Source organism: Calliphora vicina, chromosome 3 (assembly GCF_958450345.1).
Source record: "Calliphora vicina chromosome 3, idCalVici1.1, whole genome shotgun sequence".
Lineage (NCBI taxonomy): Eukaryota > Metazoa > Arthropoda > Insecta > Diptera > Calliphoridae > Calliphora > Calliphora vicina.
In genome coordinates this window covers 7,668,282-7,812,460 of record NC_088782.1, presented here as the reverse complement: position 1 = coordinate 7,812,460, position 144,179 = coordinate 7,668,282, and the positions used below count along the sequence as shown (strand labels likewise).

The 144,179-nt window shown below is 30.7% G+C and overlaps 1 protein-coding gene and 2 non-coding genes across 3 annotated transcripts; 2 read left to right on the top strand and 1 right to left on the bottom strand.

Annotated features, from left to right (window-relative positions):
- Positions 1-24,661: 24,661 nt before the first annotated feature.
- Positions 24,662-24,734, top strand: TRNAK-UUU (transfer RNA lysine (anticodon UUU)). The gene has a single exon. It is a non-coding gene; the product is annotated as a tRNA-Lys (tRNA).
- A 1,665-nt stretch (positions 24,735-26,399) lies between these two features.
- TRNAK-UUU (transfer RNA lysine (anticodon UUU)) lies at positions 26,400-26,472 on the top strand. Its single transcript has one exon. It is a non-coding gene; the product is annotated as a tRNA-Lys (tRNA).
- A 27,591-nt stretch (positions 26,473-54,063) lies between these two features.
- Positions 54,064-134,404, bottom strand: bab2 (bric a brac 2). The gene is made up of 5 exons (XM_065503196.1): positions 134,038-134,404; positions 125,913-127,896; positions 56,263-56,323; positions 55,653-56,080; positions 54,064-55,409 (listed from the first exon to the last, which is right to left on the bottom strand). Exons 2-5 carry the CDS (start codon positions 127,725-127,727, stop codon positions 54,543-54,545), a joined length of 3,171 nt encoding a protein of 1,056 aa, XP_065359268.1. The 5' UTR covers positions 127,728-127,896; positions 134,038-134,404; the 3' UTR covers positions 54,064-54,542.
- Positions 134,405-144,179: the final 9,775 nt, after the last annotated feature.

The following is a 144,179-nucleotide window of genomic DNA, read 5'->3' as shown; positions in this document are numbered from 1 at the left end:
TCTGTAACTTCTATACGGATAGTCCGATTTTAATAAAATTGTTCATGGTTATAGAATAGGGGTATGTTAAAGGTTTGGATTTAAACACTAAGTGGAACTGAGCCTCAAGACCCCCTAGTGGGGTACCACATTTAAAAATTATGTAAAAAGTTTGTTCTCGATTCAGTTTAAATCCGGGTTTGAATATATATAAGATATTCGCATTTGAAAACTGATAGGGGATCAAAATCTTTCCCGATTTTTTTTTATTATTTAATTAACATAATTTAAAAACTGAATCAAAATTTGTTGGGTATATGAAGGATTCATCTATGTCATTTATTCTCACTTAGTTATTGAACATTCGAAAATGTACTTCATTAATTTGAAAAAAAGTGCCGCTGAAGTATATCTATTGCTCACGCTTATGATGAATGTGTTACATCGGTTTCAGAAGTGGTGATTTCGCCCATGCCAGCCAAAAAAGTTTGAAGACCAAGAATTGGAGGCAATACTCCTTGATGATTGTTGTCAAACTCAACAAGAGTTTGCAATATCACTGGGAACAACTCAAGCAGCTGCTTTAAAACGTTTGGAGCAGGATTCATCCAAAAACAGGGAAAGACAAAAGACGATTTTGCACGAACGAAATTATGCTTAAACGCGATTAGAGAAAATCATTTTTGCACCGAATCATTACCTGCGATGAAAAATGCGTCCATTAAAATAACCCTAAGCGTAAGTAAAGCGCGGCCAATCAGCCGAATCGACACCAAAGCCAAATATCCAAATATACATATATATTTCATGGAAATAAAAGGGTCCTATCTGTTCTGAGCTACTGAAATCTCACCAGATCATCACAGCTTTGCTTTGAATACTCTCTTTGGGATACTCTTCACTTTGCAACAGAACACCCAACATGTACACTAGAGTGTCCCTTAGAATTAAATTTTTTGAAATGTTGAAACGGTACTCCCTGAAAACTTTCGTAATGACCTAAAATACCACCAAAAAATCTTTAGCTTGTTCTAAGAAGGGCAACCCGTGCCGACTTTCGATTTAGTTTTGAGGTGCATTTACAAGGGGAAATAATGCAATTTTTTCAGTTTTTTTTTAATTTTTGCCATTAAATAATTACTTTTGCAATTTAATTTAAAATAAACGAAATGTGTAGTCGACAATGCAGTGACAAAAAATATATTACAACACGGTAAGATTCTGCAAATTTCCTGTATGCTTTTGGACACATCTATCGAATTGGTTGTCATTTATTCAGTTTGTTTTGGCAAATCGCTATGGGCGGATATAGCATTCATCAACCAGTACAAATGATAAAATCGTCAAAACAAAATTGTCGAATTTGGGAAGATACTAATCCGCATCTATAGGTCGATAATTACAAAAAGAAGACCTGAATTGAATCATATGATCACCAACGACAGACATGTGGTTTCAATAGGACGGCGCTACTTACTACACAGCTCATGTCACATGGAACCACATGAGATTTGACCCGGTTAAAATTTTAATTTTTATGTTTTCTTAAGTCTCAAGGCTGTCCTTAAAGCGAACATTACCCATGTAGGTCAAATTCAGCCTGATTTATGTGCCATAGTCAAGGAAAATCGATGACATATGGCATCGATTGGTCTTTCAAACGAATATATGTATGTATAATGAAATATGGTTTATAAAACTGTAGGAAATTGTGTCCTCTTTTCAAAAATGTGTTCAATTTTAAATATGTAGTTATTAGGTTCATGAAATATTTTCTGCAAAAATAAGAAAAAAATTGTTCTTGATTTTTTTAGAATGCAATGGAAAGTTTCTTTATGAATCCCTTTTAATGACATTTTACGGTTAAATGTCACAAATGATTTGCTTCTTTTGCAACAACTGCAAATAGGTTGACACACAGGAAACATCATGGGAATTTTGTTTTATTTTTTGGCCGGTATTAATATTGAACATTACCCCATCCATTAGCCACATAAAAATCTTGACCTGGATGTTCACACAACAAGTGTAATTTTTTATAAAATGTTACCTAATTTTTTTCTGATTCTAGGTTCTTTATCGAATTGCGATCTCGAACTTTCTGAACTTTATACGACTACAACCTTTGGATCTGCGCATAAAAAGTCAGAGTATTTAACTTTACTAGCTGTTTTCTGATAGAAGTGCTCGGTGCTCTTCGAAAGAGTTGTTCGACTTATTTTGCCTTACCAATATCTATTGGAACTTTTTTCTAACTGATCCCAGTTTACTTTCAATGATCGAGTCTACTTTATACTGTTTATGGCTTTGGAAACATGTCTTCAGATCTTTTGCTATTTTTTTAAAAGTCCATATTGGATTTTTTTCAAAAGTTTTAAATTCATATACATACAAATCTTTTAAATCGAATTAGGAACAAAAATTTGGCAATGTTTTTAATGTTTCATATACACGAGATACACCACGTTGGGGCTTTGACTTTGCCCCATTTGTCTTTAAAATGTAAACTCAGCTAAACATCTTCTATTTTATTAAAATGTTACTATTCGTTAAGAAGTTAGAGATTTATTTCCACTTATTTTAATTCCCCCACTGTACGGAATAAGAGAGGTACTACAGTACGTATACGAACACAAGCACAGGAACCCTTTCGGTTGCACCAGTTATTATTAGATCCAGGAGAATTCTACAACACATGCACACACACACACACACCGAAACTAAATGAGGATGTATTTTTCGTTAGGATTTTGTTTTTGGGTAGTTGTTGTTGTTTTTGTTGTTGGTAGGCATCGTTAGACACTCTCTTGCATCGTTCTAAAAATGTGTAACTTTTAGGAGTTGGAGCTGGAGGTGGTGGTGTTCTTATGCGTAACATATTAAATTGCATTATGCATACAAGTGAAAATTGTTTGCCACCTTGAATTCTCTCACTCTCCTCTTCGGAAACTTGCATCATGTTCTCCCGTTAACCCAAACTAAAAATTGCAATTGCGAATGCATTTGAATTTAGTTTTGTGTGTGTGCGTTTTGTGTTTTCTAATTTTTTGTTTTCTTGCATTCAAACTTTTAAACTAACGTCGTTTGCTGATGATGCCTAATTTTGGATTTAAGTCCTGGAAATAGTTGAATTTTTCCGTATTCTGTTTAGAGGAGGAGTATGGAGTACGAATTAGACCTGTGGTTGAATAACATGGAAACATTTGAAAACTTCGTTGTTATCGATTCGTTGTTAGAAATATATACTATACACTAAATAGCTACATATGTATGTATTTATTTAATTCAATGTTTTGTTGCATTTGTTTATATTAATTATGCACATATTCTTTATTTCGTTAGTAGAATTAAAAGTAAAAATTGCAAACAGACATAATGTTATGAGTATCCATTCATCAACCTCAAATCAAAGCTGTTGCTTTAAAGAAAATATTAATAAAATAACTTTTAAGTTAAATAGGCAATTTTTCTAATAAAGTCCCTCGTATACCTCTTGCTACAATTATAGGGTAGAAAGGGGACCAAACTCTACTTTTTTTGATACAATCTGATTTAAAGCAGATAAAAAGGAGCATTAGTTTTACTTATTTCAATCTTGTTTATCTCTTCTTGTTATAAGTTTCTTAAACATTTTTACAGTGACCAAAAACGTTCCACCCATGGTGTCAATCTGCAATGGGGCAAAAATTAAAATTAATTTTATCAAAACTTTACTCTACATTGTACTGTGACATATCAACATCAAATAAATGTCTTGTAGCTGATCGGTTCATTCTTGGAGGATGAGCTAGTTTCGGCCATCATATAACAATAACGAAAACTACCTCACCAGGCATCTGGCATATGAGCCCCAGGAGAAGTTCTGTGCTTTAATATAGTTATTTTCACACGTCTAATTAATTTATCAACACAATTATTCTCCCTTATTGTAAACTATTATTGATGTTCTAACACCAACCAATATATCACAAAAATTCATCACGTCTGTCTCCGATCATATGTAAAATTAAACTGTCGAACTTTGTGGGATGGTACATGATCGATAAACGAAATCAAATATTTGTAATGTAACATAATCGATTACTCTGTTTTCAAGTTAACCATGTTTTCAAGATCCATTTTCAAAAGATTAATTAATATGTGTATTCGAGTGATAATCAGTTGTATGGAAAAATTTTTGTTAAAATTTTGAAGAGTGCCGTGGAATATTGTGACACTAGGCCTAAAAGTTAAGTGCTGAAAATTTTAGCCAAATCGGACAACGATTTCTGGACGCGCATCGAGGTCAAAGTTCAGATATATGCTAAATTTTACTATTTATTGGAATAAATAGGTGAAACTCGTTAACTTTCTGCATTGTTTTCTAGAAATATGTAGATTTATTTATATTAATGAATACTACATTAAAAAAAAATTTTTTAAATTGAACCAAAAACTGTATTATCGCCAAAATTCGAGAAAAATGCAAATTTTTCAGTTTTTGTAAAAATTTTGCTACTAAATAAATATTTTTGCAATTGAATGCAAACGAATCGAAATGTGTACGTAATTATCGTTGTAATGAGATATAAATGACAAAATTTGGTTAAAAAATGTTAAAGTTATTACAAATTCGCCAGACCATTAACGTGTCTCAGGCTACCTGAACAAGAAATTTAAAAAAAAAATTAACATATTTCGAGAAAAATTAAAATAAAAGCTAATTTTTATTTAAAATATATCCGTATTCACGGATATATGAGTTTTTGTCTTCGTCGGATACCGTTAATCTATTCGCAAGGTATGGTCAAAAACAATTTTATTTAACGGCTGTTTCAAATCTCCATTTTAAAATTTTGTTAACAAATTTCAGAATTTTTCGATCATCACATTGGGATTTATTGAGATCATAATAGGGAAGAAAAATATGAAAAAATTATGTCAATACCTCTTACAGTTTTTGCGTACCTGCGATTTAAATTTTTGTGATTTTCAAGAAAAACTATTTTTTTGTTCATATTTTGGCGAATGAGCCCAATTTCCTTACTGTTACACACTTTAAGTAAAATCTATTCATAGTATTATAGCCCTGGTAATTTTAAATATAGTCTGAATGTTTTACTAAAATCGGATAACGTTAACCTTTAAATCGTGAAGGTCAAATCAAAATTTTCAATATTTGGAATTTCTAATGAAAAGTTAGCGAAATGTTATATATTTTGGGTCGATTTTAATGAAACTTAGGCCTAGTGTCACAATACTCCACGCGGCATTCTTTGAAATCTAAAAAAAAATTGGCTGTCACTCTAATGTGTATATTCGAAATCTTTTGAAAATTTTAAAAATGGATCTGATTGATCAAAATCAATAAAGTCTTTAAATTATCTGGACACTTAGGATAGTTGATCTTTGCAAAAATATAAAAGGATATGCTGATGAAAATGAAGAAAAGAGGAAAATTAAAATATTCTGAAAATGAAGCTGAGAATTATTAAATTTTATCCCACAACATTAGTTGTGGGATATCAAAAAAGGGCATCGGAGACAAACAACATTCTTAAATACTAGTCTAATTTCAAAGTTTTAAGTAATATATTATTAAAGACTTTGATTGGATTTAAAAAAAAAACATAATGGTGTGTGTCTTTCAAAATATTGGACTCTAAAAATAAATCGATTTCAAATTTAAAAGTTTAGAAAATTATGAATTTCTGTAATATTTTTTTTTAATCGATATAACTCCTTGATTCGTAGAAACAATAGTATTTCATGAACATCCTTGTTGTTTAGTCAGTGTTAACAAAATTTTGTTCTAATCGGATTTGCAATAGATGTCGTGTCTTTTGATCGCGGTTTTGGTTTTAAATAACATTTAGTCTCACTTAGTCTCACGTTTTTTTCTGGTTCCATAATGTCGAATTTTGTGTCAACAAAGCGTCAAACTGAACAAAAACTTGCAAAATCATTGGGAGCTACTCAAGCTGAAATTTCGAAATGAAGCCGAGAGACCTTCACAGACGATTTTTCTTGTACGAAATGATATTTGAACGCAATAAAAGAAAATCATTTTTGTACCGAAAATAATTGTTATCAGGTTTGTTTTATTTTCTTTTTAAATTTATATCGCAAATATACGTCCTATATAAAAAACAAATTTCGACCTTTCGTAGGCCCATGATATATAAAATGCGAAAAAAAGATCGAGCAAAATTTAAAAAAATTAAACCTAAATATCTCTTGAACTAAAAGAGATAACCTTCAGGTAAATGCATATTTTTTGTAGACCTTCTCAAGGACTATCTATATTTTAAATTTCAGCTCATTCGGATCATAAATGGATTTTTGGCGATCCCCATTCCGAACACCTCAGCCGAGTAAATAATACAGCACAACATAGAAGTGTGGACTTGATCATACTATTTTAACAAAAAATCTTTGTTTTAGCGTCAAAAAATAGTAAAAACTAAAATTGTTAAAGTATAAAGTGATATTTATGTGCTATTTAGAGCGACTAGACACGTTCAGAATGCATTGATATGTTCTCAAGAGTTGTTCAACTTGTCCATAGCTACACATTTGCTAAACATTGTTTGTGAAAAATTAGGAGACCCTGGAAGTTATTCTAAAAAAAGTAAAAAAAAGAAATTTTCTTCCTATATTTTTTCTACAAAAGAGCACGAAAAAGCTAAATCGTGTGTTTTTTCACTGTTGCACAGTGTCTTCAAATGATTCAGACTTAATACCCGATTTTCTTGTTGTGTTTTAAAAACTGTTGTTGGGTTAACACAAATTCGGTTATTTCAATCGTAAACTGTTCCTAGAAATCGATGAATATAATGCAATCATTCAATTGGCAACAAATTGGGTGATCATAATAAATACATTTTCTTTGTGCAGAAATAATAGTGTAAAATTAAGACAAAAATTTCCTAAACAAATTTCCCGAGCATTTTTTTAACAAATAGATAGATCATTAATTGTTTCTTTCTTGTTTACAAAATGTATAAATCATTATAATTCTATTGTAGATACTTTGTATTTTTATATGTCTACACTTAATCTAAAATATGTGAAAAATTAAGCGTAGAAATTAGTTTCTCATAAAAAGAAAGAAAAAAATATATGTATGTATATCTAAAGTAATGTTAAGAACGATTTAAACTTAATTTCTGACAACAAATACTGGGTTTAAAACAATTTATTTTAGTCTATAACATCACTAAATAAATCGTTTGTAGTTTGAGTTTTTCTATTGTTTCTGACGTTCATTTATAAATTGAAAGCTGCAAAACGTAAAGATCGTTAAGATCACGAATAATTTTGTTTTTAATGATAATAAACAGTTTGTAACGCACGAATCAACATTTTTATGTACATATTAATAATATTATCAATACTTGTACATAAACATACATACAAACACACACATATTAAATAACATCCCAGCAGTTAAGCAAGTAGTCAATGTATCCCTTAAAGACAGTAATTGTCACAAATGTCTTATCACTTGGCTGACTCCATTTTATATATTTTGGTCATTTGACACGTGTGTGCACTTTGTAGTGCAGAGAGAAGACAATTGGTTACGTTATGCATCCCAAGTAATCTAGCGTGAAGACAATTGTCACTTAAGTGTCTCTAAGTAATCTAGAGTGTAGTCACTTTAAACGTTTTGTGAGTAATTCGTACAAAGTAATCTAGAGTGTAGTCACTTTAAACGTTTTGTGAGTAATTCGTACAAACTGGTTTTTTACAAATTGTGTTAATATAATTCTAATACAGTTTATTTTTATTTTTGCTTAAGTATACTGATATCGCATGTAACATAGCATGAAGTCAATAGTCACTTTAGTGTCTCTTAGTAACCTATGATGAAGTCACTTCAAACTTTTTTTTGTACTGCAGTTTATTTTACCCACCAGAAGCGTTGACTACCTTCGATCAGCTATCCGATAGTCACATTGTAATCAAAAGGGTCAATTGACCCTCTGCTTAGGACATGCACGTGTTAAAAAAACTAGTCAAGTAGCTGATCAAGTAACCAGTTACAAAGCTAGCAAGGTAACTGACGCTATGTAACCAGTTTGTGAATCCAATGCGTTGCCTACTTTGGACCAGCTATTAGACAGTCCCATTGTAATCAAAAAGAGGCAATTGACCCCCTGCCTAGGACATGCCCGTGTTAAAATGACTAGTCACGTGGCTATTGAAGTAACTAGCTCCCACCCTAAATGATGGGTAAAATCACTAGTTCGATACTGTCTCCTAGAACTGCTGGGATAATACATACCAACATATAGACAAGTCTAAAAAAAATCCCCCTTCGTACAGGATAATGTGCAAAATTACTGCGTACAACAGAAGCTGCATGACGAGCTTGTTTGCAACATAATAAACATTTCTTTTGATTCACTACAAAAGCAATACCTGATGCAGCCATCCATCCATCCATCTCTCACTTGTTGCATATGCCAAAGATGAGGAATTATTTAGTTAACCTGCCAGGCAGCCAGTCCGTCAGACGGCCAGACAAACAGTCAACCAACCAGCCAACAAGCAGAGCCAAGTCTGACGAAGGAGTTAAATCAAGGGATAGTCAGTCAGAAATTCTAACTACTCATCAAACAGTAGTCACTAAAAACACGAAAACTTTGCTGTTCTAAGCGTTTGCTTTTACAAATTGTCTACCGATCAGTGTTCAGTGTCTGTTGGTGCTGGCTGCATGTAGAGTTTGGCGTTCACAGACTTTGTTGGTACGAACGAGTATGGTTGGAATTGATTGATCGGTTGTTTTTTTTAAATATCTTACTGACATTCGTTGGCCAACGTTTGGGCTGTCGATTGGACGGACGTTTTGTCTGTCTGTCTAAATGGTTGCAGGGTCAGATGGTTATGGATGTATGACTAGAATTATGAGCTACTGTTTTTGCTCTTGGCATCAAACATTTTCTCTCTCTTATTTTTAATATTATTAATACATAAATACATACAAATATCGCATATTCATCAATTACATACATACATTTGTATAATATTATATTCATATACATTTAATCGTACAAACTAATACAGACATACTGATAGGCATAAGTACAGTATCTGGCGAATGTTCCGATCAAGCTTACTAATGATCTGACAGATACTTAATTTTTTCCCAAACTTATATTTGCAATCCTATTAAAATTTTGATACCAATTTTAGTTTTAGAAACTCAATAAATATGTAATAAAATCTTTATTTATTAACAAAACTGAATAAAATTTTCAAAATGTTTTAAACATAGAGAATAGACATAGAGCGGAAACTCTGTTGTCAAAGACCTAACTCAGTTGTCAGAAACCTAAGTGGTGAGAATGTATTAGTAGAAAAAACTATGTGAAAACAAAAACAACACTCGTATGTGTAACTTTTTTTAATAATTTTTTTGTTTGAGTTTTTTTCGAGTTTCCGCTCTATGTTCTCTATGGTTTTAAATTTGTCATTCTAAATAACAAAGTGTAAAAAAACTTTTCAAAAGGAAATTCCTAAAAATTGGTGCTAAAATCTAAAAAAATATTTTTTTACAATTTTCCCCACATTTCCTTAGGGGCTGGGAAAATACTTTGGTGATAAATAGGGAACACATCAAGGTTTCCAAAGCTACTTTCCGTTTTCAGATCCCAGCTTTGGGATTTTAGAACATGTGGCCCAAAGTTGATAAAAAAAATTGGTCAAATTCCGAAGAGCGTATTGGGGACATTTTCGAAAAATATTACATATTTTTTATACCAAAATGTACTCCATAAAGATACCTTACTGAGAAACATAACTCTTTCTTAAAGAAAGTTTTTTTTTAATAAAAAACAGCAAAACTCTACTCATTTTTTAATTTAAAATTGAAAATCGTTTATTTTTTGATCCATAATCTGAGATCTTTTGTAAATTATTAATAATTTAGTTGTCAAACTAACAAAAAAATTTGAGTACATTCGGTCCAAAAGTACGCCCTATATTTTTAAAAAAGGGGACCAAGGTATGGCAAAATTTTTAAATTTCAATTTTCAAATGCCTATAACTCGGAAATTATTATCTCTTATAAGCAAGCATGTGCAAGCCGAACGCTTTCCAAAAATATAAAAATCTTTGAAATCGGATGGGAAACCGAAAATGGCACATGTTTAAAAATGTTACCTCTCGAAGGTACCTACTTCGGCCCCCATAGCGCCCTGGAGAATTTGTAGGGCACATCTTAATAACTTAAACTTGATACTTGAAACTTAATACTCCTTGGTTACGCTCACGTCAAATTTTATCCCGATTGGACCAGCAGTTTAGATATGCCAGATTTATTTCCTTTGTATTCTGTACATACCAACTGTATGATATTGTAGCTAGGATGACTCCTTCGATGACATCCCAAGAGGAACTGATATTTTAACATGACAGTTTGCTCCATGACCGGAGGAACCTTCGTGTATATATTGTTATGAGGTATGCTCCTGACAGTTCTTAAGGTAGCATTTAGTTTGCTTTGAATATTATTCACTGGGCATCAATGAAGGTGATCAGTCTCAAGAGACTTCGTATTCATGTTTCGATATGGAGGTATCTTTAAACATAATAACGACCATTCATTCTTCGTCAGTCTTTCTTTAAGAACCAAGTCTTATATTTTGTCAACTAAGTGACTAGTGCTTTGTGGGCCATATTTCTACTTCACAATTTGTGCGAGACTGCTGGATGCTCTCAAAGTTGGTATCGTGACAGTCTCAAATGCCTTCTGAGTGGTAATCGCAATGTGCTGGTGGTAGGTGACGGGTCAGATGGTGAAGGAGATCAGCCTCAAGAGTTGACAAGGAGGATATCGACTCATTAACCCTCCGTTACATTTTTTCCAGGTTTTAGTATGGGTAAGACATTTCCGTTGTCAGGTACTCAATTCGCCAATAGCAAAAGAGCGTCAACATCAACATCGATATACCCTTGGCGCCAATAGCCCTGTATGGTTTGATGACCTTTGAAAATTTGGTTGGAGATTAAATCCGTGGTGTGGACGTTTTGTTTCATCTTGTCATTATCAGGATGCTCATTTAGGATCGAATTTAGACTTATCTTCAAAACAAACCGTAGATCAACTGTCGTCAAGTTTTAACTTGACAATCCTTGGGTCACCTGTGATGGAACTTCGGATGTTATCTGGCTCATCTACTGGTCAGGTTGTTTTTTAATAGGATGTTTGGTCGCCCTATGAATAGTCGACCAGTAGCAATGAAGCGCGTGGCTGCTGCGGGGACAGTTTCCAGGAACTTTGTCTCTGCTTCGGGTACATTGGAGAGTGTCGGATTATAAGTTAAGATGTGATCAGGAAATGATCTGATCCGCCTAATTTAGAGTATTGTAACAACTAGTGAATCAAGCATGATCGGGTTATGTTGCACTTGGCCTTTCCATCAATAATGTGATCGGACTCGATTTTAGTCCACCAGCGGGGTCATCATTCCCCTCCCTATCATCATTCTTCGTCGGTCTCTCTTTAAAGCTGAACTGTACATCACAACATGCCAACTCCAAATACGTTGTCTTAATTGACTAGTAATTGATCAATCGCCTTCTAGATGTCCTACAAGGTTTATATGTCCTTGCCCTAAGTGCTGCCGACTACCGCTTTATGGATTATGTTTCCACAAAGCGATATATAGCATTTGAGTAGTAGCAATTTTTAAATAAAATATTACTATCGCATTTTGAGTTTCACTGTAGCTGGCTCCAGTGCTTATTCGGTTTTATCAAAATTGTAGTTATTTGACCATTATAATGGTGGAATATGCCCACAACGAACGATTTGGTATTGCATTTTTTTACTGCTTCTCATTTTTGCTAAAATTTTAAGCTTTTCTTTTCATTTAGCGTGGTTTTTGTTTAGTTTTGCTTAATATTTTTTTTACATTTCTCTACATGTTTAAAAAACAAATGCGTTTTACTTTTATAATTTATAATTTTGAGCAAAACAGGCAGGCAGGCATCATGTAGGTAGGTTGGCAGGCAGGCAGGCAGGCAGGCTGAAAGAAGGAATCATCTCTTGCTTTAAGTATAGAGTGCAACATCAGCAGCACCACTTCGTCCGCCCGTTCGTCCATCAGCCAGTACCTTTAATCATATTTTCAGCAAATTATTATAATGTATTATTATTGTAGATGTTGTGCTAAATTGTTTTTGTTTTCTTATCTCATGTTGTTGCAGCATTGATGTTGCTGTTGCTGTGGCTGGTGTCTTCTGTTTTTTTCTTCTTCTCATTCTTTGAATGCGAATACAGATATTTGAAGTTTCTTGTCGTTTGCAATAATGCGTTTTAATGGTTTTAATATCGTTCTGTTTTTTTTATTTTTTTATTTGTACATATTTTTATTTTTTCTGTTCGCTCATTTATTATTATGAAATTCGAATTGTTTTTGTTAATATCATCCAATTATGGTTTACTTACGAACGTAGTGGTTATTTATTTATTACTTTTTTTCTGCTCTTGTGTTTTTTTTGTATGTAGATTTGTGGGAACATTGAAAATAAAATAAATTTTGAACGAAATTAAAGTTCAAAAACCCCATTATTTAGAAGTTCAAATACTAAAATAAGTAGCTGTCGTAAATTGTATGTATTTGATGATGCTCGTCTTAAATTTTGCATAACAAATACATAATTTAATATTGGTTGCAACTTTGTTTTTATATTTTTTTGTTTTCTTATGTTTTTGTTTGAGATAATAAATTGTTGTGCTACCATCCATTTGTTTCTTTGACACAAAACTATTACCTTAACCATTGAGCCATATGCCTATTAACTCTAATGTCAATCTGAAATCCATTTTCTAAAAGGTTTACTTCAGCAAAAAAAAAAATAGATCAACATATACATACATACATATATCTAGTATGTTGTATATGCAGTTATATCTACAATTTGTATCTATATACGGAAATTTGCACATAGTACAGAAGAAAAAAATAATTCAAGTCAAGAGAAAAAAAACTATTAAAACAAAGAACTATATGGTGCTGAAGGTTAAAATAAGCTCCTGAGAAAAGTGTAAAAGTCTATGAAGTAGCAATGTGCTTTAGTTTTAGTATCAAAGGAAATTTGTTTCTTGTTTATTTTATGTTTTTTTTTTATTTTGTGTTTAAACATTATTTGAAGTGATATAAAGCTGAGAAAAATGAATATTTTTCTGGCCATACAAGCATAAACTTATATACATACGAGGGTTTTATCAAAAGTTTATTCATATTATTTAAAAAGTTTGTTCACATACATACATTATGTATGTTCCATATATACTTAACCAATTCCTCTGGTTCACATGTAAATTCCAATCATTGTGGAAACCAAATTTGTTGCCAATCAAAATATTCGGTTTTAATTACTGAATAACATTGCTGGGATGTCACAAAAGGTTTAATCGAATTGTTTTCAATAGAAAACTTTCATATTCCGTTTATTGTCTAAATATTCATAATTATAATTAATATCGTGATGAAAATGTACATAATCTAGTTTTATAAGAACCTTAATCCTTATAGCAACTTTTGTGAGGATCAGTCCATAATTGACCCCACCACCCTATATCAGAAAAATATTTTATTGACACATATTGATGTTGGGTATACAACACTCTTATGGCGTTTCCTTTTCTGACACAAAATGTTGCCAACATATTTTGTACCATTTATTAAAGACTAGTTAACCGCCCCGGCTTCGCCAAGTTTCTCCATCCCACATACACCTGCCTGTTCTTATTTATTTGCAAATAAAATATCTAAATTTGTTCTGCATACTTTAGGGGGCTTTTTTATTAAAGTTGACTGAATTCAAAAAAAATTTCCGAGTTTTACTCGAATAAAAAAAAATCAGTCAAAAATCGGCCATGCCAGGCAAACAAGTTTAAAGACAATGAATAGGAGGCGTTAATCCAGGATGATTGTTATAAAACTCAACAAGAGCTTGCAAAATCATTGGCAGCAGGATTCATCCAAAAGCAGGGAAATTGGGTAACATTCGAATTGATGCCAACAGTCTTTGAAAAACGATTTTTCATGTCTGAAATGCTGCTTCAACAGCGAAGGAAATCATTTTTGCACCGACTCATTACTTGTGATGGAAAATGGATCCATTACTATAACCAGAAGCGTAAGACGTAAAAGCCAAATATTCATTACGTTAAGGTAATGCTCTGTATTTGGTGGGACCAAAAGGGCATTGTTATGAGCTGCTGAAACACGCACAGAATATGCTGCCATACATGAAACTGCTAGGCAATCCGACTACTATTTGTTTCGATTGATGCAGAACGCTCTCTCTGGGACAAGCAAAACGCGTCCCAATTTGTGTTTGTAATTTTTTTTAAATTGGCTTGATTTGTTCTTGGCCTCAAAAGATGAACAGTTCTTTTGGCTCGGAATCCATATGTTGCCAGAAATAAGGAAAAAGGTCATAGCTAACAATGGCCAATACTTTGAATAAATTTATATTGTACAAATATTTCAAAATAAAAGCTAAAAATTTTAAAAAAAGTCCTAATTTTTAAGTCATACACCGAATATATTAAACCTTCATCTCATAATCGATTCAGAAATGTCGATGATGACGTTCTTATAGTGCGATAGTGCTGTATGTAATTCTAAATACAAATTGACAATTCGGAATGCAACAATTTTTAAATAACATCAAGAACAACATGTTCATAAATATCTACTCAAATACCCTTGATATTTTAGATGATACAATACAATAGCTTTTTCGATGTCTCGAATCTTAAAACGTAGTGTAATAGTTATCTACTCTAAAATGATGTACAACAGGTTGCAACTCAAATGTTTTATTTGATATGCTCGGGATAAATACAATGATTAACAAACAGACTCCCTTTTTCAGTGTCATTTCTTAGCCAGATTTCACTTAAGCCGATTATAAAAACTCTTCGAGGTCAGCATAACGAATAAATTATATTATATCTGATTAATCGAGTGGTAGGGTTAGTTTATTTATTTTCTGATATTAGTTTCCGAGCACTGAGACATTTTCTGTGTTTTCAAATGAAGTACCGGTTACTCCGGGTTGAAAGTTTGGGTAGACCTCGGTTTTCTTATGGGTAAGTTTTTATTTTATACTTAGGTTTTTTACTTATCAACTATTTATTGAGCCACAGTCTTGCTGATATGTGAATCTTTCTGCTGACACGTGCCACTTAGAGTATCCAAAACTGAAAACCGGCCAACCGGTTTTTTCATCTTTGTAAATCCACCGGTTTCGGTTTTTTTAGCTTTTCGATTTTTTGACAAACCGGTTTTTGTATGACGGTTAACCGGATTTAATAAAATATATTTTCTAAAGCTCATTCAAACATATTTATGAAAACCTTTGATACCATTTTTAAAAATATTGATTTATTTTATAGAAAATTGTAGCTTTTGACAACATTTCGTAAAAGATATAAAATATATTATATATATATTTATGCAATTATAATTGCATAAAGAATTCAAAAATGCTAAATTTCCATTAAATAAAAATTTAATATAAACCGTTTAACCGGTTTTTTTGAAGTCAAATATTTGATGTATAATGCTTGCGGATTCTCCTTCTGTCTGGGCCTTCCTCTCTAACTGTATACAACTTTGGCCTAAACATCTCAGTCCACTCACTGATCAGCTCTCTGCTATTGATACTCTCAGCAAATATCAACCTCATCGATCTCCGGTTAATCTGAAATGAAATAGGGTCTCACATGTTTTACCAAATTTATTGTTTTGCCTGTGTTAGTGATCACAACTGTCGAATATTTAATTTATCAGGGGTCCAATAGATTACCAATAGTGAATGAGCGATCTGAAGAATCTAAATTCTAGCGAATATTTTCTGAATAAATTCTCGTTAAAATCAGTAACATCCAGTCCTTTCTGTGGATTAGTGCGCCATCAAATAGGTTTTCTGATCGAAATCACATTCCAACCCGTTTTAGAAATTATATCGAACAAAACACGACCCTTCGAAAGAAAACTGTTCGAAAAATTGTCTATGAAAATTAGATTTTAGAGAAAATTACCCTAAAGCAAATCGGATTTTGGTGGCTCCGAAAAGTTATGAACAGATATGGTTAAGTCGACTGTCCAACGTACAAGGATCCAGCATTCCCAATTTACATACATATATACACATGTAGTACTAAAATTGTATTGATTTTGTTTAATAAAAATTTAAATTTGAGTCAATAGAAAGCATGTGTGGAATCAATATGTCTTATTATTTAAAGCGGAAACGAAAAATGAAATTAAGGAAACATTACGGCATCCTTAGTCTAGAATGACAATAACATAAATCAGATTTATTTTATTCAATTTATGTTAAATAGTTTTATTGTCTATAACTAAACACTGGGCACGAATCGAAGTTTTGTCACCAACTCTCAACTTTCTTTAATGATTTCTTTTTTTTTTGTTATGAATTTTCACTCATCACCAGCGTCCATCTACCACATCGTTTGGTTGATGTTACCAGTGGCAAATATTTGGCTCCAACAATTATGTATTGCATCATACAAGCAAAACGTATATTTTATGTATCTTCTTATATACAAACATAAAGATACATAAGAACATGTGGGTATGTATGTTTGTCATTCGAACAAGTCACATAAAAATCTAGGATCAGCAAAATATATACAGCGATATTTTTATTTTTTGTTGTGTGTCTCTCTATTTTATATTGTAGCTTCTGTACGTTGTTTTTGCTGGTGCATTAGACTGTATTCTTGGGAGTTCGTGTTCTGTTCCAATGTCCATCTAAGCAATGCTGTGTATGTATGTTTGTATATAGTGTTTACGGTTCTTTATTGTTATATGGATTGATTCTGAGTAACGCAATTCTTTAGGTTCTTTTTCGTTTCCTCCATGTATGGATTTGCATAAACATACCGACATTAAACAATGTATGTAAAACTAAATATCTACATACATACATACATACATACATAGATATGTATGTATTCCGTAGATGTGGCTTCTTTCTCTAACATAAATACTAATAAAAGAATAGAAGAAGTAGGCTTGAGTTAGTGACTGAGTGAATATGTGTGTGGGTAAGTGTGTTCTAGGAAGGACCAGCCAACAATCCATGCATTTTTTTTTTCATATATAAAAATTTGATAGTCAAAGGAACAACAGTGTTTGTATTTATATGAACGTGTATGTTGGATGAGATTTTATGAAACTCCTATCAGACTTCAGATCATACGGTTTTTAGTGGCAACTTTACCTTTACCACCAGTACTCCGTACAAGAGCACGGGAGTTGTGGTAACTACACTATAGTGAACGAAAATCCTGCCAATGTATGTACGTAACATATTGATGCACCAAAAGGATTCGTATACGTTTTTTTTTCCTCTATACGCATCAACGTTTTTCTAACGAAGAACTTTTTACTGCAAAGTCATGAGTTTCTTTGGAAAAAAAACTTTTTCACTTTTGGATTGCATTACGACAGCTACTGTGTCTAACTGGGTGGCTGTTATTGATGCCTTAAAAATCATCATACCATTCCGATTTGGAAAAATTAGAAGCAACTAGACTCAGATGTGTGGAATATTACAGCAAAACTTCATTTGCTCCCAACATTCGAAAAATCATCGTCATCATCATCATCGTCGTCGTCATGAAAAACGACTCCAACAACAACATCAGCAACAGCAACAGCAACATTTACAACAACGTCATTCATGTATTGATGTGCTTGCTTACTTCGTTTGTCCTCTAGCTCTCACGCTATGGAGCCCATGTCTGTTTTTCTTGTACGAGCAGTATGTAACATTGTATGCAATGCATATTAAATTGAATCGAATTCTACACTCATATGTTAGTTACACTCACACACACATAAATACAGACAAACCTTACACTTATTGCCTCCTGCTGCCACCTGCCTGCCTGCCAGCCACCACCCTACCAACCATTCGAGTTGCAAGCATCATGCCATCCATGCCCATGGTGTTGTTTTCTATTCTATACTTTATTGTAGAAACGTCGTAGCTAGAATAAGTTACGTTTAGAAATAGGCGGAGTTATCAACGTTTTCAAGTCTTTATAATAAAAATTCACCGTATACAAGTTTATATTTTTGTATATCTTTCATACATCCAACCACACATCGATGCACGTACATACCAATAAAATATACGAGTATTCGTCCATCCATACCTATTGATACATACAGTAGTGTTCAGTTACATTCGACCGATAACATGAATTGTTTTGACAGCTACGGTTTTCATTTGCTCGAAACATAAAATGCAAAACCCTAGACTCGAAATTTTGTTCATGATTTACAGGACTAAATTTCAAAATAGCAGGTTGTTTTGCATTTAGTATTGAGTGCAACATCTTGTTGAAAATATAAAATAAATTATTCCAGTTCTCTTTATTTTATGGGTCTATATTAAATTTGAATGGTTGCTGAGGCCAGATCAGCAGGAATCCATTACAATCTTCCTAACAAAACAAAACTAATCTTCAGACTGATTCGTTTCATATCAATCGTCGTTCAATATAAAGTTTTGAAAGATCAACATTAAAATACCTGCAATTTGAGTTGTCACAGTTTTATTTTAAATTGTACTGAATATTTCTCGATCATCATTCAGAAGAAGTAATTTTTCAATAGGATGGCGAACCAATGTACACGTCAAAAATCGTAAAGAATGGTGTTCCTAGAAAAATTTCTTATTAATGCCGTTACCAGCTCAATGTCCTGAGTTCAATCCTATTGAGAATTTTTAGTGAATCGTGAATTGGCGGTTGAAACAATACCGATTAACTCCTACCAATTAGTACGAGCTTTAACAGCGGATTGAGCACGAGAGAGAGAGAGAGTATTCCAAATAAAGTTAATGTAGAAAATTGGTAGAAAATATGCCAATGCGTGTAAAAATTTATTTACGTAATAACGGATTTTGAAAAAAATTCTAAAAAGTGCAATTCTTCCCTAAAGTTATTGTGGGGTGCAAAATTGAGTACATGCGACTTATTTTAGTTTTGTCTGTTTTTTATTTAAACTGGATGTTTTTTGTTTTGAATTGTAATTCATTTTGTTACATATTAAACATGAAATAAATGATAGAACTAATTTTTGGAATTGCTTTATTAGTTTTATTTTTATTCCATAAGAAGTGCACAAAATAGAAACATGTACTCATGTGTGCTCCCCAATGTATGTATGTATAAGGCTATCAGTGCAAAAGTGGTGTAACTCCAAACTATTTATTTAGTGTTATATTAAACTTACACCATTTTTGCTACTTTACTTTGTGATATTATGCTCTGAAGAAAACATTTTTATTCAACTCCATCTGTTTTTGAATACGAAAAGGTAGCTTGTAAGGACTGTATATAACACCAGAGTTACAACACTTTTGCGCTGATGTCGGTAACCGCAATTGCAGTTAATTTGGTAGGTATATTTTAGAGTTAAATGCAGTCGAAGGAAAAGTCCAACGGATAACGTAAACAACTTTGATAATTTATTATTATTTAATTCTTAGAAAGATATTTCTACTAGACGATTATTCGAAATTAAATAATCTTAGGGTCGTTATTTTAATGTCAGCGTTTTACAATACTCAAACAGTAAATAGCCCTGATTAATCGAATAACGTTTAACCGATTGATTACCCAAAAACTTTTTTTGAATATTGTAGAATTTTTGGTAAAAATTCTTAATCTTAAGAAATGCGGTTGGTTGTATGTTTGCTGAAATGAACTTTCCAGTTTAATATCAGATATGCGTTCCAAAACCCAAAACTTTTGTATTGAAAAGTAGCAAATCGATGATTTTTCCAAATATTTTTGGATATACAAACACTCATTTGCTGCAACAATGTCTGGGCGCATATTTTGAACGTTTTTCGGCCAATGCTCCCTTCAAACGAATCAGTTGCGTCTGGTCAGATTTCATCAGTTCATAATAGATAGGACCCTTTTGGTCCCACCAAATACAGAGCATTACCTTGCGTCATGGATATTTGGCATTGGTGTCGATTCGTCTGGTTGGCCTGGCTTCATATACGATTTCTCTAGCTTCGTAATCCATTTTCCATCGCAAGGAATGTTTCGATTCAAAAATGATTTTCTTTATAGCGTTCAAACATCATTTTGGACTTGCAAAATCGTCTTTCATGGTCTCTCAACTTCAATTCGTATGATACCCAATTTCCCTGCTTTTGGATGAATCCTGCTGCTCGCAAAAGTAATTGCTTCTTCAGTAGCTCCCAATGATTTTGCAAGCTCTTGTTGAGTTTGACAACAATCTTCATGGAATAATGCCTCCAATTCTTAATCTTCAAACTTTTTTGGCTGACATGGGAGATTTTCATCTTCCGTGTCAATATCACCACTTCTGAACCGAATAAACCATCTCTCGCACGTTGAAACCGATTGAACACATAAGCTTCGGTGTGCTTCAGCGATACTTTTTTCATATGACACTTTGTTGGTTCAAAATTCGAAATTTTCAAAGCAAAACAAATGCTGTTGTTTACACTTAAATGTTCAATAACTAAGTGAGAATAAATGACAGATATGTATCCTTCAAAATTACATATACATATGTTATTAAACCGCGTTCAAAAGATTCGCCATCTATTGTAAATCCTGCATTCGAAGTCATATATAAAGAACATTGATATTAAATATTTAAATACAATTTGCGATTTGAGATAGCACGAAATTTTATGATATTTTGGGAATCAAGTTGTAATTTAAACATCTATTGGTGTCCCGATAGACTTGTCTATTAATCTGAGGGTTGTGGGTTCGATTCCCGCCAGAGAATCTGGGTGTATCAGCAGATAAGCAAAAGGCTTCGCAGTTTGCTTAAAAACACGAACCTAGAGTATAATGAATAACTACATAGTATGTTACGTAATAAAGTCAGAATTAACAAAGTTGAATTGTCAAAAAATGCAGCGATCCGTAAAAACCGTGATCTTTTTAGTGATCACGGTTTTTACGGATCGCTGCATTTTTTGACAATTCAACTTTGTTAATTCTGACTTTATTACGTAACATACTATGTAGTTATTCATTATACTCTATCAACATTTCTTTTTCGATTATACAAATACTAGCTGAGCTCGGTCCGCGTTGCTGGCCTGTAGAAAACATCTGTTTTATATTGCATCGCGATCTCGATTTTAATATAAACAAAATTGTTTATCACAGAACGAAACTCAAAAATCTAACTATACACTGTTACCCAAAAGTCTTTTCTGAAGATTCCTTGAAAATTTTATCAAAATCGGTCCAGCCATTTTTGAGTCCATACGGAACATACATATTTTTATGAAATATATGGCATTAGCGTTATAATGTAAAAATAGGATTTCTACACGCCCCTCCGCCCACAGACCGAATATTAAAAATCTAACTATATAGTGTGGGCTATTCTGAAGATTCCCTGAAAATTTCATCACAATCGGTCCAGCGGTTTTTTATATATATAGTTGGCATTAGCGGTATAATGTAAAAATTTGATTTTGCCACACCCCTCCGCTCACAGACCGAAAATCAAAAATCTGACTTTAGAGTGTTACCTGCTAGACTATTCTGAAGATTCCCTGAAAATTTCATTAAAATCGGTACATCGGTTTTTGAGTTCATTGGGAACATACATCCATTTTTATATACATATATGGATGAAAAATATTTGTATGAGAAAATTCGAAAATCTTCTTTACGAAAGCACCGAATGGACCTAATGTAGTATTTTAGGTGTCCAAAACCATATTCAGAAAATTTCCTTTCCAATGATACCAGTTTGGGGCTAATCGGTTGGATGGTCTCAGAGTCTATAACGGACATAGGTAGAAACATTTTTTGTATTTTATATATATAGATAAATTAAAATGAACAGCTTTTAAGTTTAAAGATATCACAATATAAGATCATTATTCTATTGTTTGAGGTTGTTTTTTGTAATAAAAGTCATCTAAGTAATAAATAAACATTTGCTGCTCTTAATGTTTATGGTTTTTCCCAAACTAGAGAAGGGAACCAACATAAATATAGTTTTATGGTTGGAACTGATCCAAAAAACAAAAAAAAATAATTTTTAGGCCAGGAACTTTCAATCCAACTATTTCTTGGTTCTATAAGTAACAATCTTAAGTTATGTACAGGAATTCATGGCGACTATCAGGATCTTTCTATTTTTTATTGTCTCTGCATCGAGACTTGTCGTTATTCAGTTTCATAGCTGTGTTGGAAGTACTGGGAAATTGTCACGTTCGTCATAACCGTAGCCAATCTTTAGATATTTTATATTTTAGAATTGTGAGGACACTCATACTCACAGAGGAAAACTTAAATTCAATCACACATACCCGTACGTACACACAATCATGAAACATTTTGTACCCTTTCACAAAATACACACATGCTTGCATACAAACAGACATGTATGAGTACTCGTATAAATTATTTTTTATTTTTTTTTATTTCCAATATTTTGTTTTTGCTTTAGGTTCTTTTCTATTTTGCATGCACACACACACAAACATATGTACATTAGAGTAGCCCCATTTGTATGGAGGAAAACTAAGATATCGATGTTCCCAACTAAAATTAAGTTTGAAGAGACCATTTCTTGTTCTGGGGTCAGTGTTTGGTAAGCTGGATCAAAGAATAAAAATTTTCCTTTTAAGATTTTTATGATTTTTTCATATTTCACGCAAAGGAAACATATGAAATGTTGGTTTCTTATTAAAGGTGCTTTCAATGCCGTATCTGAATTCTCGTATCAAAAATATTCAAATTCTTTTTTTTTATTTTTGGCAACGTATGGATACCGACCCAAAAGAATTGTTTATCTTTTGAGGTCAAGAACGAATCAAGACAATTTCGGATAATCTGTTCTGAAGTGAAGCGTATTCCAGAGAGAGAGAGCGTTCTGCATCGATCGAAACAAACACTAGTCGGATGGGGCATGGTCTGGACTATAAGGTGTGTGGCAAAACTTCCCAACCACTTTATTCTAAGTAGTTTTTAACAACACTTACTTCAAACGAATCTCTGCCCAGATTTCTACAGCTCAAAACTGATAGGTCCCTTTTGTTCCCACCAAATACAGAGCATTTCCTTAGCACCATGGATATTTGGCTTTGTTGTCGATACGGCTGGTTGGCCTGTCTTCGCACACGATCTTTTACGCTTCCGGTTATCGTAATGAATCCATTTTTCATCGCAAGTAGTTTCCTTGTTTTTCAATTTGCTTGCAAATGTTTTGAAATTGCTGATTGTGTAGCTCCAATGATTTTGCAAACTCTTGTTGAGTTTAACAACAATCTTCAAGGAGTAATTCTTTCAATTCTTGACCTTCAATTTTTTTTGGATGGCCTTTTAAATGCCTTTTACATGATCAACATTTCATATGTTTCCTTTGCTCAACAATTTCTGAACCCAGGACAGAAATTTATAGAAAGGGTATCTAGAATTAAATAATGTTTTATTTTAGTTGGAAACATCTACAATATTTGTTTGGATGCCACCCTAATATACATATGTACATGGATGCATGTATTCGTAGATAGAAAACAACAAAGTTGTATTAGAATATGGTGATTCTATAGATTTTTTCCTTATGCAAACCATTTATATGAGTTTGAGAAAAAAATTATTGCTTTACTCAATAGTACTTCAATACTGAGATGACGTTGTCGTTCTCGTTGTCGATGATGATGATGATGAGAGTGGGGATGATGACGATGTTGGATGGAATTGGGTGACGGAGGCAGTGGTAGTTGTAGTGGCGGTGATGACGATTTCGATGGTGATGTTCAGGCGGAGGCTGGTTGCTGGAATAGAAGGGAAATGGAGGTTCAAGTGTCTTTACTGTTATCGGTTCTAATGCTGGTAGTGTTGACGGTTGCTACCGCTGCTAGTTTGTTGTAGTAGTTGTGAATGTTGTTTTACGTTTCGTTTTTTTTTGCATTATTGTTGTTGCTGTTATTTTGTTATTGTGAAGGTAGAAGCGAGACATTTTTGCTAATGCATTGATTAAAATTGAATTTTTAATTAAAATATATGTTGTTCTTGTTGTATTTTTTCTTCTTTTTTTTATTTTTTTAGTTTCGTTTCGTTTTGTTTTTACCGCTGCTGCTTGCTGTTGTAGCTGTTGATATTTTTGTTACAACTGCACTTGTTACTATTTTTTATTCTATATTTTATATAGATTTGTTTTATTCTACACTCTTACAAACATATTATAATACATGTGTGTGTGAGTGTGTGTGTTTTTTTTTTATTAATGTATGTGTGCTTAAGTTTTCTACCTTCAACGAGTACTTACACATACCGTTTGGATTAAATATTATTATTATTTTTATTATGTTTTTTTCACTGTTCTTTCAATGATTGAGTATATAGAGTACGAGTGTATATAGAATATTTATTATTTTCATTTTTCTTGTTTTTTTTATTGTTTGCATAAATACTTACATACATCTATCCATATATATCTATGTTTAATACATGCATTTATCTGTATGAATGTAAGTATGTTAGGATGGCCCCCCCAAAATAATTATCTATATTTTAAATTAAATCGTTTGTGATCCTTGCCTCCTATACATAATTAGAATTTCTGAATTTCTGTCTTTGTTATCTGAAGCGTCGTACTAAGACATGTGAGCCCGGGTAGCTCAGTCGGTAGAGCATTGGTATTTTAATCCAAGGGTCCAGGGTTCAAGTCCCTGCTCGGGCGAGCAACATTTTTTTAATTTTCTTTATCGTGTTATTTTATTAAAATAAACATTGTTTTCCTTCTTAAAAATGTTTCAAAAACAATACTTTCCTTTGTATAGGGATTACTTGATTTTTTTAACATCACTTAAAATTTGATTAAAAAAGTAAAGCTGCATCAGCCGGGAATCGAACCCGGGCCGCCCACGTGGCAGGCGAGCATTCTACCACTGAACCACCGATGCTATATGTTGAGCATATCGAGCCCTTAGCGCCAAATTATCGTAAGCGACAAACACAAATTTTACAGGAGAAGGTTTTTTCGATTATTTTGAAATTTATACATAGCATTAAAAATTTTATTATGCGATATATTACAATTTCGTTCAAGCCATGATACAATAATTGTAGAAGGTAGAATCACTAGGGAGAGTTTTCAATATTTAGCCCTATAACGTCAAACTTTGATTTGGATTTTTTTATATTTTTTTATATTTTCTTTTGTTTGACGTTACAAGAATTGTATAATTGAGAAGTTATTTTCTACAGGTTGTACCTTATGTTGTTGTATCATGGTCAAGCTATTTGTCTATTTTTCAAAAATATTTATAACTTTTGACCATTGAAAATTCATGGAAAATATGACCAAAAATATATTTTATTGAATTTTTGCATAGCTAGAAATTTTTCGAATTGAAATAAAATATTTATTTATGAATAGATTTTAATGAAATTTTAATTTTTGTTTCATTTAAAATATTTTATGAAAACTTAGCTTTCAGATAGTATAAATTCCTTATACATCATCTTAGAAATTTTTTGCGATAACTTAAAAAGAAAAAAATTCTTTTTTCCCAAAAAATTTTTCGAAAAATCGGCTTTTCAAAATTTTTTAAATTCAAATGAGTATAACTTTGGACTTAGTCATTAGTTTTAAACAGTTCTTTTCTTATTTGACACATACGTATGTTGTTAGTCCAATGAAGGAAAACTGGAGAAAATTGGTAAATATTTGGATACGCTGTTATCAAAAAACTGGAGTAGGGTGGGTAAAAATGTTGAAAATTTAATTTTCAAATGCGATTATCTCCTAAGCAATAAAAGATAATTGATAGCTATAACGAGGTTTTTTTAAGCGCTCGATGAGAAGATTCTATATGTGTAATTTTTTTGAAATCGGAACATAAACGAAGAAATAGCTTCAAAAATATATACCAATTTGGAAAGCTATCATCAAAATAGTTCTTCTAATAGAGAAACATAGAGCCGAAACTAGAAAAAAACTCAAACAAAAAAATTACTCAAATGTTGTTTTAGTTTTCACATATTTGTTTCTACCAATACATTCTCACCATTTAGGTTTCTGACAAATGAGTTAGGTCTTTGACAGGAGAGTGTCCGCTCTATGTCTATTCTCTATGGTTTCAAGCGAACTTTTATTTTTACATTGAATACTAACTATTAACAGTGGAGTTGATATCATTCTGAAAGAGCACGGCAATACGAATCTATTGGTATATAACCGTATAGGTCTATATTAACTCTAACATAGAGACTTTTTGATTTAAAATTTTCTGGATAACCGTTATTTACGTTATTTTATTTAAGTCTGACATTACATATTAAATTGTTAATCCGATGTATGTAATTGAGATATGTAAGAAAGAAAATGGAAATATACATATATTCCCGGGTAGCTCAGTCGGTAGAGCATTGGACTTTTAATCTAAGGGTCTAGGGTTCAAGACCCTGCTTGGGCGACCGATTTTTTGTTTTAGAGGTGTCGTATTCATTTAGCAGAAAATTAAAGAAAGTTAATCCTATAAAATAAAAGTGGAGAAAATCGGGAAATATTTGGAACCGTGGTCATCAAAAAACTGGAGTAGGGTGGGTAAAAATTTGAAAATTTAATTTTGAAATGCGAATATCTCCTAAACTATAAAAGATAATTGATAACTACGATGTTTTATGTAGTGCTCGATGAGAAGATTCTATATATGTAAGTTTTTTGAAATCGGAACACAAACGAAGAAATAGGATCATTTTTAAAATTGAACATACCCGAGGTGTCCTACTTTGGGGACTTCTGGCCCTGCTCCTGGTGAGCTCATGAGGTCCAGATTCAAAACTTAAACTCGACAACACTTCCCCTTTGTGGGTGTGAAATTGTATTCAAATCGGACTAAGGGTTTAGAAGTTACAGATTTATTTCCCTCTTTTTTTTTTCTCATACCACTGTGCACTGGTGTGTAATCATTAGCAGTACAAAGAGAACTATCTAGACAAAAGCCGATGAGTCAAATCACCCAATATCACCAATAAATATATACCACAGAAAACAGTTTTGGTTGTGATAACCGAATTTGTATCTAATCAAATAATTCAGGCTTAATAACTGCAAGATTAATAGCCACGAGGTAGAAGATTATATTGATTATTGACATCATATTGTAATATAATCGTTATAAGAATTTTAGGTATTGACTATATTAGAGAATTCCAGAAATGGATCAATGGGAGTTAGAAATACTCACATCATACAATCAAACCAACATGAATATCGATGGCTAATAATCATATGATGGAACGTGTCTAGGAATTCATATACAGAGAAAACAAAATCGTTGTGGCAACCGAATTTGTTATAAATCGAATATCTGGATTACATATACATATATACTTTCCCGGTTTTAGCAACAGAAAGTCAATTTATAAATATAAATTGCAACAACAACTAAATTTTTCGGCCATTAAGGCTGCATCATCGGTTGGCTTCAAAATCTATTGGTTGCCAAAATTAACTTTTTTATCAGTATTTTAAAAGCCATTATTATGGCAAATCCTTTTAACATCCCAATTACAATATAGTCATGCAGTCTTTTAGTTTTTATTTTGAAATATTTCTACATTTATTCAAAGTATAAGCCATTGTTAGCTATGACCTTTTCCCATCTTTCTGGCCAAGAACAAATCAAGCCATTTCGGATACTCTGCTTTGAAGGGAAGCGTATCTCAGAGAGAGCGTTCTGCATCGATCGAAGCAAATAGTGTTCGGAAGGGGCAAGGTCTGGACTATAAGGCGGATGAGGCAAAACTCCGCAACCATTTCATACATTCATAGTCTTTAATGGAATATTATGGAATATTTCGGAAAATGCTCGCTTCAGTTCCATTAGGTACAGTTTTCATGGTCTGACTAGATTTTACCAGAACATAATAGATAGAGATATTTTACTCCCACCAAATACAGAGTATTAACTTAGCGCCATGATGTCTATTCGACTCGTTCGCCTGGCTTCACATACGTTCACTTATGTTTCGGGTTATCGTAATGGATCTATTCTTCATCGAAATTAATGATTCGGTGCAAAATGATTTTCATCCGTGTCAAAATCAACACTTCTGAACCGCACAAATCATCTCTCGCACATTGAAACCGATGGAACACATTCACCATAAGCTTTTGTGAGCAATCGGTGTGCTTCAGCGGCACTTTTTTAAAATTAAAGAAATAAAGCAAAACTTTCCGCATATGACACAGGGAAAACAGATTCGCGATAGCAACCGAATTTGTTGCCAATCGAATGATTCTACCTTAGTGACCGAATTTTACAATTGTGGCTACAATATTTTAGAAGGGGTAACAAAAGTTTGGTTGCTTCAACCGAAATTCTTCTTTATCAACTGATTTTCTGTTGATAGAATCGAAAAATTCTATGTTTGCAACCGAATCATTCGATTGGCAACAAATTCGGTTGCTATCACGAATCTTTTTTCTCTGCGTAAAGCCTAGTACTCTGTTCATATTTGCGAAAAATCATGGTTTTTTCATGCGAAAAATTGTATATGCTGTTTGACAGCTAGCTGTTGCTTTTAATTTCGTGCGAAAGAAGTGCTGCTTATGTTATTTCGTGTGGAAAAATAAGGTTGCCAGATGTATTTCACATGTTTTCCACAATAAAAACGGAGTATTAATTATTATTTCGCATATATTTCATTCCAATTATTTCGCATATATTTCATTCCAAATATTTTATATGTAGTTTGACAGTATTTCGCACGAAATTTTGAACAGAGTACCTAGCTTAAGTAAGAATAAATGACAGATATGTACCCTTCAAAATGACATATAAGTTATTAAAAAACCGCGTTCGAAAGATACGCCATCTATTGTAAATCCCGCATAGATAGTCCTTTTTTATTCTGCTTAAAGAATAACCCTGGAAACATATTATTGGGATCATGTTTTCTAAGAACTAACAACAGTATTTTATTCAGCTAATCAATAGTTGAATAAATATGGTCACAAATGGTATTTTTAATCCAACAAAACTTTAATTTAAGAGAAAGTAACGTATCTGCCATTTTTATTTTGAGGGATCATCCTAGTGTGTACTACTATGTATGTATGTAGCAGTAACGTGAAATATTCTTAAGCGGTTTATATTGGAAAAATACATTATTATGCATAAAGTTATTGTGTATACATATTTTAATATCGAAAAAGATTTAAGAGTTATTCAAAATCAATAACTAGTGGATTGTGTTTTAATAAAAAATTCAAACCCGTTCTTTTTTTATGTTTGTGTCTTATGGCATGAATATGTATACTTTTAATTAAAATCTTTTTCTACATATTGTATATATTGAATAAACATACATACAATACATACATAGTAATATATTCCAAGTTGAATGAAAATGACAAAATATTATTATTTTGCTATAAATACAAAAACAAACGCAAAGAAATGTATAAACATTTGCATTTTAAATCGCCTCCACCCCTTGCACAGAGATAAGAAGCTGCAGTAACTAGAAGTTAATATTTTGAGAAAATTTTGTATTAGTTTTTTTTTGTTTTTGTATTTGTATTTTACTTACTGCAGATTTGAAAAATATACAAATGCGTACGTACGTAAATTTGTACGCATACTCAAAAACTATTACAACTTTATAATGGACTACTTGTGCCAGTAACCTTGAGGAATTCCCTTGTCTTGCTAATGCAAGCCAGACGTATGCAAAGCATACATACATCCATGTACATACATTCTTTCAAGATATTTTTGTGTCTGCTTCAATGTCTAGCCTGACAATCATATGAATCTTATATAAAGATATTCGTTCAAACACACAAGCAAACAACTTGGCAATATGTACACATAATGCACCAAAAGTCCTTGCCACATATTTTCTTCATTCATGGAAATAGTGCATAAACCTACACACATGCTTACTTATACTTACTTACTTATATGCTGCAAACTAACTTACTTACTTATATAGAAGGAAGAACGGACGGACAGACAGTCAGAGACCATGCTAAGTATGAATAAGATTGTCTGTGTGCAAGTGTAAGCATTTGAAAAATAAGTATCAAAAAGGAGTTCAAAAGTTGCAACAGCATCTTAACAGAACAACTAAGTGAACCACTTTTCCACACACCAACACACAATGCCAAACTGTTACATTCATTCATTCATTCCTTCCTCTCAGCCACACTGCAATATCCTTAAATACACATACACTCTCATACTCTCATATATAAATATGTATGGATGTATGTATGGATGTACACAAGGAAGAACTTTCACTTTCACACATTGTTTTTCATTAAACAACACATCAGAACAACATTCATTGTGTGTGAGTTGTTTCATACATATTTTGAAAATTATCTGTAATTTCTCGACACCAAGAAAGTGATTTCCTCTGAGACGTAAAAGAACTCCCCAAAAACTAAAATATAAAAGAAGAAGAAGCAACATAATGAACCCACATGAGTCAAGGAGCAACTGCTCCCATGTGAAGAAACATGATTCAATACATACAAAAAGCATAACTATGCACAACACAAACATCCCGACAGACGACTGACTTCATATGTACAAAATATAAGAGTGTGTCTACAAAAGTCATGTAGACAAGGACGTTTTACTACTTACTTCTTCTCATACAGAAGCGCTCCGACAGGCAGACAGACAGACTTCTACACACATACTTCTTTGCTTAAATACTACGTACACTCATCTACATACATATATATAACTAGAACAAACATACAAATACTTACTGTAAGAATAAGAAGACTAAAGTTCACATATTGGCAAACAATCCAAAAACAAGCAACACAACATGAAAACACAATTGCCACAATTGAGTTCATCACACTGCACTACACTACTACATACGAGTACATACAGTATCGGTTATAACATATTGGATAATTGATTTTTCATACGAAAAATTGATTTTTGGACAGAAATATGAGTGATCACAGATCGAGCTCTTTTCTCGATAAAACGCTTATTTACAATGTTATTAAGCATTTTAGATTTTTGAGATTTTTCATATGAAAAATTGAATTTTGGAAAGAAATATGGGTGATCACAGATCAAGCTCCTTTTCTCGATTAAACGCTTATTTACAATGTTATTAAGGATTTTAGATTTTTGAGATTTTTCATATGAAAAATTGATTTTTCGACAAAAATATGAGTGATCACAGATCGAGCTCCTTTTCCCGATTAAACGCTTATTTACAATGTTATTAAGGATTTTAGATTTTTGGGATTTTTGATATGAAAAACCGATTTTTGGGACGAAATATGAGTGATCACAGATCGAGCCCTTTTCTCGATTAAACGCTTATTTACAATGTTATTAAGGATTTTAGAGTTTTGGGATTTTTCATATGAAAAATTGATTTTTAGACAGAAATATGAGTGATGACAGATCGAGAAAAATCGATTTTTGGTACAAAATATGAGTGATCACAGATCGAGCTTCTTTTCTCGATTAAACGCTTATTTACAATGTTATTAAGGATTTTAGATTTTTGAGTTTTTTCATATGAAAAATCGATTTTTGGACAGAAATATGAGTGATTACAGATCGAGCTCCTTTTCTCGATTAAACGCTTATTTACAAAGTTATTGAGGATTTTAGACTTTTGTGTTTTTTCATATGAAAAATCGATTTTTAGATAGAAATATGAGTAATCACAGATCGAGCCGCTTTTATCGATTAAACGCTTATTTACAGAGTTATTAAGGATTTTAGATTTTTCAGTTTTTTTATGAAAAATCGATTTTTGGATAGAGATATGAGTGATCACAGATCGAGCTGCTTTTCTCGATTAAACGCTTATTTACAATGTTATTAAGGATTTTAGATTTTTCAGTTTTTTCATATGAAAAATTGATTTTTGGACAGAAATATGACTGATCACAGATCGAGCTCCTTTTCTCGATTAAACGCTTATTTACAATGTTATTAAGGATTTTAGATTTTTTGAGATTTTTCGTATGAAAAATACATTTTTGGACAGAAATATGAGTGATCACAGATCGAGCTTCTTTTCTCGATTAAACGCTTATTTACAATGTTATTAAGGATTTTAGATTTTTGGGATTTTCCATATGAAAAATTGATTTTTGGACAGAAATATGAGTGATCACAGATCGAGCTCCTTTTCTCGATTTTCCATATGAAAAATCGATTTTTGGTACGAAATATGAGTGATCACAAATCAAGCTCCTTTTCTCGATAAAACGCTTATTTACAAAGTCAATAAGGATTTTAGATTTTTCAGTTTTTCCATATAAAAAATCGATTTTTGGACAGAAATATGAGTGATCACAGATCGAGCCGCTTTTATCGATTAAACGCTTATTTACAGAGTTATTAAGGATTTTAGATTTTTCAGTTTTTTCATATGAAAAATCGATTTTTGGACAGAAATATGAGTGATCACAGATCGAGCTCCTTTTCTCAATTAAACGCTTATTTACAATTTTATTAAGGATTTTAGATTTTTGGGATTTTTGATATGAAAAATTGATTTTTGGTACGAAATATGAGTGATCACAGATCGGGCTCCTTTTCTCGATTAAACGCTTATTTACAATGTTATTCAGGATTTTAAATTTTTGGGATTTTTCATATGAAAAATCGATTTTTGGTACAAAATATGAGTGATCGAGAGATCGAGCTTCTTTTCTCGATTAAACGCTTATTTACAATGTTATTAAGGATTTTAGATTTTTGGGATTTTTGATATGAAAAATCGATTTTTGGGACGAAATATGAGTGATCACAGATCGAGCTACTTTTCTCGATTAAACGCTTATTTACAATGTTATTAAGGATTTTAAATTTTTGGGATTTTTCATATGAAAAATCGATTTTTGGTACGAAATATGATTGATCACAGATCGAGCTTCTTTTCTCGATTAAACGCTTATTTACAATGTTATTAAGGATTTTAGATTTTTGGGATTTTTCTTATGAAAAATTGATTTTTGGTACGAAATATGAGTGATCACAGATCGAGCTTCTTTTCTCGATTAAACGCTTATTTACAAAGTTAATAAGGATTTTAGATTTTTCAGTTTTTTCATATGAAAAATCGATTTTTGGACAGAAATATGAGTGATCACAGATCGAGCTCCTTTTCTCGATTAAACGCTTATTTACAATGTTATTAAGGATTTTAGATTTTTGGAATTTTTCATATGAAAAATCGATTTTTGGATAGAAATATGAGTAATCACAGATCGAGCCGCTTTTATCGATTAAACGCTTATTTACAGAGTTATTAAGGATTTTAGATTTTTCAGTTTTTTCATGTGAAAAATCGATTTTTGGATAGAGATATGAGTGATCACAGATCGAGCTTCTTTTCTCGATTAAACGCTTATTTACAATGTTATTAAGTATTTTAGATTTTTCAGTTTTTTCATATGAAAAATCAATTTTTGGACAGAAATATGAGTGATCACAGATCGAGCTTCTTTTCTCGATTAAACGCTTATTTACAAAGTTAATAAGGATTTTAGATATTTCAGTTTTTCCATATAAAAAATCAATTTTTGGACAGAAATATGAGTGATCACAGATCGAGCTTCTTTTCTCGATTAAACGCTTATTTACAGTGTTATTAAGGATTTTAGATTTTTGAGATTTTTCATATGAAAAATTGATTTTGGACAGAAATATGAGTGATATTTACAATGTTGTTAAGGATTTTAGATTTTGTAAGTATTTACTATGGTTTCTAATTGAAAATATTTTTAAAGGCAAACAAATTTGTGTTTTCACCGCCACTGTACATACTTAGAAGCACATAAGGATGTGTGTACATTTCCACACACACATACACAACAACCCAAAAATAAGTAGAATCATATGCATAGATATTTAATACACACAGAACAACCAACACAACACAACGGCAAGCAAAGTGTACTTTCTCGTACTGTAACTAGATTTCGTCCTTGTTAAGACTATTTTCTCTCTCATGCTCGTCCTGAAGACAAGAGGGTCGTTGTGGCTGTCTTCCTTTTGTAGTGCAAGTGCAAATTTTAAGGTATTAGCATGCTGTTTAGTTTCAACTTCGTGACGACTAACTGCATTAGGTTTGAGACGAAGGCGATGAAAGGCAGCACACACACACTCACTCACACACATACACAAAGAGTACAAAATGCAGCACTGATTTAAACAAAAATATTCTCAGAATATTCTTGTGTGTGTGTTTGTGTATGTTTGCATACAAATAAAAGTCCGAACTAACTTAAAAACGAGCAAGTAAATGAATGAATGAACCAACGAACATTTAAGCAAACACTTGCATATTCCTTCCTTCATACGTTCATACATACATTCATTGTAAGCAGACCAAGAAGAAGTCATAGTGTAGAATTTTTTGGTTTGATTTCTCGAAAGGAAGTTGTATTAACAAACATTCACATATAAACTTAAACACTCATAGTCATACTCATCTCTAAGGTTACCCAGAGAAACAAACATATTTATGTTCATTAGGATGACCCCGTTAGACGGGTTGAAAAAAATTATAAATGTTTAATGTAAATTTTCAATAAAGATACAATCCCCATCAAAGATTTCAATTTATCCTATAATCGAGGCGATACCTGTTATTGCAAATTGAACCTCTCGGTTCCACGAAGGTCATTTTAACCATATAATATTGCATTCGCAATGACAATATATTTTAAAAAAACGAGTATGTCGGCTATTTCTGCGATTGTCTTCTAAGTGAAGAGCTCTTCTCAGTTCCCTAACTGTAGCCTCTGATTTGCGACAGGTGATCTCTTTTGTTTTTTAACGTTTTATTTCTTTCTATCAAATGGTCCTCATCTTAGCGTCAATGGATCTTGGCTGTGTGCGAAAAGAGCCAAGGGACATTATTAAACTCATAATTCTCTAGTAGTATTTTCATGTCCATTGGAATGTTCTAATTGCTTCTGTACCATTGTGCACCCGTCATAGACATAAGAATTTTCCAATCGGATTCTATATCTCCAAATTGGTTTTAAAACGCTTTTATATAAGATGACTTTATAGTCAAAGCTTAATTTTTATTGGTCACTGAAGGCTTTTTATCTGCATGTGAAGTATATTTCGTCTATATAACATAATCGGACTAAGGAACATATATTAACATTGTTAAGTGTGTCAGACGAACAATTTCCCTTCCGGTATTAGCTTTTCCCACTTATGATGATCCAGATCCGAAACTATCATTGATATTTATATCCAATGCTTTCTCATACTGCAAGCTAGGACTCTCGTGGATATGACTCTTGAGATATTTCCTATATTTTGGCCGATTTGTCTTAAAGTAGCATGTTTGTTCTCTCGCAATGAGTAACTATGGAGAATGATCAGAAGATAGATCATAAGATATTACTGTGGATAATGAAATTCGACTAATCATGAATTTTTCTAGATGGCCATAAAGGTATTCCTTTTCTTCTCAATGCTTTCCATATGGCAGTCCGTCTGATGGCATCCAAATATACGAACAGTAGGTACAGGATAGTACGCCAGTCTAGGGATTATTCTATTATAATGCGTAGAATGTTGGCCTGATCTACGCAGCTCCTGTTTTGCCGGAAACCTGCCTGTTCATCTCGTAGATAGTTCCCATTTTAAATTGAAGCCTTCCCTGTCTTATTACTGCTAGTATCTTCTATATGATGTTTAGCAGAGTAATTCCTCTCCAATTGTTGCAATTAGAGTCTTAACCGAAAAAGTGTGTTTTTGAAAAAACCGGATTCAATTATTGTCTTTCAAAAAAAACCGTTTAAGCGGTTTCGGTTTATATTAAATTTTTATTTAATGGAAATTTATCATTTTTGAATTCTTTATGCAATTATTTTATATCTTTTACGAAATGTTGTCAAATGCTACAATTTTCTATAAAATAAATCAATATTTTTGAAAATGGTATCAAAGTTTTTCATAAATATGTTTGAATAATCTTTAGAAAATATATTTCAATAAAACCGGTTAACCGTCATACAAAAACCGGTTTGTCAAAAAACCGAAAAGTTAAAAAAACTGAAACCGGTGGAGTTTACAAAGATGAAAAAACCGGTTGACCTGTTTTCGGTTTCGGTTTTGGATACTCTAGTTGCAGTCTTCAAAGTCACCACTTTTCGGTAACTTAACGATGATTACAAGTTGGTGGTAGCCTTCTCCCAGACTGATGTGATGTGCGGTCGTAGAAGTTCAGCGGTGGTTTCGATGTCAACCCGAAGAATTTCAGCTGGTATTTCATCTTCGCCTGCTGCTTTGTTATTTTTTAAATTCCCGATGGCCTCCTTTATCTCACTTATACTGGGGGGCTGCTTGATATTCTTAGGATATTTTTTGCAGGGCTGTTGTTTTTAATTTCGTTGTCCTCAGTAGGTGCATCTGTGGCGATGTTACTAATATCTACGATATGTTCTCTCCATCTTTGCGATCAGCAGCTGGTTGGTTCCAGTTACATTTTCGATTGGTGAGACAGTTTATCGTCTGGTGTAGTTTTCTCAAATTGTTCTGGCTAGCCGCTTCTTCTGCCGACATTGCAAGCCGTTCTAGGAACTTTCTTGCAGCTCTCTTTTCTTGTTTTGCCAGTAGTTGGTACTGCTGTCTAAAAGTGTTGTTGTTTAAATACAGCTTGAGTTTCCTTCTTTGAGAAATTAGGTTCCAATTGTCGTCTGATATCCAAGCTTTTCTTTGTGGTTGCGCTGTACCCAATGCTGTGATATATTCCCATGAGTGGAGTTACCGCCGCTAACGTGCTCTTAGTATCGTTATTCTGGAAGTTTTGTTGGTAGAGCCGTTTTCGTCTTGTGTTCTTGGTTGTTCTTCTTTGTCATTTCAATTTGATATTGATTTCGCTACAGATGTCAGCAATTCTGATTCTGACATCCATTTAGGAGCTTCTTTATCTTCTGCTCACACATATGTGTCAATCCGATTGCGTGAGTTGCTATTAGGTGATGTCCACATATATTTGTATATCACCTTATGCGGAATGAAGTATCCACCTATAACGAGTTCAAATTAACAGCTCTCCGTTGTTGTTTCTAACTCCAAAGCCGTGCGTTCCAATGGTTGTGCTGATGTTGTTTAAGTCACCCACGAGTATTATGATATCTCCTCTTCGAATCTCGTTGAGTGTGGATGTAAGTTGTGCATAGAATTTATCCTTCTTAGTATCACCAGCGTCTTCTGTCGGTGCGTAAAACCGTATCATGGTGATATGTCTTACTCTACTCTTGAAGCGAGTCTGATGTAGGCTTCCATGTTTGGAGAGAGTTTCTTTGATATTATCTTCCTTTCTAGATTATAGTATTATCATACATAGTGATAAGTTCGCCATTATTATTCCATCTCATTTCGCTTTTGCCTTGGACTTCGATATTATATGATGCCATTTGGTGTTATAACTCTGCAAGCCTTGATAGTTCACGAAGGGTTTGTACAATCCTTGTGCATAGAGCTTTAATTTATTTCTCAGATTGGTTTTCAAAGTGCCTGTATTTAGCTTGCATACAATCTTGGGCTTCGAAGAAAGCCAAATTTTGAAAACTGAATGTTTACAATATTTCACCATGGAATTTTCAAATGAAGTTGATGGAATTATTGAAAACTTTTCGGGAGTCGAAACAAATGGGGCCACCTTAATAAACATACTTGTGTTAATGTGTTTGTGTAGAAACATTATTTTTATTTGGAAGTCGAGTTGACTATATATTAACGTTCAAGTGTTTGTAAGTTGTCGTAGTCGTAGACAATCCATGTGTCTCTACAAATGTATAAAACTAAGTGTCTGTGTCTTTGTGTATGATTTGCTAAGAATGCCAAGACTACCACGACTACTACCACTACTACGAAAACGAATGTGGAAGAGTGTTTGTTTGTTTGTTCTTGTGAATTTCCAAAGGATGCCAACTTGAGATGAGCTAATGCTGTTGCTCAAGTGTGTTTAGCATGAATACTTAACATTCATTTGGTTTCCCTTGCTGCTGCTGCTGCTTCTTTTTTGTGTTGTGTTGTGTTGTTTTTTATTTCCTCTTCTGCTTTTACTTCGTTTAGCTCTGGGTGACCTTGATAATGACGATGTTGCTGTTGCTGATGCTGATAACGATGGTGTTGGTGATATCTCACATTACCCAAGTGTCTTTATAACTGTCTGTCTGTCTGTGGGTTTTGTCTGTCTTTGCCAGTGTCTTTCTTTGCTGCTTTCTTCCCAGCTGAGTGTGTTATTGTACAAATGTTTGTATGGCATGTCTGTATTTCTGTCCGTCTGGGAACTGTTTTGGGGCGTTAAGCTGTTGATTGCCACAACTATTGTTTTCATTCAACAAATACTTACACTCAACGACCTTGTCATTTGTCCATACTTTCCTACATACATACAAACACATAAACATACGTAAATAAACAAATTGTATTGTACATACACATGTACATACACAAATACCTATACATATGTACAAACATATATAAATAACATTAGATGGCTCCAAGTTAAATGAAAGAATAGAGTATGATACTTAATACCTTGACCGAATTAATCTAAAACAAAAGTAGGGGAAATACATATGTAGCGTGACGTAGAATTTAGAAATAAATAATCCAAATATAAGTATCTATGTATATTTAAAAAACACTCAAGACAATTCATTCCTTTCTACATACATATTTACGTACATAAAGCCAAGCAATTTGTAACTCCATTGTCTGCCAGTTTCCGAGATGCTTCCAAACACACCACAAATAAACAGACAAGCAGCCACAAAAGAAGCAACAAATGACTGTCAAGATTACTAACCACGATACCAAATGACAAAGCTGGATCTGGATGCCAACACATGTTGCCAATACCATCAACACTACTTCATATACATATACACACACTCACTCATACTCATTCCCACACATTGTTGGTCATAGAATTTTTGCAGTTTATGCTTCCTGAGTTGACTTGACTGAATATGTTTTGAATGCTGTAAGTTAGTTGACTCTTGACCATTTTATTAACATCAATTTTTTTGTAATTATTTCATTCACTTGTAGCTGGTGTCAACTTTTTTTTTGTGACTTTTGTTCTCTTCTTTCTTTATAAGGATTAACAATCAATTTGAAAAGTTTTGTAACATGTCCTTGAAATTAACCTAACAATGTCAGCGGTTAAATTTATATTAACAGCTAAAATGGTAAGTAAAACAAAAACAAAATATTTACATGAATTTATGAAGTATATGAAGGTTTGTAAATTAGATTTCTCCAAGATTTAATAGGTTGATTAATTTACGTTTTCATGGTGTGGGAAATAATCATTCAAAAGAAATTTGTTAAAGTTTAAACTTTTTCTGAATCCTTGTCTGGCTTAGGCCACTACAATAAGAAATGCAACAATAACATGGCATAGATGGGAATGTAACGGTAAAATACAGGCATGTCACGCATTTTGTTCGGAATAGTTTCAATTCCTTAGTTTTTATTCTGATCGATTTCGTTTTATGTTCTTTGGATTCCATGTAATTTATTAATTCTAAAAATATGTAATAATTTTTTATTTCTGACTTTAATTCGACAGCGCTGCAGCGCGTCATATTTTACTTTATAAGCTTTTGCATTAAGTTCTACAAAGAAATAAATTTTCGTTTTCCTTTTTCTGAAGAAATGAAAGTGTGTTTTCATGAGTTTTAGTGTATTAAAAACTTAAAAGAACATTCAAAATTCAAAAAACTATTTTAAAAGACTTTTTATATTTAGACAAATGTCACAAGTGATCTGGAAGGTCCTACAAGTACACTGAGTGAAAGATCATTTTCAATGTCTAGTTTTATAAAAACAAAAGAAAATATCGATATACTCAAAAGCAAAACTGTATTTTATTTCTAAGAGATTATTTTAACCTTCATAAGTTCTTGAAATTTACTAACGTAACAATCAAATTTGACCCAAATAGAATTTTTTTTTTTGCGAATTTAAAAGAAAACCTAAAGAAGTTGTTGACATTTGAAATTAAATAAATTAAATTTTTAGAAAAAATTTAATTTTAAATTTAAAATGGGTAAAATTGGGAAGACCTTATGAAGGATAAGAAAATAGCTTCGGTATTTATCAGTGGAATCGAGTATAATGTACAGCAATTATGATGAAAAGAGACAGATATATATTAGAGCTACAAAGCTCTGAAAAACTTTGACTTGATTGTGCGTAACAAAATTCAATTTTGCTCCAGGTCAAATATGACCCAAGTACTTTAAGTCCAAAGAAGTTTATAGATATTTTTTGCCAATATGTTTTTCTAAAAACTGAACATGGTTGTTGACATTTGAAATTAAATAAAATTTCAACCAATAACTTTTAGAAAAAATTTAATTTTAATTTCAAAATGGGGCAAATTTGAACCGAATACCTTGTGAAGGTTAAAAGAAGTAATCAAAATTGTTTTAATCACTATTATTTTAATAAATAGAACAGATTTTCTTCTTATTTCTAGGCGTTTTAATATTTTACCAAAAAACCGGTTATTATTTAAAAACCGAAACCGAAACTGGTTTATATTAAATTGCAATTTTTCGAAGAAACCGAAAACCGGTTTCTAAAAAATGTCGAAGAATCGATCACCCTACTAAATACATGAAATACATTCTCATGAACTAGGTTTCTGGCTCTCAGTTACCTATCTAGTTGTTGTCTATGTTTAAGACCATTTAAAAGAAATAGTATTAAAAAACTAAAGTGAATTAAAATTGGAAAACCTATTAAATATGAAATGGATAGCGACATTTAAATTAATGAAACCTGAGTCATATATTGGAGTTATGAGCCAATTGACTTATCCAGTATCTTAAGGAGGTAACAAATCAAGGCCCCAACAGAAATCCTACCCCTAAAATGTGGAAAATATTATCAAATTCATCAACAAAATTGGAAAAATTCAGAAGAATAAGTAAGGCCAAGGCACTGATAAACAATACCAAATTGTTTATTTCAGATGATTTGACAATTCTGGCAATGTCTAACAGATCTATAAATTTTTGCCATAGAACAATCTGACAACCGTTTGCACTGAACATTTTTTTGCAGATAAATTTATTGTTAGTCAATGAAATTATAAGGTTTTCTTACAATCGTATGGGCGACAATTTACCTTTTGCTAATAACACTCTGCTACAAAATGACACGTTTTGTCAGAACTTGAAAAGCCACCTAATGGAGTGTGTAGGCCTAGGTGAGGACATACTAAAACCGTTTGAAAAGATTTTGAAACACCCTCAAAATTTTTAGTTATTTTGAAAAAACGGTTTTAGGGTAGGTCGTAGTACTTTAGTACCTCTAACTCACACATTTTTAGACAGATTTCAAAATTTTAAACAATTAAAGTTAGGTAAAGAATTAAGCTTTCATAAAATGTATGTATAAAATCTATATTCCTAGAAATTGTGTAATTTTTTATAAATAGTTTCGCTTTCTTTTTTATTTTTTTTTTCGTAATTTTTCAAATTCAACAATAGTTATTTTAATTTTTTTTCTATGAAAACCTATTTTTTTTTGCAAAGTTTTTTCAAGACAGTTTTATATAGACAAAAATGAGACATTACTTATTAAAATCGGTTTATACTTGCAAAATTTACCTTGTAAATTAAAAATTGTACAAACATTTTTTTATACAGTTTTTTGTTTATTTTTTATTCATATGGGCCAGGGGGAGAAAATACTAAAAAAGGTGTTAATGAAAAGTAGAATAACTTTTAAAATTTTCATCCGATTTAAATAATTAAAACTATGGTTTGTTAAGAACTAATTTTCCTAAATACATTGGTATAAATTTGTATAAGCTTCCATATCAAAATAAGCAAGAAAAAGCAACTAAAATCAAAAAAGTTGACAAATTTAGTTTTTCTTTTAGATATTCTTAACAAAAATAATACTTATGACTTAAAAATGTATCAAAAAATGCACGTCATTTTAAAGCGCATTCAGTTTTCTTTCCAACCCCGTTTAAAAATTTAAAGTCGGACAGAGACTGACTGAGTTACAAGTCGATAAGTTGACGAACATCACTGAAAACGGTTTTTTCAGAATTATTTCTGAATTTGAGGGTGTTTCTGAAATTTTTCGACAAAATTTCTAATGTACTCGGCAAGCCCTATAACCCACGCTAGGGCGTTTTCCAAGTTTTTTTTTCCATCGTAGCACCGTATAATTGTTCATTGTCAGTACACTGCCAGATCTGACAACATTGTTTGATCTGACAATCGTCTATACAAATACTTGGTAATGACTTGCAATTACTGAACAACACACATTTCAATGATAACTTCATACCGTGTGTATTACTTAGAAGCACTTTTGTAATGACTGACACGTAATCTGATATACAGTACTTTTTTTTATCAAATTAATAAATAAATCATTATAAAACTCTTTTTAAAACTTTAAATGATTGCATATTTGTTAATTGAAATTGATTTAAAATATGTTAGCTTCATTAAATTTCTTGCAGAATAAATTTTTAAAGACAATTTGTATAGATAACTTATTTAAGTCCGTATTTGTAAGCGAACGTGGAAAGTACTTGCCTCCAATGACATCACCGTGTTAAAATAATAAGTTAAAATGCCAATGTACACAGAGAAAACAGATTCGTAGTAGCAACTGAATTTGTTGCCAATCGAATGATTCTGCCTGAGTGACCGAATTTTACAGTTGTAGCTACACAATTTCAGAAGTGGTAACAAATATTTGGTTGCTTTAATCGAAATTCTTCTTTAACCACTGATTTTCTTTTGCTAGAACCGAAAAATTCTATGTGTGCAACCATATTCTATAAATTTCTCGATAAATTGTTTTTAAAATCCATTCAAACCAGTAACCTTATGTCTGAAATAATAAATTTACTTCACATTTGAGTAAGTTTAAATTGTTTAAACAAATTCTTAAATTGAAGTGTTTTAAAGAATAAAAAGTCATTGGAAGCGTCTACGCTGAAAGTGGTCCACTCATGGTGTACGGTATAATAATATGACATTAAGACATTGATCTGTGAAAAAAACTGTAACTGTAGGTATATTTTAATCAAAAATATGAAATCCAAATCGACTCCAAAAACATATCACCATTTTTTCTCTTAATATGTTAAATTTCCAAATTTTCAAATATAAACCTATATGTTAAACATTTTATCTTGAGATCTCCGGGAATTAAATATTTATCATAAATTAAGTACATACATACTTTCAAATCTGCTATAGTTTCAATAAAAGAAAGAAAATGTTAATGAAAAAAGGTGTTCATCAAAATTTGTTGGTGAAATATTTTTTCTCGTGTAAGCCAAAAATATTTCAGTCCTGTGATCCTGTTATTAAGTTATGTCTCACAATACACTTAAAAAAACCTATTTAAAATACTTCAAATACATATAGCATATTTCAACTAAAATGTTTTGTGGGTTAGTTATTATCCGCAAATAAAGGTCAAAATATACCACGAGTTTTAGCAACATTATTCCGTGTGACACTCATACACACTTCAGTTTAACCATTACCAGAACTTTCAATTGTTTTAAGCCCTGCATTGGATGTCTCAAAGATAAATACTTACATTTAAACAATACACGAGTACAACTAAGTAAGAACATTCATTTATAAAAATACTTGTAAAACAAAAGGTTAACAGTGCCTCTTTGCCCATTCTTTATTGCAAGCAAAAAGCATTTCGTTGATCCACAATGAACAATTATTCTACAAGCGATTAACTCAGTCAACACCAGCCACAATACAACGGTTTCATTACAGTGCCAGTGATAGGCGACAAATTGTTAAACTCATTCAGTTAGTCAGTCAGTCAGTCACTCTCCGATTTATAATTTCTACTGTTTTAGCTGAATCCTTTTTGTACCAACCAGTCTTTATTATTTTGTTTAATTTTATGAAAACATCAAGCAAAAAAGAACGGGAATATTCTGGTGCAGAATAAAAAAAACATGGAAATTACACTCGAAAATTATACTGAAAAGTACAATTTTAAACGTTGACGTCTTGTGTAAAAATTACATTTATAAAAACCCGACTTTTTTAAAAACTGGTTTGTCGGTTAACCGAAAACTTGCCATTTTTGGGTAAACGGGGTTTCAGTTAACCGAGTTCGATAAAAACTGGTTTAACTGTTTAGTTGACATCGAATGAAATTATTTCAACATTATATTTTTAAATGTAGAAAACAAAGTATCGACGGACTCTCTATTTTTAAAAATTCCTCTTTCACATCTTCGGGCACTATGTCAATTCAACACCCATGTAAGATATGTAACAAATCAAATTGCTCATCAGACCAAATAAAGCCAGATACTCTAATTATAGCCTTGCAGATTTTTAACAATATTGGGTCAAGTTACTTTAATGCTTCTCAACTCTAAATTTCTCTTGAATCTGAAATTGTTTGTAAAACTGGTATCAAATTCTATTTATTTAATTTTTTACTTCCAACCATCATAATTTTCTGAGATAATCTCATTCAACCAAAACACAAAACAAACGAAATGTTGTTGATGTCTTTTATTTATATATTTTTTATTACATTTTATCCTTTTGTGTCTTCTGCATGTCTATGTTAATGTGCTTGTTTGTGTGCTTGTTGTCCTTTGAAAAGGATTCTAGAACATATTTTATACTTGTTGCTGTCATGACTACTTTATTGTTTTATTCACAAACGTTTAAAGTTCTTTTTTCTCGTTCCTTTTTTTTACCGCAAAGATAACAAAATGTGGCTTAACGAAGCCATTCATACAGTTGCTAATCTCTATTTTAATAATGTGATAAGCTGGTATAACTCTATTAGTAGTAAGTAATTGAGAAAACAATTTAAATATTTACATATATAAAACACTATTTCTCTGTGAAGGAAGTTAATTGTGAAGTTAATTTTTATTTTTTACACTATAATTGCTATTTGTATTTATATTTGAATAAGATGTATAAATAGAATCTAAAGAACAGAGGAATTCAGGGAATTCTTTAAATCTATAATTTTTATCCTGTGATAAATGTCTTATGAATTTCTCATATGAAATTCCATATTTACGTAAACTTTATTATTGGTTTGAATTGTGAAAGGTCACTAAAACATCAATATTGAACAACGAAAATATGCAGAAATATACACTAAAAACAGAAAAAATGCACTATAAATATTAGCTTTTATGTTAGCTTTTAAAAATATGTCAGATATTATTTCTTCTAATCATTAATTTTCAACTGTTATTTTGGTCAAAATGGTCAACGCAAAAAATACGTGAAAAAATATTTAAAACTTTTCAAATCCAATATGACTTTAAAACAAGTAAGAGTGCTATATTCGGCTGTGCCGAATCTTATATACCCTTCACCAAATTATACTTCAAAATTTTAAATATTTTTAGGTAAACAAAATTTAATTTTTTTTTAGTTGTTTTTTTTCATTTTTTGGAAAAAAATTTATTTTAAATTTTTTTTTTTTAAATTTAAATTTTTTTAAATTTAAAATTTTTTTTTTTTAAATTTTAAAAAATTTTTTTTGGTTTTTTAATTTTTTTTTTTTGAAAAAAAAAATTCGGGTTAAAAATTTTTTTTCCCGATTTTGACCCATTGTAGGTCCAACTTAATATGGTCTTATATACGTCGTTGCAAATGTCTTTGAAATATCTATCATTAGATATCCATATTGTCTATATTAATGACTTAGTAATCCAGATATAGGTCAAAAATTGGTCAAAAATCGAGGTTGTCTTGGTTTTTTCCTCATATCTCAGCCATTTGTGGACCGATTTTGCTGATTTTAAATAGCAAAATTCTCGAAAGCATGTCTGACAGTATTATTGAAGATTTGGATCCCGAAGATATCTGGGGTCTTCAGAAAACTGATTTCAACAGACAGACAGACAGACGGACAGACAGACAGACAGACAGACAGACAGACAGACAGACGGACATGGCTTAATCGACTCCGCTATCTATAAGGATCCAGAATATATATACTTTATAGGGTCGGAAATGAAAAATGTAGAAATTACAAACGGAATGACAAACTTATATATACCCTTCTCACGAAGCTGAAGGGTATAACAAGTAATAGTGGTATATTCGGCTGTGCCGAATCTTATATACCCTTCACCAAATTATACTTCAAAATTTTAAATATTTTTAGGTAAACAAAATTTATTTTTTTTCCAGTTGTTTTTTTCATTTTTTGGAAAAAAAATTTTTTCGATTGTTATTTTAAATAATTTTTTTTTTTTTTTTAATTTTTTTTTTGTGAAAAAAAAAATCGGGTTAAATTTTTTTTTCCAATTTTGACCCATTGTAGTCCAACTTACTATGGTCTTATATACGTCGTTGCAAATATCTTTGAAATATCTATCATTAGATATCCATATTGTCTATATTAATGTCTTTATTTTCTGATTTTAAATAGCAAACTTCTCGAAAGCATGACTGACAGAATTATTGAAGATTTGGATCCCGAAGATATCTGGGGTCTTCAGAAAATTGATTTCAACAGACAGACAGACAGACAGACGAACATGGCTTAATCGACTCCGCTATCTATAAGGATCCAGAATATATATGAAATGAAAAATGTAGAAATTACAAACGGAATGACAAACTTATATATACCCTTCTCACGGAGGTGTAGGGTATAAAAATAGCAAAAGATCTGAAGGTTTATCGTCACACTGCACAGTAGGTAATTTGACCCAATATCTTGGCTAAAAATAATTTTTTGCACTAACAATTATAATGTTTTTGTTAATGATGTTTGATTAAGAATAAATCAAAGCAAATAACTGCATATTTGGTTTTTGTAAAAAACAAATATCAGCTGATTTATGGGCAGTCAAAGTAGACATTTGCAAGCAGCGTTCAAAATGCTGCACAAAAAGTGTAGTTTGATATGAATTAAAACGTTCTTTCAGTTATTAAACAAATAGAAGGAAATCGTGAATAATACGGTAAAGAGAGGAGATAATAAGTAATTTTTTGGTGGACGTTATTGCTTTGGTTAACAAAACGTGTAATTCTAACTTAACCTCAAAATAATGACTTTTTCCATAAATATAAACTTTGCATAAGCTTTTGATAATGTTGGACGTGACGTGGACTGCCGTATTTTTCATTGATGAAAAGTGTTAATAAAAAAAATTCTGATTTTATTTTTTGTTATTTTTCGGAACCCTAAAAATATTCACTATTACAAAAATCAAAAAAACGTGCTCATGAAAAATTCTTAAATTCCAAATTTCAGCCATATCGGTCCAACACTTTGGATGAAATTAATTATGGCCTAAAAAGTAGGTCAAATTACCTACTATACACTGTTTCAAAATCCATTAAGGGCCATTATTACAACTTGCCGTTATAGTTGAAGTTAGCTTTAAAGGTACCTTTTTCTATTGCTTAAAGTTACCTTTAACTATAACGACAAGTTGTAATAATGGCCCTAAACCGTATAAGGAAGTCTTGAACATTGAAAGAAAACCTGGATCAGAAAGAAAAGAAGGTCCAACATATATTGGTAAGACTGTTGTGTGATTGATTGTAACTAGGGTTTTTATCCCGGGAATTCCCGGAACAAATTTCCCGGAAATTTTGCCAATTTTGCACTACCCGATTCCCGGGATTTTTAGTCGTGAATCCCGGGAATTAAAAACTGACAAAAATACATAGAAAACAAGTTAGAACTTTATTTTTTTCACCAAAAAACAGTGAAAAGTTTTTTACAGTTTTTCACTTATGTCTCTGCAATAATAGACCGCTTATTATTATTTATTTGGGGTTTTTCGTATGAAAATTTAAAAGTGAATTCATTATTTATAGAGTCTATTTCGTATCATGAATCATTCTAATTTCTTCTTCAAATCCATAACAAAATAGCTTCAAAAATTTATTAAATTAAATTTTTCTTCAATTCAAATCTAGTACAAAATGGCTTAAGACAATTTTTCAATTAATTTTGTAAATGATTTGTTTTAACAAAAATTTAATCATTCAAAGTTTGAATAAATTCTGTCATTAATTAACTTTAAAATTAATTCAGTTTAAACAAAGGCTTTGGAATGAATCTAAAAAAATGAATATTAGGAATGGATTTATGGAATGAAAGGCTGTCATTAATTAATTACCGATTAAGATTTTAGTGAATTAAGCTCAAATTTTATTAATTAATTCGAAGCTCTGATATTTAATAATTATAACACTAAGTTTCTATATGAAATTTGGCTATAATATTCCTAATTTACAGTATCATTATATATTTCGGGAATAGCCGGGTACCCGGGAATGTAGAAAAAATTTCCCGATTCCCGGGAATCAAAAAAGGTCGGGAAATTAAAAACCCTAATTGTAACTTATGTACTGGCAGACTTTTCCCAACATCCAAGCCAACCATTTGTATGCCACTATGGAAAAAAGGTCCCTTTATACCACGGGAGGCAAATCCACCCAACTTTTAAGATCTTCTGGAATGGCAAAAAAAAATAAAGAACATAAGAAGTGTATCCCAGGACATGTCCAAATGTAACGAAAGCCATTATAAAATCTTTAAGTGGAAGATTTCCAAAAAAAGTGGATAAACTTATAAATACCGAGTAATATGCCAATATTTTAATGTTTAATGAATTTGTATAATATTTGAATAAATTTACGTATTTATACAAATTTTTATATTGAACAGTTTAAGTTTTATTTAACTTAATACAAGTATAAGTTTTCTTTACTAATCCCCATTAACACGAAGTCTGGTTATATTTTAACCTATAGTTATACAGTCTGTTAAAATAATGTTTCTATGAAAACTGTCAGTATAACTTTAAGTTAGGAGCAAAATCTTTTTATTAGAATATGCAATTATACCAAAATATGCAACATAAAGTCGATGACATTTTGTTGGAAATCATCTGGATTCGAAAAGTAACATGCATTTGCATGAAAATTGGAGCGCTGGTAATGACAATCGTGAAATTAGACCATAAATTGATTTTGGCCAAACAGGAGTTTTTTCTGATCCACTTATTTCAAAATGGGACCTTTTTTGTTATTTTGTTTTTATTTTTCAAACGAATGCATTATTTGTTTTCGACCGATTGAAACTTGACATGAAATCCTCTATATACATATGTACATAATTAAAAAATCAAATATTCTTCACAAATTAACAGATCGTTTTGATTCCCACTTTTTCAATAGAGTTCAAACATATTGGTTCCCGCACTAACCCAAACTAAATAAAAAGATAAAATTTGCATATTTAATCCTCATTGAGCATTTTTTAGAATCACAAAAATATAAGAATTTCGTTAAAAAAAATGTTGTGAAATGCAAAATATTGGATTTAAGATGTGCATGAAATTTTATAATTTTTTTGTTTTCAAGATACATTTAATATTTATGAGTATGACCCGGCGCGCTTCACCACCCCAATTGTAATTAAAAATAGATTTTAAAGGGAATTTGATGTAGTTTTTAAGGATATCGAATTTTAAGCTTTTGGTTGACCGGTTTTCGGTTTTGGATACTCTATACTTCACACAAAACAAAAACGATCAACTGTTCCGTTCCGTTAAGGATACATTACATTACGGTCGGCTAATCCAACCTTTATGATCTATATAGTGAATGTTGAGAAAAACAACATCAAACAAAGCAAAAAACGTAACCACTTTTTTACACAAATTGGTTTGAGGTGTTTACTCTTACAATTGTTTTGTAAGATCAAACAGCATTAAAACTAAATTTTGTTTTGAATCATCCTAAGTAAAATAAACTTTTGAAATAAATAAAATAATTCAAATATATTTTATTTAGTGGTTACGTATTTTTCGTCAAATATTTGTCATGTGTGACAAAGAATGCATCAAAAAATATGTCGATCGGTAAAAAATGATGGAAAATATGCTTTATTGTTGGTTTTTCGACCAAAGGAAAAACATATTCTCAACAACTGTCTGCTAATTTTTTAAGTAGATAATATGCATATTAAATGTTTTTAGTTTGTGTATTAGGTTAGATGATATAAGATTACTGCATTTACCCGTTTTTAACGCCCTAAACCTTCCAAAAATCTCTTCTTTGTATATATTTGATTATGTTTACCACAGCCATGTTTTTTTCTGCGTGTATAGTCCAAATTTCATGTAAAGAAGTGGCCACTTAAAATCGGAATGGATTAAATCGAGCATAAATTTTAAATGAAACTACTAGGGTATTCGAATTATTCGATTTTTCTCTTGTTCGAATAAAACGAATAATTCGAATAAGAGATTTTAACTTGTTCGAATAATTCGATCACACGTTTAAAATTAATCGAATTATTCGAATAATTTAAATTTGTTTAAAAAAGTAAAGAATGAAGTTTTGATGTCGGTTTTTTAATATTTTATTGTTAAATAAAAACAAAAAAAAACGTTAAAGTTAACAATTCAAGTATTGATAATGTTAAAGAGCATTTGAAAACAAAGTCCATCATTAAATTTTCAACAGATATATTCTGATCAGATTAACTCCCGAACAATCAGTTTCAGTTTTGGAGCTATGCTTTAGTTGGACATGATCCTGAATTCAAATACAATATAAACGTTTTTATGTCGTTCATTAATTCGGGTTTTAAATGGAGTAACTAATTCTTTAGTAAATTAATTATTCACTATTTCTAAACTATTTATAACAAATTGTATTATACATCAAGCTCTATCAATGCCGAATCTTTGCTTAATAAAGTGGTATTGGGGAATTACACAATAAAGGGAATCTGTCCAAAGTTTGATATCATGTTAGTGAACGTGGCTAATTTGAAGTCAGGCAGTTCATGATTGACGCCTTTACAAATACGCAAAAAGTTTATTACCATGTTAGACAAAGATGTTCAACGATGTTCAAAATCATGTATAAGACGAACTCCATATTTTTCTTGCAACAGAACCTATAGTTTGCAATATTTGTGTTTATCATTCGATTTATTAAATATTTTGCAACACTTACGTACGCGGTTAATAACATCACTTATATACATATACTTTAAGATCACGGTCTTCATCTATTTCAATGTAATCATTATAAATGTCATCCTCAATATCACTTTCGACGACCGTTTCAAAATCACATTCAACTCCACTTTAATCTAAGTTAATATTTTGATTATTAATTGCGATTCTTTTAAAATTTTGAAAGATTTGTTTTTATAATTGTAACTTCTTGCAGTAATATTTAAATATTTATAGAACGAGGTATCGGAACACTCTTCTACAGTGATCGAAAGTCCCTTTGTCTTTAGTTATTTGTCGAATTTCAGAAACAATACAATCTTTGTGAGTCATTATTACTTATTTAAATTGAAATTATGAAAAATTTTAAGCATTTTAATAAATTTAAATATATATGAACATTTATTCGTTTTATTCGATTATTCTACATAAAATTGTTCGACTTATTCGTTATTCCAAAATGGCAGTTTTTAAATTGTTCGAATAATTATTCGTAAGAAATTATTCGATTAATCGAACGATCATTAGTCGAATGAATACCCTAGAAACTACGTATGTTAACATTTTATACATGAAATTAAAGGTACTTTATTCAGCTTTAAAAAAAATATAACTGTAGGTTTATGTGTCTTTATTGCGAATAAATTTTCTGGCTTTTCTTATTATGCTTCCCATTAATAGCCGCACAACTTTTCTTCCAACTCCTACCGTTATTCTAGCATATTTATTCCACTTTGTTCTCATCAAAATCTGGTTATTTACTGTACCTGCACTCGTTTTATACCCTACACCACCATAGTGGGGAGGGTATAATGCGTTTGTGCAGATGTTTGTAACGCCCAAAAATATTAGTCTAACACCCACCTTAAAGTATACCGATCGACTTAGAATCACTTTCTGAGTCGATTAAACGATGTCCGTCCGTCCGTCTGGTCGGCTGGCTGGCTGTCCATGTAAACCTTGTGCGCAGAGTACAGGTCGCAATTTTGAAGATATTTCAATGAAATTTGGTATATATTATTTTTTCGGCTCAAGGACCAAGCCTATTGAAACTGGCTGAAATCGGTCCACTATTTCACCTAACCCCCATACAAGTGTCCTCCCGAAATTGGACTTTATCGGTCATAAATTCCGCTCAAAATAAGTTTTATATACACAAAATTCATGTCACCAAATTTTGTTACGATCGGTCCTTAATTAGTCATAGCTCCCATATAGACCCGCTTCCGAAAATCACTTTAACGTGCATAAATCGCTTAAAAATGTTGGTACACACACAAAATTCAACATACTTAACTTTAATATAGACATAAATCACACGACCTAATTTCATGGTGATCGGTCCATAATTGGTCATAGTCCCGATATAAAATATAAATTATTAAAATTTTAAAAGAAAAATGTTTTTGCTTTTTTACTTAGTGTAGGGTATTATATGGTCGGGCTTGACCGACCATACTTCCTTACTTGTTCAATTTACGTTTAACAATTTCCCAATATATCTCGATTGGACAAAGATTTGGGCAATTTGTTTAATAGATATGTTTTGGTATAACATCAATATTATTCTCATTATACCACTTCATAGTTGTATTTGAGTAATGACAACTTGTCATTGAGTAATGACAACTTGGCTAAAACTTTGTATCAGATATGTGATGTCTTATAAATGACACCAATCGCTTTTCCAAACTCTCTTTTTATATATAATTCTGAAAATTCTTTAAAAACATGTGTGAAAAGCTTGACTCTTCAAACCGCGGATTGCCTGCAAAATTAATATTTATATTCAATTTTACGTATTCATATTTAAAGGCCACACAACCTCGAGCTGCCAAGAACTAAAATTTTTGATCTGATATCGGCCGCAAATCAGAATTCCATTGTGTCTACACTTTTAAAAACTAAACATAATGACTTGCAATTCATTGTAGAATAATAATAAGATTTGTTGTTAAAAACGTATGTAAATCTTATTCCATTTTGATAACAGAGTGCGTTGTTATGATTACTGCAGTGCGTACGGATTTTAAGTGGCCACTTCTTCTACCTCTTGGCGTTTTATGCAACAAATTTTTGGTTTTAGATGAGGGAAAACAATTTTAGACCTTGGATGAATCGAAAATCGACAAAGTACAAAATAAGCTCCACCCTACTGTAAATGATTATCGGCATACTTACTCTCAATTGTAATCCACAATTCCATATATAAAAATAAAAGAGATGGTGTTGTTTTTTTTTTTTGTATCAGATATTTAACTGAAAAGTTTTATTCACATTTGAAATGTTTTATTTTGTTTTGTTTTTTTTTCTTTAATTATATTTTTTTCTTCACATAATAATTATGAATTAAAGTTTTCATTATCTTTACTCGTATAATACTAATGAAGGTTTTTTGTATTTGTTTCACTTTTTTTTATATAATAAACAAAATAATTTGATGCGATGTTTTTTTATGTTTTTTCTTCATTTAATTTTTATTAATTAATATTTTGTCTCTTTAAAAAATATGTTTTACTCGTATATCAATCATAATTTTAGTTATAATTAAAAGTACATGTGTATGTATGTGTGTGTGTTTGTGTTTGTAATTGTAATTGTTAAATAAAATATTTATTGTTTTACAATTTAATGCATATACATACATATGTATATGTTGGGGTGTGTAGATGTGTAAATATGCATTTATAAATGTTTAATTATAGATATAAGTAGTTTATGTATATAAGTTTGCTTAAACTAAATGGACCTAAATAAATCTTACAGCTACAATTTGTACAATGTCTATTTACAGTAAAGAAGGAGAAAAAAAAACGAAACTAAAACTTAAAGAAGTAATACAACTCTCTCTACATAATAATAATAATAAAATCTCTAAAAACAGAATGATGGGTCATAATTATTGGAAATGCTATATAGATACGATGTTATAGTGTTTAAACATAAATGGGGTAAGTGGTATTTAGTTTATAGAGTGAGTGAGTGTTGATGAAATGAAATGAAATTGGAATACACATTTATTTGCATAGTTTGTAGTAAATGTCATTAAGGCCGAAAAGTTTCTTTGAATTGAGTTACAATTTCTGATTTTGGTTTAAACCCTTATCGGGGTCTAACAAGTAGCACTTAAGAAAAGTGTCGTTAAAATTAAAGAAGTTAAGAGTTATTAGGTTATGCTTGTATCACTAGGTTTAAAAGAATGAAATAAAAATTTACATTTACAGATAATTCTAAGATTAAGACCTATTTGGGTGTAGGAGTTTTAGTTTGTATGTATATTTTTAAGGGGGTGTATGTAAGTGTTATATTGTATATATACTCTATTTATATGCTTGTAATTAACTGAACTTAACCTACCAACGTTGGGGATAAATAGCAGTCATTATGTTTAAAAAACATTTAATATATTTTCATTTTTGTAATCATACTTTATAAACTACCATCAGTGAAATGATGATTTAAAGTCCATCGTTTACAGCTCGGTAGTGTTGAATCAATCCTCATGTTGCAGCTCTGTGGGTTGATGTTCCAATTTGATTTTCATAAGATTGGTTTCACGCTGGGGTGGAAAATGTGTTACACTCGCTGATTCGGGCCCCGCCATTAGATCATTCATATCTTGGGCTGGGAAAAAATCTTCAAAACGCGGACTTTTGTTGGTGGATTTCTGCAGCAAACCGTTTGCTATGGCCTCAAAGTCTATGCCCGGCGGTAAACTGTCCAGAAATCGTTTGTTGTAGGCATAGTTGGGATGTTCTTTTAACTTCATTTGCGAATAAGGTGAAGCAGAACCCGTTGATTTCTGTGATTCACCCGTGGCCGAACCACGTGATTGATTGCTGTATTGCCTTTCTCTTTCACGCTCTCGTTCTCGCTCACGTTCTCGCTCTCGTTCCCGCTCTCTGTCACGATTTCTTTCTCGCTCTCGTTCACGTTCGCGATCTCTTTCCCGTTCGCGCTCTCGCGAAAAGGCTACAGCGTTGGAGTGCATTTGGCTGTTGCGTGAACCACCACTAGGAATCACATTTATTCCGGGCAAACCCATAAGGCCCAAAGCACTAAGATCTGGCAAATTTTCCGAACCACGTCGATCAGCTTGCTGTTTAGCACCTGCACCCGATATTTGTTCCTCTATTTCGGAGCGTTGCACATACGAAGGCGACTTGTACATGTTCATGGTTTGTGCTATGGGAGACTGCTGCTGTTGAGACATTATCTGGCGCCTTAGGTTTTCAGTCATTGTTGAGAGGGGACTGGTTGCCTCCTGTCCCATGCCAGAGCTTTGAGCTGCCAGCTTGGCAGCATTATGGAAACCATTAGAAACACCAGCCGAGCTACTGGGCGAAGAGCCAAATATGGCCTGAAAGGAAATTAATGAAATAGAACTTTATTATTATTTGTTGTTTAATTTGCTAGGGAAGTTTCAAGTCTCTGGTTTCATTTTCATCTGCAGCTATATAAAACCAGAAGATCTATATTAGTCCACTTTCATTACAATTACCAAGGTTTGTATATAGAAGCAGTTGGAAAAATCATTCAAGATGTAAAATTTCCTATTAGCCTTCTTTACAATTTGAATAACTTAAAAAAAACTTTAACCTACCACATGTGGCTGTCCATTGGCAAACGGCAGACCGCCCATCTCATCCTTAATTTCACGATAATCTCTAAACACGACAGCCTTTATAACCGAACGTATTAAATCTTCCGGCCACATACCCAACAGTATTCGCTGAGGTCGCCCGCGAGCTTTAGGTCTTGGATCAGAGCCACCATCCAAGGAGGGGCCCAACATATTATGCACACGATTTGCATACAAAACAAATGTGGGATAAGGAATATCAAATTTTCTGGCTGCCTGTGACAGCGATAAACCTTCTTTGAGTACGCTGAAAATGGCCTCTGCCATGGCTTCGGGACGCCATGATTTTAATGGTCCGCGCTCACGAAATCTCAATTGTTGCACCAGATTTTGCTGATTAGTATTCCAACATTTCTGCCACATGGACTGCAATTGATATTGATAGCTGTCTGTTGTAAAGAAACAAAACGAATAGAAAAAAGGAAACGGAAATTGACGAGAAACGTTTAGAAAAATGGCAAAAGGATAACACAGCCGTCAATCACAAAATAAAACGGCAAATATGTAGGTAGTAAAAATATATTGTATAAAGAACATAAAACTGCAAAGACAAATGCAAATTAAAACTTACCAGTTACTGAGGAGGTTGAGGCACCAGCCATCCAAGGATGTCCGCTTTCAATCATTTTAGCCTGCAAAAAACAACCATAAAAGAAACAAATATTTATGTTAAATAAATGTCTTAATTTAAATAAGCTGTAACTACTTAAGTATAAATACATACAGTGATACATAAATGTCTAAATAAAAAAAGGCCAAATGTAAATTTGTTTAACATTTATAGCAAGAATAAATTGTGGTAAGTAATGATTATGAGAGGGCTGAATAAAATTTATTTGCAAATTGTTAATAAGTAGGAGGTGTTCAAAAAAAGTTGTGTCTTCATCATTAGTAATTTCAGTAGTGAATAGTTATGTAGAGGAGTATCAATTCACCCCCTAAATATGATTTTTTTGATTTTTCTTTTCAGTTATTGGTTCGCCCCGCGAACTAGTTCAAAAGTCTGCACTGTACAAGACGAGATCCTAATTTTGAAGCTAATTCCAAAGACTTTGATTCGTATCTCCAAAGACGAACTCTAACTAGCCTTCATTCAAATGTTATTGTGCAATTGCGTTTAAACATTCATAAATATGTTAAATATTGTAAAGGTAACTTTAGGAAATTTTAAGAATCATAAATTTCATTTAAATGTTGCTACTAAGATCATGGGAAAATTCTCCACAAATAAGATGTATGTTATTAGAAATGTTATTAGAAATCCTTCTACCGATTTTTGGGAGGATCAGTTCCATATTTACCCCATCCCTCATATGTATGTATATACTCCACTCTCTTTTTCACAGTACATAAAGTACATATTGAGATAAAATTCATCATAAATGAGATGTATTACACATTAATCACTCTATCAAATTCTGTGTGAATCGGTATTTTATTGATCCTGTAATTGATTCTAGCCCACCTAAAAGGTTGATTAATATCTGGTCCCTAGAATAGGTTACAAGCATCCAAATTCGGAACATCTAAAATAAGGCATATTTTTGAATATCTTATTCATATCATATTAATCAAATTCTGCATTAATTCGTTTCATAATAACGTTAATAATCTACCAAATTTTTGGAAGATAGTCTAGAAAATCTTTTATAAATGTTGATCATGTTTTTTTTATATAAGATTCTTTAACAAATTCTGGGAATCCCATATCGGTCAGATCTCCAATATTAGTGATCCTTCCAAAATATTAGAGGCTGTGGCAATATAAACTTCAACACGAATGAGTTTCATATTAAAACATAATTTCTATTGGAAGATTGACTTAAAAATGAGGGATTTACAATAGATCGAGTATCTGTTGAACGCGGTTCTTGTTTTTAATATCTTATGTGTAATTTTGAAGGGCACATATCTGTTTTTTTTTTGCTTAAAAAATATCGAATTTTTTTCCAAAAAAACGTCATATGCGCACAGTGGTAGAAATGGCCAATCTGGTGGCGCTTTAATTATATCTTTATAATTACTAATCTGATCTATTACAAATCTTCAGTGAAATTATAGCCAAGGATATGTTCTTTAAAAAAAATTTTTTTTGGGACATGCCGCTTCAGTACAGTGTGCGCCATTAATGCTGTATCATTCATCATCGACAATTAATATATTAATAGTTGTATGTATGTTTATAATTTTGTATTACATTTGATTTTAAAACTTTTTTTTAAACAAAATTATATTTTAGTGATAGTGATTTTGTTACGAAAGACAAATATCGCCGAGAAGTGGAGGCATTACTTCATGACGATTGTTGTAAAACTCAACAAAAGCTTGCAAAATCATTGGCAGCTACTCAAGCAGCAATTTCAAAACGTTTGCGAGCAGCAGGATTCATCCAAAAGCTGATAAATTGGGTACCATACGAATTCAAGCCGAGAAACAATTCTGCATATCCGAAATGAAGCTTTAATGCTGTAAAAGAAAATCATTACTTGCGATGAAAAATAAATCCATTACAATAACCCGAAGCGTAAGAGATCGTATGTGAAGCTTGGCCAACCAGCCGAATCGATACCAAAGCCAAATAAACATGGCGCTAAGGTAATGCTCTGTATTTGTTTGGAGCAAAAGGGTCATGCCTATTATGAGCTGCTGAAATCTGACCAGATCATCACATGGAACCTGTACCGAAAGCAACTGATTCGTTTGAATCAGAATATGCGGCCATACATGAAACCGTAATATTCCAGCATGTCAACGCAACATGTTGCTATACCTGTTAAAAAATAATTAGAATGAAGTGGTTGCCTCACCCGCTTTATAGTCCAGACTATGAGCCGTCCGACTACTTTTTGTTTCGAACGATCCAAAACGCTCTCTCTGGGATATGCCTCATTTCAAAACAGAGTACCCGATATTGGATTGATTCGTTCTTGAACTAAATTAACAGTTCATTTGGCTTAGAATCCATATATTGCCAGAAACATGGGAAAAATCATAGCTAATATTGGCAAATACTTTTTACTAAAAGCTAAAAATTTGAAAAAAATCCCACATAAGTAAAAATCCCAATATAAATAAATTATCTCTATTCGAAGGTCATGTTCGACTATACATTCTTTTTTCTGAAATACAAATGGAAATTTCTAAAATAAAATGGAAAATTCTGAAATACAAATGGAAGTTCCTGAAATATAATTGGAAAATTCTGAAATTAAATTAAAAAATTCTGAAATATAAGTGGAAATTTCCGAAATAGAATTGGAATTTTCTGAAATGTAATTAGAAACTTCTGAAATACAATTGGAAATGGTGTAGTAGGAATTTCGAAAAACGCAAATAACATTATCTGCATCTACATCAAATCTTGACTAATAAATTCAGAAAAATTTCAGTTACTTAAACTCAGATCCAAATTTTATGAGTCTCTTGAAATGCCTTTAACCCTTTAATGCATATTGTTGCCAATTATCTATATTTCAGTTCCACTTAATTTTAGACGAATATAAACTTGATACTGATTCAGATTCTAATTCAGAAAAATCAAATGGAGTACAAATAGTTTCAGCTAACGAAATTCTAAATCAAACTGAAGCTAAATGAAATATAATAAATAAAAATCAACTAAATATTTGATACTTAATAGAAAAATAAGAGTAAAAATCATGCATTTAAGGGTTAAGATTGAAACCATAATATTACTTCATATCTTTATATTAGTTAATTTGTTGAAAACTTTTATTTTGACTGCCATACAAATTGAGCCATGCTACTGCCGCTATTAAATACAAGTACTAAAATGCACTACAAATACTAAATTGCAGCTGCATGACATTTTAAAATGTTGTCGGCGAAAATTCATCAAACAAAGTATTTTACAATTTCGTTTTAGCACCATCTATGCCATCACTAACGCCATCTTTAGTTATAATATTGCATGTATGTGGTTGTTGTTGCTACTACTGCTGCTGATGTTGTTGTTGCTGGGTTTTTAGCAACCAGCCAACCCATGTTCAAATAGCAGTCATCAAGCCAAGCCCCCTTCTACAGCAATAAATTTACTCTCGTAAACTATTTGTGCATGGTGTTGGCGTTGATGGCTGGCTGGATGGCTGGTGTGGTTGATGAAGTTGCTGACGATGATGATGATGATGATGATGACGAAGAAAACAACATTGATAATGATGATGATGACGCTGATATTAGTGGAAGTATGCAATAGTGGTGGCAGCAACAGTAGCACACAAAATATGTAATATAATGGAGTGGTACCGGCAACGTTTTGTAGCCTTGTCTGCTAGTTTTAGTTTGTTGCAATTTTATTGCTATTACCATTATTATTGTTCTTGTTGGCGTTTTAGACGCTGGTTTTTTTTTGCTTGCTGCACAAACACGAAACTATAAAAACACTTCCGACTTTTTTTTATCCAATTTTATATATTCATTTTGTGTTATTTTAGTTATTCCTTTACTCGTACTCATACTATAGATATTTTTGTTGTTGTTTCTTCGTCAATTATTCATATACTTTATGGCCTTTACCTTAGCATGCATGTTCATGTCCATGTCCATGTGCTACTACATAGTTCATACTATGTGATCATTGGACAAGAAGTTACCTCAAATGCACAGTGGTACTAAAGATGTGTTGCTAAGGCTGCAAGACCAGTATAACATGTCAATTTCATTACAACACGAATTGGTCACTTTGTTGTAGGCAACACAGTTTGGACCACCGTTAACGTTGCACGACTATGACTACGAAGTTGCAAATTTCATTCATTTTATATAAGTTTCTGTTTTTTTTATTTTTTTTTTTGTTTTGCCATGTTTTTATCTCTCCATTTTTATGCCACACTAACTTGTCCCTTATTACCTTAAAGGTTTTATTATAACTAACCCAATTTATATTATGCTTGTTGCCTCTGTTTCAACTCCAAAAAAAATCAAACAAAAACCAGGCAATTTTTTCACTCAAAATAAGAGAGCAACAATCATAAATACATTTATAACTTTTACAAAATTTTTATAGTTACAACTTGTATGTAATAAATATGAGTGTTTGAGTGTGTCAGACTTTAGGTTTTACTTGGTTGCTTTGAGGGCACGAGTATCTTGTCAGTCATAGAGTATCAGTTCCACTACACTTTCATTCATTCGGTTATTTATGTTGCACTGTAAGTTTTAGTTGTTTGTTGGTAATCTATAGTTTTAGACGGTGCAAGTTTAAATACAAATAATGCATGCAGGCTTAAGCAGCTCGCCCTCTCTCTCAAGGCCTGCCAACCATCATCATATATGAATGTATGTATGAGTGGTCAAGTAGTCAAGTTTATTTTTATTTTTTTGTCTTAAGCGCCCAGCTAAATGCAAGTATATTTCACTCTGACACGAAGCAAACATCAATTTAATTTATTTTATTTTTTTGGATTTTATAATCCAAGTTACTCCACCCAGTTGTCTCTCCTTACAAATACTATGTATATTAGGAAGGATCCAAAGAAAGAGTTAAAAAACCTAAATAAAAATCTTTGTGGCTCCATATGAACTCACCCACGACTATTGCAACACCATTTCCATTTGTGTCTCACAAGTTTCTAATTGAATCTCAGAAATTTCCATTTGCATTTCTGAAGTTTCTAATTACCCAGTAAGCACCAAAGCCCCAAAAATTCAAGCACTTGAACATTTTGTTGGAATTTGACTTGAATGCAAATGTAATTATACTTTAGACATGAAAAATATTTGAAAATTTATTTATTTTTCAAACAAAAAACATATGGCTTGAATTTATGTTTCCTTTTTACTGGAGAATGCTATTGAAATAAAGTGTAATACAACTGTATTTCAATTGCTTGACTATAATTCAAGGCTTGAATTACACTTGCTTTCAACTTGAATTCCAGTAAAAATGCTTATTTGGTTATATTTAAAAAATTCCAATTATACATATTTCAGAAATTTCTAATTTTATTTCAGAATATTGCATTTGTCCTTCAGAATTTTATTAAGCAGCTCTAAGTGTCAAACAGAAAAATACATGACATAAAATGGTTTGTTTAGTATCATATTGGAATGAAAACATTATATATACGATCTGGTTGCTTACTTTTTTGTACCTTAGCAATTATGACATCCTAATGTTACTATCCAGTACCACATTCGCATTCACGTTTTTTTTTTTTTTTTTGTTAAACATAAATATTTTTTTATATTATTTCTATAACTTAACAGCTTGTAAGTGTCCTAAGAGAATGAATTAAAATGAAAGTAAATAAATAAAACTCGAAAATATGAAATTAGTTATGTTTTTTGCTCTGCCTGTAAATTTGGCAGCTGATCTAGGCCCCAGACATGAATTAATAAAATGTAATAAACATAATAAATAATATGAAAATAATGCAAAATATTTTAACACAAATTTTTTATTTGTCTAATGTACATATATAAACACAAGGCAACATACACAAGTGTATCACAATTGTTTCTTTCAACAGCCTGAAAATTTTCAGATTGATCACATTATTCGTGACACAAGGATCCAGAAATTTGGAAATATGTCCAGAAGAAACATATGGTAATGAGGATGACCTATCCATCCTTTTTATTTGATACTAGTTGATTGCCCCGGCTTCGTCCGGTAGCATTTACTGTTCTTATTTATTTGCAAATAAAATATCTAAATTTGTACTGCATACTTTAGGGAGATTTTTTATTACAGTTGACTGGACTCACAAAAAAAAAAATTTCCGAGTTTTACCCAAAATTTTTAATTTTTTTCTTTACAAACCATCTCCTGAAAATTTCGAATCGAATAAAAAAAATCAGTCAAATCGCTTTAGCCGTTCTCACATGATGACATAACATACATGGACCATTTAATTTTTATATATATAGATAAATATCAGAGCCATTTATAGATTGATTTTCAATACCAATATTTTCGAAGGTATATCTGATATATTGATAAAATATTAGGGTCCTACAGATATCTTGTTCCTTAGAAAAGTTGATTTCAACAGGGAAACTGATACCCTTTCTATAAAGATTCAAAATGTAGCATGAACTGTAACTTTGTGTGGACTCTTTCATTGATAATTTTCTTCACTATATTATTCTTTAAGATAGAGATTGAAAACAATTTGCTAAAAAAAAAAAATTAAAAAAAAAAAATCGTGTTAACAAATATTTTTCCTGATTTTTACCCATTGTTGGTCCGAATTTCTGTGAGATGTATATCATTAGATATCCATATTGTCGATGTTATTTACTTAGTAATCTAGATATAGGTAAAAAATCGTGCTTTCTTGTTTATATTTCAGCCATTTATGGGCCGATTTGACCGAATTTGAATATGAAAGGAACCAGTACTATAGCGGATATATATTCATTCATGTTAGTTATTTGGGATCTCTTTATAGTTGGAGAATTGATTTAAACTTTACTTTATTATGTTTTTGGGATGGAAAATATAGATTTTTAACGATTTTTCTAAATAGTACCAAATAAAGTACTTTTCCGAAAGTCATGTTTTTCCCAATTATAAAATGATTTGATGACAGTTTTTTAAGAATACTTTTTACAATAGTACCAATATTTGTTTTAATATATATTATTCCTTAAAGTACTAAAATAGTACATTTTAAGTAAATTAAAAGAAAATGTAAAGTTAAAAAATACCAAAAAAGTACTTTTTGCAATTTTTGGTTTTTTGATACTTTAAAGAGTTTGATTTGATATTTAGCTTAATTTTTATATTAAAATTAAAATAAATATTATTTTAAAAAATGTACCAAAGATGTTTATATTTCTATAATAAAATTTTAAATATTTACATAATTTTTTTTAAAACTAACAATTATTATTCTAAAATGCTGTTCTCCGAATTAAATTTTTAATGTTATTTTCTATAGTTTTTCAGCTATTTGTACTTGAATAGTTGATTTCAACTGTACTTTTATTATATTCTTAAAATGGAAAATATAGATTTTGAACGATTTTTCACAATATTACAAGAAAAATTATTTTTCCTAAAGTCATGTTTATCCCAACTATAATTTGACTTGACGACAGGTTTCTAAGTACACTTTTTACAATAATACCAAAGAGGTATTGGTTTCAAAAGCATCATTCTATAAAGTGTCAAAAAGTACTTTTTGAGTAATATTTAAAGAAAATTTTGTATTTTTACATAATTTTTATGAAGGCACAAAGTACCAAAGAAGTACTTTTTGAAAAATTAAGTTTTTTATAGTTTAATGAGTTTTATTCGATATTTATATTAATTTTAATACTGAATTCAAACATTTATTGAAGATTTTAAAGATATTTTTAATGCGTAAAAAAGTTGCCTCAACGAATGAGTTTTTATACCCTAGACCACCATTGTAGGGAGGGTATAATGCGTTTGTGCTGATGTTTGTAACGCCCAAAAATATTAGTCTAACACTCACCATAAAGTATCAACTCAGAATCATTTTCAGCTGGCTGGCTGTCCAAGTAAACCGTGTGTGCAAAGTACAGGCCGCAAATTTAAAGATATTTCGATCGAATTTGAAACATACATATTTATTTTATTATTTAAATTTCCTTTTTATACTCTACAACACCATTAAGTGGAATGTATTATGAGTTTCTGCTGATGTTAGTAACGCCCAACAATTCTAAAGTTTTGGTCTTGAGAAACATTCCTGTACGAATTGCATAAGACCATAGAAATTTCCAAATAAATTTCAAGTAGCTTCAAAAGTCAAGTAAAAGGTGTAAAGGTATACAAAAGTCTATTCTATACATACACATATGTATGTAAGTATATTTGTTACAGTGTGCCAATGTATGTATGTATACATATTTATATTTATTTACACTTATGTACATTGTTAACTAAGGTAACATCAAAAGTATAAACATGGCGGAAATATTGAAATCGAAAATGAATTATAAATAAAGTGTTATATATTTTTTATGCATACATCTACATACTACATGTATACATACACACATAGATACATATGAATGTATGTATATTTGTATATGTAAGACATTAAATATGCATTTGTTTCCTTTTCTGCAGAAGAGTCAGTTTTCAAAACACCCGAAGAATTAATTGAATTGAAATGTTTATTTCAAAAATCAGTCAAGCAACAAAATATCAAAAATTGAGTTATTGGCCAATTACTGTTTTGTAAAGGTAAATGCATCGTTTAATGCAAAAATTTAATTAAATATTGCCCCCTATTATGATGAAACAAAGCCGAGAAATCCGTGTTTAGTGCAGAAACAAGTCAAGTGATTTATTGTATACTATTTAATACTAGGCCCTAATCTATCTTTTTTCAAAAAAGTAAAAGATTTACAAGCCATAAACCCTACTTGGTTGGATATGAAGAGTTTTATGGGAATATTTTCCAATGGACTGCAACTGTAGAACGAATGTATGATGACGAATTATTATTTCAGAACAAATATGATGTTAAACTCTTTAAAAAGTTTATTTGTCATTTTACATTTGAAGGGGTTGTTTGTTTCAGAAACCAGTCAAGTGCAAAACAAGTTTTATGTTCATCAAACAGTTACACAAATGGTTAACTTTCATAGCAAAAAATATCAATTTTGAGGTTGCTAGGAAGTTTTCTTTGAATTACTCAAAATAAATAAATTTGTTGCTTGACTGGTTTTTGAAATAAACGATTCAATTAAAGTATATTACAAAAAGTTTGTAGAAAAATTAAAATTGTGATGAAAATGAACAATAGCAAAACTTTCCTTAAATGGTTCCTGTCTGAAGTAGATCCAGTACAGTTTAAATATTAGAATACCTCAGTTGCCAAATTGATTAACTCCCTATGGATGGAAAATATTCATAATATTTTATTTATTTACATTTAAAAAAAAATGGATTTCATAATATTCATAAATTCTCATTAAACCTCCTTGTTTGCTTCAATATTTTTTAAGGGAATTTATTTTGAATATAACATTTAAGAATCAATCTAGTACTTTGATATTAAAATTTAAAAAAAAAAAAAATATCGGTAATTGGAGTTAATCAATTTAGCCATTATTCATGAATTTCAACTGGCATTAATTTTTGAGTGAATTTAATAAAAGTAAGAAAAATATAAGTTTGTTGTAAAGTAAAAATTAAAACTGCATTAGACGCCGAGTAAAGCGAGTTACAAAAAAAAAATCAACGAAAAAAAAACATATTTTTGCTTGCAACACTAGTGTGAGCTATAAAGTCTTGCAGTTGGAGAGTTGGAGAAAAGGGCAAAAAGTTCTATATTTATTTTTGTTTTTATAACGATCTAAAATTGTTCATACTCATACACAGTCATGAGCGGGCACATTTGTATGCAAGTGTATGTACAAAAGTAATAGAAAGTAGAAGGAAATTGCAAAAGTAAAATTGTCTACGTCTACACATACAAACATGCAAAAACACTTACATTTACACTAAACTTTGTATGTAGGGAAAACAAAATAGCACTAACAACAGCAACAGCAACAACAACCAAATAATCAATAAATTTTATAGAAAATTGTAGTTGCAGAGAAGAAACAAAAACAGCAACAACAACAACAACAAAAAGTTAATTAAATAAATTATTATATGAATGGGGTGTGTAAAAGTCCACACACACAGTTTATGTAGGTAAATTCTGTTAGCCTTTCAGTACACAACGTATCTCCAACGTACCACCCAGCCATCCATTTAAACATTCGTTCGTTCATTCATTCATTCACTCATTTATTCATTTAACCCAACCACCCACATCTGCCTCCTCTCTTCACCGTTGTCGTAAGTATTTGCATGCATTCACATATTTCACCTTCCAATGCTGAATTGAATTGAAAAGCGGCATGGAAAACAAAACAGCACGATGAGTAATGGTAGATTACAATTAAAATATATTTTATATATAAATATAAATATGTATACAAATATATGGATGTATGTCTGTCTGTCTGTCTGTCTGTCTCTATATATGTCTGTTTGAATTCATCCGACCAAGTATCTATAAGTGTATCTTTTTATTTGAGTTTGTGTATAAGTTTGTTAATAATCTTACATACTGATATACATACCTACATACATACATATAATTGAAGCTACACATAGAACAGTTAATTAAGAGAAACATTTCTTGATTTTAACACATTACAAGTTTTAACCCTTTCGCTGGAAGGGGTCAAAAATTAATATTTTCAAAATGACCGGAGAATTTTTAAACGGTAAAAAGCAATCTGATTAAAATAATTTTGACAACTTTCTATTAAGGGCTTTTACAAATCTTCCCAACCACTTCATTCTAAATACTTTTAAACAGGTATTGCAGCATGTGGAAGAGCGTTGTCATGATGAAATATTACTGTTTCATTTGTGGCTTTGTTGGACCCATTCATCAACCAAATACAGAGAATTGTCGTAGCGCGGTAGATATTTGGCTTTGGTGTCGCTTCGGCTGGTTGGCGTGGCTTCACATACCATCTCTTACGCTTCGGGTTATCATAATGGATCCATTTTTCATCGCAAGTAATGATTTGCTGCATTTCTTTTATAACGTTTAAGCATCATTTATGACATGCAAAATCATCTTTCAGGGTCTCTCGGCTTCAATTCGTATGGTAACCAAATTCCCTGCTCACAAACCTTTTGAAATTGCTGCTTGAGTTGAGATCCCAATGATTTTGCAAGCTCTTGTTGAGTTTTACAATAATCATCATGCCTGCAATTCTTGGTCTCCAAACTTTTTTGACTGGACTGGGCTATATTTGTCTTTCGTGTCAAAATCACCACTTCTGAACACCACAAATCATCTCTCGCACGTTGAAACCGTTGGAACACATTCACAATAATCTCTGGCATTGGGAACTACTGAAGCAGCATTGAAGCTGAGAGACCTTTAAAGATTTTGTATGTCTGAAATGCTGCTTGAACGCTATTAAAGAATTTTTGCCTCACTCGCCTTATAGTTCAGACCTTGCCCCGTCCGACTACTATCTGTTTCGATCGATACAGAACGGGATACACTTCAGAACAGAGTATCCGAAATTGGCTTGATTCGTTCTTGGCCTCACACGATGTGCAGTTCTTTTGGCGCGGAATCTATAAGTTGCCTGAAAGATGGGAAAAGGTCATAGCTACACAGAGAAAACACATTCGTGATAGCAACCGAATTTGTTGCCAATCGAATCATTCTACCTTAGTAACCGAATTTTACAATTCGGGCTACAATATTTTAGAAGAGGTAACAAAAGTTTGGTTGCTTCAACCAAAATTCTTCTTTACCATCTAACTTTCTGTTGATAGAACCGAAAAATTCTATGTGTGCACCGAATCATTCGATTGGCAACAAATTCGGTTGCTATTTTCTCTGTGTAACAATGGCCAATACTTTCAAAATAAAAGCTAAAATAATATTTTCATTAAAATTTGATTTTTTACAATTTCAAATTATTTATAGAATATCGGTAACGATAGTTGAGCGGAAAGGGTATATTTAGGGTCAGAAATCGAAGGTTAGAAAATGATGTTAAAATTCAGCAATTTTTGATAAATACTGGTGATACTAGTTAGACAAATTTCATATCTGACAGTTTATTAATCTTCAGAAAGAAAAAGTAAGTGGTTGGCATAATGAGAAGTTGTGCACTTTATTTCTCTACTGTAAATTTTGTTACTTATTTGATAATTTGAATAAACTTCGTTGGCATTCGTGTTGTTTACTGGAAAATAACCAATAATGTTCGGCCTCTGGTGGCTATAAATGCCGGCCACTGGTTTAAGACACATACTTAGTAGGGGACTTTATAATTGCTTGATTTTTACTACTTATATGGGCAATATTTTAGTAAACAATTCTAAGACCATCCTAATATGTTTTGGAGAACACATTTTAACAGAATGAAGACAAAGAATCCTAATAAGAGTTACATTGAAAATTCATCAACAGCATCATAGTATATTATATAACCCAGCAAACAAGGAAGTTTCATTTCCAATGCAGAATGATTTCAAATCAAAGACTTTCTTGGATGGTGGTGGTGGTGGATTTTTTTCAAAAACTTTATTAAACAAACATTTTAGTAAAAATAAAAATTTCATAATTTTTTAAATGTTTGAGTTTATGCTTGCTGGGTAAGATTTGTCATTAGTGTGGTTGATGTGAAAAATATGTATTCAATTGAATAATTCATTTAATAAAATATTAGCTCTTATTCATTGATTTAGTTCCTTTCTAACTCTGTTAAGAGACAGACATTAAAATGTATATCTGCATTTTGTTTGTTACATTGGAGGCACTTGTCGTGTGCGCTTTATGTTTTGTTTATATATATATATGTATATATAAATATATTGTAGATATATACAATATATAAACGTACATACATATGTATATACGAACTATAGTCATACAAGCATGTTGAAAAATGTGGCTAAAGACTGCTTGAAGTACGCCTGAAAATTCAATTATAAGTTTTAGTGGAAAGAGAAAAGACGCGCTTGTTTCAAATAAAATTAAATTAATTAAACCATAAAATAAATGAATGTTCAAAACAATTGTAAGTTTAAACAGCAATATAATATAATTATTTAGGAAGCATCTTAATACCAACAGACGGGGGCAACGCAGAGCAGGGCGTTGTAAAATAATGTACAATAGAATTTTATTTGAAACTCTTTTAAGTATCCACATATTCGGTTACATTTTAATGACAGTTATGCAAGATACTTGTTTTCTTTTTGTGTATTTACACTAATTATTAAACCCCTAATAAAATGTACGCACCTATATTTTTTCTCTCTCTCTCTATTTAATTTATTTGTTAAATATTTACCCACATAAAACATACAACACTCGTTCACTGTAATGTAACATTTCCTAAAAGTACGAGTGAGAAATTTTTATTATTAATGCACTTTTTATAACCTCTAATTCATAGGGAAATAAATATATAAATAAGTTTTAAAACTCTTGTTTATTTGGAGTTATAATTAAACGAATATACGGGTTGTTATGTTCAAGAATTCAGAATTGTATATGACTATTGCATATCGAATGTCATTAGAATATTAATAATTTAATTAATTACAATATTTATTTTATAAGTAATTAATTTTTGTTACCCCCCATTTGTTACACAAATGTTGCTAACATTTAAGAAAAAGTTCATCTTTCTTTATTTCTTTATTTTCTTACATTACAATTTCAAATTATATTCAAACTTTATTTATGAAGCAGGGTAAAATAAATCTTTGCGGGAATTGACTGGTTGGCCACATGAATATATTTTATGAAAATGTTTGCATACTAGATCGGTTCACGCAAGCATATTACCATGCTGTAACCTAAAATTTATTTTGATTCTTTATTAGTTTCCAATTAGAAAAGTTTTGATATAGAATTAATCATTCTGCACAAATCACATTTTAGCTATACAGAGAAAACACGGTTGAAGTAACCAAACTTTTGTTAAAATTAGGTCACTAAGGTTGAATCATTCGATTGGCAACAAATTCGGTTGCTATCACGAATCAGTTTTCTCTGTGTATAAACGCAAACACAGAGGTCTGATCTATAATTGAAAATTATTTGAAATGAAAGTATTTCTATTAAAGATTTGATAAAAGGTTTGAAATTTGATATTAAATAAAAAACTTAGTATTTTTCTACTCTTTAACTTAATCATCAGACATTTGTTTAAAATCTATTTAAAGAATACATAGTTCATTATAAAATTTATTGGGTATATGACTTAAAAATGCAGTCTTTTTTTCAAATTGTTAGCTTTAAAACATTTGTAAAATATAAATTTATTCAAAATATTTGCCATGGATTCCAAACCAATCTTCGTGCTCATCTTTTGAGGCCAAGAACGAATCAAGCCAACATCGAATACTCTGTTCCAAAGGGAAGCGTATCCCAGAGAGAGCGTTCTGCATCGATCGAAACCACTTCATCTTTATTACTTTAAAACAGGCATTGCAACATGTCTACCAGCATTGTCATGATGAATTATTACGGTTTCATGTCTGGCCGCATATTCTGTTATGTTTGGTACAGGTTCCCTGTGAAAGTCTTGTCAGATTTGGCTCTAAGGTAATTTGGTGGGACCCTTTTGGTCTCACCAAATTACCTTAGCGCCATGGATATTTGACTTTGGTGTTGATTCGACTGGTTGGCCGGGCTTCACATACGATCTCTTACACTTCGGGTTATCGTAATGGATCCACTTTTCATAATGGTTCGTTGCAAAAATAGTTTTCTTTTATAGCATCATTTCGGACATGCAAAATCTTCTTTCAAAGTATTTCGGCTTCAATTCGTATGGTACCCAACTTCCCTGCTTTTGGATGAATCCTGCTGCTCGCAAACGTTTTCAAATTGCTGCTTGAGTATCTCTTAATGTTTTTGCAAGCTCTTATTGAGTTTGACAACAATCTCCATGGAGTAATGGCTCCAAATCTTGGTCTTTAGGCTTTTTTAACTGCCCTATGCGATTTTTGTCTTCCGTGTCAAAATCACTACTTCTGAATCTCACGAACCATCTCACGAACCATCTCTCTCGCATTGAAACCGATGAGCAATCAATCGGTGTGTTTCAATGGCACTTTTTTATACCCACCACCATGAGTGGCAAGGGTATTACAAGTTTGTCGTTCCGTTTTTAATTTCTACATTTTTCATTAAAAACGTATATACATTAGGGTGGGTCGATTTTTTTCACGAAAAATTGTATAGCAGAAACGCATTATATGGAAAATTCTAACAAATTTTCCCCAAGAAACCATATGTCTAAAATCAAATCCTATCTTCCGCATTTCGTCTTTTAACCAATGATATTTCAATATAATTTTTTTTTTGTTAATAGTTTTTTTATTGGATAAAAGACGAAATGCGCAAGATATGATTTGATTTTAGACCTATGGTTTCTTGAGGAAACTTACTTAGAATTTTCCGTATATTGCGTTTCTGCTATACGATTTTTTGCATATTGAACCTCCATACAAATCGACCCGGCCTAATATACATATATGCTGGATCGTTATCGATAGCGATGTCGATATAGCCATGTCCGTCTGTATGTTGAAATCAACTTTCCGTAGTCCCCAAATAACCTTCAAACATGATTGATACATCTATGTATATATCGAGAATTCTCCCCGCTCGGTTGCTATTTAAAATGTAGAAAATCGTCTCACAAATGCCTGATTGGGACAACCTCGATTTTTGGGCTATTTTTTTATCTATACCTGGATTACTAAGTCATTATATAGACAATATGATATCTAATATTCCAAAGTTCATTGCAATGGTATATATAAGACCATAGTAAGTTGGACCTACAATGCGACAAAATCGGGAAAAATATTTTTTAACCCGAATTTTTTTTTTGCATAAAAAAATTTTTTGTCATACATTTTTGTCACTAAATAATTTTCAAAAGTTAAAAAAAATTTAAAAAACAATTTTGAAAAAAAAAAAATTTTTTGTTTACCTAAAAATATTTAAAATTTGTATTTTAAAGTATAATTTGGTGAAGGGTATATAAGATTCCGCACAGCTAATATAGTAGCTATCTTAGTTGTTTCAAATTAAAGAAATAAAGCTAAACTTATCGCATATGGCGCTTTGTTGTTGCAAAATTCGACATTTTCTTAAAAAAACTGCTCAATAACTAAGTGAGAATAAATGACTGATATTACCCTTCAAAGTGCCATACATATAAGTTATTAAAAACAAAAAGATACGCCATCTATTGTGAATCGCGCATTTTTAGGTTATACATCCAATAATTGTTTAAATTTGGAATAGTCTCCATACAAAATAGTTGCGAAATTTTAGATTTTTGACCTAAAACACAATTCTTTGATATAAACCTGTTTTTAAAATCTATCAATTAATGAATGAAGGACCTTCCCAAATTAATAAATTTCGATATAAAATTGAAAAGTTATGTGTCATCAAATCAAATTTTTTATGCCAGTCTTCTCCAAATTGAATATTTTTTTTAATTATTTTAAGACAGATTTAAAATTGAAATATTTATATCATTTCTATGTTCAATTATTATAAAATTGATTAAGTTTTGGGATGGTCTTCCATACAAAAATTCTGAACCAAATATTGTCCTTATATATAAAATAATGAGCTGCTGAGAGGCGAAAGAGATCTCAATTTTTTAGCTTAATGAATATTAAGAAATTTTGGTTAAGTCATATCAGGCATAATAAACCATTTACTGCATGAAAATTGCAATAACTGAAGAAAATATTTATTATAGCAAAACTTAAATGATTATACATATTTGTGTATTATTTGTTAAGAGCTAAATGCATGCAGATAGATACATTTAAAAGAATATTTAAAGATACACAGGTCAAAAGCATTTTATTTTAATTTTTTTACAAATTATCAAAAGACATTACACATACATTTATGTATAAATAAGGGAACATGTAGAATTCTTTTGTCAAAAGCTTTGCCTGTACAAAAAAAAAAACGCAGTAACAAACTGTATTTATACTTTTAGTAGGTATAAAAACAAAGTTAAATTAATAATTAATTAACGACACACAAAACCCAAGAGATCCTTATAAATACAAAAAACAAAAAATATATGGATGTATGAATGTAAGTATGTATGGATAACTTGTAAATGTATGGATGAGTTACTACGTACAACCTACAAAGTTAAATGCAACAAAAAAAGAAAAAGATTTATGCATAGAAGAAAAACAGGACGATTTTCTAAATGAAACTGCCAGAGATTGTGCGAAAAAATAAATTTCTTTCAGTTTTTTCCAGCTACTTGCTACTAGTTGTTGTTATAAAAGTTAAATAAAAAATGCAACCGTTGCAATATTTATTTATATCGTACACCACTTGCACAAAAAAAAGTGCAGAGAAAAAAAAAAACAAAAATAAAGAAAGGAAACATCATAAAACATCTAGTATATGTATGGATATGTGTGTAGTACGAGTACAATGTATTTAATATGTTTCAGTACCTTGAATGCGTTGAATGCAGTCCATAATTCTGACAAACGACACAATATAAAAACAGAATATTGCAACAAATTCATACACACCAGAGTGTGCGAATGTGTGTCCGTATCTGTGTGTATATTTAAATGTATATAAAGGACGTTTAGTAAACGTGACATATTTGAAATCCGCACAGGTACCTCCCTTTCACAAACAAATGAATAGATAGATGACTGGTTAGTGCACATGTTTTAAATCTAATGGACAAATATACACACAGATACTTACATTCATACATACATTCATACATATTTGGACATACACGTAGAAAATTATTCACTCATGAATCTAGAATGTTGCTGCTTGCTACACACTTTCCTATACATTCATATGTAGTTGAATGTGTGTAGCAGAAATGTGTTTAGAAATGGAAAAAGAGTCTACTCCATATTATTTGAAATGCAGAATAACCCTCGAAATAATATTTAATATTTAGAGAGAAATAAATATTAAATGAGTGTGTTACTTAGAACACTGCAAAGGTATGCAAGTTCCATTCATGTTCATATACATATGTACATTCATACATACTGAGGTACGTAAATACATACCCAGCAGTTAAGCAAGTAGTCAATGTATCCCTTAAAGACAGTAATTGTCACAAATGTCTTATCACTTGGCTGACTCCATTTTATATATTTTGGTCATTTGACACGTGTGTGCACTTTGTAGTGCAGAGAGAAGACAATTGGTTACTTTATGCATCCCAAGTAATCTAGCGTGAAGACAATTGTCACTTAAGTGTCTCTAAGTAATCTAGAGTGTAGTCACTTTAAACGTTTTGTGAGTAATTCGTACAAACTGGTTTTTTACAAATTGTGTTAATATAATTCTCATACAGTTTATTTTTGTTTTTGCTTAAGTATACTGATATCGCATGTAACATAGCATGAAGTCAATAGTCACTTTAGTGTCTCTTAGCAACCTATGGTGAAGTCACTTCAAACTTTTTTTTGTACTGCAGTTTATTTTACCCACCAGAAGCGTTGACTACCTTCGATCAGCTATCCAATAGTCACATTGTAATCAAAAGGGTCAATTGACCCCCTGCTTAGAACATGCATGTGTTAAAATAACTAGTCAAGTAACTGATCAAGTAACCAGTTACAAAGCTAGCAAGGTAACTGACGCTATGTAACCAGTTTGTGAATCCAATGCGTTGCCTACTTTGGACCAGCTATTAGACAGTCCCATTGTAATCAAAAAGAGACAATTGACCCCCTGCCTAGGACATGCCCGTGTTAAAATGACTAGTCACGTGGCTATTGAAGTATCTAGCTCCCACCCTAAATGATGGGTAAAATCACTAGTTCGGTACTGTCTCCTAGAACTGCTGGGTACATATCTATGTATCTATGTATGTTTGTATACATACGTCTGTGTACATACATACATACATAGATATTAAGTAAACAACAATCATCAGGGCTAACAGTAACAGTCGTAGCCAAACTTATTCATTCTAAGCAATTGTACTCGTTCGTAGTTGCGCCCGTTCGTAGGTACAGGAGGCCTTTTTTTCTGTGCTGCGTGCATATAAACAAACAAACCTATACGACTGTTTATTAGGCCTGTTCACCAGCAAAAGTTACTCTCGAAAGCTACAGGAAATGCAGTTTAGTTTAATCATTGAAGTTACAATTTCAATGATTTTTGTAGTAGAACTAAAAATCTGTGCAGACCTTAAAACAAAAAGTTCCTTTTTCAAATTTGGACTTCTGGTATGATAATAAAGTTCTCCCGTGAGATTTGCTTCAAATGAGGATGTTGTGATGCCGACTCTTTAGAATGCGCAAAATACCACCTTCAAAGGAGCAAAAATTGGAAACTAAATATTCCTAGTCGCTATAATTAAATCGCTTATTTCAAAAACCAGTCAAGCAACAAATTATTGATTTTGAGCAAATCAAAGAAAACTTCCTAGCAACCCCAAAACTACTTTTACAAAATTGATATTTTCTCTTATAAAAAAGTTAACCATTTGTTTAACTGTGTATAATTAAATATATTTAAAAAATAATAAAAGGACTGGATTCTGAATTCTATTGTAAATTTCATACAAAATATTCTAATTTTATTAAGAACTTCAAAAGTAAAATGACATATGAACTTTTTAAAGAGTTTAACATCATAATTGTTCTGAAATAACTATTCCTCATCATACACTCGTTCTATAGAGCATTTTACTTGCGTTGTAGGTCATTGAAAAAATATATTATTCCCACAAAACTCTTCATATCCAACCAATTAGGGTTTTAGAGCTTGTAAATCTTTTAGAGCCTAATATTTCAGTACAACATAAATCATTTGACTTCTTTATGCACTAAACACGGATTTCTCGGCTTTGATTCACCATAATAGGGGGCAGTATTTAATTTGTTTTGCATTAAACGCTGCATTTACCTTTACAAAACAATAATCACCCAATAATTTATTTTTGGATTTTTTTTGCTCATCAGGCAGCCATAAAAGAAGAAATTTTACATATCTGTAATCTGAATTAGTGAAGAAAGGAACTTGTAAACGCTTCCAGTTGTGCATCAGCTATAGGGTAAAATTTTATTAACAGAAATATTCGTAAAATAAATTGAAAACTAAATTTTCCAGATTTTGATAATTTGCATTTAACCGAAAGTGCTGCTTTGATTGCATATTTCAATTACACACAGTAAGGTTCAAATTGACATACAAAATATTTAAAAATAATCGGGAAATCAATCACGCAATATGTGTGAAGTTCTGAAACACACCGATTGCCCACCAAACTAATGGTGCATGTGATCCATCGGTATCAACGTGTGAAAGATGGTTTGCTCGATTCGAAGTATTGAATTTGCCATGAAAGACAAATATCGCCAGGCCAGACAAAAAAGACCAAGAATTGGAGCCATTACTCCATGAAAATTGTTGCAACACTCAACAAGATCATTGGGAGCTACTCAAGCAGCAGTTTCAAAAATATTTTCAAGCAGTAGGATTACCCAAAAGCAGGGAAATTGGATAACATATGAATTGAAACATGAAAGACGATTTTGAATATCTGAAATGCATCCGAATCATTACTTGCGATGAAAAATGGATCCATTACGATAACCCGAAGCGTAAGAGATCGTACGACCAACCAGCCGAATCGACACCAAAACCAAATATCCATTGCGCTAAGGTAATGCTCTTTATTTGGTTATATCTATTATGAGCTGCCGAACGCAACTGATTCATTTGAAGCGAGCATTTGCCAAAAATGCGTTTAATATCTGGCCAGACATGAAACCGTAATATTCCATCATGACAACGCTTCACCACATGTTGCAATACCTGTTAAAAAGTATTTAGAATGAAGTGATTGGGAAGTCCAGATCTTGCCCCGTCCGACTACTATTTGTTTCGATCGATGAAAAACGATCTCTCTGAGATGCGCTTCACTTTGGAACAGAGCATCCGAAATTGGCCTGATTCGTTGTTGGCCTCAAAACATGAACAGTTCTTTTGGCTCGGTATCCTTTTGTTACCGGAAAGATGGGAAAAGGTCATAGCTAACAAAGGCCAATACTTCGATTAAATTTATTTTGTACAAATGTTTCAAACAGAAATATAGTTTAACCTTGTTTATATTGGACCCTTTCCAAAATTTCTTATTATTAAAAACTAGTTGATAAATGCTTCGCCAGGTAGCATGTTAGTTCTTCAAGTTTCTCCAACTTGAACAACAGCATGTTCTTATTTATTTGCAAATAAAATATTTAAATTTGTACTGCATACTTTAGGGAGCTTTTTTATTACAGTTGACTGGACTCACAAAAAAAAGAATTTCTGAGTTTTACCCGGAATTTTTTAATTTTTTTCTTTACAAAAACCATATCCTGAAAATTTCGAATCGAATAAAAAAAAATCAGCCAAATCGCTCCAGCCGTTCTCATGTGATGACATTACATACATGGACCATTTCATTTTTATATACATATATAGATAAAAGATTGGGCATTCGCTTTGAAGGTTTTTGATATTAAGAAAATAAAAAATAAAAATTTTAATATATTTCCATAGTAAATTAAAAAGTTATTGTTCAAAAACCAATATTTTCCTAATATTTTATATGAGTGACCTTTGCAAATTTAAATAATTTGTAAATAAAAAAATAAATATTGATTCGGTGTAAAATAATAAAAAAAAATTCTTCGACAACTTTTTTTTAGCTTTTTAAAGTTTGGTGGTTAGAGAGTTAAATATCCTCCATGATACCGATTCACAGGCATATAAATACATAATGGAATTTTTTCAATGTTGCCTTACATTTTAGTTCCTAACTTTTTTTCTACTTAACCGATTTTGCTGATTTTCAATACCAAACTATTTAGAAGTATGACAAACATTATGAATGAAATTGTTTTCATTTACGTTTTGTACTTTAGATGTGAGAATGATTTAAACACACAGAAAGACTAACAAATCGACTTGGATATTCATTTGAATAAAACTATTTCTTCAGCAAACTTAATTTAGTGACAGACTGAAAATATTTTTTGTATAAAAATCGAGCTGCTCTAATATACATGCATGTAGTTGTGGCTGTATGAGTGAATTGCAAGAAAATCTTGATAGTTGGGTTGGTGCCTGATTTACAAAAAATAAAATAAAAGTAAAAATAACATTACTAAACGTCCCCTTACATTGAGTTGTAATAGAATGCATAAAAAGTACCACTTTACTTTAGAAATGTTAACAGGTTTTCTATTTCTTTAAATTTAACAACGTACACTCACACACACACACATTTGCACATATTGACACAACTACCTATACATTAATACATATAGAAAAAGATGAGTGTATTTGTATGTAGTAATGCGTATTTTATTTCTTTTTTTTATTTGTTTTCACAAAGTTCTTTTTTTGGTCTTGATTACTTTGTCCTATAAAAAAAATCCTTATTGCAATTTTTTTCTTATATGCACATACATATGTATATACTTACGTGTGTGTATTTGTTTATATTAATTTACATACATTTATCAGTGTGTATTTAACCGAAATTCGTATAAAATATTAAAAGCGACTGAAATTTCTTATTTAAAATGCCATTAAATTATTTTCTTCCTTTTGACGTAAAGTTTTGTATGAGTGGGGGTGTTGCTTCTATTTTAAATGTATGAGAAGGTGAGTATGTGTGGGTACATGCGTTGTATTTGTGTGCAATTGTTTTGAAAATTCTTAGAAAAGCAACAAAACAAATATTAGACTTGCATGCATTTAGAGGACTCAAATTGATTTAAACATGAACTCGTGAAAAAAAATCGATCGATTAAAGTAAAAATAAACAAATTTTCTTCTAGGCTATTAAAAGAATCTTCAGAAATATAAAAATAAAGTCTAGTGGGACCATATCATAATATGTTTGTTCCAAGTTTCTAGAAATTACGTATGCCATAATTAAAAGTCCCACAAAATATGAAAATAACTTTGTAGCATTTAAACTTCATTGAAAGTTTAACTTTGATATCAAGTCATCATCAATTCAAACTCTAAATTTATTTAAAAATCATTCAAATTTCCCCTAATAATAGATGCGCGTGTATGTTTGAAAGTGTTTTTTTTTTTTAATTGGAACAAAAATAATAATGTATTAATTTTACACGTGCGATTTAAAAAAATGTCAATAAGCTAAAATTAAATAATAAAAAAACGAAACGGAACGGAACACATTCATACAAATAAATAATAAATTGTATATATAAGAATATTAAAAAGAATTTAAATAATTATAATAAAATACAACAAATCGAACATTGGAAAAAATAACAAATAAAAAATAATAAACACACGCACTCCCATCCATCCATACAAACAAGCAGTTGCGATCAATGACAAAAGTCTTGTGATATTTATTTAAATAAATGAGCCAGCCCAGCCCAGCCCGGTTTTACGAAAGTGGTCTAAGTCATATTTTATGGCTTTTGAGTGTAAAAGTATTTATTTTTTTGTTTTAAATGTTGTTCGATCGAATTTTTTCCTATATAATATTTAGAAAATGCTAATATATATTTTATTTCCTCTTTAAACATTTTGCTGCAATATTTGATCTTAAACTTATTACTACAACATTTATTTCCTCTTTCAAAGCATTGCTTAAAATGTTTGTATAACGATGCTGCTGAAACATAAAATATTTGTTAAAAACTTGTTTCAGCAAAGAACATTTAGCAGACAAATTTTCTCTATAAACATGTTGCTAAAACATTTGTGTATACATACTTATAAACAACATTTTTATTTATAAACTTGTTACTGAAAATTTGTTTTAATTAGTTTTACATTTTTCTATACAAACATATTGCTAACATTTCTCTATATAAAAACATGTTGCTCTAACATTTATACAAATACTATATAAAAATATGTTTCTGTAACATTTTTGTAAACATAAACATGTTGCAGCAACATTATAATATATATCAATGTTGCTGCAATATTCTCCTTTATATTCATGTTTCTGCAACATGTTCCTAAACTATACCATGTTGATGCAACATTGTTCTATATATAAACATGTCGCTGCAACATTTTTCTATAAATAAAAATGTTGCTGCAACATTTTTTTATGTATAAACATGTTTTTGCCACATTTTGCTATATTTAATCATATTTCTGACACATTTTTCTATATTTAAACATATTTCTGCAACATATTTCTATAATTAAACATGTTGTTGAAACATATTTCTATAAATAAACATGTTGCTCGACTGTTCTATATATAAACATGTTGCTGTAACAATGTTCTGTATATAAACATGTTTCTGCAACATTTTTCTATATGTTGCTGAAAATGTTTGTTATACGATTTTGTTGCTATAAAATTTGCTATATAAACATGTTGCTAAAAAATTGTCTCTATTAACATGTTTTCTTTATAAAAGTAATGCTGTAACTTTTGCTACATAAACATGTTGCTGCAATATTTTTGTATCTACATGTTGTTACTAACTTTCTTAGTATTTTATAGCGTCTTTTTGAAAAACACTAAAACCATTTTTTGTTTTCTTGACTTATATCGCTTTTGTAATGCTTGGAGTATCACAAGCGATTGCTTAATTAATAATAATTTTGCGCTACTAAAATATTTTTTCAAACTGATGTTTCAATATTATTTTAATTATGAAACAAATAATGATTAGAATTCAAGTTTTGCTGTTTTACCTAGGGGCTACATGTGCAACCCATCTAAGGCTAGGTCTTCTAAAAGACCTGCCACTCTGCCTTCTCTCAGAAGACGTTATAGAAGGGCATTGCTTCTCCTTCTAAAAGCCTTCAAAAGTGATTTGAAAAATCAAACTTGTCTCTCTATAATAAATTGTATTTTGCTGCATTTATTATAAACTGTTACATGAAGAAGGAATAAACTCTTAAACTCTTAAGTCTAAAAAATGTTGACTTTTATATGCATATTGTTACGAAATTGCCCTATCAATTTGAATTTAACGGTCTGTAACGACTGCAAAATATATTTTGTTTACAAACATTTCCATCAGCAGAAACTTCTACTTATCAACATTGTTGATAGCATGCGGTTGATTAGCATTGTTTTTAAGTATGACAACATTAACTGTTAAAGCTGCTAAAATCTCTAGAAAAAGAACATTCTAGTTTTGTCAGTTAAGCTAATTTATGAAACTACTAGAAGATGATACTGTGTATATAAATTGAAGCAGGGGATTGCAGTCGGTTAGTTTACACGTGTATTCTTGTACACTATAAAGTGTGTTTTTAAGTGTTCGAAGAGATTAACTATTTAAATTGTTGTGTAAATTTAAATAAGTAAATAATTGTTACAATTTTTAACTGCAAAACTAATAAACCACCTTTTTTAAAAGATAAAAACATAACAATATAAGGCATATTTAATGCTGTCTCATTTCTTACTTAGCGATTCAAATTCTTTATTTATTTTGATACTGCAAGAAAATATAAATTTTGACTTGAAACTATATAATTTGTACTTTGTTTTTCGTATAAAAAAAATCAGAAATCATAATTTAGCTAAGACACAATAAACCAGTGATCTTAGACAAAATAAAGTGTTGCATAGACTATATTCATTATGATTTCATCACTTTGGAATAGTCTCGTATATTGAAATGTTGTTTTAAGCGAATTTTCTAACTGTGTTCTTAATGCAATCTCCTCATTTATATTCCTTTTGATAATTTAAACGTTATTCGCTCACATTCGTGTTGTAGACATCTAAATAGTCGAACGATTTAGCAGAGGAGACTATTTCATTACACTAATATTTAGCAAAACTTGTTTTTACACTAAAAGAGGGAATTACATTGAAAATTTACAAATAAATTTGAAAAAATCCTATTGTATATTAAGTTGAGTTGAATATTTTAAGCGTTTTACGATGAGAAAATTGAGGACAACTGAAATTAACATTCTTTGTGTTAAATACACCAACTAAAGCTATATTCATACATTTAGCTCTTTGTTTAAATATGAATCTTTGCAATTAATAATAAAAATGAATTCGAAGAAATATACTTTTTCTTATAATTTATTTTGAATATTCAAATTTATATCCTTCTTTGTTTCTCTTTATAAAACAAATACACATAAATATATCTGTATACATATATTATACATTAATTAGTAGTTCGTTCTCACATGGAGTTATATAATTTATTTCTAAAAATTATGATCATTAAACGATTAAAATTTTGTATAAATTATTTTAAGCTTCTTTATGATTCATCATGACCACCAACACAATACAACACAGCATCATCATGCTCATCTTCAAAACTTCATTGTCAAACTCAATACGAGAAAACGGTTTCTGTTGTACTCTGTTGTATCTTTAATCGTTTACTCAAGAGTAAAATATATTCAGTCTCAGTTCGTACACATTAAATATTCGCACACTTTTGGTTTTGTTTTTGTATGTATCTGCCAGATATCTTTTTATTATTGTTATTATTAATTAGTGACATTTTAAATATTTGTTTGTTTATTTATATTTCTTCATTTATTTTTTTTTGTTTACGATTATTTTTTTTTTTATAAATTTTCTACACCTTTCTGCCAGATGAGAGATGCTGGTTAAATTGGGCAATTGTTTGTAACTGATGTGTAAAAAAAAGATATCTGAAAATGGCTAGAACCCATATCCAGCTAAATGTTTCTGCTCAGTATTATATACATTCATATGTAAACCTGCTGACTCTAACTGAATTTGCAATAATTTTTCAAATGTTTTTTAAAATGAGTGAATTCACTTAATTGTGATTAAATTCGAAAAGAATCCATCGATTTTTATGATCGATATCTCATTTTGTTTCTATTACATGTGGCTTTGCGTTAAAGAAATAAATCTGAAAATTTTCTGCCGTTTTATATTTTTCATGATTTTTTTTTAAACAAAAAAATTGCTATTTTCACTTAAAAAATAAATTTTTTGCTTCAATTTGTTATTATAACTCCGAAACTACAGAGCCGATTGAAACGCAATATATATGTGAAAATTTGTACATAGCATGGGGAAAATATTTTCAAAATTCAACTAATCGAAAGAAGAACATTAACTACTAAATTTTATGTACATCAAACAAAAAATTTAAATTTTGTGAAAATTAGCGAATTCACCAAACTGTGAATAAATTCGAAAACAATCAATGGATTTTTATGATCAATATCTCATTTTGTTGCTATTATATGTGGCTTTGCGGTAAAGCAATAAACCTGACCAATTTCTGCCGTTTTCTATTTTTCATGAGTTTTTTAAAACAAACAAATTTGCTATTTTCACGTAAAAAATATATATTTTTGCTTCAATTTGTTATTATAACTCCGAAACTACTGAGCCGATTAAAACACAATATATAAATGGATTAAAGGCTATGTAAATTCCAATTTTTCTAAGTTTATTTTAATAATATCGTACTAACCCTTTTTGAGTTATCATAAAATATGTGGAGAAACGTCTAAAAAAATTAACAATTTTACAAACAAAAATTTAAAAAAAATTTCTCCATAGAATTTAACCCTCGCAACTGATCTAGTTGATTGTAAATTTTTTTAAACACCATAAGTTTTAAGCTATTTCTTAATATAAATATATTTATACTGCAATTTTATTTGTACAGTAATTTTGACTTACCTGCTCAATCAACTTTGCACGATATTTTGTGCAGGTAAGTTAAAAATGCAGTTAACCTCAATGCACTTACCTGCTCATTGATGCTGGTAAGTGCATTTACAGTTTAATGCCCAAAAAAGCAGCTAACGGCAAATAATTTATACGAAGCTTTGTGATTTTTCCGTCTAAAAATAACGTCAAATTGATATTTTAGCTACTTTTAAAATTATTAAGAAGTTTACAACATATTTTTTCATTCAAAATCGTATTTTTCTTATTTGTTTTGATTTAATTTTGTATTAGGCAGCTAAATTAAATTTGTTTCATGAAAACCAGTTATAGCTTCCAAAAGTATTATGCACTTATCTTAAATGTGCAGGTATGAACAATGCACTAAAATTAACATATTTATATGGAGTTTGGTAAATAAATATACAAAACACAAGTTTTGTGCACTTATATGCTCTTAAGTGAAAGGCAGGTAAGTCAAAACTACTGTATTATTCTTTTAAATACTTTGAATTTAATATAGTTTTTATGTTTTCGAAATAAAAAGTGAAGAGATTATTTTCAAACGCGATTGAAAATGATTGCGACTAACGGAGGGTTAAAATTTGGACCATATTTGTACTACTGGAACCACAATACATCAAAATTGTGTAGTGGTTTAAAAAGCCTCTAAAATTTTTTCGATTTTGTTGCCCGATGGTATATTTACCATATTATGGTTACCGCAATCATATAAATAACTACAGTGACCATAATATTGTTTAAAAAAACTTGTAAAATTTTTGAAATGGTTACAGTACAACTATATTTTTTCCCTGGTTGAATGCACTAAAGACCAACCTTTAAGTAAAATGTAGAGCATTTGATATTCGTTGCTTAACTTTTAATAAAACTCGCATACATTGAAACATTATATATTTATTGGTTTTATTTTTATTATACTTCATAGCTTTAAGCATTATTTATTAATTAATTTATGCAGACACGTTTTATTTTTATTATGTCAATTTCAGCTTTTAAATATATTTCGGTTTTTATAACAAAAACAAAAAAAAATATAAATGATTTTATTTCTTAAATACGTATGTATTCGTATATTTATACAGAAAATGTAAATATTAAGATTTAGTATTTGGTTTGTAAGAAAGTACCAAGCGATTTTAACAAAAAAGAATTTGAAATAATCAGTTATATTCAAATCCTTTGCCAAACTAGGATTTGTATTGATTCATATGTCTCTCATACATAACTAAAAACTCTATGATCTGAATTCATGAAATGCCCATAAAATTTACCAAATTGTTGTTACAACACCATATCGAAATTGAAATACATAAAAACTGTAGAAATTGTTTGATTTACGCAAGCGTGCATGGTACATGTCTACTACACAATGTATTTATTTGTTCATTTAATTTTTAATATTTAAATAAATTAATTATTAATGCAAACAATAAATTCACAAAGTTATAAAAAAAAAGTTTAACGATAAAAAAAATGTAAAAAAACACACACAAAAATTGAATCAAGTATTCAAACGTACGTAAATAACATGAAAATTAATAATAAAAAAAATCAGAACGCACGTGTAACGATTTTTATTTTATTTCATTTTTTTTTTAATTTTTGAAGTTTGTTGTTGTGGATCTTTTTTTTTAAGCAGAACAACAAACAAAACAACAATCGAGATACATATGTATGTATTCATATTAATACAATTCATATATAATATATAAATCATATAGTATATACATATTTACTAAGACCCAGTTTAACGGCCGCATTTATTGAGTTTAAAAACGCGTTTAGTTTGTTAATTTTCTTATGTTGGAATAGATGCATAACAATTATCAAACAGAGTTGTCTAAACAATTTTTTTATTTTAGGTGTAAAATAGTTTTAGTGTTGGATAAATATTCCAACAAAACCTTGATAATAACTTGCAATTACTGAATAACTTACCGGTTACATTACCTAGAAGTAGTCCAATGACGTTTTATATATTATATGTATGTCATTATAACATGGTGTTGGGCTATGATGGGGGCAAATTGACACCTTTTATGCACTTTGAGACAGATCAAGAAACACAGGCAGCACGTCACTAGATTCGAAGGAATCTACGGCCCATTAAGTATAATTTTAGAAGAGTCATCTTCTGTAGAGCAACAGGTTGATGCTGCGGCCGATCTGGCGTCTCCAACTACAAGCCGTTCGGAAAAAAACAAGGACAGTGATGAGATTGATAGCACCGAACAGCTCAGGGCTTTGGTTAGAGCTGCGAGTGGTAGTAGAAAATATAAAGGTGTCAGGCGTGAAAAGATAATCATTTGTTGGCCGATTCACACCGACAAACCCAATGTTCTGAATGCTGTTTTGTATCTGGTGTGTTGTGTTTCGTTCACGGTTACGATACGCCTCAAAAATTCGTATATATTGCGGTTGAAAAACGCCAAACACTTCTCCGAATTTGTCACACGATTGCACAAACGCAAAACGAGGAGTCAACTGATAGATGCCTTTTGACAGGAGCAGTGTTGCCCTTGCAGCTAACAGGCCGGAAATTCAAAAATTCACGGACTTATTGACCGCCCTTTCATATATTTTTTTTTAAACATTTCCTAAACTGCGACAAATTAATGAGTATTGTTTTCACTATATTTCAGGGACCGTAACGGTTATAAGTGATATCGAAAAAGTTATTTTATAACAGTTATTTTGTGACTTTAAAAATAAAAATCCATCTATTTTTCACAGTAAAAATAAAAGTTCGCATGAAACTGTTAAAAAAAGAGTATTGAATAGCCGTCATAAAAAAACTCAATTGAGGAGTTTTATTTTTTCGTCATAAAATAAAAGTCATTTGAGGAGTTTTATTTTTCCCGTCAGAAAATAAAACTCATTTTATGTAAATTTACACCAAAAGCTTGCCGCTGGTCAGGGCATTAGAATTTGTAAAGTTGCAATTGAATAAATTGTCATTAAAATAAAATCAAGTGGAATTTTAATTTGTTATTGTTGGACTCCTATTATCCAATTTTTGTTGTCAATAAAGAAAGATGCTGAAAAAAGTAGAAAACAAACGAAAAGAGTTTTATTTTTTGACAAGAAAAATAAAACTCCTCAAATGAGTTTGTTTTCTGACGGGAAAAATAAAACTCCTCAAATGAGTTTTTTATGACGGCTATTTAAAACTCTTTTTTTAAGAGTTTCATGCAAACTTTTATTTTTACGTTGAATAATAACTTTTATAAAAGATCCTGAGAGAGCATGTCAATACGAATCTATTGGTATATAACAGTATAGGTCTCCGTTGACTCTAACATAGAGAGTTTTTGATTCCAAATTTTCTGTATAACAGTTCTTAACGGTCCCTGCTATATATATTTTCAAAACCGTTTAAATGTTAAATTGAGAGCGCTGTAATGATGATAAGTTTTTGATTTATAGAGATGTTAAAAATAACTAGAAAAGAACAGGAAAACAATTACTTTCCATGAAACTGTGATGCACTAAGAAGTGCTGGTACTGTCTTTTATAAAAGTCATTATTTATACATAGTTTAGGGAGTAAACTTTCAAAAGCATTAGCGTGGAAATGTACGTACATACATACATATATTTTAATTAAAAAATTAATTTAAACAAATTCATTTTGTATACATTAGCATAGAGAAGTGTTGTAACCCCCTACATACTACATAGTACGTATGTATATGTATGTAGTTTTAATAAAATTAATAACTTTTTTTCTGAATTATTGTAATTATTTATTTATTTAGTTTTATTTTGTTTTGTTACTTCTTATTTCCTGCCACAAGAAAAAATAATGTTTTAATTACAAATCAACGCCTTTAAGTTTCACAACATACAGATATACATATGTATGTGTGTATGTATGTATGATTACAAAAATGCAATTCAATTCAAATAAATACCTCAAACTCATTTGTACCTTTCTATTTAAATGTTGAACTTAAAAAATAAAATCAAAAAGAAAACACGCACTGTCATCATGACTTTAAAGAAATCTAACGAAAACTTATAATTACAATTGTAACACACACATCAGCACAAACATACCCCCTGCATACATACAGACAGACAGACGGACAGACCGACAGACGCACACAATTTTAATAAGAATCATATAAATAATGAGTATAAAAAAATATATATTAATTAAATGTATTGTATTGTATTTGTTGGAAAATATAATAATAAATTAATAATATACAATACATGTGTATATTTATATACATATGTATGGATGTATGCATGTATGTTTGTATAAAAAAAGCAAACAAACAATAACATTTGCTCCGAATAATTTTTATTATTTTAATGCATCGCAATGTGTATAATTAAAAATAAAATAAAAATTATACTTATATGTCTACACACAAACATGTGTAGTAGATACAGTTGTATGTTTTTTATACCCACCACCAAAAATATGGGTGGTATATTGATTCTGTCATTCTGTTTGTCACAAAATTGTTTTCCCTATTTTGACCGATTGTAGGTCCGACTTATGGCGTTATATACGTGTTGGAAAGGTCTTTGAAAGATATCCATCTAATCCATCGATCGGATGATCTCATCCATATAACTTATGACATATTGTTCTTAGCAAAATGTGTCTTTCGAAAAAAACTTAAAAATTTTTTTTTAATTTTTTCCGAAATCAAATACTTTTTTTATTTTTTTTTTTCGAAAGATTGAAGAAATAGCTATCTAAACTATTTGCGACAATATTTTAACTCAAAAATTGTATGTCTTAAGTTACAAAACATTTACACTCGTATCCCACAAAGCGATCAAAAACCTCTTAAAGCAAAAAAATTAAAAAAACTCAAAAAAGTTTTTGATTTTGCAAAAAAAAAAGTCAAAAATTTTGGGACACATTTTTCTTAGAACATTAAATGGATGAGAATTTTTACCCACTCTAACCAATAGAACTCCTAGGTTCCCGATTGGAATTTCATCCCTATATATAAATGTACAAATATCGTTGTCAGTCTTATATAGGTGTTGGGTATTTAAGATTCGGTACAGCAGCATAAAACACCCTTACTTGTTAAATTTATTTATTATATATGTTTGTAGCATTGTTATTAATAGCGGTGTTCATGTGCATGATCATTAGTATTTTGTTTAGTTTTAAATTTTCAAATGCTCTGTATACTAACTAAACTGTAAGCCAGTTAAGAAATATTAAAGTACTTCCTAACTTCATTCGTTATTATTATTTTTTTTAAAGAAGAAAATTAGATACAATTGCATTTTTACTTCCATTTTAAATCTATTCTTAACTAAATATGGGAATATTCAGGTTCAATAACGCGACATCCGTACAAAAAAATATGAACATTTTCTTTTCTTATTTTAAATTTTCGACAGCGTATTTGAAATTTAAACACAATTATACATTTACTGTCATTCTAAATATATTCTCACCTAAATATGGGTATTTTCTGATTCACGAACGCGACATCCGTACAAAAAAATATGAAAATTTTCTTTTCTTATTTAGATTTTTCGATAGCGTATTTAAAAAGTTAGATATAATTGCATTTTTACGGTCATTTTAAATCTATTCTCAGCTAAATGTGAGCATTTTCAGTTTGCCGAACGCGACATTAGAACAAGAAATATTAAAATTTTATTTTCTTATTTTGAATTTTCGACAGCGTATTTGAAATTTAGACACAATTATATTTTTACTGTCATTTTAAATCTATTCTCAACTAAATATGGGAATTTTCAGGGTCTCGAACGTGACATTCGTACAAGAAATATGAACATTTTCTTTTCTTATTTATATTTTTCAATCGCGCATTTGAAATTTTGACACAATTGCATTATTATTGTAATTTTAAATCTATGCTCAACTAAATATGGGCATTTTCAGGGACCCGAACGTGACATTCGAACGCCTTTAAAGAGAAAAAATAAAGAAATTTGATAATTAGTTTTCTTAAGATTTTCAATAGCTTATTTGAAGCAAAAGAGAGGTTTTGTCAATTAGTTTTTTCAAATATATTAGCAATAAACATTATATCCCAAAAATAAAACTCGTTTTAGATTGCCTTTAGAGTTTAAAAAAAAAAAAAAACATGAAACATAATAGTTAAATTAAGTATTTATATGTAAAATATTCTCATGAAAGCTTGGTTTGATTAATTAAAAACAATTTAACTTTAACATATTGTTTCGCCCCAATGCACAGGCTGTTAAAGGTTACTTTAGATAAAATGTCTCCGTGAATTCCCCTGAATTATTATAAATTGTTTTACTGTAGTTTTGTTATTATTTTATTTGTATTTTATTATACTTGATGCAAACATACATACACGCTTTAGTACATAAGTACATACTCAGCAGTTCTAGGAGACTATACCGAACTAGTGATTCTATCTATCATATAGGGTGGAAACTAGTTACATAACTAGCTACGTTACTAGTTATTTTTACTAGTTATAGTAAACGCATGTGAATCATACACTGCTTACATACTAGCTGCTTAACTAGTTACTTGATCAGCTACATAACTAATTATACGAGTGATTATTCACCACAAGTAATCAGTTAAAAAGACATCTCATAGACAGTCCAATAACGGATTGCTTGTAAACAAACCTTCCTCCAACAACTCTCCAATCGATTACTTCTGATGGGTAAAATAATTACTTTCTAAAGTGCAGTATAAAAGTGACTACACTCTAGATTACTTAGAGACACTTAAGTGACAATTGACTTCACGCTAGGTTGCATAGGATGTTTGTATACTTAAGCAAAATGAAAATAAGCTGTATGTATAAAACCAGTTTCTTCCAATTATTCACAAACAAGAGCAGTACAAAACATAAATTTAAAGTGACTTCACTCTAGATTACTTAGAGACACTTAAGTGACAATTGTCTACACCCTAGATTACCTGGGATATATAAAGCAACCAATTAACTTCTCTCTGTACTGCAAAGAACACATATTTTTCAAGTGACCTAAAATATATCAATATTAGTAACAATTACTGTCTATAAGGGATACATTGTCTACTTGCTTAACTACTGGGTACATTTATATGAATGTATAAATGGATGTACAATCAAATGAGCTGTATGTATGTAGAAATTTCTCAATAATATTTTCGTATAAACTTTATTTATGAGTAATTAAGTTTTAATTACAAACGAAGGCGTTAATACTAAAGTTTACTTTGTTATTTTTTTTTATATTATATTGTATTTTATTCTTTTTGTTTTAATGGAAAATAATTTAAAAGTAAAATTAAAAGAGGCAATGTAATTGTAATAATAACTAGGTATACAGTATTAATAATAAATACAAATGTTCATACATACATAAGTTTATATACATACAATATAAATGTATAAAAAAAGATTTTCTTTTTATTAAAACCAAATGTGAATTTTTGAAGATGTTTTACTTTTTTAGTTTTAATTACAAATTTAAAAAAGCATATATGAATTTTTGTGTAAGTAATATAAATAATTAACACCACAATCCTAGACAAACATTTATTTCAAACGAAATTCTTAACAACTCTAACAACTGTCCAAAAACATTTCTACATACAGAATTTAAAAAAAAAGAAATACCTCGAACAAACGCTGCTACATCAAAGAATATTAATAATTTATTTGAATAGATGGAACACACACCATCATGAAATGTCTGCACAGGCGATCACAGATTCAAATACAAATACCCATACATATGGGCATTTCCATGGTGCAAAGACATGCGACATTCGTACGCATTTGAAGAGAAAAAAAAGATAAAGAAATCTGAAATATAAGCAAAAGGGTTTGTCAATTAATTGTTTCCAATATAAACATGGTATCCCGAACGTGACAAAAAATTTAACGCCTTTTCAACTGCCTCTAGAGAAATGAAATAATGTGGCTATCAATTGAGGGTTGTTTTACAACTTTTGATATGATGAAAAAAAGTGCCGCTGAGGCAAACCACAGCTTATGGTGAATGTGTTTCATCGTTTTGAACGTAAGATAAATGGTTTGTGTCATAGAGAAACATAGTGCTGAAACTAGGAAAAAACTCAAACAAAAATATTACTCAAAATAATTACACATACGAGTGTTGTTTTTATTTACAAATAGTTTTGCTACTAATACATGCTCACCACTTAGGTTTCTGACAACTGAGTTAGGTCTTTGACAGCAGAGTTTCCGCTCTATGTCTATTCTCTAGGATTTGTGCTGTTCAGAAGTGATTTTGAGTGATTTTGTTCACTTTAAAGACGTTCGAATGTCACGTTCGGAATCCTGAAAATGCCTATATTTAGGTGAGAATGGATTTAAAATTACAGTAAAAATGCAATTGTGTCTAAATTTCAAATACACTATCGAAAAAATCTAAATAAAAAAGAAAATTTTCATACAGTGTCGCCTAGGCCAACCAAAAAAGTTTGAAGACCAAGAATTGCAGGCATGAAGATTATTGTCAAACTCAACAAGAGTTTGCAGAATAATTGGGAGCTACTCAATCAGCAATTTAAAAATGTTTACAAGCATCAGGATTCACCCAAAAGCAGGGAAATTGGATACCATACGAATTAAACGTGAGAGACCTTGAAAGACGATTTTGCATGTCCGAAATACTGCTTGAACGCTATAAAATAAATTAATTTTTGCACCGAATCATTACTTAAGATGAAAGATGGATCCATTAGGATAACCCGAAGCGTAAGAGTTCGCATGTGAACCAACCAGCTAGATCAACACCAAAGTCAAATATCCATGGCGCTAAGGTAATGCTCTGTATTTGGTGGGAGCAGACGGGTCCTATATATTATGAGCTGCTGATCTGTCCATACCATCACAGGGAAAATGTACTGAACGCAACTGATTCCTTTAAAGCGATCATTGACCGAAAACGCCCACAGTAATATTTCATCATGACAACACTTGGCCACATGTTGCTCTACCTGTTAAAAGCTATTTAGAAAGAAGTGGTTGGGAAGTTTTGCCTCTCACGCCTTGTAGTCCAGACCTTGCCCCGTCCGACTAATATTTGTTTCGATCGAAGCAGAACGCTCTCTCTCTCACTTTGGAACAGACTATCCGGTATTGGCTTTATTTGTTCTTGGCCTCAAAAGATGAGCAGTTTTTTCTCGAGATCCAAATGTTGCCAGAAATATGGGAAAGAGTCATAGCTAACAAATAACCAATACCTTGAATAAATTTATATTGTACACATGTTTCAAAATAAAAGCTAAAAATGTTAAAAAGTCATTTACCCAATATTACAGTGAATACTACTCCGTTTGAGCTGTTAGTTTTATATGGAAAATAACAAAAAAAATTAAAAAATTTTAAAAACATTCCGAACGAAACGCAATTTGAATATCAAAATAAAATATTTAGTGTAATTAATATATGCAGTAACTTGTTTTTTTAGTTAAAGCTACTAAATTTTGATTTTCCAACTTATTAGCACAAACTTGGAGTACTGATAACAAATGATGATTTAGGTACCGGAACGCGACATTGGAACGTGAACAAAATCAAATGAAAAATTTACCGTTAATCGAGCTTTGTTATTTTGAATTTGTTTGTAATAATTTGATGATTTAGCTACAGGAACGCGACATTGGGACATAAACAAAATCAAATGAAAAATTTAGCGTTAATCGAGCTTTGTTATTTTTAATTTGTTGTTGATAGAAATATTTTATAAAATGAATATGTAAGCAATTAATACTAAAGAGAAAATTTCATTAAAAGTACCTAAGAGCAAGAACAAATATATTTTCAGTTTTCCGTTCAATTTCCTCATGATAACAACTCAGTTTAGCTGAAAATACATTATATTAAAAAGATATCTAAATTTTTATTTAAAAAAAATCATTTGTTTATGATGATTTTCATTTTCAATCACTGTGGACATTTCTGTGGAAATATCCATAACCATTTACAAATGCAGCTAAATAATGATCATAACTTTTTATTATTTTTATTTTATTATTATTTTGGTTTTCTTTAAGATAAATCAAACAGGAAAATTAAAAACCGAATATTTTTTTTACAAAACCATACAAAGTATTTATATATGTGTGTAGGCAAATGTGTGCGTGTGTATCTTTTAAATATTTATTTATTTTTTTCATTTTATTGTTTTTTTTTCGTATTTTTCGATTTGTATATTTCTTCATTTTCTTATAATAAACTATTAAATATTGATGAATGCACATTGTAAACAGCAGATTGAACAAACACACAAGTAGATGAATATGAAGATGATGATGATGGTTGTATCTTGGATGTGTGTAGATAGATGTATCTGAACGAATGCATTCGTTCATAAGCCTTAAACCAAAGTCAATAAGACATACGAACGAACAACTGCAGTTTTCTGGTATCTTGTCATATCAAAACTAAGAAATGCACAAACACACAGATATGTACCTACATAGATATTCTTCTTCATTCTTTTATTTTATTTTTTTTTTATTTTTTTTAATAAATTACACGTTTTAATGCATTGAAGCAGATGTGTTAAAATTCGTAAAGTAATAAAAAACAATCTGTATGAAAAATGTAAACAAACAATGAAATAAACAAAACAACTTAATGACGGTATCTAACGAATTTAAGACACCATATATGTATCTATAGTAATAGGAATAGAATTTCTCTAGATGCTAAAAGGAGCAACTTTAAATAACCAGGTAAAAGACATGCAAAGTAAATTGTATGCTAAACTAATATGCCCTTGATGTTGCAAGTAGGGTGTGTGTACATCTTATATTTAAAGCATTTTAACAAATGCAGAGAACAGAAGAGTTTATGCGTTCTAAAAGGCATGATTTTATTTTCTTAAAAGTACAGCAAACACAGAGACTTCAAAGAGAACTACGTATAAACAATAATTTTATTTATTTGTTTAAATAAACAATATAGAGTTTTGTTTAATTTATACTTTTTCCGCATTCACGTTGAGCATCTTTTCTATTTTAACGTAAAGTCTATCTAACGACATTTTAGTTGAGGCAACATTACTTTATAAATCTTACATATAATAAGAAAAAGTCTAACCCCCCCCCATACTTATAATCAATTTTTAAATATATCAAAGGTTTTCAAAACAAAATTTCCATCTATTTCATAATATGAATTTATGCTTCATTAATTAATTTAAGTAATTTTTTGTTAAACAAATTCGCTAGATTTAAAATATCTTCCGCTTGGATTTATTTTAGATAATTTGAATTTTGAAAGATTTTCATTTATTGCATTTGAAGAAAATATTATATGTTTGATCATTTTAGATTCTGTATGGCCTCTATTTGTCAAAAACATTTTGAAATATTACTAGATTAAATATATTCTGCAAATTTGGTGCAAATTAGAAAACTTTAAAGAACAGGTCAAAGGTCAGTCTTTTAAATATTTTATAAAATACATATTAAAATAGATTAAAATAATATATTCTTCTTATTTTTACCCAATTCAGACAATATTACTTTAAAGATCAAAGGTCATATATTTTATATAAATATTTAAGAGTTCTCATGAAATATCGTGTATTTTTATTAATAAAACTCATCGTCTTGATAAATAAAAATGTATCAAAGGTCAAACTTGAATTTTCATTCAATACTTGAATGATTATGAAATGGATTAAAATAATATATTCAGTAAATTTTGATCAAAATTGGACAATTTTTTTTTAAATATTACGGAATTTTCATGAAATCTTTTGCATTTTTGAATGATTTTATTTTATAACAAGTAAGAGTGCTATATTCGGCTGTGCCGAATCTTATATACCCTTCACCAAATTATACTTCAAAATTTTAAATATTTTTAGGTAAACAAAATTTAATTTTTTTTCCAGATGTTTTTTGAATTTTTTGGAAAAAAAAATTTTTCGATTGTTATTTTAAATTTTTTTTTTTAAATTTTAAAATTTTTTTTTTTTTTAAATTTAAAAAATTTTTTTTTTTTAAATTTTAAAATTTTTTAAATTTAAAAATTTTTTTTTTTTAATTTTAAAAATTTTTTTTTTGTTTTTTAAATTTTTTTTTTTTTAAAAAAAAAATCGGGTTCAAAATTTTTTTCCCGATTTTGACCCATTGTAGGTCCAACTTACTATGGTCTTATATACGTCGTTGCAAATGTCTTTGAAATATCTATCATTAGATATCCATATTGTCTATATTAATGTCTTAGTAATCCAGATATAGGTAAAAAAATAGGTCAAAAATCGAGGTTGTCTTGGTTTTTTCCTCATATCTCAGCCATTTGTGGACCGATTTTGCTGATTTTAAATAGCAAAATTCTCGAAAGCATGTCTGACAGAATTATTGAAGATTTGGATCCCGAAGATATCTAGGGTCTTCAGAAAACTGATTTCAACAGACAGACAGACGGACAGACAGACAGACAGACAGACAGACAGACGGACATGGCTTAATCGACTCCGCTATCTATAAGGATCCAGAATATATATACTTTATAGGGTCGGAAATGAAAAATGTAGAAATTACAAACGGAATGACAAACTTATATATACCCTTCTCACGAAGGTGAAGGGTATAAAAATCGAAGACTGGATTAAACAGTGCACATTTCCAAAAAATTTAATAAAAATCAAACAATGTTACAGTACAGTTCAAAGGTCAATAATTTAAATTTTTAACAATTGTCATAAAATAGTCTGCTAAACCAGTTTAAAGTATTCTTTTGAACGCGCTTTTGTTTTAATAACTCCTATGTCAGTTTGAAGAAAACATACAGACAGCCCAAAAAGTGAGTAAACTCCAGTAAATTTTTAATTTTTTTTTTAAAATCGAATCTATTATTCAGCCCAATCTCCAACAAACCGAAACTTTTAAATCGTAATTGATGGATAGATTTTAGGATTTTCATTATCTTAAAAAAAAAACAAATAATTTGTGGTGATTACTCACTTTTGAGCCTGTTTGTATCTGTAATTTATTCTCACTTAGTTATTGAACATTACAGTGTGAAAAAAATTTAGTTTTGCTTAAAAATTTTTAAATTTTGTCCCAACAAAGCGTCATGCGGGAAGTTTTGCTTTAATTTGAAAAAAAGTGCCACTGAATCACACCGATTGCTCACCAAAGCTTATGGTGAATGTGTTTCATCGGTTTCAACTTGCGAGAGATGGTTCAGAAGTGTTGATTTTGACACGGAAGACAAAGATCGCCCAAGCGAATCAAACATGTTTGAAGACCAAAAATTAGAGGCATTTATCCATGAAGATTATTGTCAAACTCAACAAGAGCTTGAAAAATCATTAAAAATCAAAAGTTTTCGAGTATCAGGATTCATATAATAGCAGGGAAATTGAAGCTTAGAGACCTTGGAATAATATTTTGTAAGTCTGAAATGCTGCTTGAACGCTATAAAACAAAATGTTTGCACCGAAATATTACTTGTGATGAAAAATGGATCCATTACCTGAAGCGTAAAACATCGTATATGAAACCCGACCAACCAGCCGAATCGAGATTTTACTAAAATACCTACCTTGTTTAACAATTTTAATAGATTAACAAATATATTAAGTCAATTTATACTCAAATTAGACAATTTTGTTATAAAGGTCAAAGGTCAAAACTTTTAAATAGTTAAGAGTTAGGAAATAATTTGTATTTCATAATTTTATGAGGGATTTCATGTCAAGTGAATCAACTTTTTAAATCGATGTCTTCCGATCGGAATGAAATTTGCACCAAGGTTAGTTCTATTGGGCAGTAATTCAGCCACAATTTTTAAACAAGATCGGTGGAGAACTCTCTGAGTTAGAGTTTGACATTTTGGCCAAGCAGGTGTTTTTTCTCATCCAAGTAATTTATAGTTTAGATAGCTATTTCTTCAATCTTTCGAAAAAAAAAAAAAAATAAAAAAAACAATTTTTTAATTTTTTTTAAATCAAATACTTTGTTGACTTCTTTATTCAAAATGGACCATTTTTTAATTTTTTGCTCAAAAGAAAGCTTATATTTTCCTTAAAGACCTTTTTGGTAGCTTATTGGGATGCGAGTGGGATATCTATCAAAATAAATATTTTGTAACTCAAGACATACAATTTTTGAATTTTTTCAAAATCTTTTTGGGATGCGAGTTATCAAAAAATGTCCGCTTATTTCTTGACGGCTTTCATTTGCTTTTTGAATTTTGATTCAATTCAAACGACTTTAGTCGTTTTTACCATTTTAGGGATCGACTTTAAAAAAATCCATTCTTAGCAAATCTGCTCATGGAAAAAGGTACCTGTGCACCGAATTTCAAGGCTGGGCGTTGATGAGTCGGTGAGTGAGTCAGGCCTTGCATTTGTATACATATGTATATGTTTAATCACTTTTAATTATTGTTTTTGTTTAATGCTGAAAATAATTGGGTTATTTTGGAGCCCACAATTTACTATTAAAATTTTGTCTTTAAAAACTTTACAAACTACTGTCCTGAATCTGTTAAATACATATTTCTTTATATTTGAACGAAAACTCAGTAATATTCCAAATTTTTGGAGAGATCGTTAAGGTTGAAGGTGCCCAATTTTGGTAAAAACATACTCAACAGTTGTTGAATTTTTTATTCTAAACGATTTTAGTTTTTTAGCTATTTTAAAAAAAAAGTGATTGAATTTGATGAAAATTCACATAATTCACAATTCATCTTTTGGATTAATCCAATATACCGCTGTATATCTATGCACATTAATTTGTGTGTGTATGGAAATATGTGTGTACCACATGTGTGTTTAACTTATTCTAATATGAGTGAATGAATATGTTGATGTGTGAGGAGGTTCAAAGACCTCACCCAACAAATTATTTGCTTTGGTAAGTTTTTTTTTATTCTTTCTCCTCATATTCAATACATTTAGAAAGACCGCCAGAATGAAAATAATTCTTTTACAAATAAACAAATTACTCATCTTAAAAAGTAAAAAAAAACAGTACCATTCAGCGCAGACCCCTTGCCAGAGCACAGATTTAATTAATAAACACAACTACTTCATAGATACATGGAATACACACAAAGATAAGTAGAGATGTGTTCACAAAAATATTACAAACTAAACAAATATGAATTTATTATTAAAAGAAAACACTCAATCAAGTTATTACTAGACTCGTAGACGCATTTATTAATCTTTGAAGTAAAATTACAAATTTTCTTTCTATTTTTAAGCTCTCAACTGTTAATGTATACCCGAACTCTTTTATTCAAGAAAGAAAATTAAATATATATTTCAGCAACATATTTCTTTATTTTTTTGAATTAAAAAAAAAATAATAACATTAATTACACACTTGGCGCTGCACAGTGGCTAAAAAATATTAAAATATATAAATAAAACATACAAAAACCTAAATTTCTCTAAAAACTAATTTCTCTTTATAATTTACATTTTTAGCTCAACGATGTTTTGCTTATTTGTTTATTCTCTATCCGCTTTTTTTAATTTTTGCTAACTTTATTGCTTCATCTATTGGCGAGCAAAACAAATAAATTTATTTGTATCTTCTAGATAAATTTACTTATTTATATTTATACAATTAAAATAGTTAAATAAATAATACGTATTGTATTTATGTATAAATGTATTTCTAAATAAAAACAACAAATACAGCAACAATATAACTATTATAGTCGACTATAATGGTAGTAATTGAAATAAAATATAATTAAACCTCGCATATCAAGTAATTGTTATTATTTTTCATTATATGTAGACGGGAATTTCCCAATATAATTATTGGTTACAATATTAGACTGCTCACAGTTGGTAGGGTGTAACAAATTTTAAGTAAATTGTACAAAATTTACAAAATCTCAAAATATTGAAAATTTTGTTAAAAAATTTTACAAATTGAAGGACGGCTTTCTATTGTATTATTGAGGCGATAGCTGGGGGAAGAATTCAAATACAAAATACAATAATCACCAAATTATGCTTTAAAATAAAATTTTTTTATATTTTTAAAAAATTTTTTTTTTTTTAAATTTAATTAATTGTATGACAAACATTTCCTTTGAAAAAAAAAATCGGTTTAAAAAATATTTTTACCGATTTCGCTAACGCAAGACCTCCTAAAATTTGCGTAATTGATCGTAGATTACCAAAATGATTTTAAAAATAAATTGAAACTATATCTTTAGGGCTCTACCGATCTTCAAAGTTTTGAAAAGTAGTTATTTTCATGATTATATTTCGCTATCCTTAAATTCGACACATATTATAAATATGCCACGACTATATATAAAAACGACACTACAAATTTGCTATACAGTGGAGTTCGTTTATAACGAATAAAAATTCCGGAAAAAAAAATTTTCCTGACCCAAAACATTCACTTTCAAATTATATACCAATTATTACGGTTAGTCATTTATTATAAGTTTTATTTTATTGTACATTAATTGCAAGTATAAAATATATCAATAAAAAAAATTTGTATCTCGTTTTTTTAAGCATACGGTTCAGGTTTGTAAAAACGTTTTCAAAAGTAGAGCCCTCAAGATGGCATGTAATCCGATTTTTTTTATATTTTCCGTAATCTGTGTAAAATTACGTAAATTTTGATACCTCTTGTGAAAGTGTAGTTCGAAAAAACATGTTTCTCATCCAAAGACGGGACAGCCTAATAGACTTATCTATGGGTAAAAAATCGAGGTTGTCCTGTCTTTTTTCTTATATCTCAGCCATTTGTTGGCCGATTTTCTCGATTTAAAATAGAGACCAAACCGGGTCCATAGCGGATATATAATTATGTAAGTAAGTTATTTGGAGGCTACTGAAATTTGATTAATTCACAAGCAAACACATGCTTAACTAAATCTTTATATTAATTTTCTTTTTCTTTTGTTTAATTTTCTGCAGCATCCTAATTAAATAATGTATTAGTATAAAAATACAGATGCAAGTATGTAAGTAAATACTTATGTACATTTATATGTTAATAAATAAAACTAAATGTAAATTTCTGCAAGTTTGATACTTTAAATGCAAGTAAAATATCAAACTCTCACAAATTTACTGAAAGCTTTTATGAGAAAAAATATTTTTACAAAGAAAATTTATGATTTTCTGTGCAAAAAAAATCCGGAACCAGCTTTTTCACGCTGGTTCTGCTAATTGAAAAACATTTTTTAAAAGTTTAAATTTTGTACATCTAAGCTTTTTGGGTGAAAAGGTGTCCTTACATAGCTTTTTGGTGAACAATATTTTAAAGTATTTTGTGTATAAAATTAGTTGCTTCTCGTTGTCTTTTCGCCATTGGAAAAACCTCTTAAAGTTAAGTTTCTGTATATTAACGCTATTTTGGTGACAAAGCGTTTGTGGGAAAGACAATTTTTTTGTTGAGAAACTTTCTTTACGATTTAAATTTTAGAATTTAAAAAAAAGCTTTTTTGGAAAAGTCTTTCTATTGTGGCTTTTTCATGTTGGGAAAATGCTTTTTTTGTGAAAAAGTTTAATTTCTATAATTTTTAATTTCTTTTAATTTTCGAGGTGAAATTAAAAAAAAATTGAGAAAAAGCTCTTTTGTGAAAAAGATTTTTTAGTGTATTGTTAAACAAGTATTTTACTGTAGAAAATATTTTTTTTAAGAAAAAACTAAAACAGCACTGAGAAATTACTTTTTAGTAGAAAGTATTTCTAAAAAATCTTTTTTTAAAAACTAAATTTTTGAAGTGAAATTAAAAAAAAACTGGGAAAAGCTTTTTTTTGAAAAAGTTTTTTTATAAAAATCCTTTATTGGTTAACAATTATTTTGTCGTGAAATAGCTTTTTTGTGAAAAAGTTTAATTCTTATAAAAAAACTTTTTTGATGAAAGCACTTTTTTGAGCTAAAACTAAAAAATCTATGTTTTCAAAATTTGTTTAAAAATTGTTTAAAAAAGCTTTTACAAACCAAAAAAATAATTTTTGTAAAAAAGCTTTTGTTAAAAATCGTTTTTTAATCTGACAAAAATCATTTTTTTAAAAGCTTTTTTTGTGATTTGTTCCAACATTTTGACGGAATTAACTGAACAATAAAAAGTTTATGGACAGAAGAAATTATTGAATCTTGAGATAATTGTATTTTCCACAGCTTAAGTGTGAAAGCTTTTGTTTGAAAAAGCTTTTTTTCTGAGTTTTTTACATTTTTTTACGGAATTAACTGATCTTCAATAGAATAGAAAGTTTATGTGACAGAAAATTTATTAAAACAATAGAATCAAGCCTTAACCTGAACTTTTTATATTTCGAACTTTTTATAAGGTTTTTTCAATATTTTAAAATTTTATTCGTCGGATATATATTAAAAGAAGTGCAGTAGCACCTAGGTGGGTATTGGTAAACCATGTACATAAAAAACCGTTGGTAAAGCGAAAGTTAAGTTGCTCTAAATAAAAGTAAAGAAATCTGATTTGGTGTGTATTAAAAAATAATCCCGAATTATATTTTTTAATAATATCGAGTTTAATAGAAATCTTTACATCTTTACAAAAGATATTGGACAACTAAAGATTGCGGAGGTAAGCTGTCGCGGGTCAGAAAATACATTGCACTTTGCTAATGGTCTAAATTCTATATATTTATTGTATATACTGTGAATTATTACAAATAAAAGTACTAGAGTCTGAATAATAAAATTTTAATTTTGAGTGTATTGTACCAGATTTGAGTCTTTAAAGCAATAAATATTTTGAGTATCAAATGATTATAGCAATATTTAAAGAAATAAAAATTATCTTTGTCTTGTCACTAGAGTGAAATGATGGCAAATTGCAGATGTGTTTTTAGTCATCAAGTGTGTTAAACACTTTACAATTATTAAAAACAAGTGTTATAAAAGCTTATGTAACAAGCTATACATATATTGTACTTAAGGGCACATATAAGAATACATATGTATGTAAATATACATATATGAGTATATATGGATTTTTATGTTGTCTGTTTTTATGCACTATGTGTTTATATATTGAAAATAATACATCCTATCGAAATTTTCCACAAAATTACATTTGCATAAAAACACAATTACCACAGAATGCTGGCTGGTTGACTGGCTGACTGACTGACTGGCGTACACAGTCAAAGGCCTCTCAACATAGAATTTTAGTAAAAGTAAATACCTTTAATAGACATCTCTAGGAGTAGGCTTTCTAAACATATATACAGACACATACATATACTTAAGGGCACACACCTATGTAGGCACAAATATGTATATCCCATCAAACACATATGTTTGATGCCAAATTGGTAATGATTTGAAAGCCTTGCTCAAATATAAAACTTGGAGAATGCTTTGATAGGGTGTTTTAAGTAAAATTTTCTTACAGATTTGTTTTAACCGGAAATATGCTCCAAAAAGTGTTTAACCTTCGCTTTACCAAAGATTTTTTTATGTACAGAAGAAGTTTACATTTTTTTTTATTAAATTATATAGAACTCTTAAATTTGTTCAGTGAGTCTTATATAAATCAAAAGAAAATGAAAAAAGTTATTAAGCTAATAAAAACCGAGAGGTCATCCGGGTGGGTATTGGTAAAGCGAAGGCTAATCCGCATTAAATATGCTGTGAAAGTAGAAAAATATGCTATAAAAACTAACAAATGCAAAAATATGCTCTTAAAGTCAAAATATGCACTAACAAATCGATGCCAAAATTCTCAAAATGTTGTGAACCGGATAAATACCTTAGGCTCGGCTCCATAGGATGTACAGGAAAAAACATGCATTTGCATGATTCCTGTTTCCCTGATTATAATGTTTGATTATTTCTCAATCTATTGACTTTGTGTTTGCTGGGATATATACAGTTTAAGTACATTTGTAAATATGTCTGTTTGTACTTGTAATAAAATGTGTTGTGTTGCGTTGTGTTGTGTTAAAATTACACGACGCTTTCTATTCAAGTCAAAGAATGTGTGGCAAACTCACGGCCAGTGCGAAAAATGCATCAATGATACAGAAACCGAATGAGAGGCTGAGTGAAAGAGTGAGTTGAGTAACTGTTAGTTAGAGATAGTCTGAACGACTGAGTGTAAAACTGTAAAGGTTTTTATTCAAAAGTGCTAAAAAAAAAATACAAACTGCAGTTTCAAGTGCTAGTGTGTTTGTGTAATTGAAGGAACATAATTGTATTCGGAAAATAAGAAAAATCCCTTTTTTCTATTTGATGTACTATATGTTGAGCTATGTATGCATGTACTGCTTGCTGCATCATGCGGCTCAAAAGGAAGGATGTTTAGTACAAATTTGCCAAAATGCTAGAATGCACATGATGTATAGAAAAATAGAAATCATGTTTAGTGTGAAATATGTGGAATTGTATGAAGAATGAAGGTACGAGTAACTAGAATACAGGCAACTTGCAGTTTGGTACATATTATACTAGCAATTACATATTCACAGATACATTAATATAATATTACACACATAAATGTAAACATACCCAGCAGTTCTGGGTGCCTATCCTCAACTAGTGATTTTACCACTGGTTTATTTATTTATTTGAATATGTTCGTATACTAGGTTGTCCCGATAGAGTAGCCGACAATGTTCTGTACTAATAATCTGGGAGTTATGGGTTCTATTCCCGCCAGAAACTCTGAGTGTATCTGCAGACAAGCAAAACGCTTCGCAGTTTGTGTTTGTTTAAAATAGATAACAGAGACTAAACTTTGTTCTAGTACTCTCCAATAGATTTTTATGGTGGGTAAAAAAACTTCGCCAACAAGGGCAGTACAAAAAAAATACAGAATTACCCAATTTTAGATATTAAAATTTACTGTCTAAGAAGTAGGCACCCACCAGTTGTGGTTAACTTCCCCGATCTAGTGATTTTACCTATCATTTAGGGTCACCACTTGTTATATTAAGCGAAAATCAATTTACCCTGCATAGACCACAAAGAGCAAACTCCGGATTTCAAAAGGACACTTAAAGACAATATACTCTTTACTTGATTACTGCTGGTAGGTAAAAACTACTTTCAACATAGCATTATGAGTATACACGTGACTACTTCCTAGATGACTTTGATACACTAAAATGACACTTGACTCCACTCTAGATAACCTGGGATCTATAAAGTAAGCAATTGCCTTTTCTCTGCATTACAAAGCTAACAAATGACCCAAAAATGTAGAGATACATTTCACATTTAAAAAAAAAATATTTATTAATAAAAGAATTGTACTACAAAAGAAAATTTTTAAATTTTGAAAAAAAATAATTTCTTAGTGAAACAAATTTTAAGGCAAAAAAAATTTTTTGTTGAAAAAAAATTCGGGTTAAAAATAATTTTCCCGATTTGACCCATTGTAGGTCCGACTTAATATGGTGTTATATATGTCGTTGCAAAGGTCTTTGAAATTTCTATCTTTAGATATCCATATAGTCTATATTAATAACTTAGTAATCCAGATATAGAAAATCGAGGTTGTCCTGGTTTTTCCTTATATCTCAGCCATTTGTGGGCCGATTTTCTCGATTTTAAATAGCAACCGAACCGGGTCTATAGCGGATATATTGATGTATGTATCATGTATGTAAGTTATTCGGAGGCTACGGAAAGTTGATTTCAACATACAGACGGACATGGCTATATCGACTCCGACATTCAAATGGAATGACAAAATGAAGGGTGACATGGCCTAGTTGTAAACCTGGGAGGTAGGCTAAATCGAAACTTAGTGACAATTAGCTCTCCAATTGATTACTATTGGTGGTTAAAATAACTAATTTATAAAGTGATGTATATATAAAATTTACATTGACTACACTCTAGATTACTTCGAGACACTAAAGTAAGGTTTCTAATTTCTCCATTTCCGGGATTTTGTAATACTAAATAAAGTGCAAAAAAAGTAAAAATTTTTAAATAATCGATCAAAATTCAATAATGTATGTAATTTTATTGAAAGATTTAAGAAGTCCAACTAATTAGATCGGGAAAATAATTCGTAATTCGTATTGAAAAAGAACTTTTTAACATAAATCTAATCTGATTTTGGTTTCTAGTTTAAGTATTGCCATACATAATGTTAGATTTTGTTATTAAAACAGAGAGTAATTGAATTGTTCATTTCAAAAACCAGTCAAGCAACAAAAAATTCTAAATTGAGTTATTGGGCGATTACTGTTTTGTAAAGGTAAATGCTTCATTTAATGCTAAAAAAGTTAAATACTGGAACCCTATTATGGTGAAGCAAAGCCGAGAAATCCGTGTTTAGTGCGGAAAGAAGTCAAGTGATGGTAGGGCCTAATCTATTTTTTTTTCAATATCTGAAATCTGAAAAAAATAAAAGATTTACAAGCTCTAAAATATGAAGAGTTTTATGGGAATATTTTTCAATGGCCTACAATAAAAGCAGAAAACACTGTAGAGTGTATGACGACGAATAGTTATTTCAGAACAAATATTTATATATGAATATGATGTTAAACTCTTTAAAAAGTCCATTTGTCATTTTACTTAAAGTTCCTAATATAATCAATTGGGGGATTCAAACGGTCTGCTATTAGGTCGTATTGTCATAATGTCGTAAAATATTTTTAGTTTAAACAAATTCTTGTTGTGCTGCAAACAACTTATAACTTTTTTGTTTGAAACCCAACAAAAATTTATTTAAACTAAAAAAATATTTTATGACATTATGACAATACGACCTAATAGGAGGCCGTTTGAATCCACCAAATATATTTTTATGAAATTTACAATAGTGATGGTTGTTTTTTCTGAAAACAGTCAAGTACAAACTTTATATTATTTTTTAAATATATGCTAATATGGATAAAAAAAAGTTTTATGTTTAACTTTCATAGGAAAAATATCCATTTTGTAAATGAAATTTTTAGGTTGCTAGGAAGATTTCTTTGATTTACTCAAAATCAATAATTTGTAGCTTAACTGGTTTTTGAAATAAACGATTCAATTTATGAATAAGAAGATGAAAATTTAAGCTAACCTGAGAAAATAAATTGAAAGAATTCGGGAAAATCAAAAAATCTATTCATATAATATATTTTCAAGTCTCCTAAATCTGTTTTAGCACTTGACTGATCCATTTATTATCAACTAATTTTGCATCTGCAGTTTGTACTTTCGGATTTATAGCAGAGTTTAGCCCGCCTGTATTGTGCGCTTAAACTAGCAAATAAAACAAAACAACCAGTCCTAGATTAAACTTAATTTAATCTCCAATCTTCAAGTTAAAAACCCTCTCTAAAAGCAATACATTGACTTCTTTAAAAGTCCATGCAGAACTGCTGGGATGTACGACTATATCTAGAACTAAGTATGTATATTGGGTATATTACTCATTTTAATGCTTTGGCACATTTTTAAAGAACGACTCATCTATAATTTGCTTTAGGTATAAATAAATGTAAATACTTGGTAAAAATTTCAGTTACTCAGTTAGCCATTAACTTAAAACATTTACCTGCTACATACTTACAGTTGACCAAATATTTATTATTATTATTGTTTTTTTGTTTTTTTTTTTTCCTTCATATTTTTATTATTATTATTAATATTACTTTGTTTGTTGTTTTCTTTTTCATTATATTTTATTATTTATTTGTTAATATAAACCGTTATATCTACATAACCTCGTTTATTATTACAATACTATTCACATAAACTAGAGACCAGCTAGCTACATACTAAAACACTCGTACTACATACACATCAAATGTTGAAATAAAAAAGAATGGAAATTTCAAAGTAATTATTTATATTTATTGTTTACCATACAAAGATGAAAAACGCTTAAGATATAAATAGTATGTTGATAGATAGACGGACGGACAGACAGTCAAACACAAACACAGACAGCCAAACATGAATGCGTCGACATAGTTTCAAACATTTGCACACTTACAAATAATATGTATTTATACATTAGGATGACCCCTTTTGAGTGCAGCCAAAGAAACTTCATTTCCACAAAAAATCGTTTAAATTAGGGCTTTCGAGAAAATGTTTTATAATCTGAGACTTTTAGAGACTTTGATTTAAAACTAGAACATTCTAGTTTTGTCCGTTAAGATAATTCATGAAACTACTAGAAGATGGCACTGTGGATATAAATAGTAGCATCGGATTGCAGTCAATTTTTGTTACAATTTTTAAACTATTGAAATTTTATTACAATTTCCTTTGAAAATTGTTGGGCCCTACTAATAAACATATGTATTTGTTTATAAAAGCAAAAATCCAACACTTTACGACTTGTATTGCAAACGCTAAAACAGCACTGCAAATCAGTCGGTTAAAAAGGGGCACGCATGAAAACTTATTATGCACAAAATATATAAAAAAAGAAACAAAAATAAAACGCAAACATTAATAGATACAAATGTATGTTCATATGTACCTGGCTAATAATGCAGTCATGTAATATAAATTACATTCATATATTTTTTTCTTTTCAATTGTAAACTCACATCATCTTGTATGCATTTTTCTTTTTGTTTCTTCTATCTTTCAAATACTTATTAGATATTTACGTAAGTTACGTATGTAAAAATTTATTAATTACATCTGGTTTTCTAAAGAAAAAAGGCGAACTCTACCTTTTAATTACAGACATTCACATCTACACACACACACACTCAAAATCTACAATAAATTCTTTTAAATTCACCAATACCCAGCAAACATAAGAACAAAGGTTGGAAAAAAAATCTAATCGAACCAGCAGCCCTGAACTGGAGGTTATACCCCTCACCATGATTCTAATTTCTACATTCACCCCACAAAGTATATATGTATGTATATTCTGGATCGTTATAGATAGCGGAGTCGATATAGCCATGTCTGTCTGTGCGTCTGTATGTTGAAATCAACTTTCCGTAACCCCCAAATAACTTATATACATGATTCATTTATCAATATATCCGCTATAGACCCGGTTCGGTTACTATTTAAAATCGAGAAAATCGGCCCACAAATGGCTGAGATATAAGGAAAAAACCAGGACAACCTCGATTTTGTTTATCATTTTTGATCTACTTATATCTGGATTACTAATTCATTAATATAGACAATATTGATACCTAATCATAGATATTTCAAAGACCTTTGGAACGACTTATATAACGCCCTAGTAAATCGGACCAACAATGGGTCAATGGGTTTTTGCCAAAATAATTTTTTTTTGTTAAAAAATTTTGTTCACTAATGAGTTTAAAAAAAATCATTTTTTTTGCCATAAAATTTGTTTTACTAATAAATTTAAAAAAAAATTAATTTCAAATTGATTACATAAGTGATTGATTACATAAGTAATAAAGTGACACTTTTCTCTCTTATTTTAATTCACTGTCAAAGCTCAATGTTTGCTGGGTTTCACGAAAGTACATGTGTGTTCGTGTGCGAGTATTTAGGCAAAAAAAAATGTATTGCACTTGTGCTCACTTTGTTGTTGTCAGCGTCACTCAATGTTGTCTTAATAAATTGAAAACGTTTATGTTTATGAAAAGCTTCGAAATGCACTCATATATGAGCACTTCCCAAAATTTTGTTACAGTGATTTTGTGGCCTAAATATTAAAGGAGTTTTAATGTGAAACTATCCAGCAGTTGTAGGAGACTGTCCCGAACTAGCAATTTTACCCATCATTTAGGGTGACAACTAGTTACGTAACAAGCTGCGTGACTAGTTATTGTAACACGCGCATGTCCTATGTAGGGTTTCAATTGACACTTTTGAATTACAAAGAGACTGACAGATAGCTGGTCCAAAGTAGTCAAAGCATTGGATTCAGATTACTACGTTAGTGGTTACTTGATCCGCTACATGACAAGTTAATTGAACATTTACGATTGCTAATTGACCTCAAGTAATCCGTTAAAAAGACAGTCCAATAAGCGATTGCTTGTAAACAAACCTTTCTCTAAGCTACTTACAGACACTAAAGTGACAATTGACTTCTCGCTAGGTTACCAGTGGGATGCCAGTATACTTAAGCAAAAATAAAATAAACTGTATGAGAATTTTATCAACACAATTTGTATAAAACCAGTTTGTACGAATTACTCACAAAATACACGTTTAAAGTGACTACACTCTAGACTACTTAGAGATACTTAAGTGACAATTTTATTCACATTAGATTACCTGGGATGTATTAAGTAGCCAATGACTTCTCTCTGCTCTACATAGAGCACATACGTGTCAAATGACAAAAAATATGTCAATTGGAGTTAGCCAAATGATCAGACATTAGTGACAATTACTAAAAATTAAAAATTCTCCAAGAAATGTGTGTCAATTGTTTTGAACGTTCTAGTCCCGTGCCTTGGGAAAATAAGATATATTGTGGCAAAAAGTTGAGACTCAATAAAAATAATTACTTCCCAATAATCATTTTTACTGGAATTCAAGTTGAAAGCAAGTGTATTTCAAGCCTTGAATTATAGTCAAGCAATTGAATTACACTTTATTTCAATAGCATTCTCTAGTAAAAAGGGAAACATAAATTCAAGCCTTATGTTTTTTGTTTGAAAAATATTTAATTTTTTTAAATATTTTTCAAGTTTAAAACATTATTACATTTGCATTCAAGTTAAATTCCATTGAAATGTTCAAGTGCTTGACTTTTTGGTTTGGTGCTTGAATTGTCTCTTATAACAATCACATAAATAAAGCTTACTCTGTCTCCCTCTCTCTCTCTCTCTCTCAGAGAGCCTAACACTGATCTTAAACATAACCAGCGTTGCCACTCATAAAATATTTTTCCTACCAAATTTCTAATTAAAAACTACCAAAGCCTACCAAAACCTACCTAATTTAAAATATTTGAGAAATGCTATATGAATTCGTTTCAAAATTAATAGTTAACTTAAAATTATATTATTGCTGCTATAAAATTATCCAGAGGAAGAATGATATTGAAGCAGAGTTTAACACATATTATTAGAAAATAAAAGTTTTGAGAGCCCTTTGGCATTTTTTGAACTCAACACTACTAAATAAATACACATTTACCTGACTAAACTAAATATTTTAGAAAATGCTATCTTCATATTTTACAAATATGTAGTTTTATTATTTTGGCTTAACATAAGTAGTTTTTTCGTTATTATTTTAATTATTTTGTTCTTAAAAATACTTCTGTATTCAGAAATATCGTAGCCTACCAAAATACGACAAATATCGGAACAAACCAACCAAACTACCAACAGTCAATTTGTTAACTTCAAACTACCAATTTTGGTCCAATTGGACCAAAGCGGCAACGCTGAACATAACCACAAATTTTTGGGGAAAAAAACCAAAACAAGGTTAATGAAAATCCATAATTTCTTAATCATAATAAAGTCTTTAGACGTGTTATAATAAAAAAAAATCTAATAAATATAAAATAATTTATAACAAATACCAAATGATAAGTCTAACATTAAAGTTATAAATAATAAATTTAGACGAGTCACTTATTATATGGTTGCTACAACAATTAAACGTCTTTTAAACGCGAAACGGTGTTAAATATTTTCGTATTTCAATGTGTTTTTTTAGCTTTTTGATTAAATAAATAAGTAATTAAATAATTTTATGATAAGTAAACGTAATAAAATAAACATTATCGCTAAATAACATCACAAATAGTTATACATATAAATGAATTATTATAAAATGGTAAATTATACCTACATTTTATTAGATGTATATTTTTTTAAATTTAATTTTTATAAGCTTTAATAGTTTAATCTGATAAAAATATATATAAAAAGAAAAAACAGTTTTAAAGCGAATAGAAAAATAATGTTTAGATAAGATTGTTAACTTTTTATTATATTAAATTAATATTTTGTTAAATCAATTATAAAGTTCATGTAGTAAGTTATAAAAATAATAATAATATAGAAAGGACAAAGTTACGAAATGTTTAATATTATCTAGAAAATTAATAAACCAAATGTTGATGGAAATATGTACACCATGTTGTAAACATCATATATAATTGTATTAAACATTTAAATTAATTAATTAATTATTTAATAATTAATCTAATTCATGATTCAAATGAAATTTACATGAATAAGTTCATGCAGGAAAGTCTCGCATGCTAATTCCCATAATAGGTGTTAACAACTGATGTTTACTTTTGATAACAAATAACCAAAAATACTGTAAACAATTTTTTAACAATAATTTATTATATTTAATTAATAATTATTACAATAATACAGCACATTATTTTAATAAAGTTGGATAAAATTTAAAATATTTGTATCAAAATTACTAAAGCTTAGCCAGATTAAATGATTATTTTCGCGATTAAGCGAAATCGTTCGCAAACATATGAAATATACTCATGACTACATCTCCAAGACAAAATTAGTAACTAATAATTTCACCTCTATTATTAAATTTTATACACAATTCAAAGATTACTACATTTTACTATTAATGGTTACCTGCTTTATCTAATTCATGTATTTATAAGGGTTTTTTCATTTAATAATAACGATAATAATATAACAATAAAACTAAATAATATAATGTAATGACGTTTATAATATTACGGGTTATAAAAAACTAACAATAATATTTGTATGGCATTTCCTTGAAAATTTTAACAACCACTTTTAAATTGTAACTAAATTATAATTCAAAAATTCAATTTTATTACAAATATTACTTGGCATTTTATTTTATTAATATTTAATAAACTTTACAAATTACCCAATAAGCATTTTTACTGGAATTCAAGTTGAAAGCAAGTGTAATTTAAATCTTAGACTTTATTTCAATAGCATTCTCCAGTGAAAAGGAAACATAAATTCAAGCCATATGTTTTTGTGTGAAAAATATTTAATTTTTTCAAGTTTAAAACATAATTACATTTGCCTTCAAGTCAAATTCCAACAAAATGTTCAAGTACTTGAATTTTTGATGCTTTGGTGCTTATCGGGTATTGTTGAATAAAACGTTTTGCAAAACGGATGCCGTATCGATCCCCTCCCAATAAGCAACAAAGCCCCAAAATTTTTCATAATTTTCTTTGAATTTGACATGAATGCAAATGTAAAAAATTATTTTTCAAACAAAAAATATATGGCTTGAATTTATGTTTTCTTTTTTTTATAGGAGAATGCTATTGAAATAAAGTGTAAAACAACAGTAATTCAATTGCTTGTCTATAATTCAAGACTTGAATTACACTTGCATTCAACTTGAATTCCAGTAAAAATGCTTATTGGTATATTGAAAAACATTTGACAAAATTTTATATTTTTCAAACAAACAACATATGGCTTGAATTTATGTTTCCTTTGTACTGGATAATGCTCTTGATATAAAGTGTAAAACAATTGTTTGAATAAATTCAACTTTTAATTACACTTGAATTGCACTTGAATTACACTTGAATTGTACTTGAATTGTACTTGAATTGCACTTGAATTGCACTTGAATTACACTTGAATTGCACTTGAATTGCACTTGAATTACACTTGCTTTAAACTTGAATTCCAGTAAAAATGCTTATTGGGCTGATTAATATAATTTGTTTAAAATATTATAAATATAAAATAACATGTCCACTCATTATATTGCTTCCGGGTAAGCAGTACTTCATATCATCCCACGATTATTACTAACCAAATTCCTATATAGTGACGGACATTACAATAGAATCACTACCAATATTTCATTTAAAACCAGGAGCAATCATAAGGATTGGTGTGGGCCAGAAAATATAAAAAAGTGGCAAAATGTGTTGTGGACGGACGAAACGACCATTAATTTAATTGGTATTGATGATAAGACATGGGTTAGACGTCCAAAAAATGGCAAAAACCAAAAACGTTTAAACATGGTTGGGGAAATATTATTATATGGGGATACTTTTCTTGGTATTGCGTTGGTCCAATTTATTGGATTAAAGAAAATATGGATAAGCACTTGTATGTAAATATTTTGGAGAATGTTATAAAGCCACATGCAGAATGGAATATGCCCTTAAAATGGCTCTTCCAGCAAGATAATGACCCAAAGCACACGTCAGGTCTTGTCAAAAAATGGTTTTTATATAACAAAATTCATGTTATGGAATGGCCGTCTCAATAACCAGACTTAAATCCTATGGAAAATAGTAAAAGACAAACTCGGACCTGAATAATTGAAAAACAAGGAAGAACTTTGGCAGAAAATTCAGGAAATATGGTATGCAATTTCCCGATATACATGCGAAAGTTTATTAAATTCAATCCCCAAAAATTTTGATGCTGTTATTAGGAATAATTGATATGCAACAAAATATTAAGAAAACAACGAATTCTTATGATGATTTTTTATTTTTAATCATTTTAAGACTGATTGATTCTATTTGAATGTCGCATATTTTATTTAGTCTTTTAGATTTGCCATCGTTTTTAACATAAGAATGTGTTATTTTTTTCTTTTATTTTTTTCTATTCATTGTTTACGTTATGAGCATTAATATATATATAATGAACAAATTTTAAATTTTGAAATCAAATTTTGTAGTTTTACCGCTTTAATCGAATTCATATGTAGTGATTCTATTGTATTGTCCGTCACTGTATCTATATAATAACAAATCGTTCTCAAATTTGCATTAACAAATCCCAATTTTTCTAAATCCCATTAGAGTTCTACTTATTTTTGGCATAGTATTTTTCATACATTTCTTTCAAATCCTAACTTGACAGCACAACATATTCAAAAATCAAATTTTTTTGAAATCCGTGAAACATCAGATTTCATGTTAAGAACAACCAAACAACCCCGAGCCAAACTAAAAAACTGAAATAATTGCTAAAAATGTATTTAAATGCCTGCCTGCCTTTCAAACGGAAATATATATTTTATTATAAAAACTAAAATAAACTACATTTAAGAAAATGAAAATTACAAACAACAAATTGCCAAAGGGAAGAAAAAAACAAAAAGAATATTTATAATCATCAGGCACATTAAGAAAATAAATATTAAATATAATAAATTACATACAGATAAATTTTGTGAATTAGTGAATACACACGTACGTGGCAAAGTTACATAGATACTATGAATTATGCACACAGGAAAATGGGAACAGCTGTGTTCAAATTGTTGCAAATGCTGGTAAATTCTGTGTTTTATAAGGATTTTAAGGAAATGTAACAAAAATAAACTGATTATTTTAGAATTAAGCCAATTTCGGATACTCTGTTCCAAAGTGAAGTGTATCCCAGAGAGAGCGTTCTGCATCGATCGAAACAAATAGTAGTCGGACGGGGCGGATGAGTCAAAATATCCCAAACTCATCTTTCTAAATAGTTTTTAAAATATATAGCAACATAAACGGAATAATACAAAATCGCTTTCAGCTTCAATTCGCATAGTATCCTGCTTTTGATGAATCCTGCTCTGCAATTTCAATACTACTGACAAACCTGCTTATTTGGTCCTGCTGACGTTTGTTTAAAAAACTATCCTGAAATTTCCTAATTTTCTGGTTTTAAAAATTTGAATGAAGAAATTAACAAAATATTTCATTCACAGAAAAAAAAAATTCATAATTGGAATGAATTTTGTAATAAATATTATTAATCGAACTTGACTTTTTTTTCCCAAACTTATTTCATTCAAAATAAGAACATGTTCATAAATATTATAAAATTTTACATGACGGAAATTTTTGCTTTTTTTACTTAATTTTTTTAATAAATTGCATTATAATTGTATTATATAATGAATTAGTGCAAGAATATTTGCATAATAGCCATATATTGGCCAATATTTTAAGATAAAAAGGAGAATATCTGAAACTTAAAAATTATCATTAAACATAATAAAACATTCATAAATATAAAAGCATTTCATCCTCTTAAATCAATTTAATCATTTTCGCGCTTTTTATATCATCTTGTAGCTGAAAATCATAAAAAAACTAAAAATTTTCCATGAAAAATTTCAAACATTTTTGAACATAAAAATAAAAATGAAATTGAAATTATATTTTTCAAGCCTTCTAGATTTTATTTCAAAACATAAAATATTAAAAAAATCATACTATTTAAGAAATTATTTATAAATGTTATGAATTGAAATCAATGAATTCGAATCATAATATTTATATTGAAACTTTTTTCTGTGTTATTAGTTTAATATTGCTTTATTTTTATTTAACTTGGTACCTAATTTTTTCCACCCAACTGCGTGTCTTTCCCTCTCTCTCTCTAACTATGGTAGTGTTTGTGAATTTTAGAAAAGGGAAAAGGGAAGCAAAACTCATACCACAATACTTCGTTATTAATTTGTAATGTTATAAATAAATAAATTAATATATAAAAAAAACAATGTTATTTTTATGTGTTTTTTTCTTTTTACACTTTTATTAATACTAGTATATCCCGGTGCACTTCGCTACCCCTATCCTAGTAAAATTAAACTATGTACAATGGTATGATAATAACACATGCAAAATATTGAGAATCTCTCAATTACTGTTTATTTGATATTCAAACATTAACTAATTTGGTATGGGAGACACTACTTCACTGTTCTGATCCCACCCATTTGTATGTATTTTATGTAAAAAAATAACTCATATTCACTTTAACTTTACTTTATATGGGAGGCGTCATTCCAACTAAGCCGATCATGTTTAGCTAAACTTTGTAAAATGATCAAGAATAAATTCGTTTTTAATATGGTAATAAATTGATTGATATACATTTTAAATACTTTTAGAATTATAGTTCTCCAGATATTCGAAATTAATTATTTACTTTGAATGAGATGTGCCACCACTAATGCAATCCCGACCACTTTCAGCCAATCTCTGTAAAATGGTAATAGAGCTATGCGGACAAAGTTTGAAGAACCATGTAATTATAACTTTGTATGGGAGGTGACTCACATCCTTTTCCGACCCTCCCATTTTGGTTCCCCAGACATTCGAAATTAATATTTACTTTGTATGGGAGGTGCTACGTCCTCTAATCTAATTTCGCCTATTTTCAGCTAACTCCGCAGAGTAATAACAAATTAATTCGTAAAAAGCTTAAACACTTTTATAATTGTAATAGTTCTCCAGATATTCGAAATTAAATATTTACTTTGTATAGGGTGTGCCACGCCCACTATTCCAATCCCGAAAATTTTCAGCGAAACTATGCAAAATGATAAAAGAGCCATATAGACAAAGTTTGAAAAATCTTGAAATTATAGTTCACAAAATATTTAAAAATAACTATTTACTTTGTATGGGAGGTGACTCGCCACCTGTTCCGATCCATCTCATTTTTGGTTAAACTTCATGCAGTGATAAGAAATTGATTCGTATAAAGTTTAAAGCCCTTCGCAATTATAGTTCTGCAGATATTATAAAATAACTATTTACTCACAATTACATATTGAGAAAATAAAAAAAACCTTCAAAATATTTCTTTCAAGCGACTTTAATAAAATCTTCTTCTTCATTGTTTTCTATAACAACTCTCACTTAAAACAGAGCGAAATCAATACTGTTTAATTGTTATTCTTATTTATTTACAACAACAACACGCATTGCTTGGTTTACTTTTTAGCTTAAGGTTCACATGTACACGTTTTTGCATATGTGTTAGTAACATCTTTAAACGCTTATAACTCCTAAAAAACTGAACCGATTTCAATAAAATATATATTCTGCACTTCTGTGAATAAATCCCTTTAAAATGGTATATTTCTTTCCTAAATTGAATGTATAATGTGAGCGTAAAAGGGGTCTAAAGAAATCGACTTGCCTATTAATATTATGATTTATTTCTTTAATGTACTCACTCGTACCATTTGAATGAATTATTTAATGACTTCAAAGGCTAAGATCCCATAGTTTTTGTAATAATTCTTTATATATGGCGCAGATTATACAGTTATGAATCAGTTGGTTTTAGTTCAAGAAAATGTCAAAATGGCTGTGGTTTGGAAAGAGAGACAATCGTTGTCTGTTAAAAATTCAAACCACAATCATTAAAGAAAAAAGGTTATAGAACGTCAACATATCCCAAGGATTCGATATTACTTTGTTGAAAACTGTCATTTGATGCATATTTGTAATAATGAACGTAAATCTTTCTGACAACTTTTTAGAGGATCAGTCCATAATTGACCCTACCCCCCATATAACCCCTATATCACAAAAATATTTTAAGCTTATGGTGAATGTGTTCCATCGGTTTCAACATGCGAGAGATTATTTGTTCGGTGCAGAAGTGGTGATTTTAAGGCCAGCCAAAAAAGTTTGAAGATCAAAACTTGAAGGCATTACTCCATGAAGATTGTTGTCAAACTCAACAAAAGCTTGCAAAATCATTAAGAGCTACTCAAGCAGGAATTTCAAAAGGTTTGCGAGCAGCAGGATTCATCCAAAAGCAGGAAACTTGAGTACCATACGAATTGCAGCTGTGAGATCTTGAAAGATGATTTTACATGTCCGAAATATATTTGAACGCTTTAAAAGAAAATAATTTTTGCATCGAATCATTGCTTGGGAACCATAAGAGATCGTTCGTGATCGTATTAGCCGAATCGACACCAATGCTAAATATCCATGGCGCTCAGGTAATGCCCTGTATTTGGTGGTACCAAAAGGGTCCCATCTATTATGAGCTGCTGAGATCTGGCCAGACCATCACAGGGAATATGATTCGTTTGAAGCGAGCATTGACCGAAAAACGCCCAGAATATATGGCCAGACATGAAATAGTAATAGTCCATCATGATAATACTCGACTACATGTTGCAATAGCTGTTAAAAACTATTTAGAATGAAGTGGTTGGAATGTTTTGCCTCACCCGCCTTATAGTCCAGACCTTGCCCCATCCGACTACTATTTGTTTTGCTCGAAGCAGAACGCTCTCTCTGGGATACGCTTGACTTTGGAACAGAGTAACCAAAATGGGCTTGATTCGTTCTTGGCCTCAAAAGATGAGTAGTTTGTTTGGCTTGGAATCCATATGTTGCCAGAAAGATGGGAAAAGGTCATTGACAATGCTTTGAATAAATTTATATTGAACAAATGTTTCAAAAGCTAAAAAAGGAGCACAATTCCATCGATACAGATACTACAGAAATACGCACAAAAACATGCAAATCCAAATAAGTAATGCCAATATAGCGGATTTCGCTCTATTAAGAAAATAATAAATTTCCAAAAGGAATCCTTAAACAAAATAATAGATACAAAACTATACAAAAAAAAAATCATCACTTGCTTTTTCTTAAAATTATGTCATATTACAAATTGTTAGAAAATTCGCTCTCAAAATTTGTTTGGCATCACTGACCAGACCCAAAAGTCAAGGAACTTAAACTCAGCGACGGCATAAACAAAAACACACAATAATGATTTTTCTGTAAACACACGTGTAATAGGTTATTGAATGAATGAGTGAGTGAACGAACAGACAAGCAACAGCGTCAACCAACAAACGCTTTCCAACTTTCCCAATTGCCAATTTGCCAGGCAGACAGATGGATGGAAAAGTAAAAATTGAGACACAATTTTTAAACAGCCAGAACATACTTCTCACATACATACAAACATACATCCATATAAAAAGGCCTTTACGTTTGTTTTCTTATATTTTATTATGTATTTTGTTATTATTCCTTTAGCTTTTTTGTTGTGACTTGCCATTCTTCAAACATACTTACAGATACAATAAATGAAAGAAAGAAGGCAAACGCGCGCGGCTTCTTGATGTCCCCCCACCAAAACAATCAGTCAGCCATCCACACTATGAGTTAGTCACTCAGTCAGTCAGTCATTCATTCATTCATTCAATCACTTGTGTGACTGTCAGTCAACCAAAAAAAAAAAGAAAAAAGTTAAACATACATTTTAACAAACAAATTGAGTTTGTGTTATGTTGTGTAGTTGTGTAGTTGTGAAGTTGTACTGCAAAATTTTTGTGAATGAAAAACTGAATGAATACAAAAAAAAACAACACAACTTGAGCAGTTGTTACTTGGAACATCCAACCTCAAGTGCAAATAAACAGAACAACATATTTTTTACTCGTACTACGTACGTATGAACGTATTTATTACGTAGTAGGTTAAGTATAAGAAACAAAACATTCGCACAAATACTCTACTCTTTCGTATGGATTTGTATTTATTTTTATTTTATTTTCTACTTATTTGTGTACATAAGTATCTGAGGGTATGTAGTTGTGAAATTTATTAAATAATAGGAGTTCAGCATATAGGAACAAGTTGAAGATAATCAAACAACCTTAAGTTTACCCTGTTTATTAGTGAAGCACAATTTTTTGGCATAAGTAACGGTTATTTGTTTATTTTACAGAACTTTTGTATTTATTTGAAGTTTACAAATTCTTCCAAATCCTTTCTATTGTTTTACAGATGACAGCAACATTTGCCATTCGGTAGGTAATAGGACAAGTCTATCGGATAATGGAGCAATTAAGATTATCTTATATCAGGAACTTTGTGAAAATCTATGAATGGGGTCATGCAAATAGTTTATCTTGCAATTCTCGTAAGACTTAATCTTTTATTTTAACGAATGAATATCAGATGAATGATATGCTTCTATATCTACATATACAATGTAAATATTACAAAATAGGAAGCTCTTGAAGTTCAAGAGACAACCAAATTGAATGAATTTTTTTTTAATAGCTCCAACACAATGCATTGTGTAGGGGCTATTCCGTGAGTACTGGCCCAACTAAAACATGTCTAAACCTTTTATCTCTGGAATCAAAGTTAAAATCTTTAAATATTGGAAGTATGACTCAATAATCGCTTATCTTTTGAACGCGACTTTTGTTTTTAATAACTTTTGAAAGGTGCATATCTTTCGTTTATTCTCAGTTAGACCAAAAATTGAAGGCATTACTCCAGGAAGATTGTTGTAAAACTCAACAAAAGCTTCCAAAATCAATGGTAGCTACTCAAGCAGCAATTTCAAAACGTTTGCGAGCAGTAGGATTCATCCAAAAGCTGGGAAATTGGGTACCATACGAATTGAAGCAGAGAGACCTTGAACGACGAAAATCATTTTTGTCATTACTTGCGATGAAAAATCCCTTACGATAACCCGAAGAGTAAGATATCGTATGTGAAGAGCGGTCAACCAGCAGAATCGACACCAAAGCCAAATATCCATGGCGCTAAGGTAATGCTCTGTATTTGGTGGGAACAAAAGTGTCATGTCTATTATGAGTTGCTGAAATCTGACCAGACCTTCACAGTGAACCTCTACCTCGTTTGAAGTGAACATTGAAACCGTAATATTCCATCATTGCAACGCTCCGCGACATGTTGCAATACCTGTTAAAAAGTATTTAGAATGAAAAGGTTGGTATGTTTTTCCTCATCCGCCTTATAGTCCAGACAGTGCCCAATCTGACTTGACTAGAATTTGTTTCGATCGATGCAAAACGCTTTCTCTGGTATACGCTTCACTTTGGAACAGAATGTCTGATATTGGCTTGATTCTTTCTTGGTATTAAAAAATTTCCAGTTCTTTTAGCTCGAAATCCATATGTTACCAGAATAATGGGAAAAGGTCATAGCTAACAATGGCCAATACTTTGAATTAATATATATTGGACAAATGTTTCAAAACAAAAGCTAAAAATTTTAAGACATTTACCCAATATATTGGATTTTTTTAATTGAAAGAACAACTGTTTTGTTATCAAAAAGGGAGCACCAATAGAAAAATTATGGTGCACTGAACTATTAGTCTGATGATTGTGGTTTCTATTCCTGCCCAAGACTCTGGATGTTTCTGCAGACAAGTCAAAAGCAGTTTCGCAGTTTGTGTTTGTTTAAAACATTACATACATACCAAAAATAGGAGATGTGTTGACTTAATTCCTTTGATTTTTCGTTTATCCTTTTATATATCCTTCGGTAGATATAGATTCCAATTACGTTGTAATTAAATGCTAAAAAGAATTTTCAATAAAAATTGTTTAAGAAAATCTATAATTTTCAGTCCTTTCTCTTTTAAAGAAATGTTCAAACCATAAATAAATACACATAGATAGGAAACTATCCTGTTAAAGACCTAACTCAATTGTCAAAAACCTAAATGATGAGAAAACAGTAACAAATCCACCGCCGATCGATCATGATATGGGGGTGTTTCTCCTCTTCTGGTGTCGGTCCAATATATTGTATTAAGAACAAAATATGCGCCCCGGACTACGTAAATATATTGCAAAGCATAATGCTTCCATTTGTTGAGGAATATATGCCCTTGAGATAGGAGTTTCAGCAGGACAATGATCCGAATCAGCCATCTTTTTCAAAAAAAATCGGACAAATTCGAAAAATAGAGCCGAAGCATATTCGTCGGATTGCACTCATTAGCAAATGATTAGCTAAAGAATTTATCTCCTCGTATTGCATCCAAAACTATGTTTACCAACAATTAGTCTTTAGCCGAAAGAGAGACGAAACATTTATCTCGTCGGTTTGTACTCGTTAGCTAGGAGTGGCCAATAAGACGTAGTTAGCCGATGAGAGCAGACGAATTTATCTCCTCGGATTGCATCCATTACTCATAATTAGTCATGTCAGATTATACTCAGTAGCTAGTTTTTATAGAGCCAACGAATAGATCACCTTGGATTGCTTCCGCTGCATTTATTTTATAATAATAAGTCGTTAGCCGACCGAGAGCCAAAGCATTTATCTTGTCGAATCCTCTATTAGAAGCTTCGCCCATTAACAAACAAAGATACAAGACAGCTGTGTGGTAAAAAAGATTTCAATAGAAGCAGACCTTTAAAGAACCTGGACAGACTAAGCATATCCCGGATGGAAACAAAAACTATATCACAATTTATTCTCCTGACAATATATTTACCGTTTTAATGTTGAAACCTTTTTTCAAGTTTAATTATACCCTACACCACCATAGTGGGGAGGGTATAATGCGTTTGTGCAGATGTTTGTAACGCCCAAAAATATTAGTCTAACAACCACCTTAAAGTATAACGATCGACTTAGAATCACTTTCTGAGTCGATTAAACCATGTCCGCCTGTCCGTCCGTCTGGTCGGCTGGCTGTCCATGTAAACCTTGTGCGCAGAGTACAGGTCAATGAAGATATTTCGATAAAATTTGGTACATATTATTTTTTCGGCTCAAGGACCTGGCTGAAATCAGTCCATTATTTCACCTAGCCCCCATACAAATGTCCTCCCTAAATTGAACTTTATCTGTCATAAATGTTTAATTTATATATATATTTCCACAAGTTCCGCTCCAAATAAGTTTTATATACACAAAATTCATGTCACCAAATTTTCTTTCGATCGGTACATAATTAGTCATAGCTCGCATATAGACCCGCTTCCGAAAATCACTTTAACGTGCATAAATCGCTTAAAAATGTTGGTATACACACAAAATTCAACATAGTCTGCTTTTACACAGGGCAATTTTTCTTACGCAAGTTTAGAGTTTATAGGAGAGAGAGGCAAGAAGAAAGAAGAGGGGTACACACTTGCTTGTACTGGCAAGTCTCTTCAATTCTCTTTTGTTTTCTCATTTTCAATATGGCGTCTATTAGTTTTTGACATACAAAATTGCTCACAGTCTTGCTGTGTGTAAACAGACGAGCAAGTTTAAAAGGGAATCGACGAGACTTGCTTCAAGTAAACTTGCCCTGTGTAAAAGCAGACATAGTAAACTTTCATATAGACACAAATCACACGATCTAATTTCATGGTGATCGGTCCATAATTGGTCATAGCCCCCATATAAGGCCCACTACCGAAAATCACTCAAAAATATAAATTATTGAAATTTTAAAAGAAAAATGTTTTTGCTGTTTTACTTAGTGTAGGGTATTCATACTTTCATACTTTCTTACTTGTTTTTTATTGATTACAGGACCGATTTTGAACCTACGCCGAAACTGATTTTGTTTGCTTTCGCTTGTTATTATTAATTGCCAGTACAATTCTGTTGCATTAATGATTAAATGATATACAGCCCAATCATGAATAAAAAATCCGTGGGAGTTTTTTCCCTGTTCCCATTTTTAATACTGAATTTGAATAGGAAAAATGGGAACAAACTGCCGCCGATGTTTTATTCATGATTGGGCTGATAATAATTCATTAATTTAACATGTATTCAAAATTATTCGATAGCAAATTCTACATCTCTAAGATATTTAAAATATTGTATATTATTTAATGCACAACAAAGGAGGTAACGAGACATGGGTTATGGTTTGAGTTTTCTTCGAATTTCATACCTTATAACGGACACTAACACACAGCTACAAAAGAAAAGGTATCAAAACAGAGAATATCCTTTTTCCTTCATCAGTAAAATAACATTATTATTATGAAGGGAAGGGGAAGGGGAAGGAAAACTGAAATGGCGCCATATTTATATTTCTTTGCATATTTTTTTTTGTTGTATAAATAATGCTTAATAAATTAAAGAAAATAATGAATTTGTAAATGAGTTTTTCTCAATGCATACACAGAGAAAACAGATTCGTAGTAGCAACCGAATTTGTTGCCAATCGAATGATTCGGTTGCAAACATAGAATTTGTCGGTTCTATCAACAGAAAGTCAGTTGATACAGAAGAATTTCGTTTGAAGCAACCTAACATTTGTTACTCCTTCTAAAATTTTGTAGTCACAGCTTTAAGGTAGAATCATTCGATTGTCAACAAATTCGGTTGCTATCACGAATCGGTTTTCTCTGTGTACAAACAGTTCAAATGATTTAATTATTAGTATAAGAGTATTTGATAATTATAATTATTTGTTTTAATGAATATTATACATAAACATACACAGATACATAAATGTAGAAAAATTTATAAAAATGTGTGAATGTATGTCTGAATTTAAATTGTACTGGAATAATATTTTGTATTTTTTATTTTGTATTTTTGCCATTGTATGAAAATAGTCTGCGCTGAAAACTTAATCGTAACCTTTTTTCAGTTTTTTTTTGTTCGTTTGTTTGTTAAATAAGTACACAAGTTAATTGCGTTTTCCTCTGATTTTATTTATGATTGTTTTTTTTGTTGTTGTTCGTTTTTCATTGTTGCTGCATTAGCAACTTAAATAAATTGTTTATAATTTAGAAAATACTACAGGTTTCTTTAGTGGTATTTGTTTAAATGATGCACACACACATACAAACACATGCTTTAAAATGTCGATAAATTTATATAGCCTCTAAAAATGCAGAAAGCCCTAACTAAAATGTCAATAATTTAACAGGGGATAAGGAAAATCAGTTAAAAATAATAAAAATATTGAATGTAAAAGTGTTTTTAGTATTTATAACAGGTTTATCGTCAGTACTTTTAATATATTTTGGCAGTATTATATTGAAACCAGTGGCCGGCACTCATAGCTACCAGGAGCCGAACCTAATCTACTATTCAGATGTAAACAAAACGAATAAGAGCGAAATTCGTCAAAATTTTCAAAGTGAATGATTAGAAAACTCGTTGTCACTTTATGCCGATCACTGATTTAACCCCTTTTTCGCTTTCTTCTAACTGACATGTTAGTTAGGACTTTTTAAAGTTTAGCTAACGATATGTATCTTTGTATCTTAATAAATAGTAAAAATGTGTTGTGTGTGTGTAAGTAAGGCCTCTGTTAAAAACTTGAGCATACTTTGGCGTGGCATTAAGTGCGTTAGTTGTGTGTGGAAATAATTTCAAGTTAATGACAAAATTACTTAAAGCAAGCAAGTATGTATCTCTGTCTGTCTGTCTCTCTGTCCGTCCACAACTATTTAATAACAATAAGTAAATAAGTTATTGAGTGATTGTGTGCGTTGTATCCGTCAACATGCAACAGTCATCAAATGAAGCAAATGTAAATATTTGTCAAGATAATTTGAAGAAAAATAAGTAAATGAATTAAACTATGTATGCATGTAGAGCTAAATTGCATTGATTTAAAATTTTCAATTCACTTTGTATCACTGTTTATTATTATTATTATCATTAAATTAAAGACTTACCCTTTCCTCTTCGCGTATCATCTCGGCAATTTCGGGTTTGATTTCCATGTCATCGTGATGGGAGGATGAGCCGGCACTGCTGGTGGGGCCGGCAGATGTTGAACCAGCTCCAGCCGCAGCTGCCGCTAAGGAAGCACCCAAAGCACTGGCCATGGCGGCATGTGAGTGGGCAGCATGCAATTGCTGTTGGGCAGCAAACTGTTGAGCTGCTGCAGCAGCATGATGATGGGGGTGATGGGGATTCGCCAAAGCGGCTGCCGCCACTGCTGTGGCAGCTGGATGCGGATGTATGGATATTTGCGGAGTGGAACTGCTGATGGGCGAAGCTAATGATAGACTGCTGGTGCCAGCATGTGATGCTATGAGAGATGGAGAAATGCTTCTGTCTCTGGCTCGATATGTCACCGGCGCAGAAGTGGAGGAAACCGAAGAGGCTGAGTTAGCCGAACCAGATCCGGAACTTGAAGAGGAAGACGAAGTAGATGTTGCACTGGTGTTTGTAGCCACGGGTTGATTACTGGGATTGGGGGAAGCGAAAGGATTTCGCACAATGGTAGAAGCAGTCATTACAATGGGTGGTGGTGGTGTTGATTCCGAATATTTTTCTTGCATTTGAGGTGAGGGTGATCGACTGAGCGTTTGGCCAGCCAAGCGATCCTCATCCATTAATAGACCATCCCTGGAACGCTTGCGTAACCTTTGTTCTGCCAACTTCAAATCTGAAGCCGTTGAATTTTTGGCCGAAATTTGTATGCGCGGCCTTTTGGCTTTCGTACAGTCTTCCTTGTCCTCCTCATTGTCATTATTTTTTCCCACCACCTCTTCATCTTCCTCATCATCAAACACCGTCATGCGCTGTTCTGGTATCAATTGCTGAGCTGCCATGCTGCTGCCATTAGTGCTTACTTCGGCCAGTCCTCGTATCTTTAGCATTTCCGCCACTTTTAACAAGGGATTTATCTGATCTTGGCTGACATTGATCTCGCCCTTGTACATAAACTCCATTAAAGCCTTCAACTCTTGCCATCTCACATCACGCATAATAACTATGGGATGCTGGCAAGGATTGTCATAAAACAAGGCCTGGAAGTAGGGCGAGCAGGCAGACAAAATCATTTTGTGTGCCTTTATGGATTGACCCTCACAGGCCAAAGTGACATCCACAAATGATTCATTTTGCAACAGTTCATCAAACACATTGGTTAGATTGGTCTGATAGTTGTTCCAGCGCAAACAAAACTGTTGATTGTTACGTGTCAATGCCTCTGCATTTGGTTTGATTATATTTGTTAACTTCTTATCGGCCATAAAGGCGCTCTGTTTAATGGGCACCTCACCCCGGCGCTTTTCCGGCTTAAATGTAAACAACTCAGACAAGTGTGAGGTGTTCAAGTGATTAGGAGAAGCTGGTAAAGATCGGGATTTGTTGAGTACTACATTAGGATCCAATTGCATTTCGGGATCCTCTAGTGTGGTTATGAAACCCACCACTTCGCTAGAAGTCAAGGGTCTGGGTGGCGGCGATATATCTCTACCCATTGGTGTTTTTATAGCCGAAACATTGGCTGTATTTTCTATAAGCTGGGGTGTTGTGGGCTTTTGTAAGGGAGCCGTCGGCATTTTGTTATTTTCGTTATTTTCTGTATTAAGTTCTGTGGCTGGTAAAGCATTGTTATTTTGTCCGGTTATGTTGATCTTTTCCATGTTACCAAAAATACCAAAATCTTCACCGGTTAGAATTTTCGCTTCGGAACTCTTTATCTCTGTGAAGTCTACTTTTTGTGTAAAGTCAATTATTTCTTTTGTTAAATCCATTTTGGTCTCGGGTTTTACCTTTAAGTGGTTTGCAAAATAATGGCGTTTTTATTGTTTAACTGCTTTGTGTTTAGTGCATGTTGGTAAATACGAGCTTTTGTGGGTTAAAAATAAGATTTTTCTTAGTTTTTGCGATTTTTTCAAAATTATGTGGTTTTACGAGAAATGCCTGTAAAAGAAAGTGTAAAAATAAAAACAATTTTGTTAAAAACTTGTGTTAAATTTATAAATCGATTATGAATAGGAACTTCCAAATCGAGATAAATAAAAAAAATTATGATCAACGTATCTCTCCCATAGTTACTAATTTTATTTTAAAATAAAGGATATTGTGTACCTTGCCCTAGCGGCTTAGAAGCGTTTTTCTTTAACACCATTTGTTCAACTGTTAAATTATGGATACTCTTTGAATTATTTCAGAATTTTACTGTTATTTTACCAATTCGGAAATAAGTCTTAAATGCTAAACAGACTAATTGGAAAATTAGCCGAATGAATTTAATATTTTCTTAAGACTGGTATTGTCAAATATGTTGTTTTTCCGAAATCCGTTGTATTGAAATTGCCGCGGCAATCGTTAAATTAGAAAAGATATTCATGCAATTATCTTTGGCTTTGATTCTCTCGATTATACTTGATAAATTTAAAAAAAACCTAAATATCTTTCTTTAATATTTTATCAATAATAATCGAGAGATAAAATCCAAAGAGAAAAAGATTTTGTATAAAAAGGCAGAAAAAGGGCAGCAGGGCCTATGCGTTCACACTACTTTTTTTTAATAAAAGAAAAATTCACCAGGGATTTACAATCAAAATCTTCACACATTTAAACGAAATGTGTTGGTGGTTGGTCTGAAACATATTTCAAATGTAAAGTACATTTCCTGACTCACTACGGTCGTCCTCAGCAATCGTCAGTTGTTCAAAATCCCTTGTAAACCCTTTTCAGTAACACAAAAGACACTTTAAGATCTCTCAAGAATGGGAATACTCGAAACATCAATGAAATAAGTTGAGAGCATTAAAGTCAGGAGAACTTTAGGTTAAATGCAAACTGAAAATAAGCAACATCGAAAATTTCAAAATTCGAAAAATTAATTTTTCGTGAAAATTTGTAATAATTTAAATAATATTCAACTAATTTTAATTTTTTTATACATATATCGTTTGAAACATAATTCAGTATATATTACGATCCAAATATTGGTTCAAACTTCAGGACCGGTTCTTTCACACTCTTTTTACAATACCAGTTTTGTTCAATAAGAAAAACTGGAGGTATTTTGAGTAAAAATTCAAAAAATCGTTTGTGTTTCTTTCTTATTCAATTGATGTGAAGATTTAATTCTTAATTAAATTTTCAAAATCAAATTAAATTTTATCTCTTAACGGTTACATTAAAGAATTCATTACGCTTAATTTTTTATTACTTCAAACGTATTGAATTCATTCCTTTGAGAATTCATTCTTTATAGAATTAATTCCTTATTGAATCGTTCAAGTTTTCTTAATTTAAATCCCTTAACAATTCTTCAATTCTTCAAATTATTTTGTAAATGATTAAAAGCAAAACCAAAACAAACTGAATGATGAAAATATATTATAATGCAATTTGTATTAGATTTGAATAAACAATCAAGCAAAAGATTTGAACGAATCATTCAAAGGTAGAATAAATTTTATTATGAACTAATTCCCTTATGAATTACTTCAGCAATAAATAAATTCTATTCTAAAGAAATTGTTATTGTCTGACATTTATAATACTGAATGAAGCTACAATTTAATTAATTAATTGAATCGTTTATTTCAAAAACCAGTCAATCAACAAATAATCTTAAATTGAGTTTTGTAAAGGCAAAAAATCTAATCTATCTATTTTCCCAATAAATGTGACAAAAATAAAATATTTACAAGCTCAAGGTTGGATAGGGGAATATTTTTCAATGGCCTACAACGGAAGCAGAATGCACTGTAGAACGGGTGGATGACGAATAGTTCTTTCAGAATATGATGTTAAACACTTTAAAATGTTAATTTGTTATTAGCATTCATAAAAATATATAAATTTTGGAAAAGTAATTTTTAGGTTGCTAGGAAGTTTTCTATGATTTACTCAAAATCAATAATTTGTTGCTTGACTGGTTTTTGAAATAAAGGATTCAATTGGTAGCTCTATGTGACACATAGATATATATAGTTCCTAAACGATTTTGGTTTTCTATAAATTTTTCGATTCCAATAATTTAAAAAAAAAAATTTCTACAAAAATTAAAAAAAGATAAATTCTTTCAGAACTGATTCATTCACACTCTTTTTCAGAATAGAGTATTTATAGTGTTAATGGGTACAATTCCCGGGGGATTTCTTGGGTATTCGAAACAGTTTTATTGCTCTACTGCAATATTCGAGGTTTTTCCAGATTTAAACTAACAAACTCAGCAATGATTTAATTAATTGATAAATACATGAATGAATGTCTCAGCTGACAAATAGATTAACTACCTAAAGGCGAGAAACATTATACATTAGATTTAGATTTGGACTGCGAGAATAGACAGTTTTTCACCACCTCTATGAATATACGGCTTATTATGTGAGTTGTTATTTTCCCGGAAAATCGGTATTCATTTTAAAATATCCCGGGAATTCCCGCTTAGAACAAGTTATTCAATTTTCAGAATGTAGACTTCGTTAAAAATCTAAAATTGACTTTGGTTTTAAAATGTAATTGAATACAAATATAAGAAAACCAATAAACATTTAATATAAAAATATCGACTGACTCGATTTCTAATTTTGGTTATATACAAACCTGTCACCATTTGTCATTTGTATAGGAATGGCTTCAATTTTCATTAGATTTTGTTTTACCTTCGTTAGATTAGAATTAATTCTGTTAATTCGGAAAAAATAATTTTATTTTTTTTAATTTAATTTAAAAAAAAAAACACAAACGTGTCTGCAGTTACACCCAGAGTCTCTGGCGGGAATCGAACACACAACCCTCAGATTAACAGTTCAGCACACTATCGACTGGTCTATCGGGGCAATGTTTTGCTTATTATATCAAAAACTAAGTAAATATGTTAATTAAAACTTGAACTTTGGGTTAAATCTTTTGTGTTGTATGAATCTTCTGCATTTGTTTTGGAGCTTTAAGCATCTTTTAGAGAAACTCAAGTTCAAAAAACATCACATAAAACTAAGGAAAATAATTCCCGAGAATTCTCGCACAATTTCCCGGGATTTCGGGATTGAAAATTTTGCGGAATTCCCGTGACAGACATAACTATATTTTTGGGCATACAGGACAACGTTTCTGAGTTAATAGAAGCTGGATACATTATTAGAGATTTAAATTCCAAGGATTGAATATATTTTCTTGCCAATAGTATTTGGTTTTGCCCTAAACTTTAAATCTAAAGAAAATCGAATTCGGATGTCTTGTCGGACAACAGAATTCTTTCTAGTCTACTTGAATTTTATTAAGTTAAGACATTTAAAAAAAGATCAAAATGTAGAGTTAATTTTTTTAGCATATGAGTCAGACATTCACATAAGTATTAATCTCAATTCTTAAAAGTAATTTGGTCCCACAAATGGCATGGGCAGGATAGTAAGTATCTACATTTGATATTAATGGGTAAACATGCGAGTAGTTTCGGACTGCCGGGATTGAGAGCCATACTATATTCATAGAAGTGGTGAAAACTCTATGAATATATGGCTTATTATGTTAACAGACATAACTCTATGTTTAGGCATACAAGACGACCTTTCCGAGTTAATAGAAACTGGACTGATTAACATTATTAGAGATTTAAATTCCGCGGGATGGATATATTTTCTTGCCAATAGTATTTTGGATGTCTTGTCGGACAACAGAACTTTATTAAGTTAAGACAAGTGTCTTAACATTAATATTTCAAAGAAAAAAAATCCAAAAAGTAGAGATAATTACTTTGGCATATGAGAGAGGCATCCACATAAGTATTACTATCTGATGAATTCGGTTATCTTTTCGAACAACAGAATTCTGTGTAGTCTTTTGGAATTTTATTAAGTTAAGGCACGAGTCTTAACATTAATATTTCAAAGAAAAAAATCCAAAAAGTGGAGTTAATTACTTTAGCATATGACAGAGGCATCCACATAAGTATTAATCTCAATTCTTAAAAGTAATTTGGACACACAAATGGCATGGGCAGGGTAATAAGTATCTGCATTTGATTTCAATACTACTCTACTCGTATTATAAGATTTTCTGAATATTTAGCTGACTGTTGTTGTTTGAGTAAATTAGTGAAAACTGCTGAGCTCAGCAGTGTTTATTGCCACTGTATGGAAGTGTATGGAAGTGTGTTTGTGTGTATAAGGGTGGTTTGGGTGAACTTTTGTTGGTGGCTGCCTCATAAATAATAAATTTATGAATACACGCGCTTTCACACACACACACACACACTCTCAACTGCTCAATAACAAAAACACACAATATATAAGAAATTTATACATTTTAATAATTTATTTAATTTAATTAAATTAATTTATTATTATATTTTTTCTTTCTTTTTTTTGTAGCAGCAAATATTTTTATTGTATTCTGACTACATACTCTTTGTAGTTGGTGGATATACATAAATGAATGAATGTATGTATGTTTATTTGGTTGTATGAGCGAGTAATGAACGCAGCATATTGAGCGCCATGCTTCATTTACGTGCTGCCTGAAATTGTGGTTTCCCAGTGAACAACTTGCTTGCTCACTGACTGACTGACTCGCTGGCTGACTGGCTTTGTTGTCTGGATCTGCAGCATGCTGTAGAATGAATGAAGTTTGTATGTATTTCGATATAAGTTTTCTGAAATATTTATATCAACGTATAAATGTGTGTGTTTATGTGTATGTATATGTTTTATTAATATTTAATGCTGCACGTCATAAATTATACAAGTGTCGACATTAAGTACTGCTGCAATGATGTTGAAACTAAAGCAGAGCCACACTAAAGGAGGTAGAGAGATGGTGGATCTTGTATTTTTTTTGTTTTTTTTTGTTTCTAAAGTTTTGCATTGGTTTTTAATTTATAAGAACAAAAACAAACTAAACAAAGTTGTATCCACACACACTCACACACACTCACATAATACACTTTCAGCAACACCAACATTTAATAAATTATTGCTGTACTTCTGCCAGCCACCTCTACTCTATGGTGGGGTTTCCACTGAAGCCCACATTTTGAAATCTTTATTTTGTACAAGGAGACATACTGCTTGCTTGCTTTCTTTCTTTATTATTTGTAGAGGTACTATCTCCTCTGTTCTTTTCTGTTAATAAGTAAGAATAAATTTTATTGCGCGCGCTTTTGGTTATTGTTCTTAGTTTTGTGTTTAGCTGGTGGAAATTTTACTGAGATCCTGGTCGGTGACTTCTTAAGCTGATGATGCACGTTGAAATTTTCTGTGGCAACAAAGAAAGAAAGTTTGTTTTTCTTTGCCACAATTTATTTTCAACAAAACGAAAACTCGCATACAAAATGCTCAACGGGTGACCAATTTTATTGCCACCCACTCACTTGCGGCACGTACACACACACACACACACACACACATAAACAACTGCACACAAATGTATCTATAGCTGTGTGTGTATTTGTATGTTTTGGTTCTTTCGTTTGTTCGTTGTATGTTTGTTTGTTTATTTGTTTGTTTGTCATCAACATCTCCAGCAGTAATGGGAAAAGTTTTTATTGTGCGCTGCTGGGGCATGGTAAGTATGAGCAGCAAAACACAGCACGTTGTGTTGTTCAAGACTCTTGCCGAATGTTGTAAATTGTGGAGTGGTGGGGGCTGAGGAGGGGGTAAGGAGTTCGACAGCCAGCCAACCAGCCAGCCAAACAGCCAGTTAAGGAAGCAAAGGAAATCGGAGGTTTGTATGGCAGAGTAGTGTTATAAATTAATAAATTACAATTTATGTGTAACTGCTGAAGCTGTAAGCTGCTGATTTTACAGCGAAATAAAATAAAATAAAAACTTTTTCTTTTGAGTTAAACACGAAAATCGATTTTTGTAAACTGAACATGGCAAGGAAAAATTAAAATTTCATTATGTAAAACAAATTTACGAGCGCTCTCCTCTTAAACCCACAACTTAATAGAAACATTTCAATACTTTATTTATATAGAGTTAAAACAACTGAATCACAATTTCTTATAAATATTTTTTTTTTTCGTTTCCAGCTTAAGATCTTTAACAAAAAAAAAACATGCTACACGATCATAAATTGATTTTTATATTATTTATATACCTTTCATTGGAATTTTATTTTTGAATTTCCTTAGTATTGGTTTAGCTGATCTCTATGCCTCCAAATTTATTTGTTTTTAATTTCTGTATAATTTTATTATTTTTAAAATAAATTCTATTTCAACTTTAACAGTTAGTTCACTTTTCTATTTGTTGGATAAACAACATTTGTCTTGGTTTACTTTTTTAAACACTTGGCTAAATTGAAATGATCTTAGTTTTAGTCATTCGTTAGATATTTTCTGTTTATTTTTCTAACACTTGCACATGCATTTCTAAAATGTTGTTGTTTTTATATCTTATTTTTTTTTGTTTGTTGCTGTTGTTTTTTTTTTTGCTTTTTCATTCACTTGCACTTGCACACGCGATATTCTATTAGAATTTCGTACACACGACGACGACGGTTGAATGTGGACTGATTGTTGTGCCATGAATGAAACTTGGTTGTGGTCACACAGCCAGCACACAATCCATGAGCTCGGCTGCGTCTCCGTCGCAGCGACGTTGCGACGGAAACACTGAATCCTCTCTCGCTCACGAAGTGTATTAATGTGCGTGAGTTTTGTGATTCGTGTGAGTGTACAGGTATTGGTAAGTGAGCGTTCACCATTTCTTTTATTCATTATTGTTTGTTTGTTTGTTTTCCCATCATCCTGTCGGGGGTGTGAGTGAATATTTTGTTCCGGTTATTCATTCCACATACGTTTATTTGTCTTGTCCATCCAAATGTTTATGTTTTTGAGTTACGTTATGGAAAATGAAACATTTTCTTTAAATTCGGGGCGAATTTGTTTTAAATAATTGAGAAAACAAGAGCATTTGTTTTTTGTTTTCAGCGAGCGACAATTTCTAAAGAGAGTATTTTTTATGGGAGCATTTTTGACTTCGTTACCAAAAAGACGGTTTGTTAAAAGGTGTTTTAAGCCAAAATAAAAACGATTCAAAGTAGGTATGTATGTAAATAATAAGTATTTTAAGTTAAATTTGTATAGTTTTGATTTATAGTTAAATATAATAATTTTATAATGTCTTTATAGTTGTCTATATTCAATTAAGTTATTTTAAGCGACATCAGAATTAGCATTCTTCATGATTTTACTTTATGACATATAAACTATCTTATATCTGCCATTATCTGACTAATAAGCAAAGATAATTATAGTTTAATAACTTACATATGAGGAGCTGCAGAACAAATGGTACTTTTTCGCATCTTATCAAAAATTGTTTTTTTATAATATTTGGGTTGAAATCTTCAGCTAAATTTTTTTACTAAGAAAATGGGTTCTAAAAAATGTACTTAATAAAACGTACAACACTAGTATAAAACGAAAAAAAAATATTTATTTAATTTCAATGTGTAATTTATTTTTTATTAGATTTAAATTATTAAAAACATTCATCTAAAATATTATCTTTAAAAAAAAACTCATAAAAAACAACTTTTTCAATTTGGTTTTTAACAAAACGTACTTTTTTTCTTTATTTTTTAACAAAAGGTTCTTTTTCCGATATTAAAATGGTTTTATATCAAATATCCTTAACTTATGGCAGTTAGATGTATCTATTGATAAGTAAGAAACTTGTTACCATTTCCAGGTTCATGCAGTTTTTAAGGGGCGAAATAAATAGAACTCATTTCCAAAAAATTTTAAATGTGCGAAAAAGCTCCTTTTGTTCTGCGGCTTCTCATATGAATTGTAAAGGCCTTTACATAAAATGCTATAGCCCCATTTATTTTTACTCGATAATGCCAAAATTTACTTGTCTATGAATTAGACATGGATTTTGTATTGAACACTGGAATCCAACCACAAGTATACATAACACCTGAAATTTAAAATTACTTTTATTGATATAAAATGACTATTTGAAGATCATTAAATGAACACGATTGTATGAAAACTACAGTAAAAAAAATCACATAATTTCGTAATCATTTCCTTATATTTTAAAATATTGATTCATAAATAATAAAGTCATATCTGAACACTCATTCTGAAGTTTTTTTTATCTTGTGCACATGGTATCGAAAAGTTAGATCACCAAAGAAAAAAAAATATGTTATATACAACGGTCTTAATATAGTTTCTTGATAAGTATCATAGAGAAAAAATTTATAGGACATGGTGTTGGCCTAGGAGGGGATAAAAAAGCTAATCCATTTTATTATTGATTATTATAATACTGTACACAAAATTGTACAAAATGATGGCAAACATGTCCATGATGAATCATTATATCTCAGAGTATGATAACCATAATTTGAGAACAACACAATATGGTGAAGTATTACAACATAACAATGATTGCCACAAACACATCCTTAATTACTGCAATCATGTGAATGGTAAAATTAAACATATTATGGTTACCGCAATCATATAAATAATTACAGTGACCATAATATTGTTTAAAAAAACTTGTAAAAATTTTGAAATGATTATGGTAAACATGTACAACTATATTTTTTGTTATTTATGAAACATATCCGCCAAAAATATTATTTCGACCATATTTAAACCCATGACCATTTAACTCTTTGCGGTTGAGTGGTCACTTTACTAACCACCTTTTCTATAGTCTTTAAAACATAGTTTATTGGCATCTATTGCCATATTGCTAAACAATTATATTTTTCGAAGTCATCGTTTATGATTTTTTGCAAAACTTTGCCATCAGGGTGCTCTGCTTAGATAAATATATTAATTTGAAAATATTGTAAAAATCAGTTTTTTTAAGAGACTTCCACACATTCAATAAAAAAGAAGCACAGAGTGTTCGAATTCAGTTTTACTTTGCTATTTCGGTTGTTTGGTCAGAAAATTTTGTCCAAAAATTTATACGAAACAAAAATTGATATCATAGTAATTTTTAATGACAACCGCCACCGTGGTTAGTAAACTAACCACTTCAATCCACAAAAAACCTTGGAATGGAGTGGTTTTTTCATGTATTGATTAATTTTTTCTTACTTTTTATAATAAACTAACCTTGATTAAAGTAAAAACGCAAATATTACATTCTCGACCAATTTAACGCTCAACTGATTTACGGGAGTAGTCCAATTTTTTATCGATCAGCTAACAAATTACTTATAGTTACCGCTAAGCTACCGTTGTACTGTGGTATAGAAAAAAAATAGAAGGAAATAAATATGTAACTTCTAAACTGTATGTCCGATTTGAATGAAATCACACATGAACAAAGAAGAAGTGTTGAGTTTAAGTTTTGAACACCTCGGGTATGTCTTTTTGATAGAATCTCCTCGTCCCTACTCCAGTTTTCTTGATAACAATGGATCCAAGTATTTCCCGATTTTCTCAAAGTTTCCTTGCAGACAATTTATGAAAAAGGAAAAACTCAAAATTAAATTATACTTGTTTTTAATTAAATAAAACTTAAACCATTCAATATAAAAATTCTCAAAAATACTTAAATTTATTCAAATATTGTACAAATTCATTTAGTATTAAAATATTGGCATATTACTCGGTATTTATAAATTTATGCACTTTTTCCGGAAATAATCCCATTAAATATTTTATAGTTGCTTCCGTTACATTTTTGGACGAGGTGAGATCCACTTACGCTTAAAATGTATTCTTTCCTGTGTTCTTTAATTGGCGTTATTGTTTTGAATACCACTCAAGGGCCTTTTTCCATAGTGCTGTTTTAAGAAAGGTAAAATCCGTTTTTGTAGCCACTCCGTAATACTTTTATATTTCACACATTTGTCACAACTGTAAATGGCTTGCCACACAAGAAATTTCTTGAGGAATTTTGTTTGTTTTTTTGTCCTGTTTTATTCTTCAACATCAGCCACATAAAAATCTTGACCCGGAAGTTGTGAAAATAAGCCAGTACATAAGTTTCATAAGTTTTTACACAAAAGGTGTATTTTTTTTATAAAATTTTACCTAAATTTTTTGGCTCGTTCTTTTGCATCTAAGTTCTTTACCGAATTGCGATCTGGAACTTTCTGAACTTCATACGACTTCAACCCAGCATTAGCTTTGACTCTGCGCACAAAAGAATCAGAGCTACTTTTCTGATAGAAGTGTTCTTTGCTCTTCGAAAGAGTTGTTCAACTTCTTTTGCCTTACCAATATCTGTTACAACTTTTTCATCCTCATCTATGTGTACTTTTAATGTTCAAGTCTTCCTTATACTGTTTAATGGCATTGGAAACAGTGTGACGATGAACTTTCAGATCTTTTGCTATAGATTTAATAGTAACAATTTATTGAAGTCCCTGTTTATAAGCGAACGTGGTAATAACTTATCTAACTCCCTATTTTATAGTTTGGCTGTTCATGAACGAACAAATTCAATTGAACAATTCAGTCAAATGAACAGTGTGAAGTTGTTCAGTCTTCTGGTTCTTTATTGTTCGTTTGGCATTACTATAGAAGTTTGAATCATTTTTAAATGCCATTAAAATTGGGTGAATTTAATTAAATTTTATTTATATTTTTTCATTATTAAAAATCATGATCGTTTGAGTCACAGATAAATCGTTTAACCATAAAGAACAAACATGTTCATTTATTTGATCTGAAAAAAATGATCTATCAGTAAAAAGAACGATTATGTCCAACTAAACCCAATTTGTAAGCGTTTGTTAAAATATAAATGCCAATGTATAAATAGTGACGTGTAATTATATTAACATATTAGCTCATTACTTTCCCCCAGCAGTTAAACAAGTACACAGAGAAAATAGATTCATGGTAGCCAATTGTCAGAGGAAGGTTTGTTTACAATTAGCACCCGTACATGTTGCAATAACTATGTAGCTGACCAGTTAGGTAGCTAGCTAGGCAACTGACTATGTAACCGGTATGTGAATCCAATGCGTTGACTACTTTGGACCAGCTATCAGACAGTCTCATTGTAATCTAAAAGGTTACTTGAAACCCTGCTTAGGACATACACGTGTTAAAATAACTAGTCACGTAGCTAGCTATGTAACTAAGTAGTTGTTACCGTAAAGGATAGATAAGATCACTAGTTCGGGAAAGTCTAATAACTTATTCTGCATTTCAAAAACTCATGTAACAGTTGCTAAAAAAAATTTCGAAATTAAATATCAGTTATATTTGCATTTATTGGCATTTTACGATAAGTGCCTTGGGTATGCCTGAGAATTAGAGGGTACATGATCTTCTGTTTCATACCCAGCAAAAACTTACTTTATAAGCCAGTTTAAACCGTATAAGGCTCTAAATTATTTTTAAGGGCCCAGCTATTAGACTTTCCCGAATGCTTAAGCATTATAGGGTTAAAAATAATTTGTGCAAAATTTATCAGGATTTTATAAATTCTCTGAGAGTCATTAGTTCAATTTAAGTTCCGGAAGAGGTATTTTACAAGGTTGGCTATCGATTCGAAACGGTAACGTTAATTGCAGTTATTTCGGAAACAGTTGCTTATCGGTAACGGTATTTTAATGGAACCGATTCCTAGCAATTTCAATATATTTCATTCTTAGGCTAAAACATAAACCTGTCAAATTTTATTAAATTAGGTATCTTGATACTTCTAATATATGTATTAGGCCGGGTCGATTTGTATGGAGGATCAAAAAGTAAACAATCGTATAGAAGAAACGCAGCCTACGGAAAATTCTAAGAAAGTTTCCTAAAGAAACCATAGGTCTAAAATCAAATCCTATCTTGTGTGTTTCGTCTTTTATCCAATAAAAAAATTATATTGAAACATCATTGGATAAAAGATATGATTTCAGACCTATGGTTTCTTGAGGAAACTTTCTTAGAATTTTCCGTAGATTGCGTTTCTGCTATATGATTTTTTACTTTTTGATATTTCAATATAATTTTTTTTTAATAGTTTTTTATTGGATAAAAGACGAAATGCGCAAGATAGGATTTGATTTTAGACCTATGGTTTCTTGGGGAAAATTTCTTTGAATTTTCAATTGAATGCGTTTCTGCTATACGATTTTTTGTGAAAAAAATCTACCCACCCTAATATGTATAGTTTAAATAAAATATTTACAAAGAAAGGCATCATATAAACAAGGTAGAAAGAAAATATATAATGCAGGATCAATTGTGGATCCACTATTATTGAACATTCCAACCATAGACAACTACACATTGATCGGAAACTCTCCTGCCAAAGACCTAACTCAGTTGTCAAAAGCCTAAGTGGTGAGAATGTATTAGTATAAAAAAACTATGTGAAAACAAAAAGTGATTAATTTGAATAATTTTTTAGTTTGATTTGATTTTTCTAGTTTCCGCTCTATGATTCCAACATCAACAGAAGTGAATATTATCGTTCCCATTTATGGTAAAGTATAAAGTATAATTTTTAAATCAAATGTTATAATGGGGACAAAAATACATAGCGAAAGCTCTTAGTATAAAAAGTATACAAAATCAGCCATTAAGACAGAATAAATCATTGTCTTTTATTACGTAATAATATCGGCGTAAATGTAATTAATATTTTGCATATACATACATATGTATACAAATGTATGCATGAGTATTTGCATCAAAATTTTCGATACGCAGAAAAATCATTAAAATTGAAAAAGTACCTGCTACTCACATTTCTTTTTAAAATAATCAAGTGGCAAAGAACAGTCTTAAGATATTAATTGCAACTTTTTTGTTAGCCAATCGTTGTTGTGTGAGTAAGCCCGAGCAAAGAAAAGGATAGAAAGGGTTGCAGAAATGTGTCTAAATTTCATACATTCATGCAACCATCCATCTGCACATACATACACACACACATGCGAAAGGATGTAAATATACATGTGTGTGCTTTACAACACACGTAGGGAAATGTGTGTGGTATTCTTGGTATATGGTATTTATGGCCAACATGCTACTGTTTGTTAGTTAGTTAGGTTAGTATAGAGTTTGTGTGAATGTGCTTTGAAATTCTTATCTCGTATTTGCAACAAAAGTTTTTCTAGTTTTCTGCCTAGCAAGTTTTCTGTTATTTTTTCAATTTTTTTTTTTTTTTTTTGAACAATTGTTTAGCTCCCAAGGAATGAGTAAGAGTGGAAAGAAAAAGAAACATGCATATTCACATCGGAAAGAACAAGTTAAGATTTAGGCCACGCCTCAAAAGTAAACGCACACAAACACTCACATTAACATCTAACAGCTGGCGGCGAAAAAAGTTGATTTTTACGTTTTCTTCATATTTCTTCCCCATTCACATTAAAAACTTATAGTTTCGTTCGCCCCAACCTTAAAAAATTCAAACACACACACTCACCCATACGTAAGTAAACATTTTCACAGTTATTCTCTTTTTTTTGGATGGTAGGGTTCTCTTAAATGCAAAAAGAGCAAAAACAAATTCATATTACTATAAAATAATTTACTCGAAAGAGTCGCTTTTCTATAGAACTTGCAAGACAAAAGAAAAATTGTATTTGCATTTTATTATATGAGTTGAATAACAACAACTACAACAATAATACTTTATCATTTACACAAACACACACTACACCAACATACAGTACGAGTGTGCTGTGACGTCACCGAAGAGGTGGAGCTAAATGTATTATTTTTATCGTTTTATGGGCCAAAGCGGGTGTCTCAAACAGGACACTGTTCTCAAAGTGTGCAAAGGATGAGGATGATGATGGAAGTGTGTGTGAGTGTGTATGTGTATATGTGAAAACGCATACAATTGTTTGTGGAATTATTTTTGCTCCATCACGTGATTCATGACAACAGCAACAACTTTCTATGAATGAATGTATAGGCATTACCACCACTTTATTTATATTTTATTTCTGATGACCTTTTGAATATTTTAATGTTGACAAATGTGTTTGCATGTGTATATACAATACAATACAATATATATATTTTAATTTAGTATATAATATATACAAGTGTGCGTATGTTTAGTCACATTCCTACATACAGATGTCTGTTTGTATTTATATGGTATATAATATTATGGCACCTACACACTCACTCACATATAAACATGCGAATTAAAACATTCGTAATGTCACATATAAAAAGTTGCAACCCACTTCTTTGTCATTGGCAGATCGGCAGAGGCCTACATGCGCCCTGTTTGAAAACAGGGCGCATACACATTTAAATATTTATACTATATTAATATTTAAATATGTATGTATGTATAAATACAACATATAAGATTAATTCCCCTTTATACATATATCTACGAATATATCTTGGATGTTATTAATCAACTTTTTATCTCTATAGATCCTTATCTTGAACTAACGAATTAGGGCTCGTTTATCCAAGGACAGATTTTCAAAATATGATTCCAACACCATGTAACGATCTCTTCAATGTTTCCTATATGTACATCAAAATCCGATAGCTTCTTAAAATGAAAATCGCTACTTTCTAATGGAAAAAAATCTGTTCCAGATTTCCCTTTTCCTCATTATCCCAGAACGAGTCTCAGTTATTATTATTATAAATTCCTTTAGTTCCTATAAGGAACATAGGGCCTCAACAATAGATTTCCAATCGTTTCCTTTTGATGCTAGGTTCTTGATTTCATTCCAGCTTTTTCCTGCTCGCGAAGCCTCTATGTCTAAGTCCTCTCCTTCTACTACCTTGCGGATTCCAGTCAATGGCATTGCGAGTTACATCTCTGGGTGGTCTTCGTAATGCGTGGCTATCCATCTCCATTTCCTTCTCAAAATTTCGGAATGTATTTGCCTTTGATTTGTGACTCACCCCGAAGGAGAAAACCTTAGCGTGCGGCCGAAGGCCGGCAATGCAAAAGACTTTTCAGAGCGAAGCCAGTTTTCGATACACCTCAGAGTAGAAAACCTTAGCGCCCGGCCGAAGGGCGGCAATGCAAAACAAATTTTCTGAGTGAAGGCAGTTTTTGACACATCCCAGAGGAGTAAAACTTTCCTTTTTTCAGATTACATAAATAAATAGCTTCGGATTGGGAATTATTTCATTTCTATTGGGATTTATTTCATTGGGTGTTATTTCGCTTTTTTTGGAGTAATATTTTTAAAATTATGAAACCGCCGATTATTGGGAGTAATTTCATTTTACCCTTTGGTAGTTATTTCATTTTTCAAGTTTGGGAATTATTTCATTTTTGATGGGAATTTTTTCATAGGAAGTTTATTTCATTGGGAGTTATTTCATTTGGGAGCTATTTCACGGTACCTGAAATATCATTGGATAAACGACGAAATGCGCTAGATAGGATTTGATTTTAGACCTATGGTTTCTTGGGGAAATGATTCGGTGCAAAACTGATTTTCTTTTGCAATGTTTAATAACTAAGTGAGAATAAATGACAGGTATGTACCCTTCAAAATGACATATAAGTTATTTATCCATCTATTGTAAGTCCTGCATTTTTAAGTCATGCACCCAGTAAAACATTGATTTATCTCACGATCTTTTGAAATACTGTTATCAAATTATTGTTTTAAGTATAATACGAATAATGTATGCAATATTTCAATATATTATCTGCTATATATTTAAAGAAAATTCCAAAAAAACCTTTTGGGGGTTGTCTCACATTTTGATATTGGTTTTACTTCACCAATTGCCCATTTTCAATACCAAGCATTTCTGATCAACAAAGAATATTTGAGAAAAAAATTATTTTAATCAAAGTTATTTCATTAATTTCTACTTGAACAAAAGTTTTTAACTCTATTCCATGATTAATTTCCTGGATATAATTTTGGGTCATCCTCAAGGCTTCGTCTCCAGCTATCTCGTGGTCTCCCACACCTTCTAATTCTTTGGAGATTCCAGTAACCCATTTCCACTTCATTTTGCGTATCTCAACAACTCTTCGAATAACATTACACCTACGGTATAATTTGACATTTGATATCCAGTTGTTTGGCCACCAAATTCGTAAAGTGTAGCCCAGCGATCTATTGATAAAGGCATGCAACTTGCTCTCAATTTCGCTGGAGGAGAATCAGGTTTCGCATCCATATATTTTGAAAAGACGCAGTTTTGTCCTGGTACTTAGTTGATTTGAGCGCCAAATTTTGTAAAGGTTAGGAAACGCCTTCATTATCCTGGTGAAATTTGACTGCCCAAATAGCAGAATTCGACTACCGATTCGATGAATTGGCAAGAACAACTAGCCGATACGGCGACGTCATTTATT

Coding starts and splice junctions, on each gene's coding strand:
- bab2 (XM_065503196.1), bottom strand. CDS start 127,727: ATGGATTTAACAAAAGAAATAATTGACTTTACACAAAAAGTAGACTTC. Junction 56,324..125,912: donor TGATACGCGAAGAGGAAAGG/GTAAGTCTTTAA, acceptor TGTTTTTTGCAG/GCTAAAATGATTGAAAGCGG. Junction 56,081..56,262: donor CTCAACCTCCTCAGTAACTG/GTAAGTTTTAAT, acceptor TCTTTACAACAG/ACAGCTATCAATATCAATTG.